We start from the raw sequence: 128,477 nt of genomic DNA, 5'->3' as shown, positions 1-128,477 counted from the left end.
AGTGATATCAGGAAGGCCAAATCACACCTGGAGTTCCAGCTAGCAAGAGATGTTAAGAGTAACAAGAAGGGTTTCTTCAGGTATGTTAGCAACAAGAAGAAAGTCAAGGAAAGTGTGGGCCCCTTACTGAATGAGGGAGGCAACCTAGTGACAGAGGATGTGGAAAAAGCTAATGAACTCAATGCTTTTTTCTGCTCTGTCTTCACGAACAAGGTCAGCTCCCAGACTACTGCACTGGACAGCACAGCATGGGGAGGAGGTGCCCAGCCCTCTGTGGAGAAAGAAGTGGTTCGGGACTATTCAGAAAAGCTGGACGAGCACAAGTCCATGGGGCCGGATCTGCTGCATCCGAGAGTGCTAAAGGAGTTGGCGGATGTGAATCCAGAGCCATTGGCCATTATCTTTGAAAACTCATGGCGATCGGGGGAAGTTCCCGAAGACTGGAAAAAGGCTAATGTAGTGCCCATATTTAAAAAAAAGAAGAAGGAGGATCCTGGGAACTACAGGCCAGTCAGCCTTACCTCAGTCCCTGGAAAAATCATGGAGCAGGTCCTCAAGGAATCAATTCTGAAGCACTTAGAGGAGAGGAAAGAGATCAGGAACAGTCAGCATGGATTCACCAAGGGCAAGTCATGCCTGACTAATCTAATTGCCTTCTGTGACGAGATAACTGGCTCTGTGGATGAAGGGAAAGTATTGTTCCTTGACTTTAGCAAAGCTTTTGACATGGTTTCCCACAGTATTCTTGCCAGCAAGTTAAAGAAGTTTGGGCTGGATGAATGGACCATAAGGTGGATAGAAAGTTGGCTAGATTGTCGGGCTCAATGGGTAGTGATCAATGGCTCCATGTCTAGTTGGCAGCTGGTATCAAGTGGAGTGCCCCAGGGGTCGGACCTCGGGCCGGTTTTGTTCAATATCTTCATAAATGATCTGGAGGATGGTGTGGCCTGCACCTTCAGCAAGTTTGCAGATGACACTAAACTGGGAGGAGAGGTAGATACACTGGAGGGTAGGGATAGGATACAGAGGGCCCTAGACAAATTAGAGGATTGGGCCAAAAGAAATCTGATGAGGTTCAACAAGGACAAGTGCAGAGTCCTGCACTTAGGACGGAAGAATCCCATGCACCGCTACAGACTAGGGACCGAATGGCTAGGAAGCAGTTCTGCAGAAAAGGACCTAGGGGTTACAGTGGACGAGAAGCTGTGTGCCCTTGTTGCCAAGAAGGCCAACAGCATTTTGGGATGTATAAGTAGGGGCATTGCCAGCAGATTGAGGGACGTGATCGTTCCCCTCTATTCGACATTGGTGAGGCCTCATCTGGAGTATTGTGTCCAGTTTTGGGCCCCACGCTACAAGAAGGATGTGGAACAATTGGAAAGAGTCCAGCAGAGGGCAACAAAAATGATTAGGGGACTGGAACACATGACTTATGAGGAGAGGCTGAGGGAACTGGGATTATTTAGTCTGCGGAAGGGAAGAATGAGGGGGGATTTGATAGCTGCTTTCAACTACCTGAAAGGGGGTTCCAAAGAGGATGGATCTAGACTCTTCTCAGTGGTAGCTAATGAAAGAACAAAGAGTAATGGTCTCAAGTTGCAGTGGGGGAGGTTTAGGTTGGATATTAGGAAAAACTTTTTCACTAGGAGGGTGGTGAAACACTGGAATGGTGGAGGTATTGGGAGGTGGTGGAATCTCCTGCCTTAGAAGTTTTTAAGGTCAGGCTTGACAAAGCCCTGGCTGGGGTGATTTAGTTGGGGATTGACCCTGCTTTGAGCAGGGGGTTGGACTAGATGATCTCCTGAGGTCCCTTCCAACCCTGATATTCTATGATTCTATGATCTATGGACAAGTGACAGCTTTGTCCTACGTGAAATACTTCAAGGGCCTATGCTGGCTTTGTACCTGGTTTTCAGGTGCCCCATATGGTGTATATACACCCTTTGTTTTTGTAAGTTCCCTGTTGCAAGTTGGTTCTCCCTGAGAAGCTATAACTGAAGTGGACTGCATTCAATATTAAAGTTAACTAACAGGAATCTATGACAATCAAATTATGCTTTCATATCAGATTGTGGCTATGCACGTTTACTAAATCACCCAAAAGTTGTTATTTGCTTGACTAAAATGCTGTAACAATGCATCAAAGAAGAAATTGAACAGTTCTCTCCCAGAGGAGAGACTACCGTATGAAAGCCCCATTAGCAGTGAATTTCATTATGACCTACACTAACTGTGTTTGATGGCCTCTGTGCCCATTTCCCACATCTAATGTAGGTTTGTTCTCTGTGTTAAATGGGCTGTACATCACATTCTAAACCTAATCTGCCTTTATGAGCATGAATATGTTTTTCTTGTTTGCCATTCCACTCTCAAAAAACCAACCCACTCTCAGTTTAATTCTTTGCAATTGCTTTGAGGGTTTGTTGTACATATAAGGGGGAAACAGGTGAATTAAGGATAAAGGTGACCTGGAACAGTCAATTGGGCAGGACCCTAAACTCTTTGTGGGAAAAGGATCCTACTGGGAACAAATTCCACAATGTGTCTTGCCATGGGGCGCCAGAAGGTTTCAGTCAGTTGCTGCTTTTTTTGTTTTTTTTAAAGACTGCTAGTCAGGGGGTGTTGCTGGGAAAGGAAAAATGGTATCCCCCTTCTCTGAGCATTAGTGTCCCACTTCAGAACACAGAAAGCAGATAACCCGTTCACAGCATAGTGCTGAGCGCTGTCAGCTCTAATGGTAAAAACATCATAGCTCTTCCTATAATAGTGCTAATGAATCTGTTGTCAAAGGCTTGGGGAGAGAAGGATTTCTGGACATATTTCTGTTTAAGAAAATGTTAAAAATAATGCTCTGATTTACAACATTGCAGTCAGAATGCCCAAGCCTTCCCCTGAAAGAGTCCTCCTGGCTTTCGAAGCAGAGTAATAGAACATCAAATATAGATGTGGATCACTAAGTGGATCCATTAAGTTGTACATGAGGAGTACAAGGGGTCAGGGTTGGGGAGGTTGCCCTAGTGATGACCATTGCTGAAAATTTATATTTCAAATGCAGCTATTCCTTTTCTGTGAGAGGTCAGCGTCTCAAAATAGATGCTGTAAACTTCTGTAGTTCCTGGTTATGGAAATACTTAGAATATGCTAAGCTTACTCTGATTCCAACCCACAAACCTCATGTATAGAATTTCTGGCAATCTACTTTGTGTTGGCATCTTCTAAGTGGTCTATTTGTGTCTCCTCCTGGACAGGGGGAATTCTGCCTTTGTGAAATAATAAGAGTGAAACCATGTGACACCGTTAGCCTGGAGGAATCTCTGCAGGCTCCCATTGATAGTTGGCAGGTGCACATATTACACAGATGAATAGAGCTATTCAGTTCTGGGTAAAACACCTACTGACTACTTATCTACCTCTTGCTTGCCAAATGTTAATTACAGCGATGTCTGTGTGTGTGTGTGTGTGTGTGTGTGGTGGTGATATCAGACTTAGTGCAAAACATGTACCTTATCAGTCATCTGTGCTGCTCTCAGCAGAGTCCGTTTTCACCCATCTCCTCAAATGAGGAGGACAGGAAAAAGCCTTCCTAAAGATTAGGCTCCTGGCAGTTTTTGTTGTGCATCCTTTAACAGCAAGGTTCACCTTTGGCACCAGATTTTTAATAAAGGTTCATAAATGAACTGATAACATGTGCATGAACAAACAGCATCATGACATTCAGCTGTACAATTTTCATCATTAACGGTTATTTTAGTACCTTCCCAGCCAAGAGTAAGTTAGAGAGTTTCAGGTGTTGGTTCTGATCTCCTCACACCATCTGTAGTGTAGCTCCCATTTACACTGGAGTGAGGGGGCTTCAGCCTCCAGTCAACCTCTGAGAATCAGCCTTTCAGTCTAGACACTCACCTTCCCTTGCAGAGTTGTGTGCAGCATGCTGCTAGGACACCGTCACTTGACTGACACATACAGGGCAGCCCTCGGATAACATGTGTGATATAGAGGAAAGTTTCTGTTCAAAACACATATGGAAACTGGAGAAGAGAGGCATGGATTAAGGGTCTGATCTGTTACACTGGTCTGAATTCTCATTTGCTAGGATGCTACTGGGGTTATTCAGGGTGCACACCAGTGTAAGGGAGATCTTAGTGTAAACTAGAGCCTTTTACAATTTATCACACAGCATCTCATAATAGTAAGCCTTTCTGGTGTTTAAAGTGAGCACTACTAAGGGACGGCTGTGTTGCTAGAGTAAGAAGAATAGAAGGTAGAATCAGTCAAGTCCAAAGGGATCTCTGGGTTCTTCTAGTAAACTGTAGCAGAAAAGGTTTCTTCTACGTAGTCTTCTAATTCACTTTTAATTTCATATGAAATAAATGTAAATGGTGGGGCAAACTCAAACCTGGTGTAAGAAGAGGGTGCAACTCCATTGCAATGATTACTGTAGCTCCATCGAGCTCTAATACTTTCTTAGAATATTTCCATTTTTTCATTGACAATTTTTCGAAGCATGAGTCATGATTTATTTTTAGATGAAGTCTGGAAAAATTCCTCACACCCCTTTGAGATCTTGAGCAAGTCACTTCATCTCCTTTTGCCCCCCCTACCTATTGTCTGACATGTCTAATTAGACTATAAGCTCTGCAGGGCTGGTGATTTTCTTTTGAACTGCGTTTATACAGCACCTAGCACCATGAGGCTCCAATTCAGGAAAGAATTCTCCTTCACCATGGCTAGATATTTTTCTGTACTTTAAATTCTGGTTGGCTGAATATAGTCTGACTTGCTAGTTATCTTTGTCTAGCTTCTCCCCTCCACCCTTCAGAGATTTGTGCAAATGAATTACTTGGTGAAAGATACAATGCAGAAAGATGTAGGTAATAAAACCTACAATAAAACCAGTCCTCCAAGATTCCATTTAGGCAAACCTTTACACCAGTGCAGAGTCCCAGTTAAGTCAAGGGGCTATTCATGGGTGCAGGGATGCAGCCACACACAACCGCTTGTTGGATCAAAGTTTTATTTCTTTCCACTTAACTTTTGAAAGACTAGACTTTGCCACAATTCTTTGTGGGTTTTTTTTTTTTTCCAATTTAGAGTTGATTCAGTCTAGGAACAGCTTTCAGCCGGAGGCTGCCATCTCTTTCAAAGTTTAGAATTGAACAAATGTTAACATGAAGGGAGATTTTGTACTGAAAAAAATAACTCATTCGCCTCCACCAATAAATGCACTGGACAAAGTGACTGGGGAGAGGAATTTTATCTACAGGAGGGTTCAATTAACTTAATGATCAATTGCATCTACATTATCATGCACCTAAAATAAATAGGTATGTGAAGTTCTAAATTCAGCTGTTGCAATGGAGGACCTACCTTTGAAGCTAATTAGGTCAGATTTCTAATCCTTTCAAAGTAATTGTGAATGGATTGCATTCAGCAGCCTTAGAATATATTTCCTGATGCCTGCTACAATAGCACTGGTTGGAATCATCCTACTCTCAGATAAGCAACCTTATCGCACCAGTACTTAGGAAAACATTAATTTGCAAGAAGAAATTAGGGACTATGAACTGACTTCATGTAAGTGTTGCTTTTAAAATGGTTTCTATTCCTGCCTCTGCTGATGACCTTCTGTGAGACTTTGGACAAGTCACTTCATCTCTCTTTGCTTTCCCACCCATTGTCTGATACGTCTAATTAGACTGTAAGCTCTTCAGGGCTTGTGACTTTCTTTTGCTCTGTGTAACACAGCACCTAGCACAATCACGTTGGATCTCAGTGTTACGTTAATACAATTCTTTAACAATTCGTAAACAGATCCAATTCCTAGTATTAGAGCTGCCTCATCTTACTGCAAGTTGAGAGAAAATTTGCAATATCTGAAGAACTCTGAACTGGAGTGGAAATGAGACCTAAGTGAGCTGAATGAGAGATATGGAAGAAAAATATTTGCTGAAAATCATAGTCATATAAGTAACAGTTTTAGCTCAGGCGGGGACTAGACAGCTATGTACATTGATATGGGATATCGTTTTTTGACTTTTAAATCACTGTTTCAAATTCAGTCTAGTTCCATAGAGGCCAGGTGTCCATCTTCTGGTGTTTTAGATAAAATGACTTTGTAGTCTCAGTCCAGTTTCTAGCAGGCAGGTTGCAATTGTCATGAAAATTGCCATCCTTCTTGGTAATCTCATCAGAGAGGTCAAGGTGTGAGTGGGACAGAAGCTTGAACCCTCCATCCCCTATTGCGGGTCTCTCCAGATAAGACTAAAGGCACGGTCTGGTGCATCTCCATTAGCAAACTCAGTAGTAGTAATAGGCTCCTTTGCACCCTGGTGTTGACTACACTAGAAAATTTCGTAGTCCTAATTCACCACTGGTGCATCACGGGGGTATTTCCACTGGTGGGGGCAGTGGTGGAAGCTGTACTGCAGGCAGAGCTGGTTCCAGCTTTTTTGCCGCCCCAAGCGGCGAAGGGAAATAAAAACAAAAAACCAAGCCTGGTTGAGCTGCTGCTGAAGAGGAAGAGAGGGACTGCAGGGCTCGCTGCCAAATTGCCGCCGAAGACCCGGACGTGGCGCCCCGATGATGGACACAGTGCCGCCCCTTTCTATTGGCCGCCTCAGGCACCTGCTTCCTTCGCTGGTGCCTGGAGCCGGCCCTGACTGCAGGCAGGGCCTCCAGCATGTTTCCTAACTGTACTGACAACTTCCAGTTTTGCCATTCCATCGCTGTTGGAGCTGCATTAGTGGTGAATTATGTTTACAAAATGTGTAGTAGTGACAGGGCCCTAATATGAGGAAGCCTGCAGCTGTCTGTGTTATGGACAAACAGGACTTTGGTCTCCAGAGCTGTGAATCTGGCAGCTGTCACTAGTACCATGTTCACTTATTTAAAAAATATTATACAAATAAATTGTTACCGTGTAGTTAACTCAGAAAACATCTTACGGCTGCATGATAACCAGCAATGGAATGTAGCTGGGCAGTGCAATTCAAAGCTATGCTTTGGTGTTGCACTGAACCTCAAGCCGTGAGATAATTTAAAACTTCTTGAAGTGACAAGTTCTTATTATCCCAGCAGTAAAGTAGAAAAGCACATGTGTGAGAGCAGTCTCCATTTTCTAGGCCAGCTGTTTCTCTAGTGCATATATATGTATGCTAGAATAAACATATTCCACTATCTTTAACAGAAACCATAAGCTCTGTGACAGGATCCAAGCTGTGCATGAAGCTAGTCACATGGGCCAAAGGTCCTGGAAAGTTTCTCCAAGTCTTTATGCCAAAAATAGCAAATGCTCAGTATCTAAAATCAAAGGGTTGTTATAAATAGACTCCTCTAAGCCTGCAGAATATCCATGTCATTTGTCAGGAGGGTTTATTTTCGTTGAGAGCGTTGACACCACCACTTGAAAATCAAGGCTGATAGAAAGACAGCGGGTGAACTGTGGGCTCCAAGAGTAACAAAGAACAACGTGACTCTCATGTGTGCTAAGCAGGGGAAGGCTACCACTCGTGAGCTTTATATAGTTATCTGGTCTCTTCAGTGTTGTAACATGGACCTCCCCTCGTTTTGCTTGGGTCCTCCAGTATCCCTGCATTTTCCTTCACTGAAAGGCCTTACAGCAGGGTGACCCTCCCTCTACCCCATAAGGGCTGGATGCTGCACTGTATGGCGGCCACTTGTTGTTAGATATTTGAGTGTTACAAGATATCATTCTCCCAAGAGCTGAGTTTGCAGCCTCTGCATTATCCCAGCCCTGACCCAGAAACATTGAACTCTGACGCAGTGATCTGCTGCTAGACTCCCTGGCTCCCTATATATCTTCTTCAGATGGTTGATGTCCAAAGTCATGCTTCAGGAAAAAGTCTGAATCAAAGGGGTCTCTTTATCTACTTATAGATCCATCATCATCCTGTTCATATGAATACCTTACCATCTTTATTGTATTTATCGGCACAACACTCCTGTGAGGTAGGGCAATGCTATTATCCCTATTTACAGATGGGGAACTGAGACACAGAGCACTTAAATGAATTGACCCACATCATACAGGAAGTCTGTGGCAGAGCAAGGACTTGAATCCAGGTTTCTCCAGTCTTAGGCTAGTCTCCGAACCACTAGGCAATCCTTCCTCTCCCTGAGGAATGGTGAGTTCCTCTCACAGGCTGATGAGTTCAGTACAAGGTGGTACAGCAGAGTTGGAAAATTCTGTGAACTCTGAAAAAGGAAGCAGTCAGCTATTCTTTTTTTTTGGTGTATTCTGCAGTTGTCGTAGATGTACACAGCGGTTTGCGACACAGATAAAGGAGACTCCCTACCTTGAAGCTCTTACCAATCTAAAGAAGATAGATGAGCACAGGAAGAACAGATGACACAGAGCAAGGGAGGATGAGAGAGAGGACAGTATAATGACTGGTCACTTGGGAGGCTAGGGAACCGACCTTGAAAGTGACAAATAGGTTACATGAAGACTCCCCTCACCAGAGCAGCCAAGGCTAGGACAGGCACCATCTGGTATGTCCTCTGTGACAGGAATCCTTTGGATGAAGGGCTTCATCCTGTGGGCCAGGCTGGGCTTCTGAACTCGAGCCACATCCACCCACTATCTTCTGGCTAGAGACTGCTGCTGATGGCAGAGCGCACACTGTGCCGCTGTGGAGCAAGATCCGCCCCTTTGAGAGCGTGGCGTGTGGGATGGCAGCTTAGCTAGCTGGCCTGCCAGTGCATTGCTGTGTGCTGTCGATTCATCCTGCCTGACTGCTTGTCTGTGTGGTGGGGAAGAGGGCTCCTGTGGCCTCTTGGCCCATCGATTCTGCAGAGGGCAGGACTAAGGCGTTAATTTCCTTCCAATTCATTAAAACTAATGAATTACCCAACTGAGAATTCCAGTAAATCTGAGAATATTTCATGCCTATATTGAGTGAGAACTCCATGGACCTGTCTTTCCTCTGCTTTCTTCTTCTTAAAAAAATAATTATATTTTTTTAAATCTCTTTTGAAATCAGACTCCTCTCCTCCCCTTTTCGCACCCTCTGAGTGACATTTCTGATCAGCCAGGAAGCACATTAAATATAATGCAGCTCTTGTTGGAAGATACATAGCTCAGTCTGGCCTGGAAGTCTAACAGCAGGATTTCCAAGTTCCCTATGCCGGCAGGGCCTGGAGAGTACTGTGGCAGCAGGATGCTCAGCCCTTGAAGTCAGAAGGAACTTCACATGGCCATGGAGCGTCCCACCAGCAGACATGCAGAGTGTGAGAATAGTGCAGGATGGGGTCTTTGGGAGGAGTGATGGGGAGGTAATGGGCGAGAGGGGAAATGCCACTCCTACCCTAGAAAATATTAGACGTAGATAAGTTACTGAGCAAGTCTGTTCTGCTGCAGGGGGTGTATTTATGCAAAAATCTCTCCTTTTGGTTTTTGGGTTATGTAAAACAGATAAAATATGGAGAAACCTGTGCATCCAATGCTCAAATAAATGAGAGCCTGCATTTGCCTCCAGCCTGAGATAAGCATCCTTACAACCATGCAGCACACACAGTTTTGAATGTACTTTTTGCTGCTTTTATGAAATGATGAAATCAGTTATACTAAATCTCTTTTGTATGAACAAAGTCATGAGGTGTGATTCTTTTCTCTTTACACTGGTGTAAATCTGAAGTAACTCCACTAAAGTCAATGGAATTAAACCATTACAAAACCAGCTTGCATGAGAGCACAATCAGGCTTTATAACCTACATATTACACAGGTCCAGTTCTACTTAGAGGTTCACAAATTCTTTGTCACACTGGTTACGCAAATTTTCTGTATGAACATGGAAAAATTCAAACAAGTCTAAAAACAATACAATTGATTTGCCCCTGGGTTCTTGTAAAAGTGAAGCCCCTGCCAAGTTTCCAGGGAATGTGTTTGATAAGGGCTGGGCATCCTCGTGACCTTACTAAATACTACCCCTAGTGTGGGAATATATCTTACACACCATGCTGAATAAGAATAGTAACAAACAGATAGCTAAAAACAGACTACTTCACACCTTGCGTAAATTATTCCAGTATCTGGTGGGCGATGTGCTAAAACCAATGTGTGAGACTGGAAGTTTGATTTAAAAATAAAGGAGTATAAAAAGAGAGAACTCAAATGGTAACTCTAGGGTAATTAAAATACTTTTTTAACTGGCTTCTTTCTGAAGCTAAAGTTACACATGCAGGCTTACTCTGCAGTTCACCACGTTAACTATGAATAATAGGATAGATAACAGGGGAGCTCATGTTTCCTTCTTTTCCATAGGTTGCTAGTGGAAAAATAGCATTTCAGAAATTACAACGTCACAAAGTGAAACTAAAAGTATAGGGGTCACCACTAAAGAAAAACACAACAACATTTCCCTTCAGTATCACACCATGGCATCTGAAAACCACCCTTTATTTCCCATTTTAAATATAGGGAAATAATACAATTTCTCAGGTACCACGGTCTGGTGACTTAATAAATGCTGACTTTTTTTAATGATGACACCCGCCTGGCTTGGCATGTAATGAATAAATAGAAATTCATTCAGTACCAAAATGTATACCGAGAGCGTTGTCTGTATTTGACATAGTCAATCTTTCTCTGTGTCCCAATACCACCTGCCAGTTTAATGTCCTTTCTTACTATGCAACAGTTAATATACAGTAACCAGGCCAAGTGAAAAGGTACATATGAGGGTTTGATGTTCATTTTAGTATTTGTCAACTGCCTGCTTTATAGTGCATTTAAGGTATAATGAGAAAGTTTACAGCAGAGATCAGGCTATATTGATAAATTTAATTCATTATTGAAGATAAATATACAAACTCTTTGCAAATATGTTTGATTGCCATACTGCCTAGTTCCCCTGGTAACAAGGCTTTGCCATTATTTAGTAAACTACAATAAAATATTACAAGAGTACAATTTGTGCTTATGTAGTGTTGACAGCCAACCAAACTGGTTAGCAGCATCTAGAATGATTCAACTCATCCAAAACGCACGAGCACACTCAATCAATACATCATTTTTTTTCCTCAGTCACGATTGTGAAGAATGTCAAATTACACTGACACAGAAATGCTCTTTATTGTTTAAATGATCAATTAGGCTTCTCCCAAAGCAATGCCTCTATTGTCTTAACCAATGAAAAACTGTGCAGTTCAGTGGTAACAAATCTTTAAGATTAATTAGGAGTCTCCTTATTTTTTTAATCAAATGTAGGTTTTTTGTTTTAAATTTCAGCCATCTCTTGTTGTTGTTTTATTCTAAGTAGTATTTTTTCTGGTCACACAGTTGACCTTCCAACTAAAGCAACTAGTTTCAGCAGCATAAATACACACTGGAGCTCCTTTCATTCTGATTTTGAACTGGGCTTTGAGAACATACTCTCCTACTAAGATTAACATCACATCACCATCCACCTAGACTACTGGAAGCTGAGGCATCTGTCTGACAATAGAAGAAAAAGACTTTGATAGATTATTTGTGTATTCGAGGTGATGTAATTTAGTTCATCTCTCATAATCAGACCAGAATAATGCTTTCTGTTTTATAATCTTATTTTTAGATTCCAGTGATTTCCTCTCCCCCCCCCCCTTCTTCCATACACACCAAGTTTTCATGAAAGATGCTTTATAGTGAGCACAGAAGATTGCAAACCCTTCTCACTCTTATCATAGGACAGGTACAGCATGGACCAAAGAAATTGGCCAGATTTTCAGCAAAACTCAGCCATACTTTCAAATGTACTCAGCATTCATCACTGGGTCCGATTTTCAGAAGTGCATGGCTCCTCTTTAGGCAACAGTATCAATTGTGCGTGATGAGCCCTTCTGAAAATTCTGTCTAATGTGCTGAAAAGCGTAAACTATAAGGGACTAATCCTGTAAGATGCCCATCGTCTTCTGAGAGTTGGTTAGTCATTGAAACCAATGGGAGATGAAGGAGCCTAGCAATTTGCAGGAATGGGCCATAAATTAGGCAGGTAACTAACTAAATAATGTGAGTAGGGAGTAAGTAAATTATGCAGAGAGAATGCAGCCACAGGGAGAGCGTTATTGGGTACAAGTATATCGTGTAAGCTGCTTTGGTTTCATTAAAGTTATTGATAGACTGTTAAAATCTTGTGCTCCAACGCTGGTTGAGACAGCATCAGAATGGATATTAAGGACCTCTGAACTCAGTGGTAAAACTGACATTGATTTAGTTGGGTATTAGACTGGGTGTGAGCCCTAATTCAGAAAAGTTAACCAAAATAAATCCGTTTTGAGGCGGGATTATCCATACTAACCTTAGTATCTCTGCTTGGTCTGTCAAGAGATCCTTATCGGTGCCAGTTGTGATGGTGCTTCTGGTGATGTGTGGACAACTAAGAAATGGACTGGCTCCACCAATTTCATAAACTATTAAGAAAGTGCGATGATTTATTTGTTTTTCTTTTAAGAAAACCTATATAATACTATTAGCAGTATATTATGTGTCATTGCCATTTTTATTTTTTGTGCTATCAAGTTGAAAGCTCTTATTATTAGAGCTATATTTTCAAATGCAAAAGGCTAATACATTATTGACATTTGTTATTGAAGCAAATTAAATATTGAAACTTTCTATCCCATGGCTGAGTGGGTTGTAGGATGTTTACTTCTGCACTTTTTTCTTTTTAGATAAAAGTAATGTTAAAGTGTTTTTAAATCCTAACATCCACATTATTATAAAACGTGGCAGAAAAATCTCACTTTCCTATCATACGTTTACGTATATGACTTTTCACTTTAAATTTTCCTATGTAACTGTTATTTTGCTCTTTTAAATTATATTAAAAGATGCAATGATTTACCATTCAGAATCAAGACAAAATAGACTGTACTGTCTGAGAAGAACTATTCATATATTCCCCATTGGCTCCACCTGCAAGGCACCCTTTCTGCTAACAATGGGTTTTTTAATATTACACCTTTTACTCCATGCTCTGCAGATATAACTTTCAACTGGAGACTGCAGTGTTCTGGGAATCCTTGCAGACTCTGGAATGTGCCATAAATAGAGCATGCACTCAGTAGCAGGAAAGCATGACTTACTTCGTAACTATATACTTGCCACAGATTCAGCTTCCATCCAAAGTCAAATTGTTCTTGTCAGGGATGCCAAGTTGTCAGTCCTGCAGAGAAAGCACTTGCAGTGTGCAAGGTGACTTCTCAGATTGGGGAGGGGGAGGAGGCGGAGTGAGGTTTCCCTTTTGCTGAGTAACTGCTTTCAATCATTTCACTAGGCTGTGTTTGTTTTTAATTTGAGTTACCTTCCCAGACTAAGATCAGACTGATTTTGTAGGTTTTCAAGGAAGCCTGCAGTACACTATTCTGAGGTGTGATCTCTGATGAGCCCATATTGGGAGGAGCGGTTCTGCTATTGAGAGGAAAGTGAACCCCCGCCCTCCCCCGAGGAAGATGAGAATATAATTGGACTAAAAAAGTGAACCTTCCTCTTAATTCTGTGCCACATTCTCAGCTGTTAATATAGTAACCCTTCTAGCTCTTCTAGAGGAAGGAACCAATGTGGGGATAGCTGCTCCAGCACCTAGACTATATAGGGCGTATATTCATATTCTAGTAAGCCACTTCAACACCACAAGACTTCATTGAACTGCTGAGCAGCCAAAGCAGAGGCATAAGGGGCATTCCCAAAAGTGCCCCAAATTAATAAGCATTGGTGCAGTTGAAATAGGGAGGAATGCCCCCTCTCAACATTGAAGCTATGGAGAATACTGAAGAGTGGAATACTGGAAAATCTCTTGTTTCTCGGGGGGGGGGAATTCCATTGAGTCCTATGTATTTTTTGAATAAAGAAATGAAAGAAATATTCAGTACAAATGTTGGGGAATTATGGGACTTTATAGGGTCATGATCTAGGCACTACACTCTAGTGGTCAGAGCACAGGACTGGGATCCAGAAACCCCTAAATTCTAATCCTAGCTCTGGCCTTAGACACATCAATTGTCTTTGCTTTAGTTGCCTTACCTGTAAAATGGGATGATAAAATATTGCTCCTAGCTACCTCCCAAGAGTGTTGTGAGAACTGAATAATTAATATTTGTGAAGAGCTCCAAAGATGAAAATTGCTATGCAGTGTCTAGGCTAGGAGCTGTGGTACCTCCTGAATTACTGAATATCAGAAATATGTAAAGAGGCAACTCATAAGGGCTGCTACTTACCCAGCCTTATCCAAAGGGGACAGGGCCAGTTCTCAAAGTGAAGCTTAGCAATAAAGGAAGCAGCAAATATAGAATGAGTTGTCTCTGGGATCTCTTTTCTTGGTCTTCCTGTTCAGTTTTTGGAGGAGATTTTGGAGGATGGGCAATGGCTCCCGTTCACTTGCTCAAATCTGTGACTAAAAAGCTGTGGGATTCTGCTTTTACATCATGAAAGTACCTGGATTTCATTTGCCAGATATGAATCATTTGTTAACATCACCAGTGGGGGAAAATTATTATACACCAATCTGGTCCCATGAGATTTTTTGTCTTTCTCCTCAATTTCTTCTCTAGGGGGTGATTACCCTCCTCTATGCAGCTTTAGTATTGATATTGGCACTTCTGGCCTGTAAAAAACTCATTACTCAGCTCATCAAAGTAATTACTCCTGCCTTTACTCCTTATAAGCTGAAATGAAGAAATCAACCCTTCTTGTCTGATTTCAGAAAAACAGCAGGATCAAGAGACCCAATCTTGGATGGGACTGAAAGTAATTCAAATCAAGTTCAGGGGGATGGCAATCATGTTCTGAGTTATTGCTTTCTAAAAGTGTCACCCATGTGATTCTCAATTTTGAAAGTGTCAGAATGAGACAAAGATGGAGACAGGTCATTTATGGGTTTGTGTGGGCTCCACTGTTGCTAGTTTTGTCTTTAAAACACCAGCAGTCTTTAAGGTGACTTAGCCAGCCATACTAGAATCACCTCAGCCTAGGTGATTCTCCAGTAGCATGGTGCCAGGTATCGGGGGTAGCCATGTTAGTCTGTACCCACAAAAACAACAAGGAGTCCGGTGGCACTATTTGAGCATAAGCTTTCGTGGGTAAAAACTCAGGAGCAGGTCTAATGACTCCTACACCACTTTTCTCCCTTCTGCCAGGAAGGGAGGTGTGGGTGGGGAAGGGAATGTGGTTTGGTTTCCCCCATCTCATAATGATTCCTGGTTTTAATATCAGCTCGTTGGGACTTTCGTGTAACTCTGAGCAGCCTTCAGGCTGCTGTAACTTATACTTGGGGGAACTTGTCTGAAACACATCCAACCCAAGAGTGACCACAAGACCTCCTCTGCATCCCCCTCCTCATCTGAGCTAGATGTAGCTCAGGATGTGTGCCAATATTATAAGATGTATGTAAATTCCAAAAATATTTGGGATCATAGCTTCAAAGGGATTCTGAAAATGTGGAGCATTTGAAATAAAAACTTTGCTGATAATGTGAGGGATTGTTAGTGGTAGCGAGAGCTAGGTACCACGCGAGTAACTTTCCTTGCTGTTAAGCCAAGGTCCTCAGTCTGAGCCTGTCGTAGCCCTGCTTTTCTAGCCCTGGCATCCTAATGACGCTGAATTATCCAAATTGAAGCACTGAAACCCAACGTACCACCAAACCTGTATATTTAAAAGCTTTTTCTATTATTCTTTTCTTGGTAATTCCATTGGTTCTAGTTAAAGCTTGGTCTGTCTCCTGAAGTAAGTCAGATGGGGCCTCTTTCCAGTCTTGTCAGATTTTTGTCTTTTTTGCTATTGGGAGGCACCATGAAAGTTTAGTTTGACAACTGTGGTTCTGCTACATGTTGCTATAGTGCTCTGATTTGGTCCAAATGACAGAGGAAAATCTGAGGCACGTAAAACGCCCTTTGGTACATCTGTGGTAATAAAGCAATAATACTTATAGCCTCTGGCTGGATCCTGCAACATCTTCACTTTTCATTGGCTTCTGTGGGAGCTGAGAGGATTGGGCCCTTGTAGAGCATTTCATCTGGCGAGCTTGAGGTACGTCACAAAAATCTTGAAACCCCCTCTGCCAGGCAGCAAAGTCTTATCCCCATGATACAGAAGGGCAGGATGAGTGCCAGAGAGGATAAGGAGCTTCCTGGCAGTCACACAGTGAGTAAAATTCAACTGTCCAGTCTCCCACTCTAGCCACAAGGTACATTAGAAAGTAGATGGGAAAGACTCAAGAGGACCCCAGGCAAGGGGGGAGCATATTGCAGTGCAGCCACATCAGGAAAAATGATCTCCTACTTAGGGCTGAAGAGGAAGCTTTAAAACCAATTTGTCTTTTATTTTGAGCTCAGGGACATCATCGCCTTTCACCTAGAAGATGGTGTAAAACCTACTAAAGAAAGAAAGCCACGCTGACGGCAATGGAGTTCTGTTGGGGTACATGAAAATAAACCAGTCGGTAGAACTCAAATCTTAAAGAGTCAGGGATATTAGAGGAAAAATTAACAGACACTTTGCCTGGAATTTTCAAAGGGGCCAGAAGGAGTTAATTCATAGAAGTTCATTGAGAGTTGGGTGCCTAACTCCTGTAAACTTGAAAATCGCACCCTGCAGACTTTTCTAAACTATTACCCATTCATAGGGGAACTCTTTTTGTATTATTGGTGCACATGCACTATTTATTCTTTGTTCACATATAGAAATCATCCAGCCAGGGTCTGGGCACTGGACAAAAATTAAAAAGAACATGGCTGGGGTCAGAAACACCCTGTAACGGGCCTCCCCACTGTTCACAATGAATCATTTTCTTTTGTTCTGCCCATCAGCCTCCCCCAACCCCCCGCCCCTCCAAAAGCTATGGAAAATAGAAACATTTTGCCAAGTGTTGTGGGGGTCAGCACACATGGGCTTTGGTAGAATTGCTGTCCTTTGGAACAGTGGTTGCAATCTCTGGAGATTCTGAGCAGGGAGGAGAAGTGGGGCCACTGGTCCTCTCCCTAGGACTGTGCACAAGAGAAGCAATGAGCCAGATGAATTCCTAGTGCAACTCCATCTAACTCAGTGAAGTAACCATAATGGGACAAACCCATCCCTAGTATAATCTTCTCCATAAAACCCTAAAAAAATACAAAGTGGTGGGAACAGCTCTTCCTCCTGCCCCCCCAGTGCTCCCAGGGCATGCCCTTGCTTTGCTCCTTCTTTTCATAGAAATCCTGCTGTGCCTGTATTTATTTCTGGTTTCTTCTATTTTGATACAGCTACAGTAGATCCTTACTTGCTGGGAGGGTTACAGAGAGTTCAGCCTTCTAGTTTCTTTGTATAAACAGCTCTAGCTTTAGAAAAACACTCCCAGCCTCCTTTTGGAAAAGGATTTTTTTTTCTTGAACAGGGAGACCTCCTCTTTCCTAAGGGCACTATCCAAGCTTAACAGCGATTCTTTTTTCACTGATTCAATTGAAGTAGCCCTTAGAAGAAACCTGTGTATTAAATACAGTCAGAGCTGCAGTGTGGTTTCATTTGAAAATATGCTCTTGGAGGTCTGTAAGCCCTATGAATTACTGCACTGTACCATGAGAGCCAAACACATGTAGTTCTCATCACCTTTGTATGGCATTATGTTTCTGATTCAGCAAGGTACTTAAGCACATGGCTAACTTTCAGCACACACTAACATCAGTTGTTAATTAAGCACATGCTTCAATCAATGAATTGTGGGTGCAGTACTGCGTGCACAAATTTAAAGGCAAACAGAAATGCCACAGAGCTATCTGAATAAAAATAAAGTTACAGTGGGCTCTTACTAAGCAGCCACACAATACATAGCAGGGAACACATTTGGACAAAGGGTAAAATGAAAAGCTCTTTTTGAAAATCTGACTCAGTGGTTTATTCTTAGTAATTTGGGACCTGATTCAGCAAGGTGCTTAAGCATGTTCCGACTTCAGTGAGGTTGTTCATGTGCTTAAAGTCAAGCACATGTTTAAGCACCTTGCTGAAGCAGCCATGATGCATACGAAGGAGTAGGTAAGAGTCTGATTTTAAGGTCGAGCTACATGCCTGATTTACTCTAGATTTAACTTGAGCAACTTTTATAATACTGGTTTTTGCAATTTTTTTCTAAGATCTAGATAAAAATCTGAATCTTGTGTAGGGCTTACAGACAGCCTTATTCCTGCCTTACTCTCTTACTCACTTTAGACAGAAGTCAACTTCATTGTTCCAGTCACAGTATTTAAAATGTGGTGCCCAAAATAGCAGGCGGCTGACAACAGGCCCCTATCTAAACAGAACATGTTTTCCATTTTATCATATATACGATTTATAAAGAAAGAAGCCGGGTTGCTGTAACGGGAGAAGAGATGTTACTGTCTCTGTCAGGGTGAGATAATAAAAAGGGGTTTAAAATAAGTGCTAAAAGGCAGTAGGTGAACCCACTGGTGTTAGTGAAACAAAAAGTCTGAGCAATGAATTTTTAATAGCATCATAGGAAATAGGCAGCTTTGGGATTGTCACCCCCTCTGGTGCAGAGTGAATCTCATGGTACCAGAAAGGCCCGTTTCATTGTAGGGGAGGGGGGAGTCATCCTGGGGGTAGGAGTAGATTTAATTCTGCTGGAGGTAGATGGGCTTTAGGAGCAGTGGCTGCAAAAATGATGCAGTGACAGTACCTCCTTCTTGACCGGTGCCCTCATTATGGGGCCTGTGCTGTCTGGCTGTGAGCCAGCCCAGCGGAAGGTGGATTCAGGCACCATCGCAGTTCCCTTCCTGGCTGACTTTCCAGCTGCAGGAGCCCCCCCACCAAAGTTATCACCGGCTCATACTGGCACAGACCCTGCATTAGGGACCCTGGCCCTTTAAATCAGTGCGCTGTAGAGGATTGTCAAAGAAAGCTGATTAAACTAAAATCAGAGCATCTGTGGGATGGGTGTGAGCTGCCAAGTTCTCAAACGTCCCCCAAACTGTGGGGTGTCTTGGTTCAGACCCATCCCTGCCCTGTGCTAGACATGTGCAAACCTTTATTTTGAATGTACTTAATGTGCTGTGATTCCAGCTCACCCCTCACCCATTCATGGGTCGCTCAGATTTTGTTTGTGGCCACAAACCTTTGCCTAAGCCAGAGACATGGCTCTGGGTTTCATTTGGAGAGCCATGAAACTCCTGAAGATGCTGTTTGCTGGTGGAATTATTGTTTGATTTATGTTAACTTGCAAAGAATACCTCGGGTAAGTTCCATGGCTTTTCTCCTGGATGGTTCAGCCTGTCCCATGTGACCAGATGATCAGCAGTAACCATTCTACTTGGTTTCTCCGAAAGAGAAGCTGGATTTTAGCTGAGATCTCTGATCTAGATGGGAAAAGCAAAGGGGAATCCTAGCCCTGTAACTGACTCATTCAGGCAGCAGCCTGAATTTGCACATCATTGTTCTTTCTTCCATTAGTTGTTATTATTTAAATCATACTTAGTACTGTCATGGTTTTGAAAGGAAAGAGTTCCCTGAGTGGCTACAGTTTGGATTTAAAACATCAGCAAGGAATTGCCAAAACACTACTGTTTAATGTCATCCGACAGAAGGCAGCCATTGGCTAACATAAGGCAGACTCTGAGACATGTCAGGGTTGCAACTGATTATATCGGAACTCAAATCTCAGAGCATGCTTTTGCACATTTGGCTTATATGTAGTGCGTGAGTATTGGTTTGTGCATGTGTGGCAGGTCGGTGCACACAGATCTGCACTTCAGAAGATCTGTAGCTGAGCGGGCCGTGTCCCAGTGACAAAGGGCTTTGGAAACTTGAATGTTTCCAGTATTGTATGGAAGGACAATGAAACGAGGCTCAGAAAGCCTATGTGTGGGATTTAAAAACAAACTTAGTAGAAATGGACTGAATAATAAACCTTACAGAGAAGCATAGTGGAATCTCTTCCTCTCCCTGAAAGATTTATCTCCTGTGGTCATAATATAAATATCACAGTACTGTGGAAAAAAGTTCTGAGTAACTCCTGCCTTGATTTCGGTGAATCTCTGTCGGAGTTACTCTATGCCCAGACATCTATGGCCGAGGCACTTTATTGCTTTCAAGTTAATTGAAATCCTGCCCAATGTGTCAGGTCTTCAACTTCAGAATCAGGGTACAGTATGTGTAGAATATTTCCAAGGCACTCCAATACCATGGTGATGAGTACAATATAAATACTTAGGTAGATAACATGACAATGTAGAGATTTCTGGTTCCCTGGAACCTTTTATCCTTTTGAGAATATAACAGTGGAAAGAGTACATTGAATTGCCTTGCTTTTCTAAGTCAGTGCTCCTTAGCAATGAAATGATTAGGATCTGAAATAAAAAAAGCTGCATTAAATTGTTATATCGTCAACTCGTAGGTGTCACTGTGGTTACTGGAACAAATTCCTAAGTGGTAGGGATGGAACAAAAGAAATAGTTTATAGTGTTTATCTGGTTAGCTAAATATTTAGTAGATCCGGACTTAGCTCTGTGCATAATTTATTAATAGAAACTATTTCACCTTGTTTATTTCTGGTGGGGTTTATAAGGAAAGCTTCAGGAAAATGTTTTGAAACATTACAGTGTTGTTGTTTATATCTGTTCTGCAGTGACATAAGCTGAACTTGCCAACTTTGTCTTCAGGGAAAACTCTGCCACTTGGGACTTGATCCGTTTATGAGATTATTCATTCAAGGAGAATCTATATAAAGTAAATTTACTCCAAGCAAAAATAAACATATGTTGCAGTGTTTTCCTTCTGTCTTGTTAACAAGGTTGTTTATTGCTTTAAATATTTAATACAACTCTATCTTTGTGCTTCTTTTCACTCCACAGTATATTCATTTCCAAGGATCTTCACACACTGGGCTATTGAATTTTTATCTTTTTTATTGCATTATGAAAGAGAATTCCTGTTTTAATGGAATTCTGCTGAGATGTTGTATGAATCTGTTATTCATCATGCTGAAAGCCAGATAAATAAAGACTGCTACTGAAATACACTACATTTTAAATAGATTCACTGAGAAATGATTCAGTCTTCAATTGAATATTAGGTAAAGTGCAAAGGAGTGACAGGAGTAGGAAACTGTCTCAATGGTTTATCATAGCACGGAAAACACAGGCAATGATTGTCAGGTTGAATGCTGAAAACAGCTGAATTACTACTACTTCCTTCAATGCTTTATGTGAAAGCACATTAACAATGCTCAGATGCCAGAGTAGTGGGCATGACATAGTTAGACAGAGGCTGGTGACATTGGGTCACAATTGTTGGGTTTACAATTGTTATTTCTCTGCATTCTGTATTGAAATACAATATGGAAAGGGCAGAACATCTCTGGAACTAGGTACCAAGAGATCTCATTCTGGGATGTGGCCTGAATAAAATATGATTCCAAAACGGGGTGTTTTAAATAAACTTTGGGGAAAACTCAGTCTGTGGGTCTACAGTCCTGAAGATTCTGCCCTGGAAAACATTTTTGTTGCCCAATACTAAGACCATGGGATCATAACTTATGGGATATTTTCAAAGAATACTTACCGTACAGAAACACATGATGTTTCCTTTTTTCACAGAAATCCATGTAATAAATCTGTCCAGACACCCTAACGAAAATCTTTGGCCCAGTTCAGAAGTACTGTGAATGGGTGCAACTTATGCCGGGTCTGCGTTTAGTCTTGTATCTCTAGGCCTCTTCTTTCATTGGAAGGACCCTACCAGTCCTTGGATGTGTCTTGTGGTAAAAGATTCCAAAATAAGTTACATCAGCTTAATTATGTCATCTTCACATGGCTGATTAACATAATGAAATGAGCTTTGAGAAGGTAACATGCCTGGAGGTAGAAGGGGAAATATAGTGACTGAACTGATTTTGAGAGGCAATGAAAATAACCACAGGTTTGCTGACAGAAAGACACATGCTCAGGTAGGAAAGATGGAGGCATAGCCAATATTAGGATAACAGCATATCCATACTACTAACGGCTGTCCATACTACAAACACAACTGAATCAAGTGACATGATGGCAACACAGTTGCAATTTGTAGAGTGGACAAGACCTAACCATGTTTTAACTGTGTTTACAAAGGTAAGGTCCTGTTTATACTACAGGTTGCAAGTATGTTCTGTCTAGATCAGGGGACAACTGAATTGTAACTGGGTTTCCTGACTCTCACATATATGTACCATGAATGAGCCCTTAACACGTGGCTGGTGAAAGAAAAGCAGGTTAGCTATGCTGGAAGCCATGACCTATGGTAACATTGGTTTTCCTATAGAGGTTGGGGTCTGAGTAGGTTGCATAGTGCCAGGGATCAGAATGTAACCAGTGTCTGGCCCAAGCCTCAGCATCGGAGCGCATCACAGCAGTGCCCCATCTGACACCTGCCAACCAGAGACCTCCGACACAATGCAGGGTTAGCCCAGATGAAAGCGGACACCTGAGATGTCTATTTCTGTAAGTACAGATATTTGTGGCACAGTCCCATGCATCAGCGCAAACATTGTTATTTGACCAGATAAGGCCTGTCCTGTGAGAGCTATTCATGATGGGTCTGATCCTGTGAGATCCTATGAACTCCTTCAGGACAAGGCATTTGGGATTTTGCAGGATCAATCCCGATGTAGATACTCAGGGGACAGAGATATGTGCTTTTTCTTTTTCCTGTTTAACTTCCTCCATTATATGCAGTGTCGCTGTAGCCATTTCAGTCCCAGAATATGAGAGAAACAAGCTGAGTGAGGCAATATCTTTTATTGGACCAACTTCAGCTGGTGAGAGAGACAAGCTTTCAAGCCACACGGAGTTCTTCTTCAGGTCTGGGAAAGGTACTCCCAGCGTCACAGCTAAATGCAAGATGGAACAGATGGTTTAGCATAATTAGTTAGCACATATGTAAGGGACTGCTTAAAGGAGAGTGGCCCATTAACACCTCTGCAGTCAAAGAAGGGGGTTACGGATTGTAATAAGCCATAAATCCACTGTTCCTTTCCCAGGCCTGAAGAAGAGCTCTGTGGTATGTCTACACATACCAGCTGGCTTGGGCTGCAGGGCTCTTTCATTGCTGTTTAGACATAGCATGACTGAGGCACAGGCTTTAAGACGCTGGAAGGCGGGAGGGTCCCAGAGCCCAGGATGCAGCTTAAGCCCAGAAGTCTACACAGGAAGGAAACAGCCCCGCAGCCCGAGCCCCACGGGCCCAAGTTGGCTGGCACTGTCAGCTACAGGTTTTTCTTTGCTGTGTAGACGTACCCTGTTTGGCGCGAAAGCTTGTCTCTCCCTCACCAACAGAAGTTGGTCCAAAAAAGATATTACCTTACCCACCCTTTCTTCCTCCATTATAAGTTTCCTTCTGTGCTTATGCTATAAGAACAACCCGTGTGACTGGAACTTGAATATTTTAGTGTTCCCTGGCTTAGCCTAGGTTACTTGCTCCATTCTGGATTGTTTATGTGCTGCTGCTTTGCCTTTGCTGTTAGGCAAATGCTAAAAATAAGAATTTGCTTATCTAATTTGCATGGATCTTGGTTCCATGTGTGTGATTTCATTGACTTCCTTTCCCCCAAGCAGTGCACAGATGTTCAAAGCCTTATGACTATGGACTATGCATTCATTGCTGTCATAAGGCAGTGTGGTTTTTTTTCTTCCAAAAGTGACATGCCAAATTGAGACAGCCCTGATTCTTTCTATGGGGAATAGTTAGAGAGCACAGTTCCTTGCTCTGTCTGAGCAGACTCTGGGCTCTGTGCTTTGGGGATCTAATTATATTTATTTCCAGGACTGGAAATCTCATTAACAACTTCCTAAAAATCTATATCGTAAAGATGTTTTGTAAAATGTGTTTTACAGGGGTTAAACCCATTATTTTCTCCCTCTGTGTCTTTGCTTTAAAATAAATGTAGGGCTTGTGCATGGCATAGTGTTGATAGTTGGAAGGCAGAAGGTTACTATTTATCCAGAGACTGGTTATGGTACAATTAGTGTCAATCTCAGCTTCTCCCAGCTGCCCCACACATGTGCTTTGAGACTTGCATGGAGAAGCCATCTCTGGGAACAAAAAGGTAGCTTGGTCTCCAGGCCCATCTTGTCCCTGGCTGCTCTGTCAAGACAACCAACACAAGTGCCTATTGATCAGTTGCAATATTGTTTTTCATTGTATGGACAGCTGTCCTCAAGGAACTGGACTTAGACCACCATCTTACATCACATTGGTCACCAAGCAGGCCTTAGATGGTAATAATGTGGGCTGGGTTGGAACCGTAATGGCCATGTATTCCATTACCAAGCCCGGCTCTAAACCACTGGAATGTTTTGAAATGTTACCTCATGGTGATAGTTTCAGAGACAGGCACAGCTGTATGCACACAGTGGCACATACCTAATTGCATACAGCTATCTAGTGTATGCACTCTTAGGCAGATAGCTATACGGTTGCACTCACAAATTCCTGATTTACACACATGCATTCGGTATGTACGTTCACTAGAAAGGCATGCTCAAATGTATGAGTATAATTGCATGCACCAGACTTCAAAAAGCCTGGTTCCTGATTGTCTCCTTCCAGCCAACTGGAAGCATGCTGGTAGGTGATATGCCTATCATACCAAGCCTAGGTCTTAAATAAGGCAGAGCAGCCATTTTATTTATATCTGTTGTATATCCCAAATCAGTAAAAAGCCACACCTGCGTTGTACACCACTGATGCTTACACATGACAGGAACCCCCCCTTAGATTGATTTCCCATTGTTTCTGTGGTCTTGCACAGCCTTCTACACCTGCTTACAACTGATAGGTATGGTTTTCATAACTGAATTGAGCTATTAATCATTGAGAAATATCACCAGATTCAGTCTCAGCCACACCTGGGTAAATCCAGAGTCATTCAAATGACTTCAGTTGATTTCGTCCAGATTTACACCAGAATTGCTCAGATTATAATTTGGCTTCTGGCCTGCAATCTCTTTTTCGGTCTGGGATGGGTCAGACTCTTTAAGGGAATAATGAAACAACTAAGGCAAATCAAGCAAATTTCCTCTCTGACAATGTGATGTGATGGCAGAAAAGGCCATTGTAATTTTGGGTTACATGCACTGAGACCCCCCCATTCTGGATCTGGGACAGATAATATAGTATCCTCCTAATACAGCCCTTGTGAGAGTACCAGCAACATTGCATTCAGTTTTTACCAATGAGGTATAGGCAGACGTAAGGGAGTACAGAGAGGAGAAGATCAAAGGATTAAAGGGCTGCAAAGACAAGCAAGATTAAAAGAGCTAACTGTGTCTATGTGATGCATTAAAAGGGCGTTGATAATTATATACAAATATTGATGCATGGAAACACTGAGGAGGAAGAAGAATTTTTAGCATGGTGTATTGCACACTGACTGGTGGTTTACATACTTCCTCTGAAGAATAATCAGCAGGGAATAACCAGAGGCAGTGTAAAGAAATTAAGAAAAGAATATTTTAAACGAAACACCAAGAAACATTTCCCAACAGTGTTCTATGCTGTAGTCTCTCTGGGGCCGTGGTTGAAGCCCCTGTTGCATGAGATATTTAAAAACCTTCCCATCTCCAATTTCTATAGTTCTGAGCCTGTCAGGTTGTGCAGATGCTACCTTGAAGATTCCAGGTGAAATTCTGGCCTAGTTGAAGTCAATGGGAGCATTGTTATTGTCATCACTGGGGCCAGGATTTCACCAATAGTTTGCAAGAATAACTTCTATGTATGTGGTTAGAAGAAGTGGATAACCCATTATGGGCCCAGAGTTTCTTAAATAGCCTCTGTTTAATGAAAAAGTGCAAGATACATCACAAATGGCTCTAATAAAGGCAAGGCCTACCTGGATGTATCTCATTTGGCGTTAATGAAAGGACCTGGATTTACCCCATTTATTGTAAATCCAGACCCTCTGCTTATCGTCATTTATTTAGCTTCATAGTCCTTCTACTGAAAAGAGCTTTCAGAAAGACATTTCTGAACTTTGTGGAAACATTCTATGCTCAGAACTGGCAATGAGGAAGTAATGTAATTAATTACAGTTATGCAATGGCACTTGATAAATGAACGTGGACTGTAATGGAAGAAATAAAAGCTAATGCTATTTCTGGGATTCCACTTAGTAAATATCTTGAATAAAGACATGGAGCATCCAAACACAGAAGTTGTGCAGTAAGGTACAGATGGGTTTGATCTGAAGGTCTTGGTAGGTTACACTGAACTTAGAGAGGACAGGGGATGTTCTCTCTTTGTTTCCCAACTCCCTGACCAGAAGGACACATTTCACCTGAACATTTTTTAAAACTTCAAAAGAAGTTGGGTGAAATGAATATTGGTGAAAGGTGGTGTATGGAGAACCCTTGAGAAGGAAGTCCTCTGTGTATCCATAGAACAGGGAAAGCACAGGTAGGATTGCCAATACCCATTTGCCTCAACCTTGCCTCAGTCGTTCTTTAGTTCTTGTCGTCTCTGCTGGGCTGATAACAGGTAATCAGTTAATTCTAATTCTGCTGGTTGGCTAGGTGACGTGGGAACTGATTACTAGGGACTTGAAATGAGACCATCAAATTAATTACATGTAGAACCGCTGAACAGCTCTGTAGGGGAAAAACTACAAGTTCCATTTTGTTTAGTCACTTTGCCATTTTGTTTGTAAGGAGTTGTTGTTTCTCCATGTTGGTGACCTTCTTCTTGAGACAATTGGCACATTTTTCTCTCTAAGGCGGGAAAGAGAAAAGGTCACATGGCCTGTGTTCTGCCTAATAACAGGAGAGCATAAATGACTCCTACACCCAAGAGGAGAGGCTTTCCTTCCTGAATGGCAGCGCAGTACATGTCCTAGCCAAGACTTCGAGGGATCTACAGAACACCACAGAAGAAGATCCAAATTCCATAGTTCCAGCTATCAGTTCTGATTGATTCCTATCTTACCTGTGTCCTGAACTCCTGTGTCCTCACCTAGCTGTCCTAATGTATTTCATCCATGATGTGCTCTATCATGCGTCCATTCCTCTGAACTTGGTGTAGTATGCTGTGTACCTCTGTACACCTTACCTGTAGTAAATTTCGCTTTATCCTCATGGGTTTGGGACCTTGACTTTATATCAGTTTTGTTGTGCCAACCTTTACCTGTATTCCCTTTGTGTATTGTTTTGCTGGGGTCCTATAAGTTACTGTTTCCTGTTTGAGTCACTGTTTAATAAAGCAGTTTGCTTTATAGTTAATCCTCTCCTTAATCTTCTCTCCGTTGATCAATGCGGTTTGGGGGATTGAGTCTTCTGGGTGGGGACTCTGAGGTGTGGAACCTAGAGCACATCCAGTTAATCATAGGCAAGATCTGAGTTCCTAATTAACAGCTCCAGGATGCTAATGACATACAGCTGCTACCAACCAGGGCACATTCCCAGCTGAAGCCAGGATGTATTTGTGTGTCGATAAGCAGAGGACTGCAATCTCTGGGATTATTAATCCAATGTGTATTATGAGTACTCCATTCCTCTATGATAGAAGCTTGACCATTTCTAAAGCTCATAAATGACCTTGCAAGGGCAATTGCACAACTTCAGGGGACAAATTCCAAGCATTTTGTGTGTGGTGCTTGCCCCTTGTGAAGCTCCTGATACCGACATTCTGAAAGAGAGGTCATGCGAAAGCCAGCACTCCTGTAGGTTAGGGCTGTGTCTGGATTGCTCACCCTGAAAAGAGCTGTGGGTGGATGTAAATCAGAAAGGACAGCAGTGTCTGAACAAGCTCTTCAGATGAGGAGCTCCCACGGATGAGTAGGGGAGTTGGAGCTGACAGGTAGAAAAGCCAAGGCATGAATGTGTGGGCTGCTTAACAGACTTCTGTCACAGATGTATGAGTTCTGACACTGAGAAAGAATCAGTCTGCAGCAACAGAACCTGATGTCACAACCCAGCCCTTGCATGTTGTTCTTCTCATCTTTGTCCTCAAAATTGAAATGCAAATTAATCTTCATTTTTTTAAATGGATCAACAGAACAATTCCATTCCACCTTAATGACCAAGAAGGATTCAGCTAATCTTGTTGTCTGGGTTTTGGAAATTTTACAGGAGATTAAATTATTCCCTCTCATTACATTTGCTATGCAGACTACATTTATGACTGTATATTGTGGGGTGATGATTTTTTTAAGTAAGGCTGCTTTGATAACATTTCCACTATATTATCTTTTACAATTTCATTTGTCCATTTACATTGCTTTTTAAATTCCTTCCCCTCTTCACATTTGACTGACAAAACTGAGTAACAAATTTGAGTTGCTATTTATAACTTTCAGTGGGGGAGATTGTTTTGTGTTGATTACATGGTATAGTTCCTTTGGTTCCCGTTCCTTCAAGTTTATCCAGTTCTTGTTCCTCTCCTAACAAATCAATTGGGCAACAACAAAAACAGCTGCACTGATCAGAAAAGCTGCTGTGCAAATCCTTTCTTGCACTGGGGATCCAATAGCGCATAATGCGGTGACCAATTTGTTTGCTTTCAACTATTTATTTTTTAACTGCATGTGTTTCCTGTCCTGAATGGGGAGCAGCTTCAGTAAGAGAACCAGACAGCCCTTGCAATAGACCTGAAGCTTTCATCCATATACATTAAATGTATACATTTATAAAGCTTGATTAATGTTGTGTTATCTCTGCTTTCCCATATAAGAAGGGAGTTTGAATATAGCACAGCTGCTGTGTAGGGTTGCCAACTTTCTAATCGCAGAAAACCGAACACCCTAGCCCCACCCCTTCCCCAAGGCACCCCCTCCCCTGCTCACTACATTCACCCTCCCTCGGTGGCTTGCTGTCCCCCACCCTCACTCACTTTCACTGGGCAGGGTGAGGGCTCTGGCTGGGGGTGTGGGCTCTGGGGTGTGGCTGGGGATGAGGGGTTTGGAGTGCAGGATGGGGCTCCAGGCTGACGGGTGGGGCCAAGGGATTTGGAATATGGGGCGGGCTGCGGGTTGAGGCAGGATGTTGGAGTCTGGGAGGTTGTAAGGGCCCTAACTGGTGATGTGGGCTCTGGGATGGGACCATAAATGAGGGGTTCAGGGTGCAGGAGGGGGCTCAGGGCTGGGGCAGGGAGTTGGGGTGTGGAAAGGGATGAGGACTCCGGCTGGGGGTACGGGCTCTGGGGTGGGGCTGGGGATGAGAGATTTGGGGTGTAGGAGGGGGCTCCAGGCTGGGGGATGGGGCTGAGGGATTTGGGAACAGGGAGGGGGCTGCGGGTTGAGACGGGGGTTGGGGTGCAGGAGGGGACTCTGGGTTTGGGGGGTGCTCAGGGCTGGGGCAGGGGGTTGGGGGTTGGGGTGTGGGCTTACCTCAGGCAGCTCCTGGTCAGCGGCACAGTGGGGCTAAGGCAGGCTCCCTGCCTATCCTGGTTCCGTGCTCCGCCCTCGAAGTGGCCAGCAGGTTGGGCTCCTAGGTGGGGGGCAGAGGAGGGCAATGGGAGCGTGGGGCTGGTGTTTGAGGCAGGGACAGTGCGCAGAGCCCCGTGGCCCCTCTGCCTAGGAACCAGACCTGCTAGCTGGTTCCAGGGTGCAGTGTGGTGCCAGGACAGGTAAGGACTAGCCTGCCTTAGACCCACAGCATTGTGGACGAGACTTTTAACGGTCTGGTTGGTAGTGCTGACCATAGCCACCAGGGTCCCTTTTCAGCTGGGAGTTCGGGTCGAAAACTGGACACCTGCAACCCTACTGCTGTGTGATGCTGTTGTGTTGCCTTTGAGAAAGGATTAAGTGTGTGGAGGAAAATAGCACAGAAAGGGGAAAGGTCTAAACTAAACTGACCCCTCATAGTTATCTTGACTCTGTTCCTCTGCATTTTTCAGGAATATGATTCTTTCTGTGTGACTGGTAGTGAGTCACTGACTGGCTGGGGAAAGGAATCTTGTGGACACACTTTCAAAATCTACCTAATTCTGCATCCATCTTTTTTCAGGCATGCTAATTAGCACCTGTCAGAACTCTCATTGTGAGGAAAAGGAGTCAAGACTGTTTTTTTCCACTCCCAGGTTTGTTGTTACCATCATTTGCCATAGTGCCTTTGACATTAAGAAGGCAGAATCTGCAAGCTAGTTGACTACCCAGTAGGGCTGAGCTGCCTACTTCAGATGCAGATCCAAACTCTTCCAAAGTTTGGAGGTCTTTGGATCTGATTTTTTGTTTGTTTGGGCTGTTATTTTCCAAATTTGTATGCATAAATGCTTACTGATGGGGGAATTTTGCATCACTGCACAGAATTAATGCCCCCCGCAGCTTTCTTTGCTTCCCCGTAGAAAAATGACTTCTGACAGGGAAGCAAAGGGAAGCTGCAAGAGCGGTCACGTGCCCCTCACCAGCAGTGTAAGCAGATTAGTTTGGGCGCTGAAAGCAGCTGGTAGACATGTAAATCACTGTTGGACGGGAGGGCTCAGCAGTCATGCATGTTAGAGAGAGAGAGAGAGACACTCTGTCCTTCTCACTCACTATTGCGGCATGCTCGAAGTGGAGGGGAAGGGCTTTGGGATGTTTCTGACGAGGTAAGCGTGAGGTAGGCTCTGTCCCTCAGGCAGAGCAGAATGTAGCAGCCTGCCTGCTTAGTGAATTGTTCTCATTGTTCTTAGAGCATTCCCCAGGAGTATAAAACATGTAAAAATTTTAAGGATCCTTTATATTGCCAAAGTGGTGTAAAGGAGCCTTATTGTAAAGAACAGTGTGACCTTATAAATGTTTATGGTGCTTTAGTGATTAGAACTGGTCTAAATTTTTGGACTGAAAAAATTTCCTATCAAAATGTGCTCCATAAACTGTTTGCTACTGACCTTTCTGGAGATGGTCAGTAGCCAATATAAATTGTGAGTTTGAGTCCCCAACCCTCACTTGCTCTCCAGTTGCCTATGATGTAACACTGAGAATATGGCTGCATATATTTGTTGACTAATAACTAAAAGTAAAGGCTATGTTGCTATTAGACCGGGGGGGCGGTTTGGTGACTTCCTCCACTGCTCCCCACTCCCATTCTCCATCCATTGTTCTATAGTTTAAATAAATTACCAAAATAATTGAAACCAGCATGATTATACTGCATTATTTTAACAAATAAAATATGCAGAATTTTGCAGAATTTTTAAAACATTGTGTGCAGAATTGTTAATTTTTTGGCGCAGAACTCCCCCAGGAGTAAATGCTGTTTCAGTGTGGTTAACTCACATGATGTTAAAAGTGCCTCAGCAGTTAATGTAGCCAGGATAAGGGTGTGTGTGTGTACATGCACATACAAGGTAGGAGTATATTTATATATCCACAATTGCATACATGCCTGCTCCCTAAAATCAGTTCCTAGCTGATCCAGGGGCATTTAATTGAGCCAGGTCCCCACTCTTTCACCTACACAGCAGTTATGTATTCAAGTCAGATGCATTTGTGCATAAATCAAAAGGATCAAGAGAGAGCTTATAAACTTTTACATCTGTTTCACGTCTAGAGAAAACAATTACCATATTTAAGGTGTTATAGCCACTCTGGGGATGGAAAAAAGTTTAAAAATACACTTTGTGTTTACATTCCTTTTACAGTAATGGCTCTATTCTCATTTTTGGTTCATTTGTTTAATGGCTGATTGCTGATTTTTAAGCTTATTTAGGATTGGAAACTGTCTAGTTTCGGCCCCTCTTTAGTTGCGTACTATATATGGATCTAGACAACTATCACCCAATTTCTGTTTCAGCCGTGACTGCAAAAATTGTATAAGGGTTGTGGGAGTGGGAACGGATGTTCTGTCAAAGTCATCAGGGTATAACTGTGAATATCTTACACTTTTAACAGTCTGGTTTTAGACTTTAACAAAGTACGATTTCTGTTCCCCTTAACTGCTTAGCTGCTGAATGTTAAGGTAGGTTCTGCCAGAATGCACTTTCTGTGCTGCTAAAAATAGCAGGTATGTCCTAATGATTTCCGTGTAATGTTAATGGTGTAGTATAGACCACAAGTAAAAGAATTAAGGAACTTGGCTGCATTTGATATCTGACTACCCGAACGAAGGCGTTCCACAGGACAGATCTGAATGTTTTATTCAAATATGGAGGTGCAATACTGGTTTATCACTAGAGCACAAGAGACTTTCATCTGACTTGTTCCTGAAGACGGACTGTGATACAATCTGTTACCTTTTGTGCTGCATGGCTCCTGTTTATGATTTGAGAAGAACCTTGGGAGTTAAGTTCTTCTTGATATAAAACTTAATTCTCAAGGAGCTAATGCATTTTTATTTGCCGCTTAATCTTTTTTTAAAAAAAAAAATCTCTTACTCACTGGAAGAGGCATCATTGCTCCATTTGTTTAATTATAGCTTTACTTTTTTTTTTAATGAATGCAAGTGTTTTTACAGTTTGAACTATAACTGAGTATACTGTATTAATTCCATGCTGCAATGCATCTTGCATGATTGCAAGGAGTGGGTTTGTGTGACCATCTCCCGAGGACACTCTTTGAAACAATGGTTCAGCATGTATCAGGCTTGCTTGGCTAAGTATTGGTAATACTAAGCAAATACAGTACTCCTCAAAGTGCACCTGCTTGAATCATAGAATCATAGAATATCAGGGTTGGAAGGGACCTCAGGAGGTCATCTAGTCCAACCCCCTGCTCAAAGCAGGACCAATCCTCAATTAAATCATCCCAGCCAGGGCTTTGTCAAGCCTGACCTTAAAAACTTCTAAGGAAGGAGATTCTACCACCTCCCTAGGTAACGCATTCCAGTGTTTCACCACCCTCCTAGTGAAAAAGTTTTTCCTAATATCCAACCTAAACCTCCCCCATTGCAACTTGAGACCATTACTCCTTGTCCTGTCATCTTCTACCACTGAGAATAGTCTAGAACCATCCTCTTTGGAACCACCTCTCATGTAGTTGAACCTGGACGCTATTCCATGAGCTAGGAAAGAGATTTATTTTACTCATAGGTATCGTCTTTTTAGGACAGGGGATGAATATGCATAACACAAGGACAACAAGAAGAGCAGAAATTCAACTGGTTTTCATGCAGTGAGGTTGCACATTTATTACGGGAAGCTTTACCTAGCTATAGCAAAGCCATTTATGGAAATGCCTCCACGTTCCAGACCCTAGTTCCTTCTGCCTCTGAGAGAGCCTCTAACCTGGTAGAAGCTAGTTCACTTGGGTTTAGTACTAACCCCACTGTGCCATTGTTCAGGGTTCTAGGACCTAAAGATCAGCTCTGCATCCCTGTGTTGGGTGGTAGAATCCGGCACCCTTCTGCTACGGGATATCAGTTGTCTCTGTTTGCTAGGTGGAAACTCTACTGGAGTTTACTCTCTTCAGAAATGGAACGATGGGCTCATGGAAGCATGCCCACCCCAGAAAACCAGCAAAGCATATTTTGGTCTGACTTCTGTGTGGGGTTCAGTCCCAAGTCTAAACTGAACAGGCTGTACTGTATGCCCTAGTCACTTCAGCCTCAGGAGGTCAAAAAAGTTACTAAAAACAGGAACAAACAATATGCAGATGGTGGATTTAATTATTTTACAAGTTACAAACTTTGAGATCAGTTTCAATTGTAACAAAGGTCTCCCCCCTTCCCTTCTCTTTCAATAGAGCTTTGTTACAACAGAACCAAAACACTCTTCTAATCCCCAGGGATAGTTGTGTGTATGGGTTTTTTGCTGTTTTATTTTTGTTTATTATGAATTATAATTCAAATGACTGGATTGGCAAAAGCCCCCTCAGCCAATTGACTGCATTTTAGTTTCTAAAAATGATGGTTCATTTTTAACTGTTTAGACCAGGAAGGGGCTGAAGTTTCACGATGTGAGCATGACCATATAGGAAAATGACCTTAAATGTGATCATAGGCACAGGCTGTGGTTCTTAAAGGTTACTTTAATCAGGCACTGAAATGAAACTTTCTGCTAATCAAACGTAAGCGGGTTATGTCGACAGAAAGCCGATGAGCAACTCCAACTGTAAAGCTAGCTAATAAGGAGGTGTCTACAGCTACCAGAAAAACAATAGGTGGCTGGATTTCTTCTGCTTGACTTAGGAATAGTTCGTGCTGCTTTTGCTCCTTCCTTTATCATCATGAAAACCTAATTGGCAGTGACATTCTCAGTATGTGCTTGTCTCTATATTTGCCACCTTGGACTAATAAAACAGGACATCTCTGTCTGATTAAAAAGACAACGTGTAGCTTGTGGTGATAGTAGATATGTGTCCAGAGGGTGCAGAAGGGATGTTTGCGCTTGCTCACAGAAAGCCAAAAACCAGTCAGGGAAAGGCCAGAACTGAAAGCTCCTTAAAAATGGTTCAAAAGGGGAATTAGAAAAGGGAGGCCGAGTTGACAGAGTGGCCCCTCAGTGGATTTTCTCTGTCCTCTCAGAGTTCTCACACATGGGTTAGTGTCTGAGCTCCTGTAACGGTCCATTGCGGGGAAGAATGAGAATCCTTGCTGTGAATACAAGAGCTGTGCAACAGAGCTCATTCCAGCAGGTGACATGATGACTTTCAGGACAAAATCTCTTATGGCTAAGAACGTCAAGTAGCTACTTCTTAGAATTGCCTACCCGTGGCTTGAGTCCGGGATTTTCAAAGGAGCCTTAGGGAGTTAGGTGCCCAGCTCTCAGTAAATTTCAGTGGGAATTGGGCACTTAACTCTCTGTCTCCTTTGAAAAAACCTAGCTTTACACATTAGATTGTAGTGACTGTAAGGGATCATTATGGAGTATTGGGTAAAACCCACATATTTTCAAAATGACTGCCGAGCCCACAATACATAGACTCCCAATACCACAGCAGGTTATGGAGAAGCCAGGCAAGTCTGTCAAGTAAATAACATGTTTTTTGGAAAAGTACAAGGTTGTATTTCTAGTGAGGCCTAAATCCAGCCTCCCACTGTGTGCATGCAATCTTGAACATACACATGCATGCACACCTTGGTGTACCATGACCCATGAACCCTACTGAGAATCTCACACCTGCATATCCAGGTGATAGAATTGTAATTTCCGATCCCATCAGCTGAGTGCACAGGGGGTTAGAGTCTATTACCTTTGCTTGCAGGTGGTGCTGCATCGAAGTGTTCACTCAGGAGTGTTCCTGTGCAGAACAGTGCAAACACAAATGGGAGCCAAGCTCTGAAAATCCATGCCCACGCTATGTAGGTATCTGATTCTGGTTACACAGCAAAAATAAAAGGAAATCACAAGCCAACAACTACATTCAAATAACACTGATTACAAACAGCCCTCCCAGAGAGTTGAAATGCCACCCACACCTTGCCTCCTCCGTCACCATCGTTGTGCTGAGGAAAGTAGCTTGTTATTACTGTCAGCAACTGTATCTGCATCTGCCAGGCATATTGTTTCTAATGAAATACAAGAACACAAACTTTTGTGCTATCGTTGCAATGATCCAACTTTTGTACATACCAGTTTGGCTTAATGAGTTATAAAGAGGGTTTTGGGGAGAGGAACTGTTAATATCAATGTCCACACAAGTCCTTACCCTTCTCCACCTCTTACAAACTCTCCTTGTAAGCCTCTGCTTCACATAACCTGTCTTCATATTTGGGCATTGAACGCAAAGCAGAAGTACAGGCCATCTTAAATAGTCAGTATTTTAACAGATTGCTCTATGACCTGCAGCTGGTTTATAGGTAGTTCTGTGGCTGTCTATGAAAGAGACATCTCATTTTTCTGGCTAAAATCCAAGTTGTGTGTTTTAATGGAATCTCAGTAACACCTCACCCACAACTAGAAACAAGGGGGGGTAACATTTTCAAGAGTCACTGAGGCCTGGTGTACACCTAAAACATAGGTTGACCTCACTACGTTCCTTAGGGCTGTGAAAAATGTGCAACGTAGTTAAGTCGACCTAACTCCCACTGTAGACACAGCTGGGTTGACAGAAGAATTCTTCACCTGACCTAGCTACCGTCTTTAGTGGGGGTGGATTTACTATGGAGATGGAAAATCCCATTTCATCACTGTAGCAAATATCTACACTACAGAACTAGAGCCATGTTGCTGCAGCATCACAGTGGTGCTGCTGTAGAATTTATAGCATTGTCAGACCCTAGGTAACTTAGGAGACTTAAGGTCTGATATACAAAGATAGATAGGTACCTAGTGGAATCTAAAGTCTAATCTAAAGTGGAATCTACCTATCTAAAGATAGGTACCTAGTGGAATTTACACCTAAGTAGTTGAGGTACTTAACTCCCCTTTACTTCAATCCTGATGATGTCAGTTAAAGTCAATAGGTTTGCAGAGTTTGTAAGTCAACACAGAAATTGCCCCACAGCTTTAAGTACCCAAATGAAATGTCCGTCATCGTCCATGACATTCAAATTCCCTAAAAGCAATATTTTAACCTGCAAGAGACAGCTCGTAGAATCAGTCACTGTCAGTGTAAGTATTTAGTGTGTGTGTTTTATACAGAATTGCATGTGTGGTCAGATAACTACAAACAATGGGCTAGATCCTTGACTATGGCTGAGATATGCTTGGTGCAGCTGGGCTGGCTGGTGAGCAAAGTTACCTTTGTGTGCCTTCAGTCTTCGAGCCAGGCCAGTCCCCAGTGGAATTCTGGGTGGCTTTAGCGTCATTCTGGCAGCCAGGGATCACCAGGATGGAGTGGGTATAGGAGCTTTTCTGGCAGCTTTTCCACCACCCAAGGATTTCACTCACACTAGGGATTTCTCAGGAAGTCAGTTCAGCCAGCTTCCCAGCAACTGGCCTAGACCTGAGATTCAGGCTCAGTAAATATTAAATCTCCATGTTTATTGGCAGTGTTTCCTTGCTGATGTTTCATGGCCATGGGAAACAATGTGAAAAGCAGTACCTTCTTATGTAGATTTAATTGAACAACAGAGATCTGAAATGAGCGTTAATGTTGTTGCTTTAATTTCTTATAGTGCATATTTATTTTCCAGCATAATAGCAGAGAAATACTTTAGTGAACAGAGTCTAGTTTATAGGTCACTTAACTTATCAGAGAAAACAAAAGGGTCATTTAATTACAATATTTAATTAACTCTATTGGATTCATACAATTTATAGCACTATAAAATTCATGAGCTCCAATCATCATTTAGCCTCCCAAATTGCTTAGTGCCCCATGAAAATTTCACAGCAGGTAGAAAATGATAGCTTCCCAGAAATCTACAATTCTTTAGAATCTTTTAAAGCAAAAGTTATTATTTTTCAGTTGCAGTAAGCTGGAGCAGAAGGAACAGAAGAGTATTTTTCCACAGTGCTGAATGAGGCCACTAAAATGGTAACTCTGAAAAGTACTTCAGCTTTCATTTGCAGTTTCTGATCTTGTCACTGAATAACTAGAACCCATGAACTTCCAAGGGGCAGGAAGAAGAGAGTTGAGAGTACTATTTGTAAGAATGAACAGGGATGTAAAATAGCTACTGGTTGTTTTTCAGCAATTATTGTTAAAATTCAGTCTTATAAAGGGGGATTGAAGTGAATTATACACAGACAATGTGATTGGGCTACTCTATTATATTGCAAGACAGGCTAACACTGCTTATCGCATCAGGGATACAAGGCAATTTTCTAATAATAAGTACCCTATCTAAAGAAAAGAGGGAACAAGTTTCTACCAAATTAGCAAGGCTTCCATGGAGTCCAGACTAACCTAGACCTTGTGCTGCTCTCTTACTTACTTATTTGGGGCCTGATCCTGCTTTCATTCAAATCATCAGGAGTTTCACCACTGACATGAATGGGAACAAGGTAGGGCTTTCTATTTGGGCTCAATCCTGCAAGGTGCTGAATGCCCTCAATACCCAGTTAAGAGTACCTATTCAGTACCTTTTAGAATCAGGCCCTTAAAGAGAGAAAGGAATCACATTTCTGCTGGTGAAGATGATACAAACCTGGAGTCCCTGGGTCTTTGATCCTCTCTGTCTGTTCCCAATTTACTTTTTCAAACAAATTCAAACAAACATTCTTACAGTAACAAAAACCATTCTAGTTTGTTTTCTTAGTTGAAGGAGGTTTCCTAGATTAAAGAGAGATGACATTTCAGTTACTTTCAGTCACTGCACTCTTTGTGTCATAATCCCATATACTGTACCATATTGAATGTGATTTGACACACACACTGTGTTGGCTGACCTATCCATTTGCAAGTGTTTTGTAAAATAAGCTGGGCCATTATTTTGCTGTGTCATGCATGTCATGGACTATAAAGGTTGTCACAAGCTTTGCGTTTCTTCTTTTTATTAGCTCCCAGGAGGGTCAAATGAACAAAGATTATGAGCATGAAGAAACCTGGGGGGAGAAATGGAAAACAAAATGAGTTGAAGCTAACGAGTTGAAGCTTTGTCAGTGTTCACATTTTTGTATTAGAACAATTCATAAACCAGACGTTGTTGTTTTTTGCTTTTTTTGTTTTTTGTTTTTGTAAATGATATTGGAAGTGAAGAAGAAAAAAATGTGAACATTATGGCAGATAATAATAAGAATATCAAAACAAAGCTTGTGTATCAGAGAATACTTCCACTGAAATGCTACCTGTGCTAGAAATGAGCAGACATAGATTCTCTAAAACAAAGTAGACTCTGGTTTGTTTTGTTTTTGTGGGCAATTCCATACCTATAGTTCCCAAGGTACCAACAATAACGCTCACTGCAGAAATCACTGTAGGCTTCCCTTCCATTCTTCCAACCTCTTGCATGCATTCTCCTTCCATGGTACACAAGCAAATAGTCACTGGGTTCAAAAGGAAAGACAAAGAATTCAGGATTAACTCCCACGAGGGAGATCAGAGATGAATAGGGACAATCCCCTGAGTTGAAAGAGCATTCTCATCAGAACTCAAACTGGAGGGGAGGATGATGAGCTCCCCATGGACAGATCTTGTGCCTGCCTGGAGCAATCAATTCCCAAGTGGGCACATTCTCTAACATGTTCCTCCCCTTTCCCCCCCCCCCTTTTTTAAAAAAAAAGTCTGTACTAACAATAGTTGGATAAGGCATACCTGCCTATATTGCCTCCTCCACCAAGTCCTGTACTGATTCTTGTGGTAAAGTTTAGTACAAATGTAAGGCAGGGTGTGACGTTGTCTGATTAGAGTATGACCATGCAAATCATTGTTGCTACCACTGTTATATAATTGCAATGAATCTTATACAAAGTGTGATGCATGGCCAGAAAGGGCTAAGCAGCTTGCAGGCTGATTGACCCAGATTCAACCTTTAGGGACATATTGGTAGATAATGTTTGTGTTTTTGTGTGTTTACATATATATTGTTATCAATGTAATTGAGCAGTCCCTGTCTATTCTGTTAATTCAGAGATCAAAAGGAAGTATTAACATTTAAATGAACTATAAGCATAGGATAGCACAGTATTCATCTCTCTTTGAAATGTATAGCAAATCACCTGCGAACGGTGGAAAACAAGCAATTGTCTTATGTTAATCTGTGAAGCTAATTACTGGTGATGCTTAGGAAATAGGTTTACTTCAAAGTCTCCATGATTGCCTACTGTTCGCCTGAGGACTCCGACCTGTCAAGAGAAGGCCTGGAACTGTATAAAACCCCCTCAAGTCCTGATCCTTTTTACCTCAGATCTACTTGATGCTTCATGCAGGGGAAGCTTAAGACATAAGGCTGAGATCTCCAGTCCTAACTGGATCACCCTGAATATGGACATTGAACCTATTGACTAAATCTGAAAGAACCCTTTGCAACTATAAAGCTCACCATCTCCACTACGAATCTGATCTCAGAACTGTACTCATGTCTGTATGTATACTGATCTTTTAACCAATACTCTCTCTTTTCTCTTTTAATAAATTTTAGTTTAGTTATAAGAATTAGCTGTAAGCGTGTGTTTGGGCAAGATCTGGAATATTCATTAAGCTGAGAGGTAATGTGTGTAATCCTTTGGGATTGGTAGAACGTTTTGATATGATTAATAAGATTTTCAGTAAGCCTCATTACATTTGACTTGGGTGTTGGGGAGGAGGCCTGATGCTGGATTGCTTGAAGGGAACTGTGTTGGCTTCTCAGTAACCAGTAAGGTATTATAGAAGCAGTTTTGTGTTGGTTTGGTAAATTTAAGTGTTGGAATATCCACCAGCTTTGGGGATTGCCTGCCCCATTCTTTGCAGTTCACCCTAATTGAGTGACCTCAGTGCGGCTCCCCCGGGATCCCAGTTACACAGGGTTACAAGGTTGGGAAAGGAAGAGGAGCCTGAGTTTGCAGCTGAACTCAGCTCTGCCTTATTTGCAACAAAATAAATCCACCTTCTTGACAATCCAAGAATGGGAATCAGAGAAAATTACCTAAAACTATGAAAGAAAAGGATAAGCAGACACAGGCAAAGACCTGGTATTCATATGGGTAAAACTCAAACAGATGGGAACTCAGGTCAGCTTCAGACTAGGATTCAGGGTTTATTTTGCCCAGATTAGTTCACCCATCCCCATTCTCAACCAATTTTTTTGATGAGCACCTCACATATCAGAGGTGTAAACAACCCTGAACCAATTCTCTGCCCTCGCCTAGCTATTTGGCAAAAATAAAAACCATCTTCCGTATATTTTTAGCCCTAGCTAGCAATGTTACAGGGAGAGAAATTGCAAAGAAATCATTAGCAAAATTATTTTAAAGTTGTCACATCTTCAGCAATAACAACTTTCCAACCCTACTTAGCACTGTTAGCTGTATAAACTAACATTTTAAAAGCAAGAGCTTGGCTTGTAATCAACTCTGTACGTACCAACAAAGCCTAAATTCTGAGATATCAGTTTTAACCCTTTCATGAGAAAATCATTTGCATTAATAGAACCAGGTGAACAACTTACAACAAATAATTTATAAGGTGAATTTAGCTCTTTTTCCTGTTCATAGATTGTCTGCAAACAGACCTGTGACTTTATACATTTATTTGAGATTCAAGTTGTTTGACAAAAGCTTTGTGTGACCAAATCTCTGTGAAATTCTTAAGCACCCATCCTGCAAAGATTTATGCATGTGCTTAACTTGCACATGAGTAGTCCTTTTGAGTTCAGTAAGACTAATCATGTATTTAAAGTGGAGCATTTGTCTACGTAAACTCACAGATGCACTAGTCAGTTTCACTAAAGACCCAATCCCAAGACCATTGAAGTCAAAGGGAATCTTTCTATTGACTTCAATAAGACTTGGATCATGGGACATTCAATGAAATTAAAAGGTGGCAAATTCAAAACCGATAAAAGGAAAGACTTTTTCACACAATACATAGCATTTAGATATCATTGCAAAAGAAGTCATTGAGGCCAGGAACTTAGCAAGATTCAAAAAGGGACTTGTCATGTAATGGATAACAAGAATATCCAAAGTTATAACAGTTAATGCTCACAACAATTTTGGAAAGGATATTAAATCTCAAAAATCAGGGTTTAAACCAATGTCTATTAGATTAGATTGGTAGATTACTGGGGTGGGCGGGGGGGGGTAAATTTCCCAGGTCTGCCTACTGTGAGTTCTTAGACCTTCCTCTGAAGCATCAGACACTGGCCTTTATAGCTACCTCTACAAAGGGGAAAAAACCCCACAGCTGGCCCAGGTCAGCTGACTTGGGCTTGTGTGGCTCAGTCTCCAGGGATGAAAAATCACCATGGAGACGTTCGTGCTCAGGCTGGAGCCCAAGCTCTGGGACCTACAGAGGTGGAGGGTCCCAGAGCTTGTGCTCTAGCCTGAGCCCGAATGCCTAGACAGCAATTTTAGCCCTGCATCCTGAGCCCTGCAAGCCTGAGTTAGTTGACCCAGGCCAGACACGGCCATGCTGTGGATCTTTTATCCCTGTATACACATAGCCTATCAAAGACTATGGAGTAGATAGACTTCAGCCTGACCTGATATGGCAATGCCTTCATTCATAAGGTCAATGCCCTTATGTGCTCAACGGAGCAATAGCTCAGTAGCCTGTCATGATCTTGTGAGGGTGAAAGAGACTTTTAGTGTACTCTTCTCTCCTGTCTTCCCAGCACTATAGGTGTGCTATGATTTTGCCACTGAAATCACAGAATTCTCTTATTTGAAAGTAAATGCCTGTGTTAATGAATTGTGTTACTGCTACAGTTCATTATATGTATTTACTTTCTTACTGCAGTCTTTGGAACAGTAGTCTGATTAACTGGTGCAGAGGAATAATGATGCATCGATATTAAATGTTTCCATTTATCTTTTCAGTGTGTTCGCACTAAGGATGTTCCACTTAGTGATCCTTAAAATAGCCCCTCTAAATGGTTCTTTTTCAAATACAAGTGCAATGCATGCAGATGAATCTGTGTAGCAATTTTAAATACAAATATCAAAACATTACAGACTCCTGAACCCGCGCACATCTATTGCGATGGGTTCTCAAAAATGTAAGTGCCTGCTGACCTTATAAAATGTAACTGAGGCTTTTGAAACATCTTATGAATTCAGACAAAACAAACATAAGCTCATATAAACTGCTCAGAATTACACTGGCACAGACCCAAAAGATGACACCTGTGATACTCCTCCTGTTCTGAGCTACTTTCACTTTTTAATGTTATAATTTTCTCTACACCATTTAGAGCCACGTAGGACAGGTTTGCTAGCTTTATATACTAGCAGACTGTGCTGTGCTATGGCACGTGCCTTCTTTTGAACCTGAAGTAGATTATTCGCTGTGTTCAGTCCTGTATGTTCTGCTCATTATCCCCTAAGTAAATTCCACTAAGTTTGTCAAATAAGATTTACTATTTATGTAGACTCATTCTTAACAGCTCATGTTTCTTCCCTGTTTGTAATCTCATCTCTTATTCATGTGTCTTGAATCTCTCCTGCCACTGAAGTGAGACTTACTGGGCTTGCCTTCTCTGACTTTAGACCCTCATTCTTCCTCCAGTCTCCATACTTCCCCTCTCTGTCCCTAAATAGCAACCATTATTAGAAATCTCTGTATGTGGATCCACAGCCAACCAGCCATCTCTCACATCTCACATGTGGTGCTTCTCCATCCAATTACCATATCTTCATCTGGGTCTGTAGTAGGAAAATTACTGTGGATATTTACTTGGGAGAGGAGCGGTAAGCGAACTGTTGACATGTGCACTGTCTGTAGTTAAAAATATGTTCTGCATTGTTCATACAATCCTTGAACAGGGCACCTTAATTATGTAACTCTTTGGGGCTCTAACATCCGGTGTTTATCCTTGAGGAAAGCTTTCATTTTCTTTACATGACACAATTAACATAAGAGGTTCCACAGGAGATTAATTCGGTCTAGGTTCTTAGTAATGAGACACAGATAAAGTAGAGAATAAAATAAGTGACTGCATATCTTCTGTTGAAGTTGCAAATGTTTTCGCAAAGGCAACAGCTCAGGTGCAAAACAGGAACATAGACTTTTGGTTCTTGGCCTAAGGCAAAAATATCATTTATGCATTCATGTACATGCTGTCCGAGAAACAAAACTGCTCTTCCCAAAATGTGTTCTGGCACTCAGAACAGTTTGAAGGAACGTAGCAAAAATAGCGTCAGTGGGAATGCACAGAACAGCCTCAGCATTAGGCCACTAGAAGCTCAATGCTACATGGTTTAATTCTCTGGAAAATTCATTTTTATTTTTGCTGAAGCATGTTCCTAACTTGTACGTTTTGAGTAACAAGCATGAAATCTTTCTCTGTTGTGCTTAATAATTTGCACTGGCTGGAGAATTTTGAAAGAATCTACAAGTCCTGCACATATTGAATAGCTTGCTGTGAATATTTCACCTCTTACTTCAGACTTGTGGATTTTAAAGCCAGAATGGACCATTCTAATTATCCAGTCTAAACCCCTTGTCATGAGTCTCCCTTATGGGCCAAATCATGGACTGCTTCTCACCAGGAGGTATGGGGAGAAGGTGGCTGACTGGAGATACTCTGAGGACTTTCATCAGTGCAAAGCAGACACATGTACTGTGCTATAGTGAACATACTAAACTGTGCTTACACCGGCTACAAAAAGGAACAGCATGTGCTGTCACACACTAGGAGGCACACAGTGTGGCAGGGCCCTGCCCATGCTGCTAGCCTTGATGACATGCTGCTTGGTGTAGTCACCAGCCCTACACAGCCTGAATATTAGGTCTATGCTGTCTGGCTCCTGCACTGATGTGCTAGTTGGAGAGGCTCCCTGTGCCTGCTCCCTTCCTAGGGTATTGGCAAAGGGGAGCTGTAATTATTTAGCCCTTCATCTGGAAGTGACCAAGAGTGGTCCAACGAGTATCCTTGGATTTTCTGGTCTTTCTTTGTGTGTCTTCTCTTTGCCAGGCGGTCTCTTAGTGATCCTTCTTCCTTTCAGAGGGTTGCCAGGGGTGCACTGTGTCTCTAGATGAATTGTGGAGCAATCACCCACCCCAAGATGTTCTGCTGCTGCTATTGGCTCTTAGCAGGCGTGCCACCTTTGCAGCCAGCATATCTGAGCAACCGTGTCAAATCAGGGACTTTCCTGAGGTTGCACTTGACCCTGCACCTGTGAGGTCTCTCTGCTGTTACCAACTCTTTGTGCTGCCTGAGGTGAGGCAAAACTATTTTTACAAGCAGATGTCTTTACTGATAGCTTTAAAATTGCAGCTCCAGGGTGGCGCATGGGGTGTTGTATATAATGAGAACGGCTTGAATAACAGAACACCAGTGTGATTATAAAAAAACACCCTCCAGATTAAAACCCAGAAAGCGAACTGAGTGAGTGCGACCTGAGATGACATTCCACTGCAGGCGCTACATTACAGGTGCCACATGGAAAGAGCGGAAAAGAGAGGCTAGTAGAGACCGTAATTTACAAAGGAAGATCTTTGTAACTCCTTAACTTATTAACGTGGAGAAAAGAGTAGATCAGGGTTCTCAAACTTCATTGAACCGTGACCCCCTTCTGACAACAAAAATTACTACACGACCCCAGGAGAGGGGACCAAAGCCTGAGCCCCACCACCCTGGGTGTGGGGGGCAAAGCCCAAGCCCCACTGCCCCAAGTGGGGAGGCCAAAGCCCAAGGGCTTCAACCCCAGCAGGGGGCCTGTAACCTGAGTACCCCTGCCCAGGGCTGAAGCCTTTGGGCTTTGGTCCCGGGCAGTGGGGCTCAGGCTTCAGCTCTGGTCCCAGCAAGTCTAAGCCAGCCTTTGTGACCCCATTAAAATAGGGTTACGACCCACTTTGTGGTCCCAACCACAGTTTGAGAACCACTGGAGTAGATTAATGGACTGTGTTATAAGAACCCTCTCAGCATGAAATGCCTTCTTATTACCTGGTAGTTGAATGTGTTGGGCTTTAGATGGAGTTCCACTGTCTTTCAGGATAAAGGTAACAAGGTGCACTTTGGGTTCCAGCCAACTGATTCCCATGGTGAGATAAGCATGTGTGTCTGCAGAGTAACAGAGAACATGCAAAATGAAACAGAAGGACAAATATCAGAACTGGGAATGAGGAGGGAAGGAGCGAGGGGACAACAAAACAAACCAGCTGTGGCTTGCAGTCACTCCCTCTTTTCTAACCTTACACTGATCCTGGGCTGCTGTGTACCTTAGGAAGCTGTGGGGCTAAGTTACGGCAGCCTCCCTGCGCCACCATATGGTCTGTAGCACTGCCTGGAATCTCTGCAGCACTATGTTCTGCCCTGCCTCTAACGTACCCCTCCCAGGCCAGCCCCTGCTCTTGTCCAGGGCTTGCAAAGGGGTGCTTGCGAGACAGCCGTACAGCTGTCTTCCACAGACCTGGCGCCAGGATAATTGTCCCCCAGTTGGAGCCAGGATTTGTAGGCCTCCTTTTTGCTGCTCTGGCAATTTTACCTGGCCACTAAGAGGAGGGGTGATGATTTCACCCATTATTTTTATCAGAAATGTGTGTTATGTCACATCATAGCAACCTTAACTCTGACCCAAAATAAACCCCATTCCATCAGAAACCTCAAAATACACAAAGGAGAGAGGAAATACACACACACACACACACACACATTAAGGACACACACTGATCAATATCAACTGCAAGGAGCATACATAATGTTACCATAACAATGATATATGCTTTCCTATTAAACTATATTTACAACATTATTATCAAGAAACAACAATAACAAGGACTTACTTCCTAAAAGATCTTATTGTCCATTGACAAATATATTAAGTAATATTTCCCATTAACAATAGCCCTTAAGAGAAAATACATTGATTTTGGTATCTGACTAACACAAATATTATACTAAAATCCCTACTGACCCATCTATCTCTCTATCTTAGAGTTTTATACAGCTAGTATCTATGCATCTTCCATGTAAACACCTCGTAGATCTATTTGTCAGATGTGAGAACTTCCTTTGACTTTTGAAAACTAACCAGAGGTTGAATTAGTTCAGAGGCTGATGACAAAACCTTTCTCTGTTGTTATAATTCCTTTCTCAGTAAGCTTCATCATTGAATGATAATCACATCTGGCTTTCAAATACTGACAGTTTCTTAAACACTCTACTGCTCCTGCCTTTAAAAACTGCCACTTGTGGGAACCAAACTTGAAAATGTTTGAAATTTTCTATGTAATGTTATCTAATGGTGTAGGCAGATGGGCACAAACACACAGAAGACAATTTCCAAAGGTTTCAACAAGGAGCCATTTTAAAGTCTTTTGATCTCCAAGTGCCTACTCAGTTTAATCAGCATTTTCAGAAAATCTTCTAGTTGCTATTGAGACTTAACTGAAAGAGCTGGAAAGCATGAGACTATTGCTCTTCTTTAAAAGTTACAAGGAGATCAAAATCAGCCTTATAATGGGACTATATTTTCAGTCTTACCTAAGGGGGGAAAACCTACTGGTTCTCCCTAATAAAATGACCCTTATGTGCTGACCTGGAATGCTGGCCCCCAGACCCCACTCCAAAAATACTGCCCTCCACCACTTGAGTGGAATGGAGAACTATCAGTTCAGCAGTTAGCTATGGAAAAATCCTGTTGCTCTCTCTAGGCTGAAACCAGTCAATTGAAGGAGCATGATCAAGTGCTGATCCTACTCCTACTTGAAGCCAATGACAAAAACTCCTATTGGCATTATTAAGGGCAGGAATTGGGTCAGTAACTCCCATTGAAATCAAAGGGAGCAGGATTGGACCCCCAAACCATCCATAACAAATAATATTTTACCACTTGGCTTAATTAAAACTCCTCTCCTTCAGATACATCCCGAGATTTCCAGGGGTGAGAGGTTTCAGAGTAGCAGCAGTGTTAGTCTGTGTTCGCAAAAAGAAAAGGAGTACTTGTGGCACCTTAGAGACTAACAAATTTATTTGAGCATTTTCCACTGAATGCATCCGATGAAGTGAGCTGTAGCTCACGAAAGCTTATACTCAAATAAATTTTAGTCTCTAAGGTGCCACAAGTCCTCCTTTTCTTTTTCCAGGGGTGTTTAACCATGTGGAACGTTTGAAAGTGTAGTAAAAAGCTGTTGGTGTAAGACCAAAAAAAAGGACAAAAGGCAAATTTTGAAATCGAAATAACTTTTTAGTGACCTGTAGTTCAAAACCATTTGCCAGATGTCCTTCCCACTTCCCACAAACATTCTCCTTGGCCTTCGTGTTCAACGTGGGAATTCTCAGCCCAAACAATTTTCCTAAGACAAAGTTAGAGCGGGACTAAAACAGGGTTTTGATCACTTCTCTGTAATGAACCCTATAGTTACCATTCACACACCATTGATCAGGTTGATCCTCCAGTTTCTCCGAAGCATGGGGCTATTGGCAAGAGCAAAAATCAATGGGACACTGTTTTCTGCCCCATCAGGGTCAAATGCACTGATAATGATGGATTGCTTTTCCCTCTGAGGTGTGCAGAGATGGGATCTGGAGTAGTCTCCTACTAGGAATGGAGAGTTATCATTGACATCCAAGATGCGGATTGCTATATCAGCAGTGACCATCATTGATGGGCTACCTGCAAGAAAACCGCAAAGTGAAACAGATAAAATTGCAGTGAAATTATTTCTGAGCTGGAATTACAGCTGTTTACAATATTTCCTTGCTCTTCTGGAAATCTGGAACCAGATCTTCAAAAGTGTTCAGTACCCAACTGGCACCCAGCATACTGAACTGTTTTGAAAATCTGGCCCTGATTCTGGGTGCTGAGCCCTTTTGAAAGCTTTGGCCATAAAACTTGAGGAAGTGGGAAGGTTTGTGTAATTCCGTGAAACCAAACAGGCATATAAAGGAAATGAGGTTCACAGAAAGCCTTAATAGAATACAGTTCTGAATCAGATACTATAATGCAATCATGGGCGAACGTCTTAGGTAATATAACAGCTAGTATCTTGGAAGCTTCCTCACATTTTCAGCCCGGCCATACAGCATGACTCATTTGGTCTTGAGAACCTTCAAGTAACTTGTAATGAGGAGTATGAAAGCACATTTCTTTATCTAACTTTGTCAGAAATCCTAACCCTTTCTCGCCATAGGAAGTCAGTGTAGACTTTCCAGTGCCAAATTTTCAGGTGTTCTCAACCATTTACACCTATTGATTGCTAGCATACAAGTGAAATGCACTCAATTCCAGCATCCAGTCTGCATGACCAAATTCTTGTTTGTGTGCACACATGTATGCATGCATTTTTGTGTCTGCACATTTAGTGACAACAGCTGAAAACATGGCCCCCAGCTGTCTTTAGTGCATTGGTAAAATTAAAACCAATAATCTTTATTTTTTTAAACTCAGTACTTGGGTCTGAATGCAGTCTTTCATGTGATGTATGACATAGATATCACTTGTAGGAGAAAGGGATAAAAACACCTCTTTATGCTGGCTTGATACAGCCACACTCAAAGGAACATCTGTAATTTTAAGCTCTTCATAAAAGACATGTTCCTAGATCAGAGAATCTAAAGAAGGATGACAAAGATGTTCAACGGATGAGAATTTAAGTCTCAATCCATGTGAGGAGGATGCTCTTAGGTGAACCCATTGATATTTCTTAGAAGTTGCAATAAAACAATATGTATTGGCAAATACTTCCCAAATATCAGACCTAATCAGTATAGTCATGAAATTCCTGTCAGAGTTAATGGACAAAGATACGCGCCAAGGCTGTCCATGTACTCTGTCCCAACCAAATGATCAAAAGCCAGAATGACTCGTATTGTGTGGCAAGTCCTGTGAGCCTCAAGTTGAGTCACTAGCACCTTTACCAATATAAATTTGATAAAGTGGCGGTAGGAAAAAAAGATCCCTTACTAAGTAGTAGCAGCCAGTATCTGTGTTAGAACTGTAGAGGTGATTCCACTGTTGCCAGGTCAGTACTCAGAACACTATGTGTACAGTTACAGATAGTTCTATGAATGGACCCTCCCGCAGTAATGAGGGAACACTAAGCTAAGACATCAGGATGCAATCCTGGGATGTGCCGAGTTCCTTCCATAAGGTGCTGAGCTGCCTCAACTCCTACTGGCTTCAGTGCCTTGCGGGATTGGGCCTTTTGAACACTTGTGGCTATTTATATTTTAGAATGAATCATCCTATTTGTTTCTCACTGCAATTGTGTATAAAGAAATGTGATCAGTCATTTCCTTGACCTTGCCCCTTTAAATGCATTCAGTGATTTACCATTCAGTGGTGGTGCTGGGTTTCGGCAATTTGAATGCCAAGCCTTTCATCCACTACACACTACAGCCAGATGACTACTGCTTCATATGACACACAAGATTTTTATATAATTACAATACTTGCGTTCACATATGATTCTTTCATTGACAGTGACAATAGTAAATTCTCTGTCTGGTGTCAGACACAGGTGTGAATCAGACAGGCTGAAAGACAAATGTTCTTGTCTGAATTAGTTGGGGTTTTTTTTAAGTAAATTTGTTCGTGACATCATTGAAGTGTGAATCATTGCTGAGAAGCAGCGTTTATAGGAATAAATGGTTGATATGCTTTACTTAACAGCTTTGGTCTTTAAAAAACAACCTCGTCATTTTCCATCCATACAATCAGACCATGCACCTGTGTCCACTGATTGCAGTGGTGGTAGAGTTAGAAAAATCAAAATCAAGTTATGCTGTTTGGGATGCTGAATGAGAATTGAATATCACTCAACAAGCCCTCTTGTTAAATACAACTGAAAGAGTTTTTTAAGTCGGGACATTTCAATAAGGCCATCCATATACAATTCTTAGTGTGGAGGTGGATGGGAAGACAGACTGTTAATCAAAGCCATTTCACCACAGAAAGAATAGCTAGTTTTTCTTTAGGTATGTTTCAAAATATTTGTTAAATAATTTGTTTTCTTGGCATTAATCAATTTCCCTTAAGTTTCCCAGCTCTATAGTGGTCACTTTATTTTTAGATAAATAAATAAACAAAACACCCTGGGGGGGAAAAAGTGATATCTCAGGTTGGTTGGTTGGTTTGAAGGTGAAACAAAAGATTAGAGTCTTCTCTCAATTACATTGATGTAAATTTGGTGACTTAGTGATGTTCCTTCAAACTTACATCATATAAATGAGAGCAGAATTTGGCTGTGACAGATCGTCAAAACTACTAATCCTTGCAGTCTGTATATCTCAGACTTGGATGCATAGATAATGCATAGGTCCAGGAGGTGCAACCTGTCCTTTTCAGTAGTAAATGGACCACCAGTAAGTCCATGAAGGAAGGATTTTGGTGCAGGTGTGTTCTGCTGCACATTTCATATACGGTAATGACAAAACTGTCAGTTTTTACCTCATAATGTAAACACAAGCCCAGCACTGCTTACAGAAATCTTTAGTCCCAGGTTCCTAAAGTAAGCAGGAGTGAAACCTTAAGCTAGAAGTGGCAAAGAATCCTGTGGCACCTTATAAGGTGCCACAGGACTCTTTGCTGCTTTTACAGATCCAGACTAACACGGCTACCCCTCTGAAGCTTAAGCTAGAAATCTCTCTCTCCATGCTGTTTGCAAAATTAGTGAAATCATGCAAGGTTTCATAGACTCATGATGCTCCTGTCTTTGTAATCAAGACAAACTACATGGAGAAACTCCAATCTGAGAGGTGTGTCAAAGTCTAGAAAAAGTAAATCTTTTCTGTCTCCCTTTTTGCAAATGCATATGTTATGCCAATATAGACTGAATGTCTTATTTAGACATATATCCACTTACAAACCTGTTTGCATCACCTCTGAGTTTGGTCCTCTATCTCTTCCCTGTGCCTGAGAGCAAAAGAAACCTCTCTCATCCAAAACCAAATACACATTCTTACCTTTGTCCTGAGCAATAACCTGCACTGTGTAAACATTCTGCATCATTTCTCTGTCCAAAGTCTGCATGACTCTGACTTCTCCAGAATGCTCATCAATGGAAAGCCAGTTCATTGAATCATTTCTTAGGGAGTAACTGTAAAGTGAAATGTGATAGAGGTGATCTATAGTATGTTCATTTAATATTTTATTAAATGAATAATCAGACCATGGCCTACTGTTTTGTTATTAGCCTGGAATATCATTGCACATTCACAACGAGCAGAATATGCTTTATTCCTCATTAGCCTGTCAATTCTACTATGCACAGTTATGATGCAGCTATTAATTATATAATTCCCTTCACCTTTCCCCTGAACAGTAAGATTCAGACTGTGGCATAAAGTCAAAATCACGAACGTGAAAATAAAGGAAGAAAATTCCAATCTGCTAAATCATAGAATCTGCTAAATCAAAAATTAAGATGGAATTGATAAAAAAAATCTAGTGAGTCTGAAATATTCAAGCCCAGAGCTTTAAAAACAGAAACTTCATTGTATCAATAAATGTGAAAATAACCCTGTCTCCTTTCAGGAATTCTTAAAGGAGTATTATCTTTAAACTGGAGACAGTAGATAGAAATTCTCCTGGGCCATAGTCTCCCATAGAGGGATACAGGTGATTTCCACTGAAGTCAATGAGAGGGCCTCTTATTCTGTGGAGTGTGTGGGCTGTGTAGATCAATTTCAGTTCAGTGAGTTAAATCACTTGTGGGCCTGATTCACAAAAGTGATGGTTTTATTGCTACGGGTGAAGAGTTATGGGTGGCAGGCAGAAGAGATGGGGTTGGAGAGAGATGCACACCACTATTCTCAATCTGACGTTTTGTCTGACTGGTGGTGGTGGTGGAATTTTTAGGGCCACATCATCAGCTTCACCAGCGCTCCATTCCAGCATGCCCCTGGCTCCAGCGCATCCTGCAAGGAGGATTCCTGGAGCTAGCTACACCAAGTCTGTGCCAGTTGACAATTCCATGACATTGAAAGAATCCCCACCTGCATATTCATGGACTTTGATATCTGATATGGTGGAGAACGGGGAGCCAGAAAATGAACCTGAGGGGGACGAGATGGATGTTAGAAAGGCCAGATGAGGAGGAGGCTGCAATAGCCAAAATGGGAGAGAAAAGACAATGCTAGCATGTTGTAGCATGCATTTGGAATAGAGCCATGCAGCACTTTCTGAAGTTACCTCTGGCTTTCCCAGGGAAAACTGTATTTCAAGTACTGAATACAAAATGGAAATCCAGAATTTTGAAGGCCCCCAGGAATCTGTTGGATAGGATTCCCTTTGTGTTTATATTTAATATTGAACACTACTAGACCAGCAATTAATCCATTTTTTAAAGGATCAGATTAAAATTGTGTCCTTATTTTAATGCTGTTTGGGTACATGTTTACAGGAACAAATAAGAGGTAATTTGAACTGTAGACTGTGCTCTGAAGGAAATTATACACTGGCTCATTAATTCCTGCTTGCTTTCTGGCAGGGTGCCAGGGCATCTATAATTTACCTCCTCCATTTTAGCCAGAAATCCAGACATTGCCTCTAAAACATGCAAGAATTTTTCATTCTCTTTTGCCCTGGATGCTCTTTAAACAACTGCAATTTCCATTTTAGGTTTTGAATAAAAAGTGAACCGTTAACCTTCTATTTGGTCAAAAAAACCCAAAACCCATGCTTCATGGGCTATTGCAGATGAGTTTAGAATTTTGAATGTATTCATCTATAAATATATTTTTCTATCTACTCTCCCCCATTTAAAGGTAATGCTCACATGCTGGTATATGCAGTTCCTGTTCATGTGTTAATTTGATAACCTCTCCAGCATCATTAGGGAAACAAACTCTCCATGTCCAAATGAACAAAACGATCTCGCAGTAAGCATTCCTTATACTTGACTTTTACATTTATTCAGACAGTGAAGGATATAAATGTGATCACATTTATGAAAGAATGGGTACTGCATTGCCTAAACAGGAGCCAGATTATGGCCTACACAGGAGAAGCTCGAATAAAGTCTACATGTTTCAACTCAGTTTCCTACAGATCATCCCTTTAACTTAGGGGTGGATTTACTTCATTGCTACTAGCAGGAGAGGTGTGGGTGTAGCCCTCAAAGCCTCTGGGTAATGGTGTTTCTACAAGGAATTTTCATGGATCTTGGGGGAGCCATGGAGGGCTGGGGCAATTGTGCCCCCTCTCTATTCCCTGCTCCCACTCTGACCCACTTCTACCTGCCTCTGTCCCTCAGGTTGTTTCACAGTGCAGCGTAATCACTGGGTTAGGAAACTGATAACACAGGGCTTGATCTATTGCCTATTCAACTCCACAGCAGTCTGTCCATATGGATCAGGACTAGAGATGGCAGTATTATACATAAGGAAATCCCTACAAGTTTGAGTGTGGTATGGTGCTTTTCTTCTGGTTCCTCACTGCCCAGCCACATTCCTCCCAGTCATGGATTTACCAATGTGTGGATGTGGTGTTTTGGACTCAACCTTTATACCTTTGGCTCCCTTCTAGGGGAAATTCACAATGCCACCCACTCCACCCTTCCTGGGGCTTTTCTGAGGGTTGGGCCTGGCCCCAAGTGTTGGAAAGTTGCCAGGGTGGGGAATGTCCTTTTGGACTGAAATAACATATTTCCCTCTCAAATCAAAAGCATGCCAGCCTCTCATATTATTCTTTTTGATCAGCCAGTTCTCTCCAGGCATCACCTCCTACAGTTCCTTAGTGTGATAAATTCCCTAGTATGACTATTCTAGTTCAAGGTGTTGTCATTTCAGGGTTATAGATTCATTACTGAAGATGGTTTTGTCCCATATATCAAAGAATCAGGCCAGGGGTGGCTGTCTCTAATGATTCCTGCTGTTGGGCTAAACGCCATGTCAAGGCACCAGAAACAACCATGTTAACTGAACACATCATTCTGGGCTCTTCAAAGGAGAACATTTCAGAGTGCTTTAAAAAATCATCAGTCCCAAAGGATGCAACATAGCACAATTTCATCAGATAAAGGGAAAGTCTTACCTTAATGATGGTGTGTAGATGTCAGGATCAGTAGCCTTAACAGTCAGTAGCACTGTTCCCAACTCTACGCTTTCTGGTATGCTGACCTCATACCTTTTCTGTGTAAGTACAGGTGCTTCGTTTACATCCTTAACCAACACATGCACTGTAGCTGTAGAGCTGGCATCCTGCTCTTTCTCAACCAGTTCTTCATTGTTTCTCACCGAGACAATCAAAACATACTCCTGAACAGTCTCGTAGTCAAATTCCTGTAATCACATTAATTGGGTGTCTTTTTAAGTCAGGCTAGTCAAAAATTTCCTGACAAATTTTTTGACAGAAAATCGGGTTTTGTGACTGAATGAAGGCTTTCACTAAAAGTGGCTGCTTTCTGTGGAAAGTATTGTCTTTCAGTTAAAAAGCTGAACACCCAAAAGCCAAAAAGTTTAAATTCATAAATGCTGTTGCCTCAGAGCAACAGTTGTAGTCTGTCTGCCTCATGCCCCTATCCTCCTCTGTGGGCCAGGTTCCCTCGCCAGACTACATCTCCCATGATACACCAACATTAAAAAATTCCATGATGTTCAGCAGGCTGTGACTCAGCAAGAAAGGAGACTGTGGTGCATTATGGGAGATGCAGTCTGTCCAGGAAGCCCAGACCAAAAAGAGAGAGGGGATACAAAGCACACAAACTACAACTCCCTTGAGGCACTGTGGTACCATTTTGACTAGAAATTTTTGGTTTTAAATTTTTTGCCACAAAGTCAAAATTTTCCATGGGGAGAAACCATTTTCCAAATAGCTGTTTTTGTACGTCACCATGTTTAAAGGTAAGCTATTTCAATCACTGTGTTTTGAATTATTAAAAAAAATAGGAATGAAATAAGTGTTTCATCTGAATTCTTAACAGAGATGAACTGAAACCAACCACCTATATCTAAAGCCCTTTGAATTTCACTGAGAGGAAATTGAATAGCCAGATCCAAACCTATGCCTAGATTTTTGATCTGGGTTGGAACCAAAACTAGAAGGAATGTAATTTGGGTTGTCTGTGAGTTACATTTATTGAGAACATACTTTTTCCATGACAGCTTCGAATGGTGAGAATTTGAGACTTCTACCACTTAGCCCAAATTCAAACCCTACCCTAAACTTAATCTCAATACCAGTCCTTCTTTAATTCATAGGACTGAGTTCTGCCTTCAGGTATCTTGACTGGGGGCTTACACCTCAAGGCATTTATGTTGTATTATGTACAGTAAATCTTTCAATCTATAAAAATACAACAGTAATTACTCTTGTGTTTTGGACCATTACTATCAAATATCCTATTCTATTTGTGAAAGGGTTTCCCATTACATTATTAGCATTTGTGGTTTAACATGTAAAACCTGCAGGTCAGCAAGCACAGCAGGAACAGTTCAGAGAGATGCTCATTATATGCAATATTTCACTAAGGCTTGGGTGTAGAAATCTCCTTTTTTCCTTATTTGGTCATGGCACAATACTCCATGAGCATTCTGCCTCCTCTGTGTGCATTGAAATCCCCCCATTAAGAAACTACAGGTGAGTCGCATCATATGCTTATTTAACTTACGCAAATTCAACTCTACGTGACTGGCAAAAAAAAAGAAAAATAACAAGATACCTGTAAATAGTGTGGGTGATTCTGCCCACCATTCCACTCAATGAGCATATGCCCCGGAGTGAGCGTGAGATGGGAGATATGAATTTGCTGTTCCCTCAGTCAGTCTCAGTTCCCGCGTGCCTCTCACAGTGTGAGCATTTCGCCATGCTGAGTGTGATTCTAGTGTTTAAAGATACTGTACGTATTTTTCATACAACATGGCCCCTAAACGCAAGCTAACAACTTCATCTGGTGCCCAACCGAAGAAACAGCAATCTGTTCCAACGCTGGAGGAAAAACTGGCTGTGTTGGACTTATTGAGAGATGGTATGTCGGTCTCCAACGTGGCGCATAAATATGGCTGCAACGAATCTAGCATCTGTGCCATCAAGATTCGAGAGAGAGAAATTCGTCAAGCCGTGGGATCAAGTGCTCCAATAACTGCTAAGGTGACGAGCCAGGTGCGTGATAAGACTTTAGTGAAGACTGAAAAGGCATTAAACTTATGGCTGGAAGACATGAACTGTAAAGGTGTCCCTATCGATGGCAACACGTTGCGAGAAAAGGCTCTTAGCCTCTATGCGCTGTTCAAACCTCCCGCCGAAGAGGGACAGCCTTCTGATGAGAAGGAATTCAAAGCCAGCCAAGGTTGGCTTAACAGCTTTAGGAACCACTTCAACTTCAAAAATGTGCAGACTACTGGTGAAGCTGCATCTGCCAATGAAGAGGCAGCAAAAGCCTACCCCGAACAATTAAAGAAAATCGTAAAAGAAAAGGGCTATCTTCCGGAACAAGTTTTTAATGCTGAGGAGACTGGGCTCTTCTGGAAAAAAATGTGCAACCGCGCTTACACTTCGAAATCAGAAAGACAAGCCCCTGGCTTCAAAGCAGCTAAAGACCGTGTGACTGTGTTGTTTTGTGGCAATGTGGTTGGACATTTAATAAAGCTGGGCTTGCTCTAGAGGGCTTCAAATCCCCGTGCCCTAAAAGGCGAGAACAAAAATCTCCTGCCTGTGTTCTCGCAATCAAATAAAAAGGCTTGGGTGACAGCAGCATTATTTCTGGATTGGTTCCACAAGTGTTTCATTCTGGAGGTCAAGCGGTACCTCAAAGAGAAAGGACTTGACTTTAAAGTGTTGCTGTTCGTAGACAATGCTCCTGGCCACCCTGTGGCACTCTGGTTTGCGCATAACGACGTTGAAGTCGTCTTTTTTCCCCCTCAATGCCACCTCCATCCTCCAACCTCTCAACCACGGCATGATTCACTGTTTCAAGGCCACGTACACGAGGCTTACATTCTCACGGATACTTAGCACTATGGATGCTGATCCCAATCTTAATGTGATAGAGTGTATACTGTACTTTATGGGCGATTTAAGGGATTTTCAAGGGTAATTTTGTCTATACGCGATTTTCGCCTTACGCGCTGACTTTAGAACCTAACCCCCGCGTAAGATGCCACTCCACTGTAACTTGTTCTGTAAGTATTCCTCTAATAAACTGAACCTGTGGAGACTTTGGTATACTGCCTCTGTCATAATGAGGGGTATGACAACATTACTGAAAGGAAGATGCAATTGTTTTATGGGATCTTTTAGAAGAGGCAAAATAGAAAAATATAACACTGCCTCTTTAATTCCAGAGAGGAAGTGTGATGTGCTGGTTAAGTACAATATTGGGAGTCAGGAGATACTGGTTCTATTCCCAGATCTGCTGCCAAGTCACTCGGGGACCTTGTTCAAATCATTTCACATCTGTATTTCATCTTTCCTGTGGGTAAAGTGGGGCTAATTTGTATCTAATAAGGACCTGATTCTGTGCCACTGAAATCAATGGGAGCTTTGCCTCTGACTCTAGTGAGCATAAGATCAAGCCCTAAGGAAGCAACTGATAATGTTTTTGAAGTGAAATCCTGGTGCTATATAAATTTAAATTATTAGGCACTGTAAAATATTTTGTTTTATTCTACCTATAAATTGCAATCATTGTCTAATGTTTTTACATGGAAATACAGAATGCTACTGCCACTACTTAGCACTGATCTAATACTTTTGTCTTCCAAGTTTTTTGTTTTTAATTATTAGGAGTGTGGGAGGGAGGGGGAGGTCCCAGCCAAGCCAACCAGCACTTCTGACAAGAAAACCAAGGGCCCCAAATTGGCACTAGGGAGGAGGACATTAATGAAACCCAACAACCACAATACAAGGTTGATAAACACTATTATCCCCATTTTCCAGATTGAAAACTGAAGCAGAGCCACTTGCCCCAGGCCACAAAGAGGAGTCAATGTTAGGATATGTTTACATTGGCGCTCGAGTAGGCATATCTGTGTTAGCTTTGATTGAGCTAGCATGCTAAGAATGGCAATGCAGCCATAGCAGGGCACAGGCATTGGGATGGGCTAGTTGCCTGAGTACATACCTAGCATTTTACACAGGATTGTACTCGGAGCAGCTAACCCATTCTGACACCCAGGCTGTTGTGACATTATTGCAACTTTCCGCTCACTAGCTTGATCAGAACTAGTGTAAGTATGTTGAACCGAGCTGGAAATTATACCTCCTGGTCCAGTGTAGACATACTCTTAGAGCCACATCTTCTGCTCTCTTTTCCTGTCTGAATTTAGTTGAAACTCACTTCTAATGTGTTTATTTGTTTAGATACAGAAAATGCTTTAATTTCTCACTTCCTTATATGTTAAAAACCAGCAAATTAACCCCCACCCCAAAAAAACCCCTAAAAAGGAGAAGGGATAGGAGTGTGGGAGGGAGGGGGAGGTCCCAGCCAAGCCAACCAGCACTTCTGACAAGAAAACCAAGAGCCCCAAATTGGCACTCGGGAGGAGGAGCATTCTGAAAACAATGATGACTTGATAGAATCTTGGTTTTACAATTCTCAGCAATGATTTACTTCCAGATGTGCCTGGTTTACGTCAGAGAGCACACAAACCACAGAGATGGGGTAGAATTATTAGTAACCCTGCTGGTTTACTAAACACTAAAACAAAGTTAACATTCCTCTCAATGATTTAAAATAATATTAGAATAATGTAATCATCATCATTCTGTAAGGGCAACTTTTAAACCACAGACCAAATAAATACATTCATGGATTGAAACAGCACTCTGGGATTGGCTGCAACTCACTTTTTGATGCAGGATTCCTTCCTGTCTCCTACTGATTACCATTGTGATTATGTGTAGCTATCTGGGTTATAAGAAAAGGAGTACTTGTGGCACCTTAGAGACTAACCAGTACTCCTTTTCTTTTTGCGAATACAGACTAACACGGCTGCTACTCTGAAATGTAGCTCGGTTATAGTATCCCTCTGAACTATAGGCTTGTGAGAAGGAAGGAGATTGATAGATTACTCTCCCAGTAGGTTTAACCATAGTTTTGAGCGTTCTCTGGTAATAACAATTACACTTAGCACTTACATTTTCAATACATGCTTTTTATGCTTTTTAACTATAACTCTCACTGCACCCTTCTGAGGTAAGTGAATTGTGTAATCCCCATTTTAGGAATGAGGAAACTGAGACGTGGGAGAAAGTGACAAGACCACATAACAACTAGAAGTTAGTGTCAGAGGATTAGAACTCAGGTGTTCCTGGCCTTGTGCTCAGTACCCTCTCCTTTGGTACAGAGATACAAGGAGATTCTTCTGTGTAATTTCCATCTTGGCTATGATCCAAGTACTGTCCAGATATGTGTGTGATTTCAGCTACCCCATTAACTCCAGTGATATGCTAATCTGATGGTGGAATTTGGTCCGATATCCCTGTTATCAAGATTAGAATTTACCCCTTAAATTTTGTGCTTCAGGGGCCTGATCAAAGCCCATTGAAATTCATGGGAATCTTTCTGCTGACTTCAGTGGGCTCTGGATCAGGCCCCTAGATCGTGACTTGTGGTTTACGCCTATAGAGCATTCTGGGCAGGATCAGCGTTTTGTGTTCAGATTTTAGGGTCTAACACTCGTGGTGGCTGAATACCACAAAGAAATTTGTGGATTCAAGAGCTGCTTTTTCTGAATCATTCTCATTACATTGTTCCTGACTGTTGGGTTCTCAGTCCTCCTGCTGTTCTAGAGGAGACCCTCAGAGCAACTCAAACCTTCAGATAAGACAAGTGAGATGTCTGCTGCAGTCTAAAGGCCAGAATTTGCAGCTCATGACAGTGAAATACTGGCTCAAGCCAGGGATGGTGCAAGGTTCTCCATGCAGTTCAGCACAGGCATCTCAAACCTAACTTGCCACATCCCCTGCTATTTCAGTCCTGGCTATCTCCTGAGCTAGGACTCCCACCTGTGATATTAGAGGGTGTATTTGTCTACTAGGTATTCAGCTGATACTGCCAAACTCTAGTATTTATGACCCAGACACTGCAATTTGGACAAAGAACTATTTGAATTTTTCCTATATTGCTTATGACCTCTCGCCTCTGTGCTATACAAAGTCATATGCTAAAAATGAAGCTCTGTGCCACTGAGCTCCTAGTTTTTAAATATTATGTTTAACATTATACCACTAACTTTTTTCAAGAGCTTAACTCTCCTTATAAGTGTCACACAGCAAGTAAAAAGTAAGGCTTTAGCTGACTTCACTGAAAGGATATTATCACTTATACTGCTGTCTATTGAAGAGTATCAGCACTTTCGGTGATGACACTGAAAAGCCAAGCTTTTACCCTTTCACTGACGTCAATGGAAAGGTAAGACTGGTTTACACAGATATAAACCAATAAGGATGTACTGCATTATATAATTACTAAAAGTTAATCTCCTTTGTTATTAGTGACTCATATGGTCCCAGCACAGAACCCTCATTGCCTTTTTATGGCTTTGATTGTTCCTTCTTGAAAGTGGAAGAGAAATGGATACATGATAATATAGAAGGGCTCAATCATACAGTCCTTACCAGGCAAAATTCCCACTGAAGTCAAGGAGTGCAGGGTCAGATTTCTAATGACAATCTCTTTTCCTAGGGATGATGGCCAAATGACTAATTCTGATGTTTGTTATTTAACAAGTACAATGACTTAATTATTTACTCAGTCTGTAGTTGATCACTTACTATTTTAATTCAAGCCAAAATTGCCAAATTAAAGTGAATAGAAAAACTGAAACTTAATTCCCAGGAGTTTAGAGATTTTTTTTATGAGAAAGGAAATAGTTTAACTCCAAAGTTTTAGAAAGTTGTGTATTATTGTCTTTTCCCCACCTTTCTCCTGTAACTTTATACTGCATTCTGCTGGCTCTCTACAAAAGAGCAGAGTAAAAGGAATATCTGTCATAGGAATGAGGAGTTTGCTATAACCCTGCTCACAGCCTTGTCTGTTTTTCTTCAAATTTTCTATTGAGACTGCCACTGGTAGGAGCGCTAGTGGTCACTGGTGTTCATGAGCAGCATGTCATGTAGACCTTGAGCAGAGTTAGACAATACCATGCTTAAAACATCAGCAGTTGTGTAGAACTAGTGCTCCCACAATTGGTACCAGTGGTATTTTAGCAGTGGGATATTTTAGCAAAGAATTCCTCCCAGAAGTGTTGACAAGGCCATTGTGAGCAGAGATCGCGCTAACTCCTTTTTCCTATTGCAGATGTTCTTTTTAGCTTAGTGCCCATTAACTCGGCTCTTTTTGTGGATCCTCAGAAGAATGAAGTATCAAGTTAGAAGAAGAAAGAAGTCAAAAAGATAAGTTTCAAAGTGCCTCCTTTTTGGATACTGATCGTGGAACATTAGGCATCCCATGAGCCTTTTAAAATACAAGGCAGATGGACAATCCTTTCTAGGGGTCTTGTCTTCACTGATAAAAAAATGCATTTTATTTTTTACCTCCGGGTAACTAATGTGTGTAAGCTATCCTGAGGTAAAAACACAGTGAAGACAAGGCACTTTGGTTTTATCACGAGGTAAACTACATACGGTCAACCCCAGGTGAGGATATAGTGCTGACCTCACCTAGCTTAATTTATCGTAAAACTCAATTGGCTTGTAGTCACTGTGTTTTTACCTCAGGATAACTCACATGCATTAGATACCACAAGGTAAAAAATGCACCTCTTTTTTAGCAATTAGACATGGCCTAGGTCTGACAGTCGGGCACCTTTCACAAACACTATATATGCTTAAAAAAAATTCAGAACAAAAGCCCCTTGGATTTAATGTTCGGAGGTAGAGCTGGGCTGCTTCTACAGTCTCAGTAACCCCTATCCTCATTAAACCATAAACCAGAGACGGGTGAGACTGCCTTCTAAGATATGTTCATACACTGTGGGTAGAATCTGGAATGTCATTTAGAGCTGGTCAGGTTCATCCATGTTCAGACAATTCAGTGCTAATGACATTTACCTTATCATATGGTGCCACAAGACAAAGGAAAACTACACCATAAGTAACTGTAGTGACTACAGAGAGTGCTAAGTAGTAACTAAATAATAGTATTTTAAATTAAAACAGTTCTGTTATCAATATGGTGGTGTTATCAATCTGGTACTGTTGTCACAGCAAGAGACCAGCTTCTTAACACTTTTCAGGAGAGCCAGTCTCAAGATGCAGAACAGGACGTGAATGGGCAGATTCTGTTCTTAGTTGGTTCCACCGGAGTAAATGCAGAATAACTCTACTAAAGTCATTAGGATTACTCTACATTTACTTTGGAGGAACTGAGATCAGAATCTGGCACAGAGGTTTTAATTCAGAAGTGACACTAAACTGCTGTAATTTACACCTTATTCCTGAGCATCTGAGTAAAACCAGCTAAGACGCAGGGTTTGTCTATAGGGAGAGTTAGTGTATGGCAAGCCCACATGTAAATCTATAGTACACTAGATTGCTATACTTAATTGGCTGTGTGGATCCTGGTACCACACACTAAAAGTTCTATAGTGCATTTTGACATACTGCTGTCACTTCCGAACTTTTAGTGTGTGGGTAGCAGGATCCGCATGGCAAGTTAGTGTACGGGAAGCTAGTTCTCTGTAACTTTTCACTCTGGCTGGCCGTGCATGAAGTCTCTGTGTAGACAAGCCCTCACTTTTTACACTCTCACTCACTTACAAATAGGTAACCTACACCCAGTTACATATCGCCTCTAATTTTGGCCCACTAAGTCTAAGGGAATCTACATTAGTGTACTTGACTGGCTGGAGGAAAGGGGTGTAGAAGGAATAGGAGGTGGTAAAAAGGAGTATATTAAAACAGCAGGGCAGCCTACTGATCTGAGGAAATTTAAACATAGAGGGCCCACCCCTGTAGTTCTTACACACACACGCTCCCATGGATTTCAGTGACCGTGTTCCAGACTAAAAGCACATACTACCTTTTCAAGCCAGATGCTGGCTGTGCCATTTTGTGGATTGCTTAGAATTTTGAAAGTTTCATCTTCATTTCCCAATTCCACGGAAAAGTTTACGAACTTGAACTTCATCTCTTCATCCGCGTCTGTTGCTGTAATAGTTGTTATTAATGTACCTACTTCTGTATCCTCAGGAAAACTGAATGGCCCATACTGCATTTAAAAAGATAAAAGAGAAATCAGAAGTTCTATTTCTTATTGTGCTACTGTTTTACACCTTCCCTCAGGTTACTTTTAGGTGCAGTAGAAGAAAAGAAGTTGGTATAAGACACGATGATTGCACCAGTGGTTATAAGTATAGGATGATTATTGGACAGTCTCTATTTATTTAATCTAGGATTGGTTTAACTAGGATATGGTTTACCCATATTATTTGCATTATTCCTATTATGATAGTGTCTAGAAGTCCTATTGTGCTATGAACTGTATAGCCATGTAAAGGAAATTATCCATGCCACAGTGATCTTACCTATGAACATACCAAGTAGTTATAAAGAAAATGGAGGGAATGAGGGGAGGAGGAGGAGATTACAGTAATATAAATATGTTGTTGCATAGACAAGCTATGTGCACAGTTTGTAGGTAGCCAGTTTTTATATAAACGGTAAATAAGCATGGTAGTATCTTAAGCCCATAGAAACTCTCCATTTTTCATTTTTTTTTACTGTGACAGGTCTTTGACTCTCTAGCACATGTAAATGCATTTGTTATTGTAACCTTAGACATAGTAAATTAACATTTGTGATGAAGTGCCAGGTCTCATACATAGACATTAAGGGAAGGATTTTCAAAAACACTTATTAACTTAAATCTGCTCTCACTGAAGTCAATGAGAGTTTTATCATTGACTTAAGTGGGAGCATAGTTAGGCCAACACTGAGCATGTTTGAAAATCCTACCCTTAACCTTTATTATATCTATCTACATATGGAAGTGATTAAGCTGCAGGGCTATTTGCATTATATTCAGTGCACCAGGGTGCCATGCTGTAAGATGTCAGCACTCCTTTGACAGCTAGCTATCAGAACAAACTTTCCAACTCTGCTGTGTTAATCTTTGAATTCTGTCCCCACTGAGATCAAACATTGCACCTTCTATAATAAGAGTGACAACATCTTAACAGGGCTGATATTAATCAAGAGCACTTGGAATTTCTTCTGTGTTTTGTGCTGTGTTTATTTTACCCTTAAGCAACCCAGGGAAACACTGAAATTACAAGCAAAATCTGTTGTCATTCTTTTTGAAGTAGTACTCAGTTCATCAGGACCGTTTGTGTGAAGCAAGTGAGCCTTTGCTTTTATAAAATAATGTTGCCATCAGTAAATAGGATGTTGTCAAAGCTGCTACAGTCAGTCAAAACCCTGACCTGCCGTTAAAAGTTTCATGAGTTGCTTTTCAGTCTTTTAACAATTCTTTGTGTCTTTATACACCCAATTCAGTGTTGCTAACGCTCATGATTTTATTGAGGGTCTTGCGATATCTGGTGGTCTTCTTATAGCCCAGCTCGTAGAGACAGGTGATTAGGTGACAATCTCAACCTTTATTTAAAAAAATATGAAGAGTAAGTTTTTTGCCCTTGTGTATGTGGAGAAAAGCTTAAAACTGCGACCTCAGTGTCACCTCTACAAGTTCAAAAATTAGAAAGGGAAAAAAAGAGCCGCATATTTATTTTTTCTAAATTTTGTGGGGGGTTTTAAGATAATCTCATGATTTGCAGGGCCAGACTCATGGTTTTTGAACATCTGCTGTTGTCAGTACTGTAACTCTCTGTGCATGGAACTACCCCTACATGAACACACCCTGGGGTTTAGAGGTGTTCCCTTAGTTATGACTTCTGCGATGAGTAGGGAGGATAACAGTAGCTCGAACTGGAAAATACAGAAGTGTACATACCAACACAAGACATCATAATACCTAGACTACACTTTTATCTTTCTTGCTTGGAATGTTGAATCTAATGTGCTCTGGATTCCCTTCATCAATAGAACTGAGGGGAGAATACAGCATGTGTCTTTACAGTGCTGTAATATCCATCACTTTGTGGATATCTTTAAGACCATACCATATCTTCCCAGTCACTGATCTACAGATGTTGTAAATCACTCGCATGCTGTGTAAGAGGGTTACCTTTGTCTGTGAGAATACAGGAGGGCTGTCATTTACATCCACAACTTTAATCAAGACTGTACAAGTGCTGCTGAGACCTGGAAACAAACACAGAGGATTTTTGGTCCTCAGATTTCTTGACCAAAGTAAATATTTGGTGCAGAACAGCTATTCTGTAATGGAAGGATGTCTGGGATGCCTGGTACAAAGTCAGCAATATTGTGCTTTTGAGAGGAGATGATAATCTGTTTCTATTCAGGACCTGATCTGAATCTGAAGACTACAGAAGCCAGGAGAGCAAAGTCTGGGTGCTGTGTGTAGACATCATAAATGGGAGTTGAGATAGCAGTTCCTTAATTCCAAAATTGTCTGTATTTCAATGTGTGTGCACACAAATATAAAAAAAAATTATCTAACACATACAACGCACTGATCCACTTTAAAAATTATCTTTCGCTCCCTCTCTTCTGTTCCCCAGCCATTCCAGTATGAAACCCTGCCTCCCCTTCAGTTGCACCGTATGTCTCTAGTGCATGGGATCACTCACAAGAGTTCAGGAACTATTTTTTTCTCCAGGGGTTGCAATGTGTTTAACACTATAATCTGCATGTGTGAGGGAGCATGATACATTGGTTAGCAGATGAGACTGAGCCCAGATTCTCAGATGGTTTAAATCAACAGAGCTCTATTCACTTCACTGGGGTTACACCAATTTACAGTAGCTGAAAATCTGGCTTTTGAATCCTAGTTCTGGCACTGCCACCTTGTACAAAGTGTTAATAATACTCATTTCTTTCCCAGGGAGGCAGGAGGTTAATTTCACTGGAGAGAGACAGAAACTTTACAATCCAGCCTGAGTAAAGTGCAGCTGTGCCTGGAACGGAACTAAGACTCTGACAGACACAGACTTACCTATGCTTGGCTCCTGGAGAAGGTCAACTGTGCCGGCCCTTTTATTAGTTTATCTTATTGTTCCCTTCCTTACAGCTCAGCTGCACAGACTGGCCCACTGCAGGGGTAGCCCTCAGGCTCCTCTCACTACTTCTGCCTGCCCACTCCCAACTCATCTCTGCAGCCTAGCAGCAGCTGCTTTTCCTCCCACCCCTTCATGCAGTCTGGCAATGCCAGTACCCAGTGTAGGGACGAACAGGTGCTTCTTATTTTTTGCACAGGTGTACTACCAGACTCATAAGTGGCCTTTAGTATTTGTAAAGTGCCTTGAGATCCTCCAGTGAAATGTTACAGAAAAGGCAAGTGTTGCAGTCGCTAAGCTGCACCGCATGACTTAAACTAGCAGGTTTAGTGGTGCTGTGTCACTGGGTGATCGCTAAATAATCATCTCAAGTCATGATAGTGGGCCATATAACAAATTTGTATCCAGAATGTGAATGCCACAGCTACTGTCTGACTAAATATTTACATGTAGGAAACCTACTATACTGAACAGTTTCCCCAAAAAGGCAATCGTTTTTGGACTTATTGAACTTCTAGTCCTGGAAAGTGATGCATGTTATGACAATTTCATGCCAACTGCAATTTGATCGATGTATTTAACTGAGGGAGTGTTTGTTTTAGATGAGGTGGTTTTTTTTTACATTGGGCACTGCAACAGGTTAGTAACAAATCACTGATCAGACCCCATGATCCTTCAGAAAACATACCCCCTTCAGTCCCAGCAAGATCTGCTGCGAGAACAAGGAGGTGGTAGTACTTTACAGCATTGGTCTTCAGTTCAGAATCCTGTAATGTTATCACTCCAGTGTCTTTCCCAATATGAAATAAAAAACCTTCTGATACTTGAGGCTCTTGGCTCAATATCTCATAAGCAATTTTAGCATTGTTGGTCTTTGGGTCATCAGCATCTTCTGCTTTTACTGTGATAATCTCACTCCCTGCATGCAGAGAAACATTACCAATGAATAAAGGAACTATAAACACAGCAATTAAAAAAATGACTTTTTAAAGCAGTGATTTATTTGTCATTTCAACTCTTCAGTTAGCATAAGAGATGAGCCTAAGTTGCAACATTTAGAACCAGATCCAAACTTTTCCCAAGATCAGTGTGTTTTGATCTGCAGTTTGGAGCAATTTCTTCTTAATATACAGGATTCAGTGAATATGTTGGTACATGATATCTTCACAGGAATGCAACCAAAACAAGAAACTAGACAAAAGGGGCATTTTTGAACATGCCTATTTTAGGTAATATTACTGTAGGCAGGTACCATTTTCGGTAATATAGTTGCCAAATTTTCCCATAATTAAATTACAAAGGTTTTCATTTCCCTTTTACTAGTCGTATTGGTTTATGTATAATTTTTATGTTTTAAGGTGAATACAAGATTCACAAAGTGTTTAGTTTGCCATAATCCACTTCTTGATGCTGCTCACATAGTGGTTTAAGGGAACAAGCACTCCCCTTCGAATGCAAGGGGACTGAGTTAAAATGCTCTCCTTGCATTTTATTTTAGGTCAGACTAGAGGATCCTATTGGCCCTAATGGCTTTAAAAATCTGTGACCCTCCGAATTATACCTCCTGCCTCTTGTGCAGGCAATGCTCTCACTGAAGTTTTGCCTTGTAAGGACTGCATGACTGGGCATGAGGTAGAGAATGATCATATTATCAGTATTGCTTCTACCCACATGTTGGCCACCATAAGCATTTTGCTTCCTGTGATGCCACAGATGGACAACTCTCACCTTTGGCTGTGTTCTCCTCAAGTTCTACCTGATAAATCTCCTGGGAGAATACTGGCCCATTGTCGTTCTCATCCATCACTGTTAGCAGGAGCTCTAGTGGCTCATTATACAGCATTCCATCCTTGTTCTCAGCAAAAATCTGAATCTCATACTGACAATGTTTAAATGAATTCATAAGAAAATTTATAATTAGCATAAGATTTAGTCAACTTTATTCATTTAATAGAAGTTAACATTTATATTTGCCCTTTTGGAAAAAGTCCTACTGAGTACAATGGGGATGGAACCAATGTGCTTCTGTAAAAATGATATGGGAGTTCTATAGAAATTACTCTAAAAGTCTATAGAATTCAATAGAGAATGAGATGCTTTCTTTAAGTATTTTTAAGCCATCCTATAGACTATCATAGCAGGGCTATAATTCTGTGTGAAATTATATAGACTGGTTACCATTCTCTGTTACACTGTACAGAATTTTTCTATGAGACTTCTTATGAATTACATACGGCCTAATTTTGCACTACTTAATCTGGTAAATCTCCTATTGAAACCAATGGGAATTCTGCTGAAGAGAGGAGTGTAGGACTGGACCCGTAATATTTAAAATTCTCTCCCCTTTCCAGTGCTACAGATTGTCCCTCCAGCTGGGGGAAGTGATCCAGATGAAATTAATTCTTATGAAACTCTGTGCTGCATGTGAACCATGACAGTGGATACTATAAACAGCTAAATTACCAGCACAGTCTCACTTGGAAACTAAGCTTTACCAAAACATGTTAATCTTGGGTCATCTCTGGAACATGAGACTTTGTCCCATGAGCTAATCGTTTCTGAACTAGCATGTCTGAAAGACAGAGCCAAAATTTCATTCTATTTATAAACTATACAGACAAGTATTGATCAAGGTTCAAATTACAGTATGATAAAGGGTTTTTTTGTAACAGGTCTTTAGACCCTCACGTTATTGGACATGGTGGTCTCCGCTTTATACGTTCCAGGGATAAGAATCTAGAGTTTAAAGGTAAAACTTGTATCACTGATGGTAGAAAATCGACTTTAGAAACCCAGATGCCAGCTTGCAGGCTTTCCAACTGTATGGAAGGTCCAGGCCTCCTGCTATAAATACTAGGGCCATATGTTCCCTTAATACAGAAAAATGAGCAGACTCTGTTCTGAATAATCCCCTTGGCAAAGTGTGACATGTGGCATTGTGGTCAGGACACTGCCTCCTATCAACATGGAGACCAAAACTGTGCAGCCAATAGGGTCCAAATCCTTGAGTCCAGCCATGCTTCACTTGGCTCAGGATCCACACTCAGTGCCACCTCATTATGCCCCAGGTGACTGCTGGGAGCAAATTCAGAAGGGACCTCAAAAGCCAATTACAACCAGGGATTTCTTGAGAATAGCAGTGCTCCATCCAGGCCACCCTTGCCTCAGGAATGCCCCCAAACAGCCATCTATACTGTCTATCCCACCTGGGGACTCTTTGCAACACAGCTTAGGCCAAAATCTGGCTCTGTTCTTCTCAGTTGGCCAAAGCCTGAGGCCCTTACTCAAACCTCATTCAGGTAAATGCCTGTTGACAGTTATGACATTCACCAGAACCATGACTGAATACAATCTGGCTGAAGATCTTAAGATTTAGCCCACTGGGAACAACTACATGAACAAGCAGAGGTCAGAGTGATAGTGGCATACAAAGATAGATCATATTAAAGCAGTCCATTGTATCTGGATGAAAGAAAAACTAAATACTATCTTACTTATATTTGGGAGTTTGCTGAAGGTTGAGTGTAAAGATGTGAGAAGTGCACTGGTATAAATGATAGCAAAGTCTATCACTAATAAGAGAGGAAAGCTAGTCTAGGGGATAGGGAACCAGGCTAGGTTTAACTCCTGGCTCAACCACAGACTTCCTATATGAACTTGGACAAGTCACTTAATCTAGCCCATGCCTTATTCTATCTGTAAAATGGGGATAATAGTACTTCCCTACCTCCCAGTGATGAGGGCCATATAAGTACACAAATAGATAGATTCTAGTTGCATGATTCTAACTTTAAGATTCTGTTTCACACACATGCAGGTTTGTTAATGAATAAGTTTCTAGTGAATTTCCTTGTTAGTCAAATCTTCAAGTGCTAATTAAGGGTAGGGTACTGAAACTTTGGACTTATTCAGCTAAATTCCCTAACTGATCCCTATATTCATACGTACCTCTGCTTGGCTTTCTCTGTCCAGTGCTTGTGTCACATAGATATTCCCTTCTTGGTCAATTGAAAAAAGGCCTTGAGGGAAGCTCTCCTTCAGATAGTAATGGACTTCTCCGCTATTCCAGTTAACCTGGAATCAAGGGGACAGACAGCCACACAAATGACAAGTATTCCAAATTTCACAGGAAATGGCAATAAAATAGGAAAGGCTCCATCTCCAGAATGTGTGCCAGTGAAACAAGTTGGTGGTCTCAGTTCAGTCCTAGTGGACAAGAGATCACCCACAGTCACTATCACAATGATCACTAATTGGCACCTTTAGTGGCAGTCTGAGAAGAGAAACAAGAGATTGACTATACATAGGTTTCAGAGTAACAGCCGTGTTAGTCTGTATTTGCAAAAAGAAAAGGAGTACTTGTGGCACCTTAGAGACTAACCAATTTATTTGAGCATGAGCTTTCGTGAGCTACAGCTCACTTCATCGGATGCATGCCACATCCGATGAAGTGAGCTGTAGCTCACGAAAGCTCATGCTCAAATAAATTGGTTAGTCTCTAAGGTGCCACAAGTACTCCTTTTCTTTTTGCGAATACAGACTAACACGGCTGTTACTCTGAAACCTGTCATTATGCAAGGCACTGCATTTAGCCGTATGGAGTGGAAATCTGGGCATGCATCCGATGAAGTGAGCTGTAGCTCACGAAAGCTCATGCTCAAATAAATTGGTTAGTCTCTAAGGTGCCACAAGTACTCCTTGACTATACATAGAAAATGAACTGCCTTCTCACCCTATAGGTCTTCCATTCAGATCAGTGTTGAGGCATATTGGCAGAGCAGCATGGGGTTGTTTGCACAGTTTCCCTGTTTGATGGATAAATGGAGGCTGTTGATCTCTGGAATTACCAGTTCAGCACCTTTCTTTAAAATTATGTTCATTTTTTAAAAGGCAGTCATAGGAGGTGTAACAAGCAGCATTGCACTGATACCTAGACAACATGTAGTATCTGTCTTTAAAGCAGCTGTAGTTAAAAACCATGCCCAGGTACTTTGCCACAAGAGATTTTAAGAACAATTTATATTATATGAAAGTGTTGTATAGATGTAGTCTGCTGGCTACAGCATGGTTCTGGGAATCAAGAGAACTGGGCTCAATACTGTCAGATTATCGTATGGCCTTTGGCAAGTCACTCAGGGCCTGATTTTTCAAGGCTGAGCAGCTCCCATTGACTTTAATTAGGTTTATGAGTCTTCATCATGTCTAAAAATCAGGCCTTCCCTAGCCCCTATGCCTCTGTTATTGTGAAATAGGCATAGTAGTTGCCTACCTGCCCTTTGGAGTGCTGCAAGGCTTAAATACTTAATGTTTGTAAGTGTGCTTTGAGATCCTTCAGTGACATGCACTATAAGGTCATATCGGTGTTAGTCAGGCTGCAGACAAGAGATGGCAAATGTCCACTGTACCCCAATCAACATTTATATAAATTAAATTCAAAAGGCTAATAGTGCTTTGATCACTGGATGCTAAAAATAATTGAAATTCTTTGAAAACTTTTGGACAGGTTTCCTTGTAGTTCTATGGTATAATCTGTACATCCTCTCAAGCCAAAGCAAAATCAAATCAGCGTAAGATTTGCCTGGCATCCTTTAGCAGACTGAAAGTTAAATCACTTCAGATTGATTTAAATCCAAAATTAAATTACTAGAGCTAAAAAGATCTGCAATATCATACCAGCAAAAAGTGATAAACAGTCTTAGGCCAGATATTATAAGGGAAAGTGGACAAGCAAACTCAGAACAATTTTTTACTGTTGCCACAGAAATGTTGTAGCTAAAAACACTTTTGTTTAGACTGCACAGCCCTGGTAAAATATTACCTGTCAGTTGTTTTTACAAGCATAAACCCTTTCAGCTCCATGGGTGCAGAACAGTTCCTAACAAGGAGAAAGTGGAATGGTAACTCTTAGAAACGGGATGTGTGTAATGCTTTATCAAGTCTCAAAATAACAGGGGAGAAGCCATTATGGAGGCCTTATTCTAATTTAAACATCCATTTATTTATGCTAGCACTAATGTTTCTTGGATGACTTTGTTTAGATTTCATGCTTCTTAGCCCGTATGACTCTATAAACTATGTACATGGAGTTTTGTGGCGGAAAGCTCCCTTACTGCATTTCTTGACTAACCACCAGAGGCGAGTGGGAGAGACAGTGCAGTCTGTGAGCAGTGTTTAAAATAAGAATGTTATTTTAAGCAACTTTTTTTACCCTCTTCTTCTGTTCATTCCTGAGGGATTCCCTTCAGAGTTCCAGTAAACAGAGCAACAGCAGGTTTCTGTCCGTACATTACACAGCAACAGTGCTGCATTTCTAGCATTGCTGGAATGGGGAGAGCTTTACAGGAAATCAGGCAGGTTTGGATGAAGAAAGTTGGGGCAATCCAACAGTGATATCAGCTATTGTGTGTGTAGAGGTATGAATGGCAAACACTGGTGTTGAGCTTTGACACTTTGATAAATAGATATGGCAGTCTGAAAAACCAATGGGTGTTTAATACTATGGCATGGAGGAAGCACACATCCATCAGTCATCACTTTAAGATCACAGAATAACCCTTTTCAGTACTATACTCCCAATTAAACTCAGCCTGCTACCATTCTGGTTTACTTTGGCTTTTTAGATTTCTGACCATAACAATCCTTTCATAAGGAAGCTACACTCCATGGCTGCAGTCTGTAAGTACACATGTAAGTAGTAATATTGAGTTTAATGGGACTATTCATATACCCAAGGTTGCTCACATGCATAAGAGATTGTAGGATCAAAGTCTATCCTACTAATTCAGAAGAGCTCTCAGAAATAGTTCTAAGGGGTGTGATGTTAATTCAGCCAAGTAACATGAATTTGAAAAATCTGCTCCCTTGACTCACCTTTGAAATTTTCTTTGGATAAGTCACATTTAGGTGTTCTTGAAGGAGAACGGGACTTGGGGTTATCCAGGTGTTCTCCACAACTGCAATTTCAATGTTCGCTAATGCACGATATCCCAGAGACTGATTTCCCAGGTCTTTGACTTGCACAACTAGTTTATAATTGCTGACCTGGGATGAGTCTAGCAAAGAGCTACCTGCAAATAAAGAGAATCTTGTCAAAGACATCTTTATATCCTTCATCAGAAACATGAAAACTGGACAGGGGACATGAAAACTGTCCCCTCTTTGGTAGGTTAGGCCAAACGATTAGGCCAGTTAGTTTGCAGTGGGGGTCGGGATTTCGTGACTTTCTATATCCCTCCCCCCATAACTCACAGAACACTAACTTCAGCTTCGCCATTCCCACAAAGTCAGGGGTAGAAGTGCCACCTCTGCTTCCCCTGCAGGTGGTAAGCGGTAAGTACACTGTATCCCTGATAGCTTTTGTTGCTGGTAGTGGTGGGATACTTTCTGTTAAATCTTCTCTCAGAGGTGGTTTCTGCTGCTGAAAGCCACAGGAAGCCGTACTGCCTGGGGCAGACCATCCAAGAGCCACAGACTGTAGAAGAACCTGCCAAGGGAGGGAGATGATGCATTTGAACTCCCTGGGGAGGGATGTGGCAGGGAGGTAGGTGACAGGGAAAAATGAGAGTTGGAGCCAGGGAAGAATTCAAGGTGACTCACCTATTCTGCTCAGGGCCGGGCCTAATTTTCCATCTAAATTTTCCATCACTTACCTGCAATGTGTTCCACAAATTTCCCATGACAGACTGACGGTGCCGTGTGCGATGTAGCACATGACTTCATCCCATTGCAGAAAGTCAGGGTAAAAGGCTTCCAGTGGCTCTCATTAGGACTATCCTGTTCCCGGTCACTAGGGCCCATTCACCCAGTGCTGCCACATCTTGAGCTATGTTGGGTCCTAGGGCCTTTGGCCCCCACCATCCATTGGTGTGATGTTTGCTGCTCACACTCTAGTGCTGAAAGGGGTTGATGCCAATTTGCTTCATGCTGACCAACAGCTTTGTGGGGGAATAACTTCAGGATGTTTCTCACTATAGTGCAGCCCTGGCTGGAGTGTGTCACACGTTTCCCCCCATTATTCTTCTTTAAAAGAAAACCACCATTTCCTCCTTCCCTAACTCCCTTCACACACCCACACTCCAGATCCGAACCCATCTGTTATTACCTTACCACCATCCCAGTCTATGTGCAAATGAGTCTCCCTTGCTGGGGTGGCAGGGAAGTATGGAGCAGGTAGGGGAGGAGAAGTTCACACATTGACTTTTGGGCCTTTTAGTAGAGGCCGGCTTTGCACGGGCCCCCAGATTTACTTTAAACAGCCCTTCCTGCCCTACAACTCTGTCAAGTTGGACATGAGGGTCTAAACCCACAAGTGATCCCAACCAAAACCAGCCAATACTTGAAAGGGCTGCCCCTGAGTGCTTGAGTGAAGCAGGCTGTGACTCCAAGGAGCAGGACTGTTAGGGGTCCTGGGGAGAGGCAGAGGCAGCACCTTGCCCCACACCAGAGGCCCTAAGGCTTATCTCAGGTTGCTTTTTCAGTAGGAAAAAGAATAGGACCAGGAGTCAAATAAATAAATAAAATGGAAGTCTGGGTTCCTCAGCCTGCTTCCCCTGGTCTCTGTTTAAGGTGGCTGTGTTCCATAACTAAACTCTTTTTAGCACAATAAAAGTCAATTCCCTATAAAATGTATTTCAGACACTTTGGGAACAGTGCTTGAATAGATACCTCCATATGGCTCTCAGCCTCAGTTCAGCTGACCCTGCCTCATTATGGGTTTGCTGCTGGACTCAATACGCACATTTTGATTAGTCTAATTAAAACAGAGCTCAGACATAAGTCAAGCAAACAAATCTCCATGGTTGGTCTCTATGTTTCCTGACTTCCCCTGTGACCTTTAGCTTTGATCTAAGATGCAGACAAGAGCTCTCCTCAGAGATGACCCCTCACTATTTTTCAAGGCAGCTCTTGAACCCCAGTCTCATGGAAACAGAGCTACTATCTAGCCTTGGGTTTGCTTTCAAGTGCACTTTACATACAGTAGCAACTCCTGTCTAGCATTTGAAAATGTAAAACTAAAAGTAATAAGTACAACTAGGGCCTGGTTTTCAGACCTAGGTCTTGCATTTGAACACCTAAATGATGTGCATTCACTGTTCTACTTCAGTAACGCCGTGCACAAATGACCAGCTATTGCAGCTTCTTAAGCAGTTCTGATGCAAACATTTGTATGTGTTGTTGAAACAATTGTACCTTTGCTCATGCAGGCCTCTGTAAATCTGGCCCGACGATCTCTTTCTTATTTTTGTGCTTTTCTACTTGCTGCTATATTTATTCCTGTATTTTGAGGGAATTTTGCTCTATAATAAGCTATCTTCATACTTTAATTAAAATCATGGAAATAGTCTCTTTGGTTAGACAATATTCTACAACACATGGCAGTTAGAAAAAAAAAGGAAAGTCTAAGCCAGCAGGACCTGCTAAGAGTAATATCCATTGAAACCACACAAGGAGATTCCTTCTTCAGCTGTTGTAGCATGGAATGAAAAAACTTTAAAGCTAGGTATTCTGATGTGGGGGAGCAGTAGACATTTAACCTATTAAGGACTTCTCTTTGCCAACATTTAATATTATTCCATTTTCTTCTAGGCTTTTTACAAGAGTTATTTTTCTCTTAAGCCATTTGGTTCCCCACTCCCCATTGATATCAAATAATAGGTTAGGTACAATTTGTGCCATGAATCAAATTATGGGTTTAAAAAAGCTGTAAAGATTGATTTAATCCCCTCTCCATTTGTATTGACTTAATTTAGCTGCACTTTCCTGATTTTTCTGACTGTTACATTCACATGGGCTTAGTCTTTGTAGCCTGTTTCATCCAGTTCATGATGACTGCTGGTATGTGCACAAAGTGAATTTCTAAAGGACCGTTCATTGCACTACAAAACCAAGAGTACAGCCTGTCATTACCGGTCATGCAGTATGTGGGTGTACACAAAGCAACTGGCTGTATTTTTCAAGGATAACAATGTTTAAGTGCTCAGCTGTATTTTATAATCTGCAGCTTCAGAAAAATCTAGTACAAAATAAAACCTGGTTCCATGCAGAAAGCATTTTAATCACAAGCCAGGTAGAAATCTGTGTGATTAAATAGTTTCGTACAGTACGGCAATATCTCTGGGTAGTCTGGTGGCACAGTTGAAAGGCAACTGGAAGCCAAAAGCAGGGATTCCACCCAGGATAGTAGATGATCTACTCAATTTGGAGGTTATGATGAAGTGATACTAAAATGAGTAATGTGATCGGATTAGATTGGCATTATTTAGATGATTTAAAAATCTGAATCAGAGTTTTGGCAGAGACTCTTGGAAGGGGCTTCCCTACTTTGTCAAAGGTAGTGGAAGCTCGTGGAAATGTAATATATAAAAATTTTACAAGGAGTTCCATCATGGAGTGGATATTGCACTCTGTTACTTTTCCATTGTGTGGAAATTTGACTATCCAGAAGCCTTATCAGCGGCGTGAGTTATGTGTGAAATAGCCTTGCATATCCAATGAGGCTTTCCAGTCTATTGGTACATAAACAATGTAGGTGCCGGCTCTCAAAAGGAGTGCCTGCTTGCTTTCCCCATGTATGCACACAAAAGGAGGCAACTGACCTCGGGCCCTTCAACCTTAAGGACCGGAATTATTCAGACACTTCAATACAAAGGACAAAGCTACCCAGCGGTATCTTACCTTCTGCAGATAATGAAATACCCCCTGTCCTTGAATCTACCTGGAACATATTCTCTGAGGGTTGGCTTGGAGTCTGAGTGAGGATTTTATACCGTAGATCAGCATTTGGTGTGGAAGGGTCATCCAAGTCAATAGCACTGACACTCATGAAAGACGTTCCTGGATTTAGAAAGATCACAGATTGGGTTTGGTGGCACAAAGGTTTATCTAAAAAAACATTTTAATTCAACATGAAAAATGCTTTCTATCGCAGAATTTCAATTCTCCTTCCTTAGCTTGACTCTTCCCATCTATAACCAATTTAACTGTGTTGTGACTATAGACATTTTATACATGAATTACTTTTTTTTCATGTGAAGGTGACAGCGTAAGTATAGGTTTCAGAGTAACAGCCGTGTTAGTCTGTATTCGCAAAAAGAAAAGGAGTACTTGTGGCACCTTAGAGACTAACCAATTTATTTGAGCATGAGCTTTCGTGAGCTACAGCTCACTTCATCGGATGCATGCCGTGAGAGAACCTGGATTTGTGCAGGAAATGGCCCAACTTTATTATCATGCACATTGTGTAAAGAGTTGTCACTTTGGATGGGCTATCACCAGCAGGAGAGTGAATTTGTGTGCGGGGGTGGAGGGTGAGAAAACCTGGATTTGTGCTGGAAATGGCCCACCTGATGATCACTTTAGATAAGCTATTACCAGCAGGACAGTGGGGTGGGAGGAGGTATTTTTTCATATTCTCTGTGTATAAATAAAGTCTGCTGCAGTTTCCATGGCATGCATCCGATGAAGTGAGCTGTAGCTCACGAAAGCTCATGCTCAAATAAATTGGTTAGTCTCTAAGGTGCCACAAGTACTCCTTTTCTTTTAGCGTAAGTATAGTGTGTTTAACTTCTCCTCCGTTGCTTTATTTAACTTGGCTTTGGGTATTCACGCTAGTATAATAATTTCTTTTGTAAACTTACATCAATTAAGATTTTAAATCCCATGGATCCTTCAGATGGCTACCATATATGAGCTGGAATAATAAATGCTTTGCAGTTGTGTAGCACCTTCTACACAAGGTACTTGGAGTGCTGTACAACCAATGAGTTAAACCTCGCAACATTCCTTAGGATCCCTGTTTTACAGGTTCTGTGTTTCCAGCCCACACTGTAGTTGGTGTTTTTCTTAAAGCACCGACCCCTGGAAGCGTTTGATCAGGTGAGACTCTCAGCTTTCAGTGGGGAAAAAATAAAATGTCTAGCATGCATGGTGGCCAAGACAAGTTTGAAAATGTGACCTAAGTGCACCCTAAAGGCTCAGAAACTGGAAGGCAAATATAACCCTGCACACACCCAGTATTATTATTTATTATTATTTTATTTTTAATCTTGTGATTTTTAAGACAATCTCATTCTTTTTGAGGCCTGACGCAAAAACACCAGAGCTGACTATCTTTAAGCAGTGGTCAAACTAGAGCCAAGTTCTGCCCTGGTTTTACCCCTTGTGTAAGTGGGGTAATACAGAGAGTGGAGAGCAGGAATTGGTTCATGGATTATACAATCAGTATTCATAAAGTGCTGATGTCACACTGTCATCACAGTCATTTGGCGGGTTAACAAACACAGACAGACATTGACAGAGACCCAACCTCCTGCCCACTGACCTAGCTCCCTTCCTGGATAAGTCATAATGATGGTCCAATAATGTCTTTAAGGATCATTCCCGGGGATGAGCGGTGCGAGCTATCTGACTCTATACTTCTGCTATGTTCCTGTTACCGTGTAGTGGGGGAAACTATAGTAGCATAAGGGTTAACAGTTGGACTAATAAAAATGAGAAAGTAGAACCAGGAAAGTGCTGTTTGGTTAAATGCCAGTAATGCATTCGGATTGCAGTAGTTTAGTTCTCTGCCTGTTTTCCTCAGTCCTCAGTTTTTGTGACAAATTGTAGCATATGACAAGTACCCATTAAAACTCATTTAGTCTTCACACTATGAAACCTGTTACTGCGGCATGAGATTGCTTCCATGTCTCTCGCAATCATATGGAAATGCACTCCAAACTTTTTATAACATTCTACAATACAAAGAATGCTGCTGTCAAGAATCCACTCCTGGGATATGATACAAAGCAACACAACCAAAGCAACCCAAATGAATGCATTGAGGAAGCTGTCACACTTAAGGCAACTACAGATTTAAGACAAAGAAATTATATTATTAATTAAGGGCCTTATTCTCCTCTTATTTACACCTGCTTTACAGCAATATAAGCCAATGGAGTTCAATGGAGCTACAGCTGATTTTCAGTAGTGTAAGTACCACTGCCTCTTAGCTGGTGTCCTGACTGACACCTGTATTAGCATAAAATGCTGCCTTTCTTAGATGGGAGCTTTTTTACACCCCCTTTGCTCTCAATTTGCAGGGGGTAAAGTCAGTGGAGAACCACCTCAGTGTTTACCCTAGATCCTCTTATGTATGTTAGGCAAGGATGAGCGGTGTTTTTTAAAACATGTTACCAAACACCCTTTTAAACTTTACTGTAGAAAGGACAAGGTGTATTTTAACACACATTAGCAGATAGAAGCGACCCATAAACTCCCCCTTTGGGGTTCACCTCAACCGGCTAACGTTAAAATACGACTTGCCCTGTCACCACTTGAAGCTTAAAATTTAATTTTTTTTAAAAAAATCTTCTCAAGACCAATCCTTATGCACCGAGGAGCCAGAACCATAAGTTAAAGTAGGGTGGGGGTTACTCCTACTTTGGCCTCAGTAGAGTGAATGTAGGTAGTGCTAAGGGAGTCTGTTCGTGTAAGGGGAACTCACTTACTCATCTTTTCTGATCTTGGCCCTCTCTGTGGTACTGGGCGAGCAATTTAGGCCTAAGTGTTCAGAAGTGTCCACTAATGTTGGATACCTCAGTTCAAGGTGCCTGATCTGGGACACTTACCCACTGTGTCTTGGTTTCACTCAGCTCTTCCATAGGGGAGTTGTGAGGTTTAATGTTTGCGAAGCACGTTGAGATCATCAGTTGAGAGGCTGTAAGCACAAAGTACCTCAACGTCTACCCCAAGGTATCACAGCTCATGAGATGTCCCAGTGCAACTTGCATGTACTCAGTGGAGATGCTGAGCCAAGGTGGGGTTGCACTAGTGTCTATGAGAGCTGAGTTTGGCCCCTGTTTCATAGAATCATAGAAATTTAGGGCTAGAAGGAACTTCAAGAGGTCATCTAGTCCAGCCCCTTGTCATCTCATGCCATCATGATGTATCTCTTGGAAGATATCTCATTTCACTGAGGTGCCTGACTTTGGAGGAAGTAAATTTTCAGGAAACCTTTCTCTGTGTTTCTGATAGTGTAGATCACATTAAAAGGTCTTTGTTGACACGAGGAGTTAGATGCATAGGCAGATTAAGTTGAAGGCTTAACCATGTCAAACTTTCTGACTCCCTGCAGGAAAGCCCTAAAATTACCTTGGGTTCCATTTTAAAAATGTTCTCTTTATGACTTTATGCTCAGCTAGACAATAACGTTTGTTGTTTAAAAATACGTTGTGAAGTTTATCTATAAAACTAATGATAGAACAGTCTAGCTTCTAAGATAGGCTCCTTTTAGCCTGCTTATCTCCTCCCTGACATTTCACTACTGAGCATCAGTGATCAGGAAGCTTTGTACTGACATCTGAAAGCAACTACACAGCAGCCCTGTGCAAAAGGCTACGGAACAAGCAGTCATGTGGTTTCTATATTTTCTCTCTTGTTTACTGCATATATATCGGCCAAATGGCAAATAAAAAGAATGTGCTAATCCCAAAGAGAAAGGCACTTAGCTTCTCACATCCACACGTATGGTTATGGTTATCTCTAAGGAGGGAAGCCATTTTGTACTTGTTCATTTTCCCTCTAGCTCCCTCGTCCTCAGAGAGCAGATAATCTCTGAGTTGTTTCTAATACAAACATGATACAATTTATATAAATGGATGGTCTTAAAAATGGAACATTTCATCAAATGTACCAAGATTAGCACATGCAGTGTATAAAGACCTTGGCATGAGTCAAGTGGCGGAGGAAAGTAACAATGAAACAGATCTTAACAGAAAGGAGTCAGGGAGGTCACTGTTACCTTGCTTTGTCCCTTTGCTAAGAATTCCAGGGAACATATCCTCAGTCAAGACTGGCATGTTGTCATTTTCATCTTTTACTGCTATTGTTATGGTTACAGGGTTAAAAACCAGCTGCTTCTCTTCATCTTTTACAGTCATCTGATTTTAAAAGAACACGTACTTCAATAGTACTCATTTGCACATGCTGCCTTTTAAGGTTAGTGTGAGGGTATGTGTACTGTTTCTGTAAATCTGTAACGTGAAGCCAAGAGGGAGGGGTGCTGAGGAAGGTTCTAGGCAGAAGCAGTGGGAAACTACAGTAGGTTTATTTAAAGTTCCTTGTTCAGTGTTAGAAGAAAGTTGTGATTCTTTACTGTTGTCACATGACAGTAAGATTAATATACCCTGTGTATACACCAGCCAGCTATGATTTCTTAGTGACAAATGTGATGCTCATTGTGGCCACCTCTGACTTCATTGCAGCAGTGGGGATTGGACCGAAATACTCCTGCACTGAAGGCACAGGCTACTAGCACTTGAACTGAAGGAGAATCTCCATTAGCTGTTAGCAGTATGGGGTCTATGACACTCAGACCAGTTCTCATTCTATCCAGTAGAGGGCAATACTCAAAATGCAACAGAAAGAAACAAAACATAACATAGAGGTTTATATGATAAAGAATGGTGACCTCTGGCTCAGTGCTGACATAGACAATATGCCTCTGGAGGCTGTGGGGAGAGGTTGATCGGAGACAGCTGCTGTACTTCTTTTTGTGAGGATGCAGTATACACTGCTCTTCTGTTGACTTAGGTCCCCAGCCAGTGCAGAAGGGGAAGGGGAGCACGGCCTTGCCTTCACTCCATGCGCCCCAGGCCTTTCAACGTATTTTGCACCACTGTCACTAGTGCTAACAGCCCCTCAGGAAGCAGAAGTTTGGGGACTGTGGTTGTCCCTGACTAGGTGAACAATGGGAGAGAGTTCCTTGCACCCTCTTCTGCACCCAGACAGGGCTAGCCACAATCTGGCCCTGTGGGTTGTCCAGAAAGAAGGCTGTGTGGACAGACATCCTGATATCTGTATTAAATGGCATTCCCATTTCATATGCAGAAAACAGCCCAGCTCTTTTACTGCTGGGCAGTCTATTGAAATGATTGTCTAACTTCAGCTTGTCACAAATACACATTTACATCACCAAACCCCTGCGTGGGAAAAAGTACATTCTCTGCCCTACAGAAAACAGGCTTATGCATCAGCCACACTGGGAGGAGGTCTCTGGATCAGGGTTGAGGGATTAGAACAGCAGTGAGGGATGTTAGATACTTTTGATGAATCTGAAGAAGGATAAATAAAAACTCATGTTAGGAGCACAGCACATGTTAGAGAGAAGGGGATTGGGCCAGGAAGAACCAGCTGGAAGCAGCCCAGATGGTTTCTTAGGAAAGGCTAGATATGGTGCTGAGCTACTGTAACTTCTGTAGAACTCAGTGGAGGTTGTCAGTTCTCAACAGGTGCTCAGTAACCCACCAGATCTGGCCCAAACAGCTGTAAAAGGTGGTACAAAGTAAACTCATTGCGCCAGTAATAAATGTATTAATGCACAGTGCGCTAATGCAGTTTTGTAAGGCTCAGTGTGTAAACAGGACTCTGTACATAAGCTTTACTTTGTGTAAATGCTGAATCAACTGGAGCAGACTAGATTTAATGCATTTATTCTGTAAATGGATTCAAAGAAGAGTGACAGACCCTCATGGAGTCAGAAACAAGGAGGACACAGTCTCGGCCCCCAAGTCCAGGGCCATTAGTTATTTAATTCAAATTTAGGCACCTAAATGAATGGCCTAAATGATTTCAGAGGGGCTGAGAGCACCCATAGCTTCTGTTTATTTCCATGGGAGTTTGCCAGTGTAAGGGCTGAATAAAAACTGAGGGAAGGTCTTAGGAATTTGTCCTTGAGTTTTTTCCTTTTGGTGTCTGGCAATATTTACTGCCAACAGAACAAATGGCATTAATGGTATTAGACAGCTGGGGGATGTGTAGTAGGGCAGTGAGATGAGATGGGGCTTGTGCCATTGGAATGTGCCATACCTGAAGGGTGTAGAAAGCTTGTTTCTCCCGGTCCAGCGGTCTATTGACGTACAGAATGCCAGACTCTGGATCTATTCCAAATAGGCCTTCTTCATTTCCAGCCAACTGAATGTCAACCTGGCCATTGAGCGTGATGTTTATCTGAAGTTGGAAATCAGGTAATCAAGGGAGTATTTTAGTGCAAAGCAAAAGGGGAGAAAACATTTTACTCCTAATAGATGCATCTTATTTTCCATTTGGGGTTCACAGATACTAATACTCAAACCGTGATGCCTGCCATTTTTAATAGCTGGCCACCAAGGGCCATTAATTCTTCTTAGTTCATGCTCAGATTCCACGGATACTCATGGAAGTTCACCACTCCACATGGCCCAAACAGCACAACACATCTGTGGGGCAGGCAGAAGTTGGGGAGGTCTTTTACCACTGGATACCAGGAGAGTATTGTCATCTGGAAGTGACATTTGTATCTGGGAGAGTTTTGAATCCCCAGGTTCCACTTTCAAAATGGGAGGCTGTGGTGAGCTAGCAAGTCGGAAAGGCAGAGGGGCACACTGGGGAATGATGCAAATGAAGAAGGCTCTGCTCTTCTGACAGGGGAGCTCTTGTGTAGCCCAACACTCGACATGTATCCAGGAATGGCCTTCCCCACCATGGACCCAGAGCAATCCTCATTTGCAAATTCACACTAGTCAGATGGGGATTCTGGCTGGGGGACGATGTTAAACAGTTGCATGGTTTTAAATTGATATTTGTTTTTAATTTCTTTTGCTTTTTGGCTCCTGTTCTGGTACTACTACAAATTCTTATTCTTTATATAGAGCTGCACATGGACATGGCACTGTGCAACAGCTGATCTGTGTCGAACAAATAAACCCCTGTCTCAAGAAGAAGAAGAATATCTAGCTCTTATATAGCACTTTTCATCCATAGATCTCAAAATGCAGGGCTTAAAATCTGAAGATACAAACAAGAATAATACACAGATAAACCCAGAGTCCAGTCACTAAGGGCCTCATTCTTTCTTTACTTACTCAGGCAAAACATCCAGTGACTTTAGGGGACATTTTGCCTAAGTAGGAAATTCAGGATTAGCTTGAATGCTTCAAGAAACAAGTACATTTTGTAAGTTTTTTCAAGGAGGAGGCATCTTGACACACAATAAGATAATGAGTTTATTATTCTCTAATTATTCTGATAAAAATTGGGGGACAGATTTTCAGTCTTCAAAAATATGCCTACAAATATCTGCAGGCATATCCATTTGCATGCATAAAACTTGAATTTGCACACACAACTGGACAGTTGTGCATTCAGACAGCCCCATGACCATTACATGTTGCACATGCAAGGCTTATTTTTTCAGGCCCTCTGAAAATTTGACCCTTAATATTTTTATTTTTAAAAATGTCTCTGTCCCTGGCACCAATCCATGTGTCCATGCCCTTAGAAGGTACCAGCTCTGGAAAGTGGTACTGCTGTTACTATCGACAAAGTAGTTCTTTGTCACCAAAGATTCAGGCCTGGAAATACCCATATTTTTGTGCTGATACTGGCTTTATCTTTACTGACTATCAAAGCTGACTTTAAAGCATCCTAGTTGGTGGTGCAGAGAACAGCAGCCATAAAATGGCTTGAAGTCAATTTAAGTACAGACTGAGTCACAGAAAACACTTATTAAATGGCAGATGGTGCTTGTGACTATGAAAGAAAATGCTATTCTAACAGAGATCAATTATTGAATTCAAACAGGTTATTATTAATTAAAAAAAAAACAAATGCAACTATCAGTGATAGTTTCTGGTCCTGTTTTGTTTCAGTAAAGCGCTCTCTGACTTTTGTGTTAAAATTACTTAGCTTTTTATTTTCATATACAGTTTTGTCTTTTCCCCATTTCTAGGGAATGACTTTTTGGAATCCATTAATCAGAAGAATATCTATATGGCATTGGATTATTTAAAATACACATTTAACCTGAGTGACTACAGTAAATGGTGTTTACTTACAGATTCGGGTCAGCGTTTTTTATCTTCATCAAACATTATGCAAGCTTTCAACCCCTTGTTTTTTAGTTGAAACATTTTCAGTTTTTTATTTTTTGCTAAAAATTTAGACATTTCCATGGGAAATTTTAACATTTTTTTTCATAAAATTAACAACAAAAAATAGAAAATTTCTATTATTGAGTTCTCTGCTCTTTAGGCAAATTAAAATGAATCAAATCTTTCCCTTTTGTTGTTCACATTGAACTCCCAATTTCAAACCAGTTCACTAACACAAGACATGGCTGAAATAGTTAATCACTATGGAGCAAAAAACAGATTGCCAAAAACAAATATATTCAATTCAATATATATTTATATCATGACAATGGCTGTCTCCTGTGTTTCCTGGATACTCTGAGGATGGAAGAGAGCTAGTAGGGATTAGAAAGCAGACAGAAAACAAAGAGTTAAATTGACTTTTCTATATATAGCAAAAAAGTTCTATTATACAATGGCCCATTGGTAGAGGGCATAGTAGTCTGACTCTCCTCTTCGTCATGCCAGTTTTGCCCCGGCATGACTCCATTAATTTTGGTGGAGATACTCCAGATTTTCACCAATGAACATGAGGATCAGGCCAATGAAATCTTGATTAGGTCTTTAGCTCAAGTTTAAAGTATTTTACCATTTGTCACCTTGTTGGTTGTATAAAACAGTATTTATATTCCTACCTTCTTCAGATACAGTGGGAATGAACCACCATAATTTTCAGGTACCTCAATGTGTTCTTCACTGCCAGTGGGAAAACAGTGGAAAACCTGTGAAAGAGGATTTAGCCTCTTAGTTTTGTCAAAAGCAAATGAAAATATTTCTTAATTTAATTTTTCTCCTGACAGCATGTCCCTTGCTTTAAGATCATGGCCCAGATTCTGATCTCATTGATACCAATGTGACTCCATAGAAGTTAGTGGAGTTACTCTGGATTTACACCAGTGTAAAGAGATTAGTGGGGTTCAGTGTCCTCAGTGAGAATAAATGTGAATGCAGTGTCTGTAAGGTGTTACTCTAATCCGTCTCTGCTCATAAGAGATGTGAAGCTGATATGGAAATGGCAATCATTTTGCTATAAGTTAACAAACTAAATAGACCAGCCTATTACATATCCATCTTCCTTTATGGTCACTGTCAGCGGCCTGACACAGAACAGCTAGTCTCAGCCAAGGTTCAACCTGCTTCTAGCAGCAAGTAGGATAAGGTAGTAGGTTCTCATATAGGACCTGATTTTGAAAGGTGCTGAGAGCCCACAACTTCCATTGAAATCAGTGGAGCTGTGTGCTCTCAACACCTCTTAGTATTAGCTTTTGGTCACTATGATCCTAGCTCCCTAGCCTGACAACAGAACCAGAAACTGCTTCTCTCCCTCTCCCCTGCCCTTAAAGTAGTAGCTTGCAATTGCAACACAGTCCTCAATATACCACAATAAATGTTTTGAAGACCTCTTCATTGTCAGAGCTGTCAGCTATCATGATGATGAATATAATGCCTAGATTGACAGATGTCAGAGTAGCCTTGTACACGACTTTTCCTTTGTTGTATTTTACAGACTTCATGGATTCCATCTTATATAAAATGCAAAACAGGAAAACTCTGAATATGGCTATAAACACACCTTGCTCAGTCTGTTTAGTTAATATGATGTCATCAGAACTGCTTGCTATGCATAGCATTGTTTCTCAGTACTGGTGTAGCAGTTTCTTCAGTATAAAATTTCTCTGTGAAATTGGGTCCATATGTGTGTTTTATAATCTGTGTGTGTGTACATAGAGTATATGCCATCCTACAGAAACTGAAATCACAAGTAACACCCTTTTATTTATTTGATAATTAGAATTAACAAATTATATATGCAATAGAAACTGAGAAAGGAATATACACTATTACTGCTCATTATTCTAATACAGAGACATAAAAGGTATAGCCAAATCTTGAATCTCAGAGAACTGTATTGTAATGTACACTGCTACTCTAATGGATGGTGAATGTATTACAAAAAAATCCAAAAAAGTACAAATGATTCACAGAACAGTAATATAAAAAAATCCTCCTCTAAATTATGAGAGGGAAAGAAAGCCTTGAGTAGGCAGGGACCGCTCTTATAACCCTTCACAAACACACAGAACATTTCCTGCTGAATACAGGAGTACTAATAACTAGAGATGGGGAGAAGTCACCAAGCATGTGTCTCTTTGGTACTAATGTCTAGATATCAATACCTAACATCAAGAGATGTCAGTGAAGTAAATATTCTTCCATTGGAAGTGCATGTGTGTGTGTGTGTGTGTGTGTGTGTGTGTGTGAGAGAGAGAGAGAGAGAGAGAGAGAGAATAAGTTTTGTCAGTGTGTGTGTAAGAGAGATTTATTTTAACCTCTATAAGCTCTACATCATTAACCTCCTGCAGTGTTTCGTACTTGTGTCCATACTTCTCTACTCTTGTTGTGTCATTTTCCTTATCAACTTGTTCTCTTTCTACATAATTATACAACAGATGCATTAGTAAGTGCACCTTGGTCAAATGCATTATGGATTTATTGTGTTCAAAGCATTCATAATCATATTTAGCTCCTCTGCTCATGATGTATACACGTGTGGCAGTTCACAATATGCTTCAGGAATAGGTTCAAATTAAACTTCTTCCCATGCCCCACAAATAGTGTTTGCAAAGCTAAGGGTTCTTCCGAGCCAGTAATATGGGGAGATTTGTGTCATAATATCATGGGCCAAACAACATCACATCACAATACAGCACTGTAACATTATGGTTGCTAACCCCAAATTCATGGAAGTTTGGGTTCAGTTTGCTATTGTTTAGAACTCAGCCTGTTCTGGTGAGACTGGATTCCAGTCCTTCCCAAACCATCCACCTGGCCATAACCAACTTCATGAGTTGGTAAATGTGGCAATGATGAGGAGCTATGGCTTCAGCATTTGTAGGCGTGGATAAGAGTTGTGTTGGAAGATGTGTTCGGTAGGCTTCACAATTAGGACTTTTTTTTTTGTTATAGATACTGCTGCATATCCAGAACTAAGCTCTCTGGGTCACATCTTCTGCTGCATTGCATCTTGTGTATGTAATACCGACACACCCCTGTTGTCAGTGGGTGGGTAGCATTTTACACACCCCTGTTGTCAGTGGGCAGGACCTCTGGAACTAAATGCATGAGCTAAAAGCCATATGGCTGTTAGCTAAGGCTGTAGAAGAGACTCATTAATCTCTCTCTCTAAGTGGTCTCATTGTCATAGATGGGACAGAATGCCACACTCTGGAGGTGTGTGGGTTACATACTTCCCCTAGCTGAGGAAGCACATGCCGAGCTTCAGAGACTTCCCCAGTTGAAATCCCAGACAAGCCCCCACTTGTAATACCAACAGATCCCAGTCATCGTCAGGTGGGATCGAACCTGGGCCCTCTAAGCTAAATGCATGAGCCTCTACTGCATGGGCTAAAAGCCATGTGCCTGATAGCTAAGGCTGTAGAGCAGACTCATTAATCTCTCTGTCTCTTTCTAAGTGATCTTGGTGCCACTAGATGGGACAGAACTCCACACCCAGGAGGCGTGTGGGTTACATGTAGCCATTTACACCTGAGTGCAGTATTTCTGATTTGGTAGCATTTTACACCCACTTTGTACAATGGCTTCACTAGGTGCACGACAGTGAAGAATCAGGCCCTGCACACTTCATCTGATCTAACTTACCTCAGTGTAAACTTGACTGAGTGGGTAGCTCCTAACTGAGACCTGATTCAGCAAGATTGTTAAGTATGTGTTTAACTTTAAGCACATGAATAGGGGGACTAGTCATGTGGGACAGCTCCTGTACTTAAAGTTAGTCATATGCTTAAGATTTTGCTGCACTGGGGCCTTACATTGGTAAGCAAGGTCAGAATCAGCCCCAATAGGTGTTGCCGAGCCAGAAATGTCTCTAGACCCAGTAATAAAGAATCTAATTTCTGTTTCTTCTCTTATTAAAAGGCAGAGCCCAGATTTATGGCATAAGAAATCTACCCTGCACTTTGCATCATAGGAGTTTAGAAACAATGGGGAGTGGATGGGTGGGGAATTACAAAATTGTTCTTAAAGCTAAAAGTTGTTGTTTTATTTAATTGACGTATATAAATGTTAGTTTTGGAGTTTAATATTGCTTTCCTCTTTGTCCTTAAGAACTATATCCGATACTTTATGATAGAATATTGTATTAGTTTACATTCATTCTGTTATAAGTGCCTTTTATTGTCTGACTTCTAGGTTATTTAGTATATGGAGTCTTGCAGTACGTACCATAGTAAAGTTATTAACATAAGCAATGCATGAATGTTCATAGAAACCTAATATGCAATACAAGCACGATGTGTAAAATATATCACTCACTTGAATAACGGAAGAGCAGACAATCAGTAGCCAGACAGGAAACATGCATTTAGACACCCTAAAGTTAAATGAAAGAAACCACATGAGTTGGAATTCACTTAAGAAAAAATCTTTTTTCCCCCCTGACTTAAATTCTCTGTTTTGCCTCTGCAATCACATAGCAAGATAAAATTGATATGGTGAAACATGGTTATAATACATATCTGAGCCCGTTTGAAATAAAGTCAGGGACCTAGAAATACACAGGACCTGACCGGGAAATATGTAGATTGCATAGCATCTAATGTAGAACTGGCAGATGTTTCTAATGTAATAGAAGGTACTATATGATACAGCTGGTCACCCCCATTTTTGAAGTTATGTATTAAATCTATCTATGATTATCCATTAAACGTTTGAATGTATGTTGATATGACTGGAGTACGAAGCTCTGCACCTAACCACAGAAGAGTTTCAGAGCTAGCAGAATTAAAGCAAGCTCCCCACAAATTACTGTCAATGCCTCTCAGCCTGGCCCTGCATGGACCACCCCCACAGGAAGGAGGGCAGTCCTAAGCCTCCTCTCTGGGACTGCCAACAAGCATTGCACTTGTTACAGTGACTTTTGTGATGCTGACACCTTTCGAGACCACCAAACCTATTTCATTCAGTTAGTAATGACTTTCAATCTGTGCTGACCCAAGTCAGATTTCAGTCAGTGACATCATAGCAGGTTCTGTTGTTGCTGCTGCTGTTATTTTCACAGGGCTGAGAGGCCCAAATCCAAGGGGGCCTGTTGTGTTAGGTAATGCTTATGTGTAAAGAAAGAAGTGCCAGGGCTTAAGCGAAACAAAATGGCATCCTCCGCATCACATGACCTCGCACTCACCTTAAGTGCAAGGTCACGCCTTGCATGCAGTGTAGAATTGCATGCCTTACTAAATGCCACTGATGGAAGAGGTACCGGAGCTGTGCCCAGCATGAAAAGAGGGGCCAGGGCTGAGCCCCGGCAAGCCTCAGCACAAATTAATCCCTGATGCTAGGTAGAGCACAAATACATAGCGAGAGATAGTTCCTGCCCAGAAGATGCTGCAGAGATGATAATGGGTGGGAGGGCAAACAGCGAAGTGAAGTGACTCACTCCAGATCACCCAACAGGTCAGTGGCAAAACCAGTAACAGAACCCAGGACCCCCAGTCCAGTGCCAGTGGATGTGCTGGCCATCTGGCCCCTATACTTCTGATTACTCAAAGCTTCACTGAAAGATTTTTGTTTCTTTAACTATTTAAAATAAGCTTGGTGTCCGCAACACTTTTTTGTTTTGGTGAGGTTCAGCCAAAGAATGGATCATCAGAAGCGCAACACAATGGTTTGATACCCCAAGACAAACCATTGTAAAGGAAGTATCTTGCTAGAAAGCTCTTAAATTAGCCCTTTTTTGTTTGGTCACTTAAAACAATGGAATTTTGGCCTTGTGCTTTATTATTGTTTTGTGTGTCGATGTATTTTAAAGGACCTACAAAGAGGTTAAAATATAGTTGTGCCCTTGTTGCGTCTTTCTGTTGTTTAAAGAAGACTTGAAAGGAGTTCTTAAAGCACTTTTTTCTTCTTTGCTTTTCACAGCAGAAATAGGTCTTGATTCCCTGTCTTTGCTGGAATGCTACTTGTATGACTGGAGAACTAGTTGGATTATAACTTCACAAGACTGAACCCTGAGCAATTTAACAGAGAAGGGATTTTTAGTCAGGCTGTTTTAAAATTGTTTCCTTAGTTTTATTAACACCTATTTAACTCGAAATTCTTGCAAACACTTGAGAGGAAAGCTCTCTTTGTTAACTAGTCTCTTCTCCTTCAAAGCACAACTGAGAAAGCTCCTACTCAAGTCCAAAGAATTAAGTAGTAGATAAACCAAAACCAAGACTTAATATTCCTGATGTTTCTAATGAAAAAATACAAAGCAGAAAATTTTTAAAAAAACTTTCAAGCCTTCTTTATGCAACATAAAGAATCAAAAAGAGGCACAAACGCATTTTTTCTTCTGTAGGTCACCTTTAACATAATCCTACAGTATGCTTATTTTCTCTCTCCCTGAATCCAAATAACTGGAGCTGGTAGTAGGCCTCTTACTATGCTAGGTTAATTCACTTCAGGAAAATACTGGCTCACACAAGCTCAACCTGCCTTAAATACACTGCTCATGTTTCACATTAATTTACTTGCAGACCCTCAATCCAAAAATTAAGCAGAAGACCAAAACAAAAACAAAAAACCAAACAAATACCAAAACAAACAAACAAACATCAAAACAAGGGTGCCAGGATTTCTAAGCTCTTATTTGTGGTTTCTAAAAAGTTTTGCCTCCGTCCAAGGCTGGGAGTTTTAATCTAATGTAAAGATAACACGTTAATATTTTCAGTGTTCTAAACCTTGAATATTGCTAAACAGAAATATTTGAAAGAGGGTAAATACTTATAAGGAATCTCAGCTAACAAGGGAGGCTGGTATTGCTAGTGAGGTTGGAATGCTAATGTGCAAGATTGTTATAGCATAATAGCCCTTAAGGTAGATTAAGTGATGGTACTGTGGGCACAAATTGGACAGATTGAGCCCAATTCTCAGTTACCTCCAAGAAAGATAAAGGGGTTGCAGGGTGTAACCAAGTTGTTCTTATTCTACACATGTTAGAAATATCAAATATTAAAATAACAAAATAATTATGAATAACAAATACATTTCTTATCCACAAATAAACCCACTATTAAGAACATAAGAACATAAGAATGGCCATACTGGGTCAGACCAAAGGTCCATCCAGCCCAGTATCCTGTCTAGGACATTTGGGCTTAATAAAATGTTTAAGTTTATTAAAAGACAAACAGCAAGGGAATAAAAAGCGGGGGGGGGGAGGGGAAATGATTCTTCAAAAGCCAGTTGTGATTTGCTGTTCGGCTCAGTGTGAGAAACTTGGTGTATTTGCATCCCTGATGTACAATATTTTAAAATAGTTGACAGTTCCCAGGGTACAGGGCACCAAACCCAACAGCAGATGAATCATTTTAATTTCTTCTGTTTTTATATGTGTACTGGACATGGTAAGTGATTATTCGATCCCTGTTTCCTGATGCCTTTAAATCTATTATTTATCAGGGAAGGAATATTGGATTGAACACTGAGAAGAGTAATGCCAAAAGAGAAAGAACAAGCTGATAACAAAATTAATCACAAGGGCACTAATCCAGCAAAACCCTAACTCTTGTGCTTTAATTTAAGTACTATTGACTCTTATATAAGTAAAGTTAAACACCCGTGTAAGTGTTTGCTGGATCAGGTCAAATTAAATTCTTTTGCATGTTAATTTTAGTTTGGATTTTTTGGTTGTTCAGTAAATGGTAGCTTGGTATGTCCTGGTCCTGCAAACACTTAGACATAACTTTACTCACATGCATAGTGCTGTTGAATTCAGTGGGACTATTCATGTGAGTAAAGTTAAGCAGTGCATATGGTACATCTTTGCAGCATTGGGGCCTTAGTTTCCATTTTTAATCAAATAAAGCCAAGAGCTTTACAAAAAGAAAAGGAGTACTTGTGGCACCTTAGAGACTAAAAAATTTATTTGAGCATAAGCTTTCGTGAGCTACAGCTCACTTCATCGGATGCATGCAGTGGAAAATAGAGTGGGGAGATGTTATATACACAGAGAACATGAAACAATGGGTGTTACCCTACACACTGTAACAAGAGTTAAGGTGAGCTATTACCAGCAGAAGAGTGGGGGGAGAGGGGACCTTTTGTAGTGATAATCAAGGTGGGCCATTTCCAGCAGTTGACAAGAACATGTGAGGAACAGTGGGGGGAGGGAGAAATAAACATGGGGAAATAGTTTTACTTTGTGTAATGACACATCCACTCCCAGACTTTAGTCAAGCCTAAGTTAATTGTATCCAGTTTGCAAATTAATTCCAATTCAGCAGTCTCTCATTGGAGTCTGTTTTTGAAGTTTTTTTGTTGAAGTATTGCCACTTTTAGGTCTGTAATTGAGTGACCAAAGAGACTGAAGTGTTCTCTGACTGGTTTTTGAATGTTATAATTCTTGACATCTGATTTGTGTCCATTTATTCTTTTACGTAAAGACTGTCCAGTTTGACCAATGTACATGGCAGAGGGGCATTGCTGGCACATGATGGCATATATCACATTGGTAGATGTGCAGGTGAACGAGCTTTACAGTAGTTTTTGTTTTTCTACTAGACATAGAAACTTAGTTTCATATTTAGATCATTCAAATATTCAAGATTGCTGCAACAAAACTAATCAACAAATCTTTGCTGGGTTCATTTTCTGGGTTGCTCTGTTTGGGTGCATGCATCTGTCAAAACATTCTTGTCCAAAACACAGAGCAAGAAGAAGTAACAGATGCTTCCTATTCATAAGTTCATCTCTTTCCTCATTTTCACAACCCCCTCCCCCTGAAAAGGGCTTTGAGATTGAATACACCCAATCCTGCAAGGAATGCAAAATCAGGTTTTATTACATCTGGGACTGCAAGGAAAATATAGGATCATTGGGTGATGTTCTGGCCCCATTGAAATTAAGGCAAAACACTCACTAGCTACAAAGAGGCCAGGATTTTACCTACTTTATTTTTTCATCATTGGTCCCTGTCATGGCTTGCCAGCCCTTTAAGGCAAGCTGAGCTCAGCTTTGCCCATGATTTAGCAGCTATCCCTCACTTGTGAGCTAGCAAAATAAGAGCTAATTAGTGGTCCCAGCTGAGTGTAATGGTGCTTAATTTGAAAGGATGACCCCAGTAAGTGGTGCTGAAGCAGCGTGAGCACTGTTTAAACAGAGATGGGAGCTCAGGAATACCCTGAGATAGTCAGGCTGTCACCCACAGGGCCTGCTAAAGGAGAGAAAGACTCACAGGGATCAGAGTAGGTTCCTGTGGGGAACTCTGTGATGGGTCCTAAATGAAGTGGGGAGATCATCAAAAGTAAACTGCTGGAGTCCCTGGCAAAGGGAAGCAGCTGGGGAAGAAGCAAGATAAGAGAGGCTCTGCAGGGGCCAGGAAAAGGGGTGGAGAAGCCCAGGACTTCAGTGGTACCTGAGTAGGGCAGAAGAACGATTAGTCTGAGCATTTGATTTGGACTTTAAGTTGGATCTTTTTTGTTACTCCAGATGGGGAGTACATTGTTGTGTGACTTGGCCAGAGGGCTGAGCTACAGAACTCCTATAGAGGGAGTGAGGAGAAGACAGTGGCTGGGACTGGCCATTACAGCCAAGGAAGTGCCCACTGAGGTATAAGTGGTATAAGTATAAGAAACAAAGTTCCCTGAAACATGGCGCCCAGGCGTGAGGGGCGACCCTAGAGGTGAGGGCAGATATATACACACCTGGGACAAAATTCTAAATGATATGGGATTACTTTATACCATAAAATCTCTAAAATCTTCATAAATCAGAGTGTGTGATATACTGCAGCTCTGTCAAACTTTTCTTTCCTTTCTTTTTCCAAATGGTAGTGAGTGAGAACATATCCATCTCTCCAGTTAGAACATTGGTGATGCCCTAAGATCCAATTTAGGTCTACCATAGGTTGTCCTCTCTCCTAATGAAGCGCAACTGGTACACTTCATAATGTACTGAATCACTGTGAAGAGTTAATAAAGGAAGGTTTGGGTGTAAGGAGAAAAAAAAATGTAGACCAAATTCTACTCTGAAGTCGACAGGGTCCCTCTTGATTTACTCTGGTGTAATTTGGAACAGCAGTGAATTAAAGAACATAAGAACGGCCATACTGGGTCAGACCAAAGGTCCATCTAGCCCAGTATCCTGTCTTCCGACAGTGGCCAATGCCAGGTGCCCCAGAGGGAATGAACAGAACAGGCAATCATCAAGTGATCCATCCCATTGCCCGTTTCCCAGCTACTGGCAAACAGAGGCTAGGCCCACTGTCCCTGCCCATCCTGGCTAATAGCCATTGACGGACCTATCCTCTATGAATTTATCTAGTTCTTTTTATTAACTGAGTTTATTTTCTCTCAAGTGAAAATGGACACTTTCTACTAATTATTGCAAAAATCCTCAGTGTTGCCAACCCCAAATGTTTAAAAATCATGAGTCAGGAACCAAAATATTATGAGATTCAAATTATTTATTTATTTTGGTATGTCTAAGAGTAATTGTGATTGTGTGAGGGAGGGGATTGGGGTTTTTTGCACCTTTTGAGGTTCATTCAAGTCACATTTTCATGCTTTTCTCTGCATCCATAGGTCTAGAAAGCTGTGTGTCTCACAAATCACTTGTTTCCAGGAGCTGGGGCTTGAAGGAAACCATCATGTATTGCCAGACTCCTGAAAAAATAGGAAGAGTTGGCAACCCTGACTCCCCTAATGTTGAATCATGGCCTAGTTCTCCTTTGTAAAGTTCAGTCCCCCATTACATTCATTTGCTGAGTTGATGATTTAACTATTTCTTCATGATTTTTTAACTATTTTAATGTACCATGCAGAACTATATTTGCAGTGAATATTCTGAGAAACAATGTTTAATTTGGTATAGATTAATTTTAAGTTCTCCTCCTTGTCCTGGTGATGTGTACCTGATAAATCCTCCCCTTTCCACACCCCCATAAAAAAGGATTAGGGTAAAATAAAAGCAGCAATTTGGTGACGCAGGACAGGGGTAAAAAATGAAGTATCCTAGCCTTGTTCAGACTTTCCCCAGACTGATACCTGCAGGTTTTGGTTTTATTCCAGGTCAAAATATAATGCCTGGTCCTGCAAACATACCCATATAGTCACAAGAGTGCTACTTACACAAACTGCCTCATTAGGCCAAATGCTGCTTTCGGTTACCCCATTGCACAGCATGAGTACAGCCCTAAACTTGCAAAGATTTAAACACGTTTAACTTCACGCACAGTGGGTAGTCCCATTGATACAGTGCATGAGGTTAAGCATGTTTTTGTCTTTCCAGGATCAGGACCTAAATCGACTGATTTACCTTGGTTTTACTAGAAGCAGGGTTTGGTCAATTACTTCAATGAGATTACTTGCATGAGCACTACTCACAGGAGTAAGGAGCTGCAGGATAGGGGCATACATTTTGAAATAAGGTTATTCCTTTCCCTGTCACTGCCCAGATAATGATGTTAAAAGAGTAAATAATATTAGGATTTTAGCTGAGCTCTTTCTTGTTCATCCTTGTGGAAAAATCTAAAGTTGAAAGAAACAGGAAAATTAAAATGTTCTGCATCTACTTAGTCCATTATGCACCCAGTGACCCTAACAAGCCACATTCAGGGTCATGTAAAATGTTGAAGATGTTTGTACGGTTTTGACAGCTTTCCTCACAACCAACTAAAGATGAATTCAAGGTAAAGTCTAGGAAGAGGCCTAAACTTCATCACAAAGATTTACAAACCTGATCTGGAATTTGTTCCCTGAAATGGATGTTAGTAACCCATTGAGTCTTAGTTAAACCTCTATCCTGCCTGTTTGGAAAATGAGCCTTGCAATCAGTGAATTAAAAATAGCTTGTTGTTTCTTAGGGGGCCCTTTGAAATACGCAGTATAGGAAACCTCCCGCAATGCATGATGCTGTGAAGAAAAAAATTATCTGGCAACATCAAGCCCCCTCATTCGCTTGCTCTCAGTCAAAGCTCCCATCATTTGTCTGAGCTAAATCCAGACCCTGGCTTATGCAGCGGTAAGGGATATATAAGCTCCTTATAACTGTGTAAAGCAGCTGCACTCCAGACTGATGAATCCTTCAGTGGGTGCATGAGGGTGGGGCAAGGGGGACCAGTGCCTGCTGGGAGTAGCTCAAGGGCGAGGCATTAATGCAAGCCACCCTTTTATTTCCTGTCCCCAACCCAAGCAAGCTCCGTGTGTATCCAAGCCTGCTCCATGGGTTAGCAGAAAAAAGTAACCTCTGCCCTGGACTGGGTCCAAGGCTGTATATTTTTGAATATGGTGTTGGGAACAGGGGAATCTGCAGTCGTCTTATACCCCTGACTGATTGCCTTCAGAGGGGTATTCTACTGCCTATTGGTCCACTTGTTCCTTCCCTGTCCATGAAACAATATCTCTGGGGCTGGGGTGAAGCCAGAAGGCTGATTGCTGCATGGACACTTGAGTCCATCTCCTGCATGGACACATCAGGCTGTCATAGCCCCCACATACCATGTCTGTTGTCACTCTCCCCCTCCCCTTCCGCCCGCCCCCCATGGTTACCCAGTGCTCAGTCAGGTTACTCAGGCAAGGGACTGTGGGCTGGTTTGACCTTGCATTTGGTCATATGGGGTCAAATCCTAAGAGCTGCTGAGCACCCCTGACTGCTATTGACTCCAGTCAGAGTTGCAGGGGCTCAGCACTTCCCAAGATTAGCCCCTGACGTTTTTTATGTATTTTTCCCCTTAAATCTCTAACATGCCCTCAGCATATTTGTCTAATTTCACCATTTTTGTGTTTAACACCCAGAGCTCTGAGAAAAGTCATTAAAAGAAAAATTCCAGTTAAAACAAATGTGATTTTTTAAAATTTAAATAACCTTAGCTTTGATTTCTTATTAGTTTGCCACCTCAACAAATCACATCTAACGCAAAACAAAAACCCTAACGCACAAACACTTATAAAATCATTAAAATCAGACTAACAATATTGGTTTGTTAATATAGTAAATGTTCAAAACCTTTACTCAAGAAAGATCTGAAGCTTATGCCCAGAATAGTAACTTGCCTTTTACAATAGTCACATAGTTTCCACCCCTTCCAAAAATTGTCAGCAGGTTTTTTTTCTTCTGTTTGACGTTTGCTCGCCATCACATCCCCAGTTTAATACTTTGTTAGCATGTTTGCAAAACAAGACACTTCAGAACCTAAAATCCAAGCAAAACTGCTAGCTTTAGGGGTCACTTTCAGAAGGCCAGACTACGATTGCCTTACCGTTGGCAAGTTGGGGACACACATCCCTTCAGTGGGACCATCGTGAGTAAGGAGTTCACAATCTAGCTCTTAATCTTGGCAGCGGGATGAAAAATCTAACCTATTCCATGCTTTTCTTGATAAAAGGAAAGTGCTCCTTACCTCATCATGTTCCTTGAAGGGCAGAACATAATATTGAGAGTGAAATAATAAAGGCCTGGTAGTTAATTATTTACTTTATAATTAAAAATGTACCAATCACTAACTAGGATCCCTAGAGGTTAACTGCACATTTAATTTACAGCTCATTTTCCAAAAGCTGAGTATGAAATTGTTCATCACAAATCTGTTAGTATTTTGGGAATTCATGGAATTTTTAGAAAACAGCATACCTTCTCTTTTAAACTCCCATAAAAGCATGAGAGTCTTGTCATTGATTTAATTGGGAGCAGGACTGGGCCTTAATCATGACTGATAATTCAAGATGAATGTTAGTGCAAAGGAAACATTGGGGATCATTAGGATTAAGGGTGTGTTGTTGAGTGTTTCCATACTATATCCTTTCGGGGATTTATCCATTTCAGTTTTCGATCTGACATTTAATTAGCTATGGCTTGTAGTAAAGGTAGGTTGTGTTATGCATGCATGACTGACTTAGCTATCCGGTGAATGTGTGTGTCTGGCAAAATGTGCATTGAATGAGATGGTGTTCTGCAGGAGCTGTTATTGGCTTGACCACTGCCCCTTATTCCTTGAATTTAATATTAATTTGATCTCTGCACCCCATTTATTTGAACATTTAAAAACTGCGTACTAACTTAACTGTGAAAAAGAAACAAAAGAACTGTCTGTTGTTGTTGTTTTTTTAAAGTGGGACATTCCAAAAACGTTGTTTACAAAGCAGTGACCACTCCAGCAGTGCTAAGCGGTCTCCTAGCAAGTTTAACTGTCTAGTAGAGAATTCCCTGCTTCTCAGACAAATTCTCCAGTGGTGTAGGGTTAATATAGTGGCTCTTATGCTGGATTTCTCTTAGGACGCAGTACGACCAGCATATCCTTTGCCTGGGTTCCCAGGCGGGAGTTTAGCAGCCAGGGATCACCGGGCATGTCAGGTGTAAAGTAGCACAGTCTTGAGGTTCGGGTTGCCAGCTGTTTTCTAGTTTTCACCTGGAAAGTCTGGGTTTCGGCTTGTGTCCAGGTGCCATGTGACAAGACCTGATGTCCAGTTTTTTTACCTGGGAGGGGAAAGCGGAACAGGTGGCAAGGCCTCAGGAGTCTGGTTACCAGCCATTAGAAAGGTGACAACCCTACTTGAGGTGGCTCCATTTTACACTGGAGTTTAGCCCATCTGCCAGGCAGACTTGGGATTTGGGGGGCAAGGTGGAAGAGAGGACATAGAAGTAACTTAATGTACCCCTTTGGATACCTTTTAGTTCAGCATGAAGCTCAGTTCAGGCCACATTCTGTCAGGCTCTTGTGCTGCTGCCTGTCACTGTGGTATCATGTCCACATTAGCTCTTATATTGTAAGCTCTTTAGGGCAGGGGTTTCGTTTGTACAGCTCCTAGCACAGTGGGGTCCTGGTCCATCACTAGGGCTCCTAGGCACTATCACAATACAAATAAATGGTAGTAGTAACTCACATATGCATGTGCACACCACATGTGTATTAATATAATTCTAGTTCCTTACCTATGTTACAAGTAAAACCTTATCTTATTTGTACTGAAAGAATTAAAAAGCCTAATCTACTTTTCACTACTTCTGCTTGGTGATGTCTTTGCATTTCAGCCTGGGCAGTGAAGAGAGACCAGGTGCTCAGATAATACAGAGATGAGAACATGGTATATAGATTGATAGACGCTAACCAGTTTTGTATTTTCGTAGTCAGTTTCCACTTCCAGATTCTCCTGGACTAGCACAAGGCTGCAATGTGTAGGTTGCAAATCCTGCAGAGAAACGTTGATTTGTTGAATAAAATGTTTTAATTAGAATTTTAAAAAAATCATAGAAACCTTTCTACTGCTCTTAACTGACCTGATAGCGTTTCTTTAGGATCAAGCTTCTAAGCATATTTTCCAATTTGGACTGGGTAGCCTGGCTGAGCTGCAATACTACAGTATAAACCATTCTGTGAACAGTGAGTGCAAAAGAGCATATGCAACTGTGGCCTAAAAGATTTCCACTATAGAATGGATTTAGGGTAAAAATGAGGGAAGGATGTCAGATTGCATTAATTATTAAACGCTCCATCCCTATCCATCAACAGATTGGCTACAAGTCTACCATTCCCCATTGCCTTGTAAGCACCCAGGATCCCTGACATTCAAGGAGAGAGTAATTTAATTTGCTATGTTGTCTTAATCATGGATGGATGTACAGCAAAATCTGACATTTTAATCTAGACTTTATTATGTAAAACAATAGGCTGGGGGACCCAGTTCATATTCAACTGTTGACAGCTAATGTTTTTCAGTCATTTTTGTAGCAGCAGAGGAGTGTCACTCTCCTGCTCCCACAGAGCTACTGCTGCAAAAGTGACAGTATGGAACAATGGAGGGTGGAAAGATATAGGGGAAGTTGGCGTAAAATACTGAGCATATGATAAAAGGGAGTCACCCAACTGACATACCTGCACAGTACTAGCTTAACATTTGACATATCAAAAGAGCATTTCATTATTGTTTGTGCTGAATATGGTCGATGGATAGACCTCATTACCAATTCCGGCCGTGCAATGTCATTGACTTTGAAATGGAGTTCATGTGAGTTGGTTTGCTTTTAAAATGCATTGTAGGTTTTAGTTCAGCCATGTTTTGTTTGATTGTTCAGGGGTTTGGGGTTTGTTTTGTATAACCCCCTGGATCTTGGGAGGTAGTGAACAGATCTTTGCTATGATGCCTCATCAAGTCATTTTGAGCTGAATATAAATTCCACTTGTAAAAGCAACTGTTAACTTTAAGCACTCTAAAGTCAGGAAATACCACAGTCCTTACAAAAACTTCAATGAGCTCTGCAGCTAACCAGAAAAGATGCAATAAGAGGAGGCAGCCTCAGTGTTAGCCAGCAAAGGCTATTTACAGCTTTATAGATAATCCTCTGTTACATGCATTGCACCTAGAAATGTATAAAAAGCCAGGCCAGAGCACAAAAATTATGTGCTTCTTTTGGCCTGATCAATTTCATTCATCTGGCCATATTTTCTACTAGCTGAAGCTTCTGGGTGTTTTGTTAAGCAGAGCATATTGCAATTGTTCAGCTTGGAGGTGATAAGGCTCATCCTGTTCTGCTGCCATGCCATCTGCAAAGTGTAGACTCTTCTGAGTGGGGGACAACATGGCACAGATTCTGTGCCCACTCCTCAAGCCCTGACCATTAGCTACCCACAAGGCACCATTTTGGGGCTGAGTAGAACTGTTTTTTAGGAGGATGGGAAAACAGATATTTTATGTATAAAATACATGTTCTTGGGCTCAATCTCTTCGCCAAATTTATGCCAGAGTCTGATCTTTTACTGCTCATGTGATGTGATATGATATGGGAAATAGAAAAGGTTTGTCAGCTCTAGTTTCCATCTGATTATTTTAAACAGAACAGTTCGAAGAGACAAAGGAAAAACAGAATGAGACAAGAGAAATCCTTTAGATGTTCTCCATCCGTTTTTGTCTGTGGTGGTAATTCACTGGGGGGGAAGAGTGACAGTGTTCAGGATAGGTGATTATTAGGGCATGGTAGTTGTGGGAAGGTAAAAAGTCCATAGCTGTGCCTCCTAGAGTGGAGTGGTCGGACTTTGTGTAGGCTTCTAAACTGAATCAGCTGTTCCCCCTTTGCTTTTTAAATAGTGTTTCAGGATAACTTTATGTAGGAATAAATATCAGATCCCTCTTTCTCTCCCTCGAGGTGCAAACTGTCATTGAGTAGGGGGCAGTTCAAACCACTTGAACTCTTAATTTTTTAAACTGGAAATTTGTTTAAAATTTTCAAAAATTTCAATACTGGCAAGATATGGTTATTTTTATTTAAAAAGGAAACCAAACTGTCCTAGGAATGATAGACAATAAGAAATAAAATAATAGACAATGTTAAATAGACAGCACCTTTGTTTAGGGATAGAGATGCAGTGAGATCTTTGCGAGGTACTGGTATGTATGGTTACGCTGTACATAATTTTTAAAATAAAATTGGCCATTGTTCTTTACCCAACTTCAGCGTAATATTATTATCCTACCTTCATTGAACTCCTGGTAAGCATTCCTTTGGGTTCTTAATCCTTAATTCACTGTTCATTCTTTTTCACTGAAGAAGAAGAAGAAGAATAACAAGGGCTTAAATTCAGCCAGAGCTGTCCAGAGCAGAGCTCTGGTAAATATTTTTAAACCTGTGGGGCTAAAGCCCCAAGCCCTGGCGTGCCCCCTCCCCCACAGGGCTAAAGCTCTGAGACCTCCCCAGTATGCAGCTGAAGGCTGGAGCCCCGAATGGGGGGAGGGAGCATGGGGAGCTCTGGCATATATTGTTTGAGAATTTAAGCCCTGATCATGACCATTTTCTACCACTTCCCTATAGTGATGGTGGGATGACTTTAGTAATACCTTTTTTTGAGAAAATATTCCTGAGTGAAACAATTATTTGATATTGCTACAATTTACCCAAGAAATGAGCATTTAGGGAATAATAAAGCATCCAGGGATTTGACTCTTTCTGTTGTAAATATTTTTGGTGTGAGAAAGAAATTATACTTGTTTAATATCTTTCCTATTGTAAAGCTACAGTGCTATTTTAATAATAATAATTTGAGGTGACTTCACTTTGTTTACATGTTATCAGGATCAGATGTAGGTTGGATATTAGACTATTTCCTTTCACCATAGAACTTAGGTGCTGGAACTAGGGGTGCAGGTGGCTTGAAGTGCTTTCCATCATATACAGGGTTCACCGTTCTGGTTCAATGGCTCTCAGCACCCCCACTGTACAAATTGTTCCAGCATCCCTGCCATAGAAGATGCTGATAAATCCACTGTGAACAACTGTAATTGTGCCAAGAACACAAAAGGCACCACCACCGAATAATAAGAGACCCATTAGTTGGCAGTCAGCAAAAAGGCAGAGGATTTAATGGGTGTGGAGGTTGAATTACCTTCCTATTCTAAAGGCTGTCCCTCAAAGTCAGGGCTGATGGACCTTGGCAGAGCAGTACAGGAAAGCTTGCAGTGCCACTGCCCATGCTGTGTGGGTTCTGGAAATAAACAGAGATTTGCAGGGAGCAGTCTTCTTTCTGGTAACTTTCATAAGCACTAGAGTCACATACACTAACAATAGCATTCCGAGCTTACTTTCCAATTGCAGATCTCAAAGTCCAAAAAATTAGAGATGATACTGATACTCTTAAAGATGTGAGGTGGAATTTTCCAAGACATTTAATAGAATTGGGAATCCAATTCTCATTGACATTCAATGAGAGTTCGGCACCTAACTTGTGTAGGTGCAATTGAAAGTTCCACCTAATAACATGAGACTGCAGGAACTTCATGTTTTATTTTATTGATCCCAGAAGTATTATCTCTAGAAAACAGTGATTCTACTGTTACAGGAAAATGAATTGGGATTAGATTACTATTAATTATCTTAGTGTGGCTCCTAAAGGACCTAGTCATGAATTGGGATCCATTGTGCTAAACCCTATACAAACATAACAAATAGATGAGTATTTAGAATAAACATTATTGTACATATTTCACCAAGGGAGAAGATTAGACTAGTCATGGACTCTTTAGACTGACTCAATTTGTTTCATACAGTTCTACCATGTGACAATGCTTTCTATATAAACAAATACTTTACATTTTATAAAATCTCTGGCAGTGTATTCATAAATATGTCAAGTTTAAGAGTTGTTCAAAATCCATTCTTGTGAATTCATGAATACAGAAAAAGGTCTGATTTACAATGCACAGTATTCATGAGCACAACTATTAATCATGACCTTGAGGAGGCTTTAGAGCTACATTCATGTTGTAGCATGAAGAGTGACACAATCATAATAGTGCCTTGTGAGACCCCAAATTCTAACCTGTGAGCTTGTAGCATAGTCCTTATTTGTTAAAAATGCAATTCAGAGCTCACGTTCAATGAAGCAACTGTATCTAGTGTCCTACAAAGAATAAATCTGTCAATCAACCCTCCAGTGGTCATTCTGAAAGCACAAGGTGACTAAAAGAGCAAAGCTTCATGAAACATAGGGAGTCACATTGTAGTTTTGGCACTGAGTCTAAGAGGAACAAGCTCACAGTCTGTGCTATAGCAGGTGCATGTGACTTGGGATGTTTTGCAGCAGCGTTAAAGCTCCAGAGTAAATAGATGCAACTGTTTTGCCATCCCTGAGCAAGGTTAGATGATAGTGACCATAGTTTAGTGCAGAGTACTACATTCAGTTGAAATTTCAGGGGGGAAGAGAGTTAGGGATATGTATGGAATCACCTGAGTTGGACTTTAACCAGACCACCAGTTAACACCTCTTATGAAGATCATCATGAGCTCTTTACAAGCTACTAGTGTTCAATAATTTGGTTTTATGTGTGACCCAGGAGTTGGTGCCTCCTAGCACCAGGCTAGAGCATTGATTCACTACAGACTGAGCAAAGAATGCCACCTACAAAAGCACTGATTCCTCTTCATGCAGTACCTGGCTTTTCCTTGGAGGTCTCCCAAGTATTGACCCAACCACACTTAGCTTGTGAGCACTAACAGGATCCAGCGGTAAGATGGAATGGATATGCAATAGTTATTCTGCATGTGGAAAAAGTAAAAGCGACCCATACAAAATCTTGGGCATGAACATTTGTGAGTGCAAGTTTAAAGCTCTCTTTTGAAAATATCATAGATAGGAGGTAAGGGAAATAGAAGAGAACAGGAAGACTGTTTTGGTCAGAGAGGTGGAGTTATGAATTTAACTAAGAGAGTAAGTTCTATACCTGGAAACTAAAATTGATGCAACAGCTAGACAAGCCCTCTAATCTCATCAATAGGGATGAGTCAAATAATAATGAAGCAAAAAGAACACTAAAACTAAGTGGTAACAGCACAATAGACCAGAATGGCATGTTGTCACGCATATTAGCCACAGTGCTTCCAAGCTGAGGCTTTTAGCAGAGCTGCTCAGAGATTTCCCTGATCTGCCTCTTCTACAACAGGCCAGTTCCCAATAGGGGGGTGGGAGGAGGGAAGGAAGCTCATTTAACACACTGTAAGGCCATAAAGCACCTAAGGAGTAGTACAGCATGAGCTTCATCATATCATCTATTTAGATAGACTTGCATCTGGCTAAAGGTTTTACACAGCAGGCTTATTCCTGCTCCTGTTGAAGCCCATGCAAGTTTTGACACCTTAAACAGGTGAAGGAACAGGCCCTTACTGATGTGAGTAGTCCTAGTGAAATAAATGGGTCTATTTATGTGGCCAAGGATCTATTATACATATTTATATCAAATACTCTTGATTTGGAATAAAGGACATCCATTTTTAAACCCAGAATCTTATCTGGTGTACATCTGCACAGATCTACTGAAGTCTATTTCTACCAGCTGAGACTGTTCCTGGCTAACTTTGTCTGGACACTTATTCCATTTTAGTTTAATGCACTTCCTTATTCTGGAATAAGATTGTCTGGCTCAGAAGTTATTCAGAAACCCTAATAATGAAAAAGTCCATGTGTAGACAAGCCCTTTTTTGTACAGTAAACACTGTCTCACTGTGCTTGCTATGAGAAAAAACACAGCCTAATAGTATAACAGGAAATAACTTTATTATAAAATCTGCATGTAAACAAGTAACAAATTGAGTAACAGTTAATGGAAGTGCAAATTAACTTCATAAATCTATATATATATATAGCTATCTCCCATTCTAATGCTGTTTGAACTGCCTCCCCCACCCCAATTTAAAAAGTATTTATCATTGCTTATTTTATACTAAAAAAGTGTACGAGCCTGCGTACAAACATTTTCAAGTTTTGCTCTGCAAAGGAGACAAGTTCATGGTGATATTTCACTTTATCATCCTTTATCTTTGCTTCTCTGGTATCCACAGAACAGGAGGACATGTAACAAATGTACACAGTGAAAATGTGGGCATATGAAGCCGCTTGTTTAAAATTAGTTCATTTACTTGCACACACACTGATGCTTAAACCATTTACCGCTGAAGTGTACATGGTAATGTAGCTTCCAGGTTTTGCTTATGAACCTTAAGGCATTAAGGAGAGTCCCATATAAGTCATTCATTTTTATCACCATGTAGGTTTGTTCACACTTTTCAGAAGTCAAATGCTTGTTCACAACCCATGTGCAGCATCTGGCCTTGCTGAAAGATTCTAAAGCACAGATAAATCATGGCAAGACTTTGACTTTGCCTTGAAAGCCATCTTCTTATTGTTCTTTGCCACAATTCTCCCAAGGAATCGCTTGGCCTTTTTGCTTATGCTTTCTCTTCTTTTTGCATTGGCCATTCTCCTGGCATTGTCTTCTTTACTGTCTTTGCGAAGTCTGATTTGTCGAATGATACCTTCAAACAGGTCCTTCACGTTATGATGAAGGGCAGCCGACGTCTCAATGAATTTGCAGTCAAACACCACAGCGCAGGCCCGTCCCTCTAGAAAGACAGAAAAAGGGGCAAGTGAATGACAGTAGAAAGAGATTTTCCTTCATGCATATTGGCATCCAAAGCTGCAATGTGACTTAAAATACCCTTATTAGGGGAATATGGCCTTTATACCACTAATATACTTTGATGCATGTTGAGATGAATATTCCCAGTCACAGAATCATAGAACTGGAAGGGACCTTGAGAGGTCATCTAGTCCATTCCCATGCATGGACTGGATCCTCAGAGAAGGCTGTCCCGTCTTTTCAAGATTATACCATACTAGGGTTGGAAGTCTCAAGTCCACCAATTTGATGGAACATAAGGCAACAGAGTCCCTCAAATAAACTGGCCCACTATGGTTCATGGCTTGAACAAGGCATGCAAACATGCTTGTACAAGAGGGCAGCCAGCATAAGACAGAGCCAGTATCACCATTTCTTTCAGGTGAAAGCCCTGGCACAGTTGTGCTGCCACATTCTGCAAAAGCTATAACTGTAAAAGCAGTGAATTTTCTAAGATAGGCTTTATTTGGAACAGTTATAGCTAGGAAGGCCAAAATCACCAGACCCATTGTTAGAGGTCAGGAAGGTATAGTTCATTTTGGTGTAGCAAGGTCTGCATCCACAGAAGGATGCAACTCTAATATTTCAGAGATAAAGCTACTTTTGACCACTGCTGGAGCATGAATTTCCACGTTCAGCTTGTGGTAAAACAAGGACCCTGAAGTTGTAAACTTAATCAGCTTGAGCAGGGCAAACCACATCAATAAATAGAATCACCACTGGGGCAATAAAGACCTTCTGGGCACTGCACCAGCCCACAAGCAAGCAACTGCTCCATGTTGCCTTTGCAGGCTAGTGGGCAGTCTAAAGCAGGGAATGAGACAACACCATGACAGAATCACGAGACTGGAAGAGCTAGTATCTCAACATTCCACCTAGTGAATATAAAAACAAAATTTTTAAAAATGATGTGGATTCAGTGCTGTTGGTAGGTGCTTGGTTGACAGTCTTTGACATTGAAATACTCAGAAGAGTCACAGCATAGACTCAAGCAGGGCAAGCGTCCCCACATTGCCCTGCCAATATATCTCCATCCCATCATGAGATCACTTTATAGGAGAGAGGATTGTTCAGTCTCTATTGTCTTGCCCTCAGCAGAAATTGCCGGTTGTGGGTTTTGTACCTCTGTGCATTAGGAACAGGACTGAGACATCAAGTCATTTCATAAGTGTCCTTGGGCAGCCAGAAGATGGCTAATGACTTTCAGTCACTATTGACCTTGAGACACATGCAGTAGCACCCTGAAGCTGCAGCTTTAAGCCACTCCTTTACTACTGCAGCTTCAGGGCACTATGCCAAGGATAGTCACAAATCAACCAGCTCTGCTCCTGACAGTTTGGTTCATAGACATTCCATGTTCAGAGTTTGGAGCACAGAGAAGGAGCAGACTCTTCAAATCATGTCCCTTTCTGCAGTAGAACTGGATTCTCTGCAGCCTTGGTTATTAACTTTGACTTGAATTCACAATTCAGTAGCATCTCTTACCATCTACTGAGACTTCTCTGGATCGGACAAGGTCACTTTTATTCCCTACGAGAATGATGGGAATATCTTCCGTTTGTCTTGCTCTTCTTAGCTGAATTCTCAGTTCTGAGGCCTTTTCAAAACTAACTTTGTCTGTCACTGAGTACACAATAATATAGGCATCCCCCATTTTCATACAATGATTCTGAAGCCACTGGGTGTCATCCTAAAAGGAAAAAAGAATGGAACCATTTATTGCATTGAAAATACATAAAAACTACACATTCCTGGTTCTAATAAGTGAATTATTTTGGAAACCCTGCTACAGCTGGTTTTGTTAAAAACGTAATAAAAGAATTGCAAGTCTGTATTAAATTTTACACAATCATTTTTGGGAGAGAAAAATCACAGTTTTGGATGTTCTATTATAAAGAAAGCTTTTCTATTTCCACAAATTGCATCAAGGCCTGTGATGGGCCAGATTGTGACCCCCTTACTGACTGATAAGCAGCTACTCACAGAACTGCCTCATTGGCTTGACAGAGTCTGCTTGTTCCGGTAACTCCGTAGCAGCAGGAGTAAGGGGTTCAGTCTGGCCCTAAACCATGGTCTGAAATAACCTAGCTACTAGAAATGTACTACTAGAAAACTGAGTGAACACAGAACAAAAAGAATCTCAATATTATTTTCTATTAGGATGTTAGATAACAATAAGTAGCCATACACTACCTTATTCTGAAACTATGCCTAGGCTGTGCAATTAACAAGTGACCCATAAATAAAATGAACTATTTGTACCTGCTCCCATATGTCAAACACTATGAGAGAAGCTTCTTCTCCGTCGACTATAATCGATCTGTTATATGTATTCCCTATAGAGAGAAAATTTAAAATCATTATTTGACTTCGTTGACTGCAAAAATCTTGGCAATCAGAACACTTCACAACACCTGATTGACTAAGGTAAAGTGGTTACCACAGTTATTGCTTCCAAACCAGTTCTTTCTTAATTTACTATTTACAGATATTTTCATTATGGTGACAAAGAAGGTTGCATAGTGTGTGCAATATGAAATCAATACTGTTTCTCTAACAAATTTTGAATTCAACAATTTTTTTTAAAATGCTTCAATGGTCAAGTAGTGACCGCAGCCAAGAAAAAAAGTAAATTCAGAGTAAAGGCCATCACTCCATCCTTCACTCACCATGTTATACCTGAGTATTGTAGCATATATTTAAAAATAATCTTTACTCAAGGCATTCTCATTGACTCATTAAGGACTTCAGTGCATAATAGTCTACACCCTGGGGCACAATCCTGAAGTCTCACCCCAGAGACTTCTGCAGTCCATTTGCAAACATAGGTACAACTATATGGAGTGATAAACTTAGCTCTGCATTTTCCTGCTGTTTGGGTTTAAGTGAGAATGCTCATTATTTAGGGAGGTTTTTTACCTTAATGTCTGACTTTTTAAGGAGTAATGTTTGAAAGTGCCTAGATTTCCTTATTCCACATGAAGGGAGCTTAGAAAACTTTGCTTCAGGGCAGTTCTAGTCAATTGACTGCCATCTATGTGGTCAATAAGACAAATTTAGAAACATACTATGTGTAAAATGGGGATAATGATACAGCCCTCCTTTGTAAAGTACTTTGAGATCTACTGATAAACCTCAATATAACAGTCGGGTATTATTTGTTACATGAACCTTTAAACCATCTAATGGGACGGTGTATTAAATTATGAAAAATTAGTTTGTTCAGTAGCTAAAGTGTTAAGAAAGATTAACTGTTACCTTTCTTAATCATAAAAAGCCTTTGTTTATTCTATAGAAAAATGCCCTGAAACCAAGCCTTTCTTTACTAAGAGGAGCACATATTGGGTATCCCAAATCAGCTACATTTACATGAATATTAATGTATTGATGTGACTGAGTTAATCATCAACTATAGTCATACTTAATATGCATTCATACAGTAATAGGCTTATGCAAACCTATTAGTGTGTGAATACATATTCATTTTGTTTAAACCACAAATTGTTTTATCCTATACTTGTCTAGGTCTAGATGTAATAGACATGTGAGCACACGGAGTTGATGGACACACTGCATGTCCAGCTCCAGAAGGGGTCTGTAAATTCCTTCGCACTAAGCCTGTAGTTCAGGGCCAGACACTTCAAGCGGGCAGCTCTGTAGCGAAGCTCCAGCCTGGGACTCGCTGTCCGGGCAGGGCTGGGAAGGGGGAGTCGCTAGCGGCGGGGCGCTGCGGCTGTGGACGGTGCCGCTTTCCCCCGCAGAGCCCGCTGGCCCCACTCCCTCCCCGGCTCCGCCGCGCTCACCTGCCTCCTCCGCATCGGGGCAGTCCTCGACTCCGCCGAAGATCCTGGCCAGGCTGGTCTTGCCCACGCCGTGCTCGCCCAGCAGGATCACCTTGTAGAGGTTGCTGTCGAAGTCGCTGCCCGAGGAGATGACCGAGTCGGAGGAGTCGGACGCCCAGCTCTCCCGGTCCGGGTTGTACGAGGTGCAGCGGCCCAGCGGGGAGAACTCGCCCAGCAGGGCGCCTGGCGGGACCGACGCCTGCAGCTCCCGGTCATCCACCGGCATGCTCCGCCGGTGCAGGTGCTGGTGGGCGGCGAAGGGCGTGCTGCAGCGCCGCTTCTCCAGGCAGCGCGGCTTGTCCCCGCGGTTCAGAGTCATGGGGGCGCCTAGCTAGGGGGAGAGCGACCCGGGCGGCGTCAGGCTCCGCATCCCCCTGCTCGCCCCAGGGAGACTCCCCGCTCCCGCCGGCCCCTCGCCCTGCCAGGCGCTGAAGCCGCCGCCGCCGCCTCCCCCCCTCGCCCGCCCGGGGGCACCCCGGCAGCTTCCCCCTCCCCAAAGACCTGGGTCGGTTCCCGGCCGGCTTACCTGGGACGGGGGCCAGAGAGGAGACGGGATTCCCCGGCGGTGCCTTCTCCCTGTCGCCGCGCTCAGCCACGCGAGCGCCGATGCCAGCTCCTAGCAGCCCGCGCCGCCGCGCTCTTATTTATGCCGCGGCCAGCCCCGGCCCTCCCCGGCGTGACGCGCCGCTGAGACAAGGCCCGGGAGAGGCAGCGGCAGCGGGCCAGCCCCGCCCCCAGCGCCCCCGCGCTGGAAGCCGGGTGGGGGGGTTCCAGGCTGGCGGCTGCGTCACTGCCACGCGGCCCGTACACACCGGGGTGCAAGGGAAAGCCCGGGTTGTGGCCTCTCCTGGGTGAGCACCCAGGGGTCCGGGGCATCAATTACTTAATGTGCGTACAACGCCTGGGAGAGGTACAGCAGGATGGGAGTGCTGAGGACTAGTAATGGTTCCTGTAAGCCAACGGTCTGAGGTATCTGGCTCATCATTGTGGTGTCTGAGTGTCCTTAGCCCTAGTTACAAATAGATAAATAAACATGGGCAACTTCTGTTTATTTAATTAGCAATGGAGTCACCTTGAGCGGGCTGCAACAGAGTCAGGCCCCACTGTGCGAGGCACTGGATAGTGGTAAAGTAAGAGACAGACCTTGCCTCTGAAAGATTACAGACAAATTTCAGTAAAACATGACAGTATTTGTATTTTTTTTTGTATGAATTTAGAAGAGGTGAAATGTGCCAAACTGACATTCTGGAGAGGAGGGTGCTCAGTTTGTTTAGATTCTGGAGCACAGGCACTGTATGAACAGCGCAAAGCTCCCGTCTTGACCCTGTAAATGTGCTAGGTGTCGTTTTGTTTCCTTATTTATTCAATCCTTGGCTTTTTTTCTAAAGGCTGCAAACAAGGTGCCAGCCAAGATGGTAGGTTGTCCCTTAATGAGTTTGTCCCTTAATGAGTCTGCTGGGAAATGACTATGACCAGCAAATTTGTTTCCCATAAATACCTACAGTATTCTAGAACAATGATCCATAATCACACAGTTTATGATAAGGATGATGGTGTTGGGACTATCAATACAACTCTAGTACTTTTTGTAAGGGTGAGAATTTTGTAAAGCATGAAACCAGTTTTGTGAGGCTGTATTAAGAGAGTTTGGAGCCCCAGAACCATAGAAGTCTATATTATAACTCAGCAGTTGATATTCGGGACACTGCCATATTAGAAAAAAGAAAAGGAGTACTTGTGGCACCTTAGAGACTAACCAATTTATTTGAGCATGAGCTTTCGTGAGCTACAGCTCACTTCAGCGGATGCATGCCGTGGAAATATTATGAAAGACTGGAGTCTACCGTATTAACCAAGCCCCTGGTTTGAAATGCACTATAAAATTATGGAAAACTGATCAATAACATAATTTTAAAAGCTGAATATTTCGGTAAGAAATGTATTCCACACTTCAATTTAATAATGTTTGTTATAAATCATTATAGAGCTTAAAAAACCCTTCGTTTGTGAAAGCAAAGGCACGTTGGCTGGGTCCTACATCTAAACAGAGCCATTTCCAGTTCTGCTCCCTCATGTGTGCACATCTTTGTTGAAGATCCCAACACGACCCACTAAATACACAAGTCTAACTGCTTCCTTTGTTGTTCCCTATTACAGTGATGTATTTAATGTTTGCATGTGTGTATTTGTGAATGGTATAGGATGCAACAATCTTTTTCACAAGGCTAGTGTTGTGGTGTTTTTTTGAAAATGTCTGTCCCACAGTTTCTCAGATTTCACTTTACTGGTCAGGAGTTTAAACATATTACTGCTGTTTTACAACAGCATTAGGAGTTAGTACTGTAGCACCTAGGAGTCCTGCTCAGGGACAAAGACTGTATTATGCTAGGTGCTGTACAAACACAGAACAAAAGCACAGTCCCTGTCCTAAAGAGCTATGTGTCCTTGTGTAAGATTCTCATAGACCAATATGAAACATAAAGGGACAGAGTCTTCTCAATTTCACCTGGGCAACCTAATGTAACTGTGTGACATTCTCTCTCCAATAACACAGAGCTCCTTTAGTCGTTTACCCTGTAACCACATGCGTACATATAACTAACCAGACATCTGTATTTATATTCTGTATGGCTCATCCGAGCATTATTTAAAATTATTTATTTTCACAGGACCCAAACTGCTACGCACTTTACTGACAGACTAAGGCAGGTTCCTGCCCCCAAAAGATTATAAGCCAAGGCCACACTTCTGCAAACTGTTGGGTGTGGGCAAATCCCTGCAATCATATGGAGTCCTGTGTTATTGGGGTTCCATGCAGGTATAAAGATTGTCCATGTAGATCAGCCTCCAGGATCAAAGCCAGCGTGGACAGCATACCAAGGACAGGAGAAAGGAAGCAAACAGGCGGAAACAGATGAGAGGGAGGAAAGAATCCGCAGAATAGGTTGTGAGGTTGTTGGACCAGTTCAGTACACAGCATGTTTGCACCTAAATTTCTATTCTCTTGTAACATGTTGTGCAGTTGAAGGCACTTGTGTGGGACACACGATCAGGGAAACTACTATAAAGGGACAAACCTCAGGAAACTGATTTTTTGGCTCTTAAATGGAACAGACATCCTGCCACTTTTGTGGAATCGGTGTAATAGCTCAGTTGATGTTGGGATGGCTTTTGGCCTTACTGTCCTGTTGGTTACAATTAGAGGTATTCATAGGCAGTTAAAGGTCAGCAAATGCTCACAGCTAGTGCTCTCTGCCTGCCTTGCGACATGGCAGGCAAAAAATGGCCTTGAACTTGTCGGTTGTAATTATAGACTTCAACAGGTGGTTAAAGGTTGTAAATGCTTCAGTTAAATTGATTAAATTGCAAAGCCAAAGCTAAAATTTTAAATAATGTGCAAGTACACTCGGTTTAAAAAAGAATATTTCTTAATTGGGATAAACTGGGATCAAAACATCTTGACTAAGCTCCTTCTACATACAATTAAGTGTGTCCCATTCTCAAAAACAGTTCCTCTTCAGCTGATTGTTAATAAGAGCTGTGTGTTCCTTCCTAAACTTGATCCTACCGTGAAGTGATCACTTAATAAAATATTCAGAGTGGATTTATGAACTTGTTCACTCAACCTTTTTGAGTTCCTGTCTTGTATTTGAGGGTCAAACCATGGAAGCTGGCATGTAAGGTATTTCCCCCCGTTCCCCCAACAATTCCCATGCTGAGGAAGGCATTACTCCCTGAAACAAAGTAAACACACAACATATCTCTGGAAATCAGTGAAGCATTGGCGGGGAGGGCAGAGGTACAGGTGGTTCTGTCAAAACCACCCCATATGTCATGGTTACTGACTGAAAAAAAAATGAAAGGGAGGGGAGGAGGGACTGAAAAAAAATTGGGACTTATTGGAACACTACTTTGATCCATCTCCTGCTGTGATGAAAATCTTACATATTTTTATGGTGTGATTGCAAGATAGAGCTCTCAAGGGAAAAGAGACAATATGAGTAGGCCTTCGCAACAATCATTGAACATAAACATCCTGAGAACAATGCTACAGGAAAATTAACTAAATCTAAACATTCACAGTAACAGCATTCAAACAAAAGAAAACGTTACAAGGACTGTGTGAGAAATATAGTGTGTGTTTGTGTACATATATGTACAATGAATAGATCCAAAAATATGATAAGAAGGAGCAAACTCACAGTAAAGCATTGAATCTACTATAAAATACCTATAAAAGATTAAAAAAATATTTTTTCTAAAATTCTAAAACTATCCTGTTGTGACCTCGTGGAGGAAGTCCCCCTCCGGACACATAGGATCCAGTCCATTCTTTAGAAACAGTTGTGTGGCTCTTTGACAAACTTGGGAGGATTGGTGGAGTCTTCTCTGACTGTAGTTTGAGGAATACAGTAATACACCAGGCATGTGGGTACTGCTGAGGCATGATACCTCCAGGCTCTGCGGGACTTGATGCTAGGTTATGTGAGTAGTTTTTTTTACAGAAAGTGAGATGGCCTTGGATTAAGTCACTGAGGATGGGTGGGTGAAATTCTGTGGCCTGCGTTGTGCAGGAGGTCAGACTAGATGATCATAATGGTCCCTTCTGACCTTAGTATCTATGATTCACTTATTCCTGGTGGGATGACTAGAAGTTTCACAGAGGGAGCACAGTGGCTAGGCAGTTAGGTCTGTTTCTCATCTGCCTCTGGATCTGTGCCTGGAACCCGAGAAAGAGATTCATGACTGAGCTCATACAGCTACTTGATGCCCTTTGATCTGCATAGGACCGACTATTCAGTGAAGTTGGAAAGAATTAACAGATAAGGCAGGATGATTACTGGAGATGGATCACAACATACTTCTTTGCATAACATGTAATTCTATTTATTATTATTTATATATTAGAGTAGCATCTAGTGACCTGTTGTGCTAGGCACTGTATAAACAGAGACAGTTCCTGCTCCACCGTGATTGCAATCTAATAGAGAAGATGCACAAAGAATGGAAGAAAGGGAGCATTCTAATACCCAATGACTTGCCCAAGGTCACACAGGGAGTCTGTGGCAGAGCCAGGAATTGAATTCAAATTTACTGTGTCCCGGGCCAGTGATTTAATCACAAGGCCATCCTTGTAAATTGAGTTAAAATTTGAGGTAAGCAAAAGCCATTGAACCCAGTGAAGATACAGCTGCACTCCAAAGTGCCCCGAAACCCAAGGCTAGATCATCTACTTTATCACTTGTGGCATTTCCAAACTTGTTAACAGGATTATCTTATTTTACATCATTCCCAGAAGTACCAGCAGCAAAAGCAACTGTACTGTAGGATGAATAAGGCTGTTCTGATAGAAGAACAGTCTCAAACATTCACCCACATCTGGAGCTGCATTCAACTGGAGGGAGGGGAGTTGTTTAGGCTGGCTTTACCTAGGAATAATTGGATGGAAATTAAATAAAGGAAACTTCCTAGTTAAGAGCTAATGAAATCAGAATATTTTTCTTCTGTTGCACCTTCATAGTACCCTTTTTTAGGATCTCAGTTCACATTACAGACAATGTATAAAGCCTCAGAATATCCCTATCTGGTAACTTATTGTTATCCCCATTTTACAGAGGGGAAAGCTAGGGCACAGAGCAATTAAATGACTTGACTGAGGATACACAGGAGGTCAGTGGCAGAGCCAGGATATATTTTATTTAGTTGTCATATTTAGATACCTAAATAAAAGTGGCCTGATTTTCTTCTGTGTTGAGTACCTGTATTGCAAACCGTCTCACTGAAATCAGTGGGAGTTGCATGTGCTCAGTACCCGTGAAAATGGGGTCATTTTTATTTAGGCATCTAACTGTAGGCACCCAAGTTTGCAAATGTTGACCTTAGCTCTTTGGCGGATTCCCTGCCCCCACAACCACCTCCCTATGCTTTTAACAGGTATTTCAGTTGTATTTAATCACTAATTAAAAGGCAATTTTGATTATTGTTTTTTTAAAAACCTTATTTCTGCTTCTACTGGACCAATAGCCTGTCTGAATAAGTGCTTTAATCACGTACCGTAGACTTGGTGTCTTTAGCAAATACAATACACAGTATCTCTCACTCTTAACTGGAAGCAGGAAATTACATAACTATTGGTTTTGCATAAAGCCAGACTCTGAGTCTATTCATGTTTATGGCAAACCCCATTCAAGTCCTGCATAGCAGATCTCTGGAGCTTAGAGAGTGAAGGCTATCACTTATGGTGAATTCTGAGCACAAGGTTCTTTATTAAAGGATCATAAATTTGTCTGTATTTCTTTCCCCCCTATTTTTTTAAATCCTAGTTTATATTTTTTTTTATTTCAGTTGCTTTCCTGCTGAAGGTTTTTTCCTCCATACTTCGTTTTTCTACCTTGCCTGGTTTCTTTCTCCTTATTACCTCCAGTCCCTTTTCTTCTCTGCCTTCTTTTGTTCCCTTTTCAATCTTTTTCTAACTCTTGAAAAGTGCCAGTGTTCAGTTCCGGTGTGTGTCATATTGGCCGGACCACTCTCCATCATACGGAAATTGTAAAACACACAGTCTGATTTTTTTTCTATTATTTGTTGCTGGGAATAATGCTTGTTCCTTGGGTTGCTTTGTACCATATGAAGTGTAGGATGCATTTCCCATTCTAAATAACAGCTACATTTACTCTCTTTGCAAGCTAAATGCTAATAACTGGAGATGGGGGCAGAAGAAGAATCTTATTCCTTGATCCCTTTGAATTTTGTGTCGGGGAGCAGCAGGTTCAGATTTGATTAATTGTACATGAGTCTGTTTCAATGGTATTGGTTCCAAGCGAAATGACTCATTAAGAGAAGTATACTACAGTAGAACCTCAGAGTTATGAACACCAGAGTTACGAACTGACCGGTCCACCACAAACCTCATTTGGAACTGGAAGTACGCAATCAGGAAGGCAGCAGCGGAGACCAAAAAAAAAAAAAAAAGGCAAATACAGTACAGTACTGTGTTAAATGTAAAGTACTAACCTGCATTTTTCTTCTGCATAATAAAGTTTCAGAGGTGTGTTAAGTCAATGTTCAGTTGTAAACTTTTGAAAGAACAGCCATAAGGTTTTTGTTCAGAGTTATGAACATCTTCCATTCCCAAGGTGTTCGTAACTCTGAGGTTCTACTTTATGTAAATTTTGTAATATAATATTTATAGCATTTTTCTGCTGTAATTTGTGTGCAGTATTGTTGTATCCACGTTAGGTCCTAGGATTTGAGAAGGTGAGTGAGATTGGTCCAATAGAGGATATTACCTCACCCACCTTGTCTCTCTCTCTTATAGTTGTAATTCCAGTCTTTGCATTGCTGTTTGTTTTTATGTTTGTGTTGTTTCATCATCTTCATTTAAATCAGTTCCGGCTCATAGGCTGGAGCAGTGCATAATTTGTAATGAAAGAGTTGCTGGGGCTCAAACAATTAGTTGCATGGGCTCAAGCAATTTTTTCCTTTCACAACTGATGTGGCAAGCCCAGAGGAGCTGGAGCTATGAACTGCCAAGCCTGAGAGTCAGGGCTCAGTGCTGGCACAAATTAAGCACTGGGCTGGAGTAGCAGCACCGGGGCAGGGAAGGTAGAGTTGTCCATCAGCCTGGCTCCATGCTGGGAGAGGTGGATATCAGCTCTTCAATCTCTCTCCCCTAGTTCCCTTTAACTCATCTGCATAGAGCCTAATTAATCAGGCTTTATGTGGGTGAAGGTAATAGTGCACAGACTGCAGAAATATCCATGGAGATCTGATCTTGCCAAGGTGTATGACACATTGCTCTGGCTGGAGAGTGAGGCTGGCCATTTCCCAAATTCCTGGACTAAAAAAAGATATAGAAGCAATATTTTTATTCTTTTTTAACTACAAAACTAGCACACTGGGGCCAAAGAGAGGGGAAACGGGAGGTAGCAATGGGAAATGGCATCTTAGTATTTTACACAAGCAAGAGACACAGAAGTCCAGGGAGTAAAATAATAGACTGTTTCAATCACCTAAAGTGTTCTAATATCCCTTTATGTGCAGAATCTGCATTAAATCATGGGGCTGCCTAGGTGTAAATGAGGGCAGAATTAGGGTCTGTGGGATGTATTTAAAGGAACATTAGATATTCTGGTCTGTAGTGTACCATATATTGCATTATCTCATAGACCATTCTGTATTTTATATCCTATCCATGAAGGTACAGATTCAGGATAGAGTGTGCATCGTTCACTCTGCACTTCCTTTGTTCTGATCACTTCATTTCTCAGCATTAACTTGGCCTCCATGCTAAATCTGTGCATGGAATATTCCCAAGGGATGGTGTTACACCTGTCTGTCTAACTGAGGAGCCAAATGAATGAGCTCTGTAGCCACATCTACTATTGCATTTAGTCATATCCAGTCTTCTTTGATTGAAGACTGGTGACTATGAATTGGGGCCTCGAGGATGAGGTGGAAACTGTGGTGGAAACAGGGGAGCCCTCATGGCTTTGAAAGGTTACAGAACTTACTAGAGAGAAAAAATGCCCAAAGGGACTTCATCAGATTTAATCCTTGTATCTATGGAATTAATAGCGGTGTCACGAACCCAGGAGTTGGCTACTGGCACAGATCCTGTGATGCCTTTTACACCCAAACTAGAAACTCTAATGCCTCAGTTGTTAGGGACCTTAAAGGAATTTGGTCCTTTTCAGGATTTTAGATCAGTATTTCAATATATGTAGCTATGCTTTCTTTCCCTCCCCTTCCCGCCCCCTCCACCCCCCCGATTCCCGCATGAGACAGTGAAATTGTCGGTAACTATTTCTCTGAAGTGCCATTAAAAGGCTTCAAAAATAGCTTGGGATGGGGATTACCCAAATGTTGTCCATCTTCCCGTTGCTTTTTACTTCCTATTGCTTTGAGAGATTTCCAGAGATTTTATCACTGGACTAACCTCCAACTAGACTGGATGAATCACTGCTCTGAAAAAAGACAGTCTGGAGAATGGTATATCTAGTTTCACTTCTGCCCACAAGAAATTTCCCAGTTTCTTTTGTGTAAAATGGAACAGATGCTTGGGGCTGTGTACTTGAAGGGGCTAAACTGACCCTCTGGGACACAGTAGTAAGGAGTGGTCTGATGCAGTCTAATTTCAGACTTACATTTATTTTTAGTGTTTGGTCTTCAGGTCTATTTCTTACTGGTACAGTAATATCCAGATAACGTGCCCTGACTTAGTACTAAAGTCACAATTTGGGCATGCCCTTGAGTCTTTCGGTCACTGTGGAGCTGAATCATGAGCATGTACCGTATATGATCATCTGTTCGCTCCTATTGCATTACAAGTCTGGAATAAAATCAGGACGTGACCTAAGCTTTTTCCTTAGTTATTTTCTCGTAAACCAGGGATGGGCAAACTTTTTGGCTTGAGGACATCTGGGTATGGAAATTGTATGTTTGGCCATGAATGCTCACAAAATTAACAATTCAGAGATATTCAAATAAACTTTATTAAATAAAGATATATTTTAGTGGAAATAAAATTAAACCGTACTTCCTATTATAAATGTACCATCATACGGTATTACAATAATTAAACCAAACTAACCTCCTTTCCACGCCCTCTTTGATTAACGTGTACAATGCAGCTGGCACTCCCTGGCCAACTACTCTTTGTTTTATCCTCAACAATGGAAAATGAACACTACTAAAACAGCAGAGTCACCGAAGCCAACAAGTAGCAGGCACGTGGGCTTGCACGTACTAGGGTCTGATGGCGCGTTTGGGTTTTACAACTGCAGTAACACACATGCCGTCACACAGGTCCCACCTGAACAGTACGAGCGTCGGGCAGGTAGAGCGGGGCAAGCCCCCAACCCCGCTCCCGGGGGGGGGGGAGGGGCGGATGTGGCCCACGGGCCGTAGTTTGCCCATCCCGTCTTAATCCCTTTCAGTGTCAGAGCCTGTCAAGGCCAGTGTGTGCAACATACACCATCCATAATTTGACTAAGCATGGGATAATAAATATCCTATTACTATTATTTAGGGCTATTTGCTCTTGAGTGCTGAGTGAAGAAGACTATCTCAGTCCATAACAAAAAGCCACTTGCAAGAAGCATAATATCTGCCTACTAGTCTGATGTCATGACAAGTTGAAACTCTTAAATGGTGCAAGACACAACGTCTGTGTCTTCCAATCAGCTAAAAACATGGTGTCTGTGAAAGTCACCTGTATAGATGCTTCTTCCATATGATACCCCAGAAAAAGTGAAAAAGCTAAGGCTTGGTCTACACCTGAAGCTTAGGTTGATTTAGCTTTGTTGCTCAAGGGTTTGAAAAATTCCCAGCCCTGAGAGACATTGTTAAGTTGACCTAAGGCCCAGGATAGACACCGCTAGGTGACAGAAGAATTCTTCTGTCAAGCTAACTACCACCTCTCGAGGGGAATGGATTTATTACAGGGACAGAAAAACTTCTTCCATCATTATAGCCAGTGTTTATGCTACATAGGGGATAACAAAAGGAGAGATGGCTGTGGGATTCAGGGACTGACAATCTGGGCTATATTTAAATAATGAATGATCTCAGATAAGGCTAACGTATGATGGATACTTTTATGAATATGGTTCTCAAAAGTCTATTGAGAACTAATATAATCCTGGGCAGCAGGATCATTTTCACCGGAGTCTTTGCACTGGGAATCTTTCTGCATATGCGCAATTGTGGTGATGTGGTCTGTCGTCAAACCTGCGGTAGATTTCACATGACTGATGCTGGGTTTTTTTTACATTATGCCTTTCTTGAGGATTATGCTTCATACACTTGCTGCTCTTTATGACAAATGGGACTTCATGTAGATTTTGTAGCATGCTACAATGCAACTTGCTGTGACCATGTACCTCGTCTTTTTCACTGTGATCCAATAAATGATGCCGTTTTCCCTGCAGGTCATAATATTGTCCTAAACAATGAGATCTAGGGAGCTGATGTTAACAAATCCATTTTGTCAATTACCACATATTTTTGTTTTTAAATTAGAATCTTCCCCCTCAGTACCAGGCCTCATGTCATGATATCCCTTCTACAGGTGATGGTCTCATTTTGAAACTTCACCTCTACCATGGCTAGAGTGACCAGATACCAGATGTGAAAAATTGGGACGGGGGTTGGGGGTAATAGGTGCCTATATAAGAAAAAGCCCCAAATATTGGGACTGTCCCTATAAAATCGGGACATCTGGTCACCCTAACCATGGCAAACTGCAGGGGGAAAGCTTTCATTTTAATAAAAGCTTCTGACTTTCTTTTGAAGACACCTTTGATTTAAAGATGAAGAGTGGGTCTCTTAGATTTAGGTGGTGATCCTGTGAAGCATGTAAGCATATGCACAATCTCATTGACTTCAGTGGAACTTTACTCATGTGCTTAAAGTTGAGTATGTGTTTAATTGCTGAATCAGGCCCTTAATAAGAGAATTGACTTCTTGAATCAGAAATATGGTATGTTATTTTATATGCTGACATGTGCAATGAGTTCATTTTACTCCGCTCCACTGTGTGCTGAATTAAAAGTTGCCTATTAGATGGAAAAGAGGTTTTTGGAAAATCATCTTCCGGTGAAAATCCATAACTATGTATTGGACCGAACACAGGTATCTCAGAGGAAATGATGGGAAAGCTATGGGAATATGTATCAGAAGGTTAATTCTCAGAGGAGACTAGACAGAAATGTAATTTAAAATGTTGGTTTCAATGTAAAGTGAAATTTGAATTGTACTGCCCTCTTCTGTGTGCTGGTTAAGGTTAAGGGCAGGGTATTCTCCTGTCAGCAAGTTTCAGCCCTTCCTTCCAAATGCACATTTCTAGTTTAACCACCTGTAACAATGGGCAGTGAGTTCTATGGGCCTGTGGTGCCTGGGCACCAGGAATATTCCTGTCTCAGGGGCCCGGCTCCAGCAAAGTTTCCCACCTTCCCCTCACACACACACACTCCCCCTGCGCTTTCCCCGGCCTCACCTGCCGCCCCAAGGTGATTTAAAACAGCCCAGGGGCTCCCGCCGCCACCCAGCAGCGCAGCAGGGCTGAGCGGTTTCCTGTGCACTCGTTCCACGTGGCTGCGGGCAGGTCCTTGCAGCCCCTTCCCCCCCCAACTCCCTCTTGCACTCCCACCCCTCCCCTGCACCTACTTTTGCCCCCAAACTCCCTCCCAGAGCCTACACACCCACCCCCTCCTGCATCCCCGCCCCCTGCCCAGAGCCTGCATCCAGCACCCAAACTCATTCCCAGAGCCTGCACTCCAGAACACCTCCCCCACCCAAACTCCTTCCCAGAGCCCGACCTCTCACCCCTTCTGCACCCAAATTCCCTTCCAGAGCCTGCACCCCACACCCCTCCTGCACCCCAATCCCCTGCCCCAGCCCAGAGCCTGCACCCCGCACCGCTCCTGCACCCCAATCCCCTACCCCAGCCCAGAGCCTGCACCCAAACTCCATCCCAGAGCCTGCACCCCAGACCCCATCCCCCCCCACAACTCCCTCTCGGAGCCTGCATCCGCACCCCCTCGTGTACCCCAATCACTGAACCCCAGACACCCTCCCCCACCCAAACTCCCTCCCAGAGCCTTAGGCAGGTGTGTGGGGGGATTTTGCAGGGGGGTCTGGGTGTTCTGGGCACCACCAAAATTTCTACAAACCTGCGCCCCTGCCTGTAACAAAATATAACTCGTCAGTGCATGGAGTTTTGGTGTCCTTTGCTGTAGACCCCCCCGGCCGATCACTATGAACACTTAATTAGCCTCAAGTCTCATGCAGCAAAATATGACATTTTTTTGGTTTTGGAAAAGCTCCAGTTTCCTTTTTGTTCCAAGAAAGACTGTAGCCAGTGTGAGAAAGCCCAGTCATGGAGAACTCCACTCTTTACTTTAAGGTGAATTGGAAAGGATGTTCATCTTTTTAGACCTGATCTTAGGACTCTGGTTTTCCCTTGTTAGCGATGTCATTAAGGGATGTAAAATGATATCCCTTGGCTGTTAGTCATGTCATCAGCTGTTTCAGGAGACACCCAGAATTTGCTCTGTTGGAGTGACTTTGCTGACTAGGTTAAGCTCCACAGCTGTATAATAATAGAGAAGTCATAGGCCCCCATACCTCTTTAAAAAAATGTATTCTTTCCTGTTCAGTCTCTGCTGTCTTAAATGGAGATATTTTAGTGGAGATCAATAAGCTCATTATTGTGAACATAATAAGGTCATATGAGCTCTGTTCTCTGCGTGTCTGTGATTTTGCTTTGTGTTTAATTTGTCTCTATTTTTGTCATTGAGAAAGTACTTAATAATAATATAATATGTGATTCAGTAACTATAACTTTCAGCCCAATCCTCACAAAACTGAACCAATGAAATCTGGATTAACCAGCCTGACTTTTGTGGACATAGTATAAATTTCAAATGATCAAGGTTTAACACATATTGCAAAAGAGGTAAAGAGCCCAAAGGAAGGCTGGAATAATAGAATGGTTTGAAATGTTTACTCTGGTTTGTGATTTGTAGGCAGTCATGTGATAATTATTAGAGTGATGCATGTATATCTTAGCACATGGAAAAAAATTTCAAAAATAATTATAAATGGACCCAAATCAAACACAGATCCAACTTCATGGCCAGCTCTTCTTTCTAGAATGAGCTAAACCAAAACCCCTCAAATTTTGTGACTTGGACCCATCTCCAGAAGTATTCCACTTCTCAACCAGCTACTGCAAAGCTACTATGAAATTATTCTATTTTGCTGTCAACCTTACTAGCCCTGGAAGTAATCACTTGTTTTCAGGTCCAGAGAATGGCAGTGTAATGGAGTCCTTTCAATTGTATTTTCATTACACTGGGTTGTGGTGGTGGTTCAGGCGGGAGGGTGGCTCATGGGCAGGGTGAGGGTCGCGTGGGGCAGGCGAGCGGCAGGACGGTGGCCGCGCGGGGAGCGCAGGGCTACGCGGTGTGAGTAGCCCCGAGTGCCCCGTTGTGGAGCCTAGGGCGTGTGTGTCACCGCGCAGCGCCGGCCGCCGGCCCCGCTCTCCCGGGCTGCTGCGGGTAGCCCCACGCTCCCTGCGGCGACAGTCACTGGCCGGCAGCGTCGTCCCAGCCCTCCCGCCCGAGCCTGGCGCGAGCCGGGTGTAACCGCCCGGGCTGCGGGGTGATAAACGGCCGGCCCCGCGCCCGGCTCTTCCCCCGGGCCGGGCCCGAGCTGCGCCCTCGGCCGGTGGGGCGGTGCGTGCCTGGGTGACAGGCGGGCCCCAGAGCGGCCGTGTCAGCGCAAGGCTGGTGCGGGGCTGGGTGAGCGGGGTGCCGCAGAGCTGCGGAGAGCACGCCCCGCCCCGCCCCCGCTCGGCAGGCTTAGACGCCTGTGACTCGGGGGCTGCTCGCTCGGTTGCAGAGGTCAGGGCTGGCTCGAGAGGTTTCGGGCTGGAGCACTGGGGCTGGGGGGGAGATAGCTCAGTGGTTTGCTAAACCCAGGGTTGTGAGTTCAGTCCTTGAGGGGGCCATTTAGGGGATCTGGGGCAAAAATTGGGGATTGGTCCTGCTTTGAGCAGGGGGTTGGACTAGATGACCTCCTGAGGTCCCTTGCAACCCTGAGATTCTATGATTCTATGTTATACTTGTGATGGATTGGACCCCACTTCTGGGTTGCCACCTGATGTGGTGGGGTCTCACTGAGCCCGCCCTTATATTTGAAATACTCTCTCGCTGGAAAGGGACTTTCCAATAAAAGATGCCTTTAAAATGAACAGTACAATAGAAATTCTAGGGTCTTAGTTGTGGTTTTAAGAATTTCTTAATTTTGTTAATTGTCAAAGGTATCTGGGTTTAAATAAAGGCAGACAGGTCATCCCCTTCTTCTGCAGTAAAGGTGTAACTCCTAATTTGCTATCTCCATTGCTGTCATGGAGTTGCTCCTCATTTACATTGCTGTAAGTGAGACCCAGAGGGTCTATTACCTCCTTGATACCTAGTCTCAGTGGTAGTTAACATGAATGGGATTTACGTGTGAAATCCAGAGAACAAAAGGCCATGCAACCACTTCCTTGATACTAGGCTCTAACATCAAAAACGTCAAGTCTGTGACTTCACTGCCAGCTCATGCAGCAGTGGCTGGATTATAAGGGGGAAAATGGTATTATTTAGCAGCTAATAACATAAAATATGAGTACAGTACATTGCTCCTAGTGTAAATGTTCTGTCTTATTCACACGTTTCAGAGTAACAGCCGTGTTAGTCTGTATTCGCAAAAAGAAAAGGAGTACTTGTGGCACCTTAGAGACTAACCAGTTTATTTGAGCATAAGCTTTCGTGAGCTACAGCTCAGTTCATCGGATGCATACTGTGGAAAATACAGAAGATGTTTTTATACACACAAATCATGAAAAAAAATGGGTGTTTATCACTACAAAAGGTTTTCTCTCCCCCCAGCAGTCTTATTTGTCTTATTCACATTTGCCCCGGTTCATGGTCTTTCTTTAATAATAATCACCAAGCAAAAGATTGGATATTGATCATTACACCTCTGCTCATATTCCGGCAGAAACAACACACACACAAAAATCATTCAGATGACTTTACAGCCTTCTAAGGTAACAGCAGCAAGTAACTAGGCAACGACAAAGAATATAGTAGTTTGTCGAAAGGATCTCACTCCGATGCAGTGCATTTTCCCTTATAAGAAGAAAAGTGTTCATTGAAAAACTAAAGCAATGACTCTGCCATATGTCACTGCAAAGTCATATGGAGATATGTGAAACTACATTTTTTTGATTAACTGATAAAGAAAATACCATACCAGTATATTGCACTTTACAGATGTATAAAGAGCAGACAAATAATTTGCTTCACAGAGGCTAAAAACCATACTACTTTGTAGATTTCATTAACCGTAATCCTAATTAAAATTGAACGTTTCAGTTATTACCAGGTCAGCTGGGATAAATCCCATCCCAGTGCAGTTGGGACAGCCTCAGAATTGAAAAAAGATTTCTTATTTCAGACTGAGAAGATACTATGATATGAACAGCTCCTGTGCAAACCAGTACATTACGATATCTCTTGGTGCAACTGCTGTGATTCTGGATCCTATGAGTTTAAGACTTTTGGAAGATTCAGTTCAGTGAAAACAGAAGAACCACCAAGCAGAAAACCTGGAGTAACAGATACAGTGTGGGCACTGGATACTACAATAGTTCAGTCAGAAAGGATAGAAAGCTCTTCATTCTACAGCTCAATCTGGCTCTTACTATAAGCAGGAGACAGCAAGAGTTCTGAGACGGGGATAAAGATTGTCTCCTCCCAGCTCTCAGATGTATTTACATTCAAAGTAAAATCTCAGAAAATGCTGACCTGTGTGAAACTGCAGCACCATCTGCTGGTATAAGGCTAACATCACCTAAGGAGCGCTACTTTTATGAGGGTGTTATCTTGAAGTTCCAAGAGGATATTCAGTTTCTGCTGTGGTGAACATTCATGTAGAGATGGCTCCAACCAAAACCTTGTATCGAAACACCTCTGAACCTGGGGGAGGGGAGTTCAAACTTTGGATCCAGATCCCAATGTTGTACTGAGCTCCTGGAGTTCACGCTAGTAATGCTGTAATATTACTAGAGGGATCCTTGAGCAGGAGGCCTGACCATACTAGCCTCAGATCAGTCACATGAGCAGTCAGCCCCTTTCCAATTCCTCCATAGACTTTCCATACCATATCTGTTTGTGGGAGTGCATGCAGCACTTGTTGTTTCAGTTTCTGTGGTGAATACTTTTTACCACCTACAGCCCATATGGGTAACCAGAATGCAGCAAGGGTTTCCCCTAGGCAGCTTTCATCCATGCAGTTTCTCTCTTTGGCATAAAGAAAAGGAGTACTTGTGGCACCTTAGAGACTAACCAATTTATTAGAGCATAAGCTTTTGTGAGCTACAGCTCACTTCCTCAGATGCATATCGTGGAAACTGCAGCAGGCTTTATATATACACAGAGAATATGAAACAATACCTACTCCCACCCCACTGTCCTGCTGGTAATAGCTTATCTAAAGTGATCATCAGGGGACGATGATCACTTTAGATAAGCTATTACCAGCAGGACAGTGGGGTGGGAGTAGGTATTGTTTCATATTCTCTGTGTATATATAAAGCCTGCTGCAGTTTCCACGATATGCATCTGAGGAAGAGAGCTGTAGCTCACGAAAGCTTATGCTCTAATAAATTGGTTAGTCTCTAAGGTGCCACAAGTACTCCTTTTCTTTTTGCGAATACAGACTAACACGGCTGTTACTCTGAAACCTCTCTTTGGCATGTTTGTTTTATTTGTTTATTCTAGATCCTTTTCAATGGGAGCCTTTCCAGTAATCCCAAAGGGTGATGGATTAAGGTGCTATTCATGCCACATTGTTCTGTTTACTTGACTCTCTCTCCTTTCTGGATCAACGGCC

The 128,477-nt window shown here is 41.8% G+C and overlaps 2 protein-coding genes across 5 annotated transcripts; both read right to left on the bottom strand.

Moving 5' to 3' along the window:
* Window positions 1–36,932: 36,932 nt before the first annotated feature.
* CDH16 (cadherin 16) lies at window positions 36,933–98,683 on the bottom strand (the record flags this gene model as incomplete). 4 transcript variants are annotated; one of them, XM_084644500.1, is made up of 18 exons in its annotated part: window positions 36,933–38,274; window positions 38,599–38,715; window positions 45,258–45,374; window positions 47,689–47,928; window positions 51,219–51,352; window positions 54,289–54,536; window positions 63,218–63,406; window positions 65,381–65,457; window positions 67,021–67,251; window positions 68,061–68,211; window positions 70,281–70,406; window positions 73,203–73,399; window positions 77,007–77,165; window positions 81,112–81,250; window positions 83,178–83,318; window positions 85,894–85,980; window positions 89,591–89,648; window positions 98,655–98,683. In XM_084644500.1, the coding sequence occupies 18 exons, from the start codon at window positions 98,681–98,683 to the stop codon at window positions 38,180–38,182; spliced, it is 2,535 nt and encodes an 844-aa protein (XP_084500626.1). In that variant the 3' UTR covers window positions 36,933–38,179. The 4 variants fall into 4 exon arrangements, with proteins under 4 accessions (XP_084500626.1, XP_084500625.1, XP_084500627.1 ...); XM_084644499.1 differs by lacking the exon at window positions 98,655–98,683 and adding an exon at window positions 98,514–98,636; XM_084644501.1 differs by lacking the exon at window positions 98,655–98,683 and adding an exon at window positions 95,788–95,897.
* Window positions 98,684–106,281: 7,598 nt separating this feature from the next.
* RRAD (RRAD, Ras related glycolysis inhibitor and calcium channel regulator) lies at window positions 106,282–111,692 on the bottom strand. The gene is made up of 5 exons (XM_084644504.1): window positions 111,559–111,692; window positions 110,994–111,363; window positions 109,453–109,526; window positions 108,676–108,880; window positions 106,282–107,134 (listed from the first exon to the last, which is right to left on the bottom strand). The coding sequence occupies exons 2-5, from the start codon at window positions 111,349–111,351 to the stop codon at window positions 106,857–106,859; spliced, it is 915 nt and encodes a 304-aa protein (XP_084500630.1). The 5' UTR covers window positions 111,352–111,363; window positions 111,559–111,692; the 3' UTR covers window positions 106,282–106,856.
* Between the last annotated feature and the right edge of the window lie 16,785 nt (window positions 111,693–128,477).

The sequence above is a fragment of the Lepidochelys olivacea genome, assembly GCF_965140295.1.
Source record: "Lepidochelys olivacea isolate rLepOli2 genome assembly, chromosome: 12".
In the NCBI taxonomy this organism is placed as follows: Eukaryota; Metazoa; Chordata; order Testudines; family Cheloniidae; genus Lepidochelys; species Lepidochelys olivacea.
This window is presented reverse-complemented; position numbering and strand designations above follow the sequence as displayed.

Bases quoted from the DNA above. Each gene is read 5' to 3' on its own strand.
- RRAD (XM_084644504.1), bottom strand. From the start codon at position 111,351: ATGACTCTGAACCGCGGGGACAAGCCGCGCTGCCTGGAGAAGCGGCGC. The intron at 108,881-109,452 runs GTACAAATAGTT...TTTTCCTTTTAG, and splicing joins TGTTTGACATATGGGAGCAG to GATGACACCCAGTGGCTTCA. The intron at 107,135-108,675 runs GTAAGAGATGCT...CTGTCTTTCTAG, and splicing joins CAGAGAAGTCTCAGTAGATG to AGGGACGGGCCTGCGCTGTG.